Genomic DNA, 144,179 nt, shown 5'->3' on the forward strand with positions numbered 1-144,179 from the left:
TTTAATTTGGAAAGGAGAACTTTATTTCTGACACGGATTGTAACCTGCAGACTGGGAAACAGAGAGCCTCTGGCTGAGACCAAAAGCAAGCACTTCAAAGGAGGAAGAGTGGAACAGGAGTTTTATGCTAAATGGACTGGCTAAATGTTTATATTTAACAGGTTACAGGAAGATGCATATTTAACAGATTACAGGAAGATCTATGACTGTTCATGAAATGGGGCCTCACGCAGGCATAAGCAAACATGCATGTTACATATGTCCCATATCCACTTTGGGGTGGAAACTTAACATTAAAATGTAGTAAAATTAGGTTTTGTATCTCAAAAGGTGAAACTTAGGACACAAAGTGTTTAGTGTGCAGCTTCCATAAACTGAGCAGAACTAATCTGTAGTTGGTGGTCATTTATCAGGAAGGGATGCTTTGTGAAACCTGTCAGCTGCTATATAAAGACTGCAAAAATGAAGGGGAGGCTGGCTCTGGCCTCAGGTGGTTTGTTGAAGTCAGCTGAGGACTGAGTTCCATTCTTTGTTTTCCAGGGCTGGTTTCTGTTTAACTCTCAGGAAAAAAAAAAAAAAAAAAAAAAAAAAAAAAACATTCTGGCAATGGTTAGTGAGGAAGGGAATTACTGAGGTGTGACCAACTCCCATCCTGTTATCGCCTAGACATGTACTTTTTAAACGTTTTCTGAAGTCTCCTTGGCCAAGAGGAGTTCATTCAGCCAGTGGGGGTGGGAGCAGTTAGGATTTTGTTTTTATTTCACATGCCTATGCTGAGGAACCCTGCCTCAGGCAATGGAGAGTCATTGGAGGATTTTAAATAGTGAAATGGTATTCACTCTCTTAAATAGCTATCTAGTGTTTTCTTTAAAATTTTTTTATTTTTCTAGATTTAGATTTTCAAGTGCAGATTTCTTACATGCATGTATTGCATTCCTGTGAAGTCCGGGCTTTTAGAGAACCCATCACCCAAATAGAGAACATTGTACCCAATAGGTGATTTTTTCATCCCAAACCCTCCTCCAGCCCTCCTACTTTGTACAATCTCCAATGTCTATTATTCCACTTTGTGTGTTGATGTATACTCATGGTTTAGCTTCCACTTATAAGTGAGAACATGTGGTATAGAACATTTTGTTTCTGAGTTATTTCAGTTAGGATAATGGCCTCTAGTTTTGCATCCATATTCCTGCAAAAGACATGATTTTATTCTTTTTTATGGCCAAGTATTATTCCATGGTATATATACACCATATTTTCTTTATCCAGTCATCTATTAATGGATACTTAGGTTAATTCTCTATCTCTGCTATTGTGAATAATTCTGTAATAAATATGTGAGTGTAGGTATCTTTTTGGTATAATGATTTCTTTCCCTTTGGGTATATACCCAGTATTGAGATTGCTGGATTGAATGGTAGTTCTGTATTTTGTTCTTTGAGAAATCTTCATACTATTTTCCACTAAGGTTGTACTACTTGACCTTCCCACCAACAGTGTATAAGTGTTCCTTTTTCTCTGCATCCTCTCCAACATCTGTTGATTGTTGACTTTTTAATAGTTGCCATTCTGACTGGTGTAAAATGGTATCTCACTGAGGGTTGATGTGCATTTCTCCGATGATTAGTACTGCTGAGCTTTTTAAAATTGTTGGTTGACTCCTTGTATGTCTTCTTTTGAGAAACTTTTGTTTATTTGCCCACTTTTTAATGTGGTTATTGGTTTTTTCTTGTTGAGATGTTTGAGTTCTTTTTAGACTCTAGGTATTAGCTCTTCATTGGAGGCATAGTTTACACATATGTTTTTCCTCATTGTATAGGTTGTTTCCTCTGTTGTTGTTCCTCTGCAGTGCAGAAGCTTTTTAGTTTAATTAAGTCCTATTTGTCTATTTTTGGTTTTGTTTTGTTTGCTTTTGAGGACTTGGTTATAAATTCATTGCCTAGGCGTCCAGAAGAGATTTTACTAGGTTTTCTTCTAGGATTTTTATAATTTCAGGTCTTACATTTAGGTCTTTAATCCACCTTGAGCTAATTATTGTACATGGTGAGAGGTATGGGTTCTGTTTCATTCTTCTGCATATAATGATCCAATTTTCCTAGCACCCTTAATTGAATAGGATGTCCTTTCACCAGTGTATATTTTTGTCAGCTTTGGGGAAGATCGGTTTGTTGTAGTTATGTGGCTTTGTTTCTGGATTCTATATTCTGTTCCATTGATTTCTGTGTCTATTTTTATACCAGTGTCATGCTGTTTTGGTTACTATAGGCTTATAATAGAATTTGAAGTCAGGTAGTGTGATGCCTCCAGCTTTGTTGTTTTTGCTTAAAATTGCTTTTGCTATTTGGGCTCTTTTTTGGTTTCATATGAATTTAGGATTGCTTTTTCTAAATCTCTTAAAAATGACATTGGTAATTTGGTAGGTATTGCATTGAATCCATAGATCATTTTAGGCAGTATGGTTATTTTAATGATATAGATTCCTCCAATTCATGAGCATTGGATATTTTTCCATTTGTTTATCTCAAGAGATGCCATTATTATTTTCGCCTTATTAGTACAAATGCAGTGTCTTTTGTCGAATTCACCAATGCCCCTCTCCTGCTCCTGGAATAGTGCCTATAACATAGGGGTGTTACCTGACCAATCAGATAGTAAAAAGAGCTCACTAAAATGCTAATTAGGCAAAAACAGGAGGTAAAGAAATAGCCAATCATCTGTTGCCTGAGAGCACAGCGGAAGGGACAATGATCGGGATATAAACCCAGGCATTCACGCCAGCAATGGCTACCCTCTTTGGGTCCCCTCTCTTTGTATGGGAGCTCCGTTTTCACTCTATTTCACTGTATTAAATCTTGCAACTGCAAAAAAAACCACAAAAATATAGGGTGTTAAATAAATATTTGTTGAATAATTTGTAAAACCAATAATGATGTAGGAAAAGTTGAACTAAGTTTTCTCCCCACTTCTTGTGATGATAAAATACCTTGTTGTAGACATGTTTTAACTGAGAACAACTAATTGGATGAAATATTGAAAAAATAATCGTTGGAAGTTAAAAAAAAACAGATAAAGACCAAGTCAGTTCTCTCTAAGTGAAGTCATAAAGAGAGAAAATTCTGAATTAAAGAGAAGGATGGGGACAGGAGCTCAAGATAGATGTCTTCTTTCCCCCTTAACACAGACACCTTTCAAAGCAGTAGCAGAGAGCCTGGGAAGCTAGGAACAGCTTTCAGAGATTGTATAGGGCTGAAGCACAAATATGGGAGCTCACTGCTCACCAAGATGAAGAGGTCCTGCAAACATGTTGCGGATATTGAGGTTCTGCAGACCAAAGTCAAATTCCCATTCCACTACTTTCTAGCTGGGCATGTTAGTCCATATTCATTTTGGTTGCTAACAAACATTAATATGAATATAATATTGTTATTTTATTATATTATTGCTAATAATGTTAATAAAATAATAATGTTAATGAAATGTTATATTGTATTATATATTGAAATAAATATTTGTTATTAATATTTATAATTATGTGTATTTGTTAACATTAACAATTAATATATAATTAATGCTACCATTAATATTAATTGTATAATAACTAATATTAATTAATATTAATAATATAATAACTAATATTAATTAATTTTAATATAATAACTAATATTAATTAATATTAATATTTGTTAACCAAAATAACACAATATTAGTATTAAGAAATATTATTTGGTTATTAACAATAAACTTACATTGAAGCATCATCAGCATACATTTTGAATTAACACAAAGTGATTACACATATGTATCCACCACCAAGATCAAGAAACAAAATTCCAGAAACCTTTTCACGCCCACTTTTCCCAAAGTAATCATTATTCTGACTTCTTATGTTATAAACACATTTGTTTGCTTTTTAGCTTTATATAAACATCTGGCCTTTTAAATCTATTTCATATCTGAGAGATTCACCTAAATTGTGATATGTGGCCATATTTTGTTCATTTTCTGTTGCTGTTTATAATACTACTTTATGGCCCAACATAAGGGTAAGTCTGGTAAATTTTTCACATGCACTTGAAAAGAGTGGATATCCTGCAAGTGTTGGGTGCAGAATTCTATGTATGTCAGTTAGATACAGTTTGTTGATCCTGTTGCTCATCGCCTCTCTTATCTTTCTAATTTTGTGGTATTTTTCTGTCATTACTGATAATTGTATGCTAAAATCTCCCATTATGAGTTGGAAGGAAACTTAGAAACCATGTAGTTTACTTTTTAAATTTTACAGATTATAAACTGAGAAGAAAGCAGATGGACTGAATGTTGATTAAATAAATAGCATGTGTCAGGCAATGACTGAGGTTCTTTACACACATTGTATAATTAAATCCTCACAAGGATGCTGTGAGGTAGGTAAATTTCTCAAAATTTTACAGGTGAGAAAACTGAGACACAATGAAGTTAAGTGACTTGCTCAGATCTCTCTGGATGCTAAGCTGTACCATGTTATATACCCTAGGGTTCGCTACCTTGCCTATGTGTTGGATTCATTGGTAGTCATTCACAGGCATTTATTCAGGGTCCTTTTGTGCTGTGCAATGTGTCAGGAGCTAGGGCATGAATACAGAAAAGCCATGGCAAACTCACAGGTAAATCAACGTGAATGAACAGTTACAAGTTAAACCCAAGGGAAAGTTTCTCATGTTCTACCCATGAGTTTGTATTTTACCTGGAAGGCATTGGGGCAACCTTAAATCATTTTTACCAAGGGACAGAGACTGAGCATTAATTCCAGCAAAAGCTGCTGGCAGCACGAACTGTGGTCATGGCAGTAAGAATTGAGATCAGGGTATAGACTCAAGAGGAATGTAGAAAGCAGACCTGGGAGTGGATAGAACAGTGCTTTTTTTCACTTGTACAGCCCACAGTCACCAGTGTTGACATGCCCTCTAGAAGAGCATTTCTTAGCACTGGAAAATCAGTTCAGAGAGTAAAGCAACTTCTAGTGGAACATTTGTAGAATTTCATTATTTCGAATTTCTTAGGGCCATTCTTGTCCGAGGTGAGAAGAAGCGCTTTTCTGAGGTTGAACAGAGACTCAAGAAACCTAGCAAGTGTATCTGAGAGTAAATTTGGACACAAATAATGATGTTGTGAGGGTGGACACTTCTCATCCCTGATTACACCCTTTTCCACCAAAATTCCAAATAGTTTGAGAAGCCTGCTTGATGCTCCAAATGTAGCTGCTGATTCCTGTCTAGTAAGTGCATGACCACCCATGGTTTTTTTTCCCTCTTCTTGATCAGCATGTGGTCAAATCAAGGGTAGAGAGATATGCAGATGTTCCTGTGTTATTAGGAACAGAGCATTTCTCAATAGAGCTCATAGATCAGAAAGTTGCCTGTGAGTTCCCCTTTATCTTACCTGCAATAGGACTGGGCTTCAAACCTCTCCTGGCTTCAGTGATAATTTCCTTTGGGAATCTCCTTTGTCTACCTAGCAACCTGCACACATTCAGCTCATACCCGGCAATACTTACCTGGTCTGATTCTGTAATCTGGTTTTCCAGTTGGTCTTTAAGGGCCTTTTCTTGTTTTAAATTTTATTTTCTTTTAACTCCTCCAAATAGGGATCTTTCTAAAATATTTTATGATAGATAGATAGATAGATAGATAGATAGATAGATAGATAGATATAGATGGGTAGCTCTGTTTCCTGGCTTTGCAGTTATGTCTTGAGAATGACAGTGAATCTCTAACTTCTGGACTGATGCCCTGTTGAATCCTAACAGGGCCATTCTTAATATCCCATTCTGAATAGTGCCTGGGTTTTTTATAGCTGTGGCCATATCCGTTTTCTAGATAATTGTTCTTACTGAAACACTGAAACCTATCTTAGTAAATTTGAGGGTCAGTGGTAGCAAAGAGTAGCAGGTCACCTTTTAGAAGAAAGGATACATTTCTGGAGGCATTACTTGCCTAGATTTGCAGTAAATTATATCTCCTTGTTTAATAATCCTGCTATAATTTCTCTTTCATATTTTCAGAATTGTCTCTAATTTCTGCTTCAATTTTGGAATATTTGGTATTCAGAGTCCCAAAATTGCAAGTCTCTCAGTAAGATGTGTATCAAGAACTTTAAAAATCCATAAGCAAACTTTACTTGCCCTCCTTACTCTATCTAACCCCCAAATGTAGTAAAAGAAGTAATCTACTTTCAATGACTGAAAGAATTGTTCCCTCAGTGAGGAGATATTTTACCTTTAAAAGTCTGATTTAGCTAATCCAAAAAATCCACTGCAAGTGGATTAACTTCTTCCTCTGTCTAGTCCTGCTTCCTTCCTTTCCCTTCCACAGATGGTGATCCCCAAAGCATTCCATAATTAACATCCTGCATGCCAATCTTTGTTTTAGAGGTTATTTTCCAAAGAACCCAACCAGATGCAATCACCTAGAATCCCCTTTTGTATTTGCAGATTGTTTTTATGAGCAGTCTAGGGTGAGATATAAGGATGGGCCAGGCCAGTTTAAAGCTTAAATAACAAAGGAAAACCTTAAGGTATAGAGGTCTTTCATGTCTTCATATGACCTACAGTGCTGAACATGTACAAAAGGATTGTCTACACAGGCAAACTCGAGTATGAGAAGCCCTAGGGACATGGAAACCAAGGTCCTAACCTTTCCTAGATTAGAACACAAGTAACTCACAATAAATAAGAACTGAATCTCAGAGAGATAGCCAGCTGGTTCTTCATGCTAAGGTGATGAATAGAAATTGGTCCAGAGAGTGAACTGAGGTCTATACTGAGGAATCCATTAGAAGAAGGGAAGCACAAATGAACAAATCAGTGGTATAGGGGCTACTTCTGAATGCTGGAGTCTACTGGGGCAAGAACTGATATTTAAATGAGTCAAAACAGGAGACATTCCACGTGTTCCTTGAAACCTGGGGATGGGTGATAGATAGTGACAAAAAAGAATGAGTTCATTAGCACCTTGGATTTCTATAGGCTGAAGAATTTTTTCTGAAGCTTGCTGCTGAAGATCAGACAGATACAGCTGACATCCTGACATCCCTAGGAAGATCACTGTCTGGCTAAAACAGAGGCAGTATGATCATTGCCTCTTCTTTTCTTGCCTACAATGCATGACTCTCTAAACTTAAAGACATATAGGTGGAACCTACCATGTTATTTTGACCCATAACTCTCTATAGTATTTATAACAGTGTTTTATGAAATGGAGTTTCCTGGGATGAACATGGTATATATATACATATATATTTTTTTCAGAGCTGAATAAAGAGCCCTGGACATTGAACTTGGTGCATTAGACTTGCAAATCACCATTGGGAATTATGTGTTCAGGTCCTGCTCTTGTGTCCATAACACCTTTTCCCCCTTTAAATTTAGCTTGTTTATTTCCATAGATATGTACAAACGTATTCATAATTAATTTAGAATAGACCAAATGTCTAAAAGCGATAACATTGGGGACTAGGATAATAATTTGAAACAGTGGTACTCAACCTCTTCAGTGCATAACAGATATCAAATATTAGGATGTTTTGCTTTGTTCAAATTCAAAATGACACTAGCTGAAACAGATATGATTGTAACACAATCACATCTACAACAGCACAACAATGTCTTGCAGCATCTATAAAAACATTCACACTTCATTTTGTCCTCCTTCAGCGTCAGGCTGTTGTTAAATAGTATTACTTGCTGCCCTGATGTTAGACTTTTCTAATATACTTAAAACACAATGTCCTCATGTTCCGGGAGACTCACAGTCTTTCCGTTTGGTAGTCTCCATGCCTCTGCCCCTTGCCTCAACATTATAGCAATCATGCGTATGCCCAGAAAAAATAAAAATAAGATTTCACTTGTTGATCAAAACAGCGCTGGTGAAATGTGCTAGTGAAAAACTCTTACTGAAGTATTATATGCAGCATTCTCATTGACTCTATTTAATTCTGTGGGGGAAAACTACAATTGACTATAAATTCTTATTCTGAACTGCTTATCATACATTCTCCCGTTGTCCTAATTAATATTATCTTGTTCATTTTCGCAGATGGAAGAAAGGGAATGAAAAAAGAAAATGAGTTCCTGAGCTATTTTTTAAAAACATATATCATTTTGCATTTTATAGGTTATAACCTATGTATAATGCTAGCATATCATTTAATGCTAACATATCATTTAAAAACCCCACACACAAGGCAGTATACACATGACCAGCTATTTGTTTTTTGTTTTGTTTTGTTTTCAAATAAATATTATATCCTGTTATGAGGTCCATTTTAATCATGCAGCACTACCTTATTTTCTTAAAATAAAACAACCACATACTATTGCTTTCTAGTGAAGTATTGCGATTTATTTAATCAGACCCCAAATGGTAAAAGCCTGGTTGTTTCTACATTCTTGCCACTGCAAACAACACTGCAAAGAATGTTTGCATATTAATTTGCTGACTACATGCTACCTATAAATGTAATAAGTGATTTTCTTTAAACCCTGTAAAATTATCCTGGCTCTTTAACACAACATCATAGTAAGTGAGGAGAAACTGGAATGGTCAGTGTATTAGTCTGTTTTCATGCTGCTGATAAAGACATACCCAAGACTGGGCAATTTACAAAAGGAAGAGATTTAATTGGACTTGGAGTTCCATGTGGCTGGGGAAGCCTCACAATCATGGTGGAAGGCAAGGAGGAGCAGGTCACATCTTACGTGGATGGTGCCAGCCAAAGAGAGAGTGAGAGCCAAGCAAAAGGGGTTTCTCCCCATAAAACTATCAGACCTTGTGAGACCCATTCACTACCACAAGAACAGTATGGGGGAAACCACCTCCTTGATTCAACTATCTCCCACCAGGTCCCTCCCACAACAATGGGAATTGTGGGAGATACAACTCAAGATGAGATCTGGGTGGGGACATAGCCAAACCATATCAGTAAGCATTAACCCCTCATTCCCATCCGTATTGTTGTAACCTGTACCTCTCATATTTATTTTCCATCTATACCTCACTACTTGCAATTTTCCTTAACATGCCATGCTGTTTCACAGCTCCCTGTTTGCTTCCAGGAGTGCTTTTCTGCATTGAAAACCTAACAAATTTCTACTCATCTTTTAAAATCTATTCACACATTGTTACTCCTGCAGAAACGTATTCCCTCCACTACCAGAGTTAATTATCCCCTTTCTTGCAGTGCCCTCTACCTTGTACACACTCCCTCACTGCCCAAATAGCCCTTGATTATAATTATGTATATACATGTTTGCCTTTCTTATTGGACTCTGAGATCCTGACAGATTGGGACTATAACTTACTTGTCTTTTTATCTTTAATGCTAAGTAGACTCATTCTTTTTAGTTATTATCTATCTCTGTTCTTGACACAGTAGATCTTTGTCTAATGTTTGTTAAATGACAAGTGAAAACATTCTAAGTGAACTTGGCTGAATTTAAAGAAGAAAAGCATTTGGGGCCTGTAGTCAATTGTTAGTCATAGATTTGAGGAGATGATGGGGAGTTCTTGTGTTAGAAAGGTCCCTTGGCATGGTGATGGTCTCAGCCTTTTTTCCTGCTTACTCTCTGTGAGTTTTTGGCATTTTCTTTTCTCTGATATTCTTTAGCTTGTTGGCATTGTGACTTTGAATGTTTTGTTAGGCAATTTCCAAATTTACAAGTTTCAAGGAAGCATAATAAAGTTGATAGAAGGGACAGCACTGACACCAAAGTAAAAAATCTTGGGTAAGAAAGAATGAGTGACCAAAAAACGCTTAATAGACCTAAAATATTTATTGGTAATGATGTTTCAAAAGGAATATATGTCTATGTGAGCATATTCAAGGGAATTCCTTATTCTAAGTATGTTGCATTGCCATTAACTCTATTCCAGCCAGGATAAATGATTCCTGCACTTAAAGTGTACATCAAAGACTCATTTTAGCTTTTAGTATAATTACCCTCTATACTTTCAGTATTCTCAAACAATATTCTGAATGACTAATTTTTTAAAACTATAGATTACAGGAAAATAAACCCTCAATTTTTTTAAAAAAAGTATCTACTTTAAAATGTTTTGCTTGATTTTTTAATAGTTTCTACTATGCAAAGAATCAACTTCAAGTTAAATGGCTTGTCTGGTAATTAAATGGAAATTTCTCTCAATATAAATACTCTAAAACCAAACTTGTAGTTATTGCTGTAGTGAGAAGCAAGAGCTTTTAAACCCATATATTAGATAAAATATATTAGTGTCTCAATATCTTAGATTAAAACTGAAACTCTCTACTCATTAAACAATAAATCTCCCTTTTACCTTCCCCCAACCTCTGGTAACCATTATTCTACTAACATCAGCTCTGTGATTTTGATTACTCTAAATATCTTGTAAGTGGAATAATACAGTGTTTGTCTTTTTGTGACTGGCTTATTTCACTTAATATAATGTTCTCAAGGTTCACCTGTGGTATAAATGTATGTGAGAATTTCTTTCTTAAGGCTGAATGATATTCAATTGTATGTATATACCACATTTCACTTATCCCTTCATCTGTTGATGGGCACTTGCATTGCTTCCACATTTTAGCTATTGTGGATAATGCTGATATGAACATTGGGGTAAAAATATCTCTTGGAGGTTTGTTTTCAATTCTTTTGGGTATATACCCAGAAGTGACATTGCTGGATCATATGGTAGTTTTTTGAAAAACAGTCATATTCTTTTCCACAGCTGCTATACCATTTGACATTTCCACCAACATTGCTGCAATTAGTTCACATCCTCACTAACACTTGTTATTTTGTTTTTTTAAATTGTAGCCATCCTAATGGGTGTGAGGTGGTATCTCCTTGTAGTTTTCATTTGCATTTCCCTAGTGATTAGTGAAGCTGAACATCTTTTCATGTGATTTATAACCATTTGTGTGTGTTCTTTGGAGAAATGTCTATTCAAGTCCTTTACCATTTTTAAATTGGGTTATCTGTTTTTGTGTTGTTAAATGTTAGGAATTCTCTATATATTCTAGATATTAATCATTTGCCAGATATATAATTTGCAAATATTGCCTCCATTTTTGTGGGTTTCCTTTTTCTTTCTGTTGATTTTGTCTTTTGATGCACAAAAGTTCTAATTTTATGAAATTCAATTTGTCTATTTTTCCTTGTGTTACCTGTGCCTTTGTTGTTATATCCAAGAAATCACTGACAAATGTAATGATATGAAGCTTTTGCTGTATGTTTTCTTCTAAGACTTTTATAGTTTTAGGTCTTTGACCAAATCTGAGTTAATTTTGGTATATGATGTTAGGCAATAAGATGTTATTCTTCTGCATGTGGATATCCAATTTCTCAGCACCATTTGTTGTAAAGGCTGTCCTTTCTCCATTGAATGGTCTTGGCAATCTTGACAAAAATCATTAGAGACTTTTTAACAAGATGGCCAACTAGATGCAACTGGGAAGTGCTGACTCCACTGAAAGAGACGAATATTTTGACTAAACCAACATAATTTGAACAGATTTTTGGAGAGAAAATACTGAGACTGGATGCAGAAGTGACATAGAAGCTGAGACTGAAGAGAGAGAAAGCTGGGAACCCTGGGCATGGTGCTCGAATGCTAGAGTTGGTTCCCACCTCCAAATGGCTCTTGGGGAAGGGGTGAGTGAAGGGACTGTGGGACCGCCCACTGTTGCTGTGTACCTCTAGGGATCCTAGCTGCAGGGGACCCCACATCACACATGGACAGTTGAGTTGGCAGGGGGATCTTCCCAGATAGTAGATGGAAGTGGGCCTTAAGCCAGTAGGGAGCCAGGGGCCTCCGTACACAGGACAGCTCTGTCGGCCATATCCCAGGGCTCCCCATCTTCCTCCAAGAGACTCTGGCCCCGTTTAACTGTGGCCAGGAGGAAGTGGAGCTGACTTCCCTGTAGGTCTGCCTGCCTGCCAGTCCTTCCCAGGCCCCCTGCCTGGCCACCAACCAGGAGACTATACATAATACAGCCTCGATGACCAACCTGGGTACTTTGCTCCATCTGAGTGCATTCCCAGCAGCCTGGGAGCACTTCAAATCCCCCAGCACACCTGGAACCCAACCCAGAGGGTGGGGATGATGGAGCCACAGGCCAGTCCTGGCAGCCCAGGGCTGCCATGCACCACTTGGGATTGCTAAGCCTGGGGTCCACTCGAGTTGGGGAGGAGCTTACCCTCTCAGAGCACTGAGAGGGAAGAGACGTAGGTTTGTGGGATAGTGTGGGACCAGGGTGTTTCTCCCTCCACAGGGCCAGTTTGGAAAGGATGTGATCTATCTCCCTGCTGTGGCTTCTGCCTGAAGGACTCCAGCAGCCTGGAACACCTAACAAAAGAAACACGGGCACAGTGCAGTGATCAGAGAGGGAGGCTCTCCCAAGGCCCAGGAATGGACCTGGTAAGGGAGAAACCTTCCTCTCCAACCCTCTACCCAGCACCTCTCCCCACCCCCCAATTGCAGAGCACAGCTGCAAACTTGAGGAAATGCAAAGGAGCTGCGTGGCTCAAAGCTTATCTACTGCTCTTTACTCTTAAGCACCATCTACTGGGTCACAGCCCAAACTACAACACAAGAGATATTTTGCTAATATACCCCCCTGTGAAACCAAGGGCAAGAATTTGGCCACAAAGACCCTGTACAGAGCTTTTGACCTCTGAAAACATACAGAAATGAAGCCAACAACTTACATCACAATTAAAGGAACAACAGCCCTCCAAGATGAGAAAGAATCAGTGCAAGAACTCTGGAAATTCAAAAAGCCAGTCCCCTTATCACTAAACAAGTCCATTAGCTCCATAGCAATTGTTCTTAACCAGTCTGAAATGACTGAAATGACAGATATGGAATTGAGAACCTGGATGGCAAGGAAGCTCACTGAGGTTCAGGAGAGATTTGAAACCCAATCCAAGGAATCCAAAGAATCCAGTAAAACAACCTAAGAGCTGAAAGACAAAATAACCATTTTAAGCAATAACGAAACTGAAATTCTAGAGCTGAAAACTAGAAAAATAATTGCATAGAAACAAGAATTCCATAATATAATCGAAGTATTAATAGCAGAGTAGATCAAGCTGAAGAAAGAATCTCAGGGCTCAAAGACCAGTTCCTCAACTCAGTCAGACAAAAAATGAAGAAGAAGAAGAAAAAGAACATATAATTAAGAATAAACAACACCTCTGAGAAATAAGAGATTATATAAAGAGATCAAATTTTCAAAGAGAGAAGGAGAAAGAATAAGCAACTTGGAAAATATATTTGAAGATATAGTCCGCAAAAATTTCCCTAATCTCACTAGAGAGGTTGATATGCGATATGGTTGGGGTCTGTGTCCCTGCTCAAATCTCATGTCAAATTATAATCCCCAGTGTTGGAGGTGGGGCCTGGTGAATGGATCATGAGGGCAGATTTCCCCTTTGATGCTGTTCTCGTGATAGTGAGTGAGTTATCATGAGATCTGGTTGTTTAAAGTGTGTAGCACCTCTCCTCTCTCTCTTCCTCCTGCTCCAGCCATGTAAGACAAGCCTGCTTCCTGTTCACCTTCTGCCATGACTGTGAATTTCCTGAGGACTCCCCAGCCATGCTTCCTGTACAGCCTGCAGAACTGTGAGTCAATTAACCTCATCTCTTTATAAATTACCCAGTCTCAGGTATTTCTTTATAGTAGTATGAGAATGGACTAATACAACATGTGTATTCAAGAAACATAGAGAACCCTGGCCAGATACTATACAAGATGATCATCTCAAGGCATATAGTCATCAGCTTCACCAAGTTCAATGCAAAGGAAACAATCTTAAAGGCAGCTAGAGATAAGGGTCAGGTCACATACAGAGGTAACCCCATCAAGTTAGTAGTGGACTTCTCAGCAGAAACCTGAAGAGATTGGGGACCTATTGTCAGCATCCTGAAAGAAAATAAATGCCAACCAAAAGTTTATTTTTATTTTTAAAATAATTTATTTATTTATGAGATAGGGTCTCACTCTCTTACCCAGGCTGGAGTGAAGTGGCATGAGCTCAGCTCACTGCAGCCTCAATATCCCAGGCTCAGGTAGTCCTCCCACCTCAGCCTCCCGAGAAGCTGGGAGCATAAGTGTGTGCCACCACACCCAGCTAATTTCGTATTTATTTATTTATTTTTGTAGAGATGCGGTTTTGCCATGTTGCTTAGGCTGGCCTCAAACTCCGGGGCTCAAGCAATCCATCCACCTCTGCCTCCCAAAGTGCTGTGGTTATAGGTATGAGCCACTGCATCTGGCCCAACCAAGAATTTCATACTCCACCAAACTAAACTTTGTAAGTGAAGAAGAAATAAAATCCTTGCAGACAAGCAAATGATGAGGAAATTCATTTCAACTAAGCCAGCCTTATAAGAGGTCCTCAAGGGTGTGCTAAACCTCAAATCTAAAGGAAAACACCTGCTACCACAAATACACACTTAAGCACATAGCCCACAGACACTATCAGGCAACTGCACAATCAAGTCTACGTAACAACTAGCTAACAACACAATGACAGGATCAAAATCTCACATATCAATACTAACCCTGAATATAAATGGGCTAGATGCCCTACTTAAAATACATAGAATGGCAATCTAGATAAAAAAACATGACCTATCTGTCTGCTGTCTTCAGGGATCCATCTCACCTGTAATGACACCCACAGGCTCAAAGTAGAGGGATGGAGAAAGATCTACCATGCAAATAAAAACAACAAATAAAAGACAAAACAGTGTTTAAACCACTAACAAGAAGGACAAGAAGGGGTATTATGTAATGAAAAAGGGTTGGATCCAAGAAGAAGACTGAAGTATCCTAAATATATAACCAACATTAGAGCACCCAGATTCATAAAACAAGTTATTCTTCACCTAAAAAAAATAATTACCTAGCCACACAATTATATAGGGAGATTTCAGTAGCCCCACTGACAGCATTAGACAGATCACTGAAGCAGAAATCTAACAAAGAAAGACTGGAATTAAACACAACCCTTGACCAATTGGACCTAATAGAAATCTACAGAATACTCCACCCAACAACCAAAGAATATACATTCTTGTCATCTGCATGTGGAACATATTCTAAGATCAACCACATACTCAGTAATAAAACAAGTCTCAATAAATTCAAAAACATCTAAATTATCCTAAATACAGTCTTGGACCACACTGCAATAAAAATAGAAATTAATATCAAGAATATATCTCAAAACTACATAAATACATGGAAATTAAATAACTTGTTCCTGAATATCTCTTGGGCGAACACCAAAATTAAGGCAGAAATTTAAAAAATTCCTTGAAATTAATAAAAATAGGAGCACAACTTACCAAAATATCTGGGATGCAGCTAATGTAGTGTTAAGAGTAAAGTTTATAGCACTAAACATCTTCATCAAGAAGTTAGAAAGCTCTTAAATTAACAGTCTAGCTTTGCACCTAAAGGAACTAGAAAAAAAAAAAAAAAACAACCGCAAAGCTAGCGGAAGAAAGAAATAACTAAAATTAGAGAAGAGCTTAACCAAATTACAATGCAAAATTTCATACAAAAGATCAATGAAACTAACAGTTTGTTTTTTGAAAGAATAAGCAAAATTGATAGAGTGCTAGCCAAACAAATAAAAAAGAGACATTCAAATAAGCACAATAAAAAATGACAAAGGTGACATTATAGCTCATTCCACAGAAATAAAAAAGGTCCTCAGAGACTACTATGCACACACATTAGAAAATGTACAGGAAATAGATAAATTCCTGGAAATACACAATCTTCCAAGATTGAATCAGGACGAGATTGAAACCCTGAATAGACAAATATCAAATTCTGAAATGGAATCAGTAGTAAAAAACCTACCAACCAAAAAAATTCTGGACCAGATGGATTCACAATCAAATTCCATCAGATGTACAAGAAAGAATTGTACCAGTTCCACTGAAACTGTTCCAAAAATTGAGGAGGAGGGGCTCCTCCCTATCTCATTCTATAGAGCCAACATCAGCTTGATACCAAAATCTGGCAGTGACAGGAGGAGAAAAGAAAACTTCAGGCCAATATCCTTGATGAACATAGATGCAAAAATCTTCAACAAAATACTAGCAAACCAAATCCAGCAGCACATCAAAAAGTAAATACACCACAATCATGGAGGCTTTATTTCTGGGATGCAAGATTGGTTCAACATATGCAAGTCAGTAAATGTGATTCATCACATAAACTGAATTAAAAACAAAACCACACGATCATCTCAATAAACACATTTTGATAAAGTCCAGCAATCCCTCATGATAGAAGTCCTCAACAGACTAGGCATTGAAGGAACATATCTCAAACTAATAAGAGCCATCTATAAAAAACCCACAGCCAGCATCATACTGAATGGACAAAAGCAGGAAGCACTCCCCTCGAGAACTGGAACAAGACAAAAATGTCCACTCCCACCACTCCTATTCAAAATAGTACTGGAAGTGTTAGCCAGAGCAATCAAGCAAGGGAAAGAAATAAAAGGCATCCAAATGGGAAAAGAAGAAGTCAAGCTATCTCTCTTTGTTGATGATATAATACTATACCTAGAAAACTGTAGAGTCTGCCAAAAGGCTTTTAGAACTGATAAATGACTTTAGTAAAGTTTCCGAATACAAAATCAATGTACAGAAATCACTAGCATTTCTGTACACCAATAAAGTCCAGCCTGAGAGTCAAATAAAGAATGCAATTCTATATATAGTAGTCACAAATAAAATAAAATACCTAGAAATACAGCTAACCAAGGAGGCGAAAGATCTCTATAAGGAGAGCTACAAAACAGTGCAGAAATAAATCAGAGATGACACAAATAAATGGTAAAACTTTCCATGCTTATGGGTTGGAAGAATTAAAATGTCCATATTTCCTAAAGCAATCTGCAGATTCAATGCTATTCCTATCAAACTACCAATGCTATTTTTCACAGAAGTAGAAAAAATATTTTAAAATTCTCATGGAATGAAAAAGAGCTGGAGTACCCAAAGCAATTCTAAGCAAAGAGGACAAAGCTGAAGGGTATCACACTACCAGGCTTCAAAGTATAATATAAAGCTAGAGTAGCCAAACCAGCGTGGTACTGGCACAAAAACAGACACATAAACCAGTGGTGCATAATAGAAAACTCGGAAAGAAACCATCTGATTGTCAGCAATGCCAACAACAACAAACAATGAGGAAAGGACTCCCTATTTAATAAATGGTGCTGGGATAACTGGCTAGTCACATGCAGAAGACTGTAACTGGACCCCTTGCATTCACCTTATACAAAAATTAAGTCCAAGTTGATCAAAGATTTAAGTTTAAGACCTCAAAATATAAAAGTCCTAGAAGACAAGCTAGGAAATTCCCCTCTCGACATTGACATTGGCAAAAACAAAAAATTTGGTCAAGTTTCCAAAAATAATTGTAAGAAAAACAAAAATTGACAAGATTGACCTAAAATGGACAAAAAAATGACCTAAAATTGACCCAATTAAACTAAAGAGCTTCTGCACTGCACAGTAAAAGAAACAGAGTAAACAGACGACCTACAGAATGGGAAAAAACATTGGCAAACTATGTATCCAACAAAGGCCCAATATCCAGAATCTATTAAGAACTTAACAAGCAAAATCCAAAACACCCCATTAAAAATGGGCAAATGACATGAACAGACATTTCTCAAAAAAAGACATATAAGTGGCCAAAAAAAAATGAAAAATGCCCAGCAGCACTCATCAGAGAAAATGGAAATCAAAACCACAGTGAAAAACCATCTCACACTAGTTAGAATGGCTATTAGTAAAATGTCAAAAATCAACAAAAGTAGTCGAGGGTGCAGAGAAAAGGGAATGCTTATACACTGTTGATGGGAATGTAAATTAGTACAACCTCAATGGAAAACCGTATGAAGATTTCTGAAAGAACTGAAAATAGAACTATCATTCAATTCAGCAATCCCAATCTTGAATATGTACCCAAAAAGAAAGAAATCATTATATGAAAAAGATACCTGCATTCATATGTTTATTGCAGCACTATACACAATAGCAAAGATATAGAATTAATGTAAGAGTCTATAAATAGAGAATTGGATAAAGAAAATGTGGTAAATATACACTATGAAATACTACTTGGCCATAAATAATAATGAAATCATGTATTTTGGAGCAACGTGGATGCAATTGAGGCTGTGATCCTAAGCAAATTGTGCAGGTACAGAAAACCAAATACTGCATGTGTCACTTATAAGTGGGAGCTACACATTGAGCACATATGGACATAAACGTGGGAACAAAAGGCACTGTGGACTACTAGAAGGGGGAGGGTGGGAGGTGGACATGGCTTGAAAAACTACCTACTGTGTACTATCTGGGTGATGGGATCATTCATACCCCAAACCTCAGCATCACGCAGTATACCCATGTAACAAACCTGCACATGTATGCTTATATCTAAATAAAAGTTGGGAAAAAAATCTTTTGACCACCTATGAGAAGGGTTTATTTCTGTGCTGCTTTATTCCATTGAACTGTATGTCTGTCTTCATGCCAGTACCAAATTGTTATGATTACTTTAGTTTTGTAATAGATTTTTTTTTATTATACTTTAAGTTCTAGGGTACATGTGCACAGTGTGCAGGTTTGATACATAGGTATACATGTGCCATGTTGGTTTGCTGCACCCATCAACTTGTCATTTACAATAGGTATTTCTCCTAATGCTATTCCTCCCTCAGACCCCTACCCCTTGACAGGCTCCAGTGTGTGATGTTCCCTGCCCTGTGTCCAAGTGTTCTCATTGTTCAGTTCCCACCTATGAGTGAGAACATGTGGTGTTTGGTTTTCTGTCCTTGTGATAGTTTGCTGAGAATGATGGTTTCCAGCTTCATCTATGTCCCTGCAAAGGACATGAATTCATCTTTTTAAGGGCTGCATTGTAATCCATGGTGTATATGTGCCACATTTGCTTAATCCAGTCTATTATTGATGGACATTTGGGTTGGTTCCAAGTCTTTGCTATTGTGAATAGTGCCGCAATAAACATACGTGTGCATGTGTCTTTATAGTAGCATGACTTATAATCCTTTGGGTATGTACCCAGTAATGGGATTGCTGGGTTAAATGGTATTTCTAGTTCTAGATCCTTGAGGAATTGCCACACTGTCTTCTACAATGGTTGAACTAATTTACACTCCCATGAACAGTGTAAAAGTGTTCCAATTTCACCACATCCTCTCCAGCATCTGTTGTTTCCTGACTTTTTAATGATCTCCATTCTAACTGGCATGAGATGGCATCTCATTGTGGTTTTGATTTACGTTTCTCTGATGACCAGTGATGATGAGTATCTCTTTCGTGTGTATGTAGGCTGCATAAATGTCTTCTTTTGAGATGTGTCTGTTCATATCCTTTGCCCACTTTGTGATGGGGTTGTTTCATTTTTTCTTGTAAATTTCAGTTCTTTGTAGATTCTGGATTATTAGCCCTTTGTCAGATGAGTAGATTGCAAAAATTTTCTCTCATTCTGTAGGTTGCCTGTTCACTCTGATGGTAGTTTCTTTTGCTGTGCAGAAGCTCTTTAGTTTAATTAGATCCCATTTGTCAAGTTTGGCTTTTGTTGCCATTGCTTTTGGTGTTTTAGACATGAAGTCCTCGCCCATGCCTATGTCCTGAATGGTATTGCCTAAGTTTTCTTCTAGGGTTTTTATGGTTTTAGGTCTAACCTTTAAGTCTTTAATCCATCTTGAATTAATTTTTGTATAAGGTGTAAGGAAGGGATCCAGTTTTAGCTTTCTACATATGGCTAGCCAGTTTTCTCAGCACCATTTATTAAATAGGGAATCCTTTCCCCATTTCTTGTTTTTGTCAGGTTTGTCGAAGATCAGATGGTTGTAGATGTGTGATATTATTTCTGAGGGCTCTGTTCTGTTGCATTGGTCTATATCTCTGTTTTGGTACCAGTACCATGCTGTTTTGGTTACTATAGACTTGTTGTATAGTTTGAAGTCAGGTAGCGTGATGCCTCCAGCTTTGTTCTTTTGGCTTAGGATTGTCTTGGCAATGTGGGCCCTTTTTTGGTTCCATATGAACTTGAAAGTAGTTTTTTCCAATTGTGTGAAGAAAGTCATTGGTAGCTTGATGGGGATGGCATTGAATCTCTAAATTACCTTGGGCAGTATGGCCATTTTCACAATATTGATTCTTCGTATCCATGAGCATGGAATGTTCTTCCATTTCTTTGTGTCCTCTTTTATTTCGTTGAGCAGTGGTTTGTAGTTCTCCTTGAAGAGGTCCTTCACATCCCTTGTAAGTCGGATTCCTAGGTATTTTATTCTCTTTGCAGCAGTCATGCATGGGAGTTCACTCATGATTTGGCTCTCTGTCTATTATTGGTGTATAGGAATGCTTGTGATTTTTGCACATTGATTTTGTATACTGAGATCTTGCTGAATTTGCTTATCAGCTTAAGGGGATTTTGGGCTGAGATGATGGGGTTTTTAAAATATACAATCATGTCATCTGCAAACAGGGACAATTTGATTTCCTCTTTTTCTAATTGAATACCCTTTATTTCTTTCTCCTGCCTGATTGCCGTGGCCAGAACTTCCAACACTATGTTGAATAGGAGTGGTGAGAGAGGGCATCCCTGTCTTGTGCCAGTTTTCAAAGGGAATGCTTCCAGTTTTTGCCCATTTAGTATGATATTGGCTGTGGGTTTGTCATAAATAGCTCTTATTATTTTGAGATACGTCCCATCAATACCTAGTTTATTGAGAGTTTTTAGCATGAAGGGCTGTTGAATTTTGTCAAAGGTCTTTTCTGCATCTATTGAGATAATTATGTGATTTTTGTCTTTGGTTCTGTTTATGTGATGGATTACGTTTATTGATTTGCGTATGTTGAACCAGCCTTGCATCCCAGGGATGAAGCCCACTTGATCATGGTGGATAAGCTTTTTGATGAGCTGCTGGATTCGGTTTGCCAGTATTTTATCGAGGATTTTTGGATCAATGTTCATCAAGGATGTTGGTCGAAAATTCTCTTTTTCTGTTGTGTCTCTGTCAGGCTTTGATATCAGGATCATGCTGGCTTCATAAAATGAGTTAGGGAGGATTCCCTCTTTTTCTATTGATTGGAATAGTGTCAGAAGGAATGGTACCAGCTCCTCCTTGTACCTCTGGTAGAATTTGGCTGTGAATCCGTCTGGTCCTGGTTGGTAGGTTATTAATGATTGCCTCAATTTCAGAGCCTGTTATTGGTCTATTCAGGGATTCAGCTTCTTCCTGGCTTAGTCTTCAGAGGGTGTATGTGTCCAGGAATTTATCCATTTCTAATAGTTTTTCTGGTTTATTTGCGTAGAGGTGTTTCTAGTATTCTCTGATGGTAGTTTGTATTTCTGTGGGATCAGTGGTAATATCCCCTTTATCATTTTTTATTGTGTCTATTTGGTTCTTCTCACTTTTCTTCTTTATTAGTCTTGCTAGCGGTCTATCAATTTTGTTGATCCTTTCAAAAACCAGCTCCTGGATTCATTGATTTTTTGAAGGGTTTTTGTGTTTCTGTCTCCTTCAGTTCTGCTCTGGTATTAGTTATTTCTTGCCTTCTGCTAGCTTTTGAATGTGTTTGCTCTTGCTTCTCTAGTTCTTTTAATTGTGATGTTAGGGTGTCAATTTTAGCTTATTCCTGCTTTCTCTTGTGGGCATTTAGTGCTATAAATTTCCCTCTACACCCTGCTTTAAATGTGTCCCAGTGGGCATTTAGTGCTATAAATTTCCCTCTACACCCTGCTTTAAATGTGTCCCAGAGATTCTGGTATGTTGTGTCTTTGTTCTGATTAGTTTCAAAGCACATCTTTATTTCTGCCTTTATTTCGTTATTTACCCAGTAGTCATTCAGGAGCAGGTTGCTCAGTTTCCATGTAGTTGAGCAGTTTTGGGTGAGTTTCTTAATCCTGAGTTCTAGTTTGATTGCACTGTGGTATGAGAACCAGTTTGTTGTGATTTCTTTTACATTTGCTGAGGAGGGCTTTACTTCCAATTACATAGTCAATTTTAGAATAAGTGCGATGTGGTGCTGAGAAGAATGTACATTCTGTTGATTTAGGGTGGAGAGTTCTGTAGATGTCTATTAGGTTTGCTTGGTGCAGAGCTGAGTTCAAGTCCTGGATATCCTTGTTAACCTTCTGTCTCATTGATCTGTCTAATATCAACAGTGGGGTGTTACCACCTCCCATTCTTATTGTGTGGGAGTGTAAGTCTCTTTGTAGGTCTCTAAGGACTTGCTTTATGAATCTGGGTGCTCCTGTAATGGGTGCATATATATTTAGGATCGTTAGCTCTTCTTGTTGAGTTGATCCCTTTACCATTATGTAATGGCCTTCTTTGTCTCTTTTGATCTTTGTTGGTTTTATCAGAGACTAGGATTGCAAACCCTGCTTTTTTTTGCTTTCCATTAGCTTGGTAGATCTTCCTCCATCCTTTTATTTTGAGTGTGTGTGTGTCTCTGCATGTGAGATGGGTCTCCTGAATACAGCACACTGATAGGTCTTGACTCTTCATGCAATTTTCAGTCTGTGTCTTTTAATTGGGGCATTTAGCCCATTTAAATTTAAGGTTATTATTTTTATGTGTGTATTTGATACTGTCATTATGATGTTAGCTGGTTATTTTGCCTGTTAATTGATGCAGTTTCTTCCTAGCATCAATAGTCTTTACAATTTGGTATGTTTTTTCAGTGGCTGGTACTGGTTGTTTCTTTCCATATTTAGTGCTTCCTTCAGGAACTCTTGTAAGGCAGGCCTGGTGATGAAAAAAATCTCTCAGCATTTGCTTGTCTGTAAAGGATTTTATTTCTCCTTCACTTATGAAGCTTAGTTTGGCTGGATTTGAAATTCTGGGTTGAAAATTCTTTTCTTTAAGTATGTTGAATATTGGCCCCCACTCTCTTCTGGCTTGTAGGGTTTCTGCTGAGAGATCCACTTTTAGTCTGATGGGCTTCCCTTTGTGGGTAACCCGACCTTTCTCTCTGGCTGCCCTTAACATTTTTTCCTTCATTTCAACCTTGGTGAATCTGACAATTATGTGTGCTGGGGTTTCTCTTCTCGAGGAGTATCTTTATGGTGTTCTCTGTATTTCCTGAATTTGAATGTTGGCCTGCCTTGCTCGTTGGGGAAGTTCTCCTGGATAATATCCTGAAGAGTGTTTTCCAACTTAGTTTCATTTTCTCCATCACTTTCAGGTACACCAATCAAGTGTAGATTTGGTCTTTTCACATAGTCCCATATTTCTTGGAGGCTTTGTTTGTTTCTTTTTACTCTTCTTTTCTCTAACCTAGTGTTCTCGCTTAATTTCATTCATGTGATCTTCAATCACTGATACCCTTTCTTCCACTTGATCGAATCAGCTATTGAAGTTTGTGCATGCACCACAAAGTTCTCATGTCATGGTTTTCAGCTCCATCAGGTCATTTAAGGTCTTCTCTACACTATTTATTCTAGTTAGCCATTCGTCTAACCTTTTTTCAAGGCTTTTAGCTTCCTTGTGATGGGTTTGAACACGCTCCTTTAGCTTGGAGCAGTTTGTTATTACTGACATTCTGAAGCCTACTTCTGTCAACTCGTCAAAGTCATTCTCCGTCCAGCTTTGTTCTGTTGCTCGTGAGGAGTTGCAGTCCTTTGGAGGAGAAGAGGTGCTCTGGTTTTTAGAATTTTCAGCTTTTCTGCTCTGGTTTCTCCCCGTCTTTGTGGTTTTATCTACCTTTGGTCTTTGATGTTGGTGACCTACAGATGGAGCTTTGGTATAGATATCCTTTTTGTTGATGTTGATGCTATTCCTTTCTGTTTGATAGTTTTCCTTCTAACAGTCAGGTCCCTCAGCTGCAGTTCTGTTGGGTTTTGCTGGAGGTCCACTCCAGACCCGGTTTGCCTGGGTATCACCAGTGGAGGCTGCAGAACAGCAAATATTGCTGCCTGAACCTTCCTCTGGAAACTTCATCCCAGAGGGGCACCTGCCTATGTGAGGTGTCTGTCAGCCCCTACTGGGAGGTGTCTGCCAGTTAGGCTACACGGGGGTCAGGAAGCCACTTGGAGAGGCAGTCTGTCCATTCCCCGAGCTCAGACACTGTGGTGGGAGAACCAGTGCTCTCTTCAGAGCTGTCAGACAGGGACATTTAGGTGTGCAGAAGTTGTCTACTGCCTTTTGTTTAGCTATGCCCTGCTCACAGAAGTGGAGTCTATAGAGGCAGTAGGCCTCGCTGAGCTGTGGTGGGTTCTGCCCAGTTCGAGCTTCCCGGCTGCTTTGTTTACTGACTCAAGCCTCAGCAATGGCAGACGCCCTCCCCTAGCCAGGCTGCTGCCTCACAGTTCGATCTCAGACTGCTGCGCTAGCAGTGAGCAAGGCTCCCTGGGCATGGGACCCACTGAGCCAGGCACAGGAGAGAATCTTCTTGTCTGCCGGTTGCTAAGACCTTGGGAACAGCTCAGTATTTGGGCGACAGTGTCCCATTTTTCCAGGTACAGTCTGTCATGGTTTCCCTTGGCTAGGAAAGGCACTTCCTGGGTGAGGTGACACCCCGCTCTGCTTCGTCTCACCCTCTATGGGCTGCACCCACTGTCCAACCAGTCCCAATGAGATGAACTAGGTTCCTCAGTTGGAAATGCAGAAATCACCCATCTTCTGCATCAGTCACGCTGGGAGCTGCAAACTGGAGCTATTCCTATTTGGATATCTTGGAATGGACCTTACTTTGTAATAGATTTATAGTAAATTCTGAAATCAAGAAATGTGAGTACTTCAGCATAGTAGTTTGTTATTTTTTAAAATTAACTTTACTTTTTAGATCAGTTTTAGTTACACAACAAAATTGAGGGGAAGATACAAGACATTTCCCATGTACCCCTTGCCCCACACATGTGTAGTCTCCCTCATTATTAACATCCCTCTTCTTTTACAAGATCATTTTTGATATTTGGGGTTGCTTGAGATGCCATGTGAATTTTAGGATGAGTTTTTCTATCTTTGCAAAAATGTCACTGGGATTTTGATAGCCATTGCATTGATTCTGTAGATCACTTTGGTTATTATGACATTTTAACAATGTTAATTCTTCCAATTCATGAACATGATATGTATTTCCATTCATCTATGTCTTTTAAAATTTCTTTCAGCAATGTTTTGTTGTTTTCATTGTACAAGTCTTTTACCTTCTTTGTATCGTAGTTTTTATTCCTTAGTATTTTTTGATGCTATTGTAAATAAAAATTTTTGTAATTTTTTTCTGATTGTTTATTGTTAAGAGTACAGAAATGCAACTGATTTTATTTGTATTGGCTTTATATCCTGCTACTTTACGGAAGTCATTTATTAGTTCTAACAGGTTGTGTGTATGCAGGTAATATTTAGGGTTTTCTATGTGTAAGATCATATCCTCTGCAAATAGAGACAGTTTTGGAGCTGTATATTTTTACATCTGCATCAGATTTCATTCATTGGTTATATCATAATCTATCTTAGTCTTTTATTGATGAACTTTTAGATTGTTTGCAATATTTTGCTTATAGCAAAAATGATTTAAATTTATCACTTAGTGTCAGTGGGAGTAGGAAAGTAATTACCGAATCAAGAAACATGCAATCTTAATTTTCAATAGATAAAGCAAAACTGCTTCTCATTGAGAAAATGCCAACATATATTCCTCCCAGACATTAATAAGGATGCCCATATTATTATCAATTAGGTGTGTTACAAACTTTTTAATCTTAGCAAACCTGAGTTGTAAAAACTGTATCTCATTATACTTTTAATTTGAATTTCTATTTTTATTAGATATCAAGCATTTTCATCCAAACAGAGCCATTCGTATTTTCCTTTCATATAATTATTAACCGTTAAAAAATCCCAGCTTTACTGGGGTATAATTTAGATACCATAAAATTCACCCATTATAAGTATACAATTCAGTGATTTTTTTAAAGTAAAATTTACATTTGTGCAGCAATCACCACAATCTAGTTTTAGAACATTTACAGAACGCCAAAATGTTATCTCCTTCCCATTTGAAGATAATCCCCTATCTCACACCCAGCTCTAGGAAACCACTGGCCTGCTTTCTCTGTATATAAATTTACTGTTTCTGGATATTTTGTATATGTAGAATCATACAATATGTAGTGTTTTGAATAAGGTCTCTTTTAATTAGTATGACACTTTTAAGGTTGAAAATGCCATAGTATGTATCAAGACTTCATTTCTTTTTTTTGTTCGATAGTGCTCCATTGTATGCATATATCACATTTTGTTCATTTATTTGCCATTTAATGCAGATTTGGATGCTTTGCAATTTTGGGCTATCATGGATGATACTGCTATAAACATTCACTTACAAATCTTTGTGTGGACATGTATTTTTGTTTCTTTTGGGTGGATTCCAAGAAATAAAATTGCTGGGCCAAATGTTAAGTGTATATTTAATTTCATGAGAAACTATATTTTGCAAAATGGCTGTATTATTTACCTTCCCACCAGCAGTAAATGAAGACCCTGGGTCCTTCACATCTTTTCCTACACTTTGAAACACCTTTCTTTTTGATTATAGTCATTCTAGTGAGTACATAATGGTATCTTATCGTAGTTTTAATTTGTGTTTTCCTAATGGCTAATGATGCTAAACATGTTTTTATATGCATAGTGATCGTTTGTGTGTGTGTGTGTGTGTGTGTGTGTGTGTGTGTGTGAGGTCTATTCAAATCTTGTTTCTAGAAATTGTCCATTTCATCTCATTTGTCTTATTTTTTGGCATAGTTGTTTATAAATTCCCTTATAATGTTTTCATTTCTGTAGCATTGGTTGTAATATTTCCACTTTCATTCCTGAATTTGATAAATTATGTTTTCATGTTTTCCTTTGGTTAGTTCAGTTAAATATTTGCCAATTTTGTTGATATTTTGAAAGAAACAACTTTTAGTTTTATTGCCTTATTTTCCTTTTGTTTTTGTTTTGTAGTTCATTGATTTGTGCTCTAACCTTTATTTCTATCCTCTGTTTGCTTTGGGGTTAGTTTGCTCTTCTTTTACTATGCTCTTAAGGTAGAAGCATAGGTTATTGATTTGAGACCTTTCTTCTTTTCCAATATATGCCTTTAAAGCTGTAAATGTCTTTCTAAACACTGCTTAGCTGTACATCATAAATTTTGATATATTGTGGGGTTTTTCTGTTTGTTTTCATTCATGCAAAGCCTTTCCTAATTTACCCTGTGGTTTCTTCTGTGACTTGAATTTGGCAACTTGTGCCTCCTTTGTCTTTGTCTGTCTCACTCTCTTTTTATTGGTTAGTCTGGTTAAAGATTTGCCAATTTTGTTGATCTTTTCAAAAACTTTTAGTTTCATTTTTAGAATTTAGAAGTGTATTGTTTAATTTCCAAGTACTTAAGGATTTCCCATATTCCTTTTAGTTGTTTATTTCTAAATTCCATTTTGGTTGAAAATACACTGTATGAATTCAATATTTTTAAGTGTGTTGAGATTTGTTTTATGGCTTACCATATGATCTCATCCTGAAAAATATTCCACGTGCACTTAAAAAGAGCATGCATTCTGCATTCAATGAGTGGACCATTCTACCTAAATTAGTTTGAGTTGGTTGATAGTATTGTTCAAGTCTTGTATATCTTTACTGATTTTTTTTAATATAGTGGTTCTATCAATTATTGAATCTTTGGTATTGAGTCCTCCAACTTTCACTGTTGAATTTTCTATTTGTTTATTTCTCTATTCCTTTATTGCTTCTTTTCTGTTAAGACAATACTTTTAGTATGCTACTTTAATTGCTCTTTTGATTTTTAAAACTAGTTTTTGAGTTATTCTCTCAATGGTCAATCTAGGAAATTATAAAATGCATTTTAATTGATGACAATTTCCTCTAGAATAATACTAGCTTAATATTTGTAAAATACAGAAATTTTGCTTCAATATAGCTCTATTCTCTCCCACTCCTTTGTGCTATTATTGTTACATATTTTTATATATGTTATCAACTTAATAATAGATTGTATAATTATTGCTTTATACAGTCTTATGTCTTTTAAATAAATTAAGGGAAGAAATGTAAAAAAATGCTTTTAGAGTTTTATATTAACCTGCATAATTGCCATTTCAGTGTTCTTTATTTTTTCTTATGGATTTGAGTTACCTTCTTGTGGTATTACCTTTCAGGCTGAAGGTCTTCCTTATTCTTTTTCCTCTCTTCCCAAGAACTCTAAGCAGATGGGTTTAGAGTTCAAGAACCTCTCACCAAAGAGAAAAAGACTTGGCCAAGAAGAAAGGCTGGCTCTTAGCCTGGGAATCAAGATCTATCTCTGTGTTTAGGGAGAGCTTGATTATGATCAGGTGGGAGAAAGTTGAATTTAAGTGCAAAGTAGGAAGCTGACCAACAGTCTATATCCTAGGTTTAGGAATGCTGAGTTCAGTGTGAATCTTGTCACATGCAAAACAGGAATATTCTTGCTTGCATAACTTGTTTCAAGAAAATGAAGAATTCTTTGTGATTGATGATGATTCTGCTTCCTTAGGTGAATACAAACCAGTAGCCAATGGTTTACTGGCCTGATTTGTACTGTAGGTCAGCATCTCAAACCAAAGACTAAATTTCCCAAGGATGTTGCCAAAGTATTCAATTCAGACAAAGAGAGAACCAAAACTGTGTATTTGAAAAAGCATACATCCCTACAAATTAAGTTTGTGTGAAGATTTGAACTAAATTATGTATTAGCCAGGAGAAGACAACAAATTCAACAACAAAAAAATGAAAACAACATTTACTAGTGTGCTGCTTCATTTTGGCATTGTTTACAATAAATAAAGCTAAGAATAAAAAGAGGAGAGGACAATTGTCTTGATGAGACATGAAATTGATATTCCTATAGAACTTTACTCTTAAAAAGAAACATTCTATCCCAGATTAAGTTGTGCCTCCATTAATACGTGACATTACCCCTGAATGCTTTGTTTGGTACTCACATTATTTGAGTACTGGCTCTATAATTAGTCATTTTTGAATATCATCATTACTGTTACCAAGGCATACAAAAGATTTGTTTTTAAGTTTCAGGAGTTCTATTTTAAATCTTTTGCTCTACATTTTTCTTGGCAACACTCTTTTATTTCTTTTAAATTTATGTTCTATTTTATTTTCTGAGAAATGTCATGAAGTATTTTATTTTTTCCTAACTTTTCCTTGATGTTGGAAAGCTGTGAAGATTTGTGAAGCTGAAACAAATTCCTTCTTAATCATTTTAGACATTTCTGTAATAACACATGTACATGGTTTCTCAGCTCTTTTGATTCATTGTACATTAGAAACATTCCTTTAAGGTTAGTAGCTATAATTTCATTTTGTGGTAGAAGAAAAGAACTGCAGAGGAGTTTGACAGCTATTTTAAGACAATGGGAAAAAGTTTGTATGTGTTTTTGGATGATATGAGCTTAATGAAAGCTTTTTATGCTTCCTGCTCTTGCATGAGGAGGCAGGTCTACCAAAAATGGTAGATCACAGATTGACAACTTTTACTACTTGTCAAAGAGACTTCAGGAGCCACAGGGTTGGATGGATAGTTGCTGAGGGCAGACTGTCTTCTGGAGATTCTCTGTTAAATTTTGCACTAAGAGTTCCTCGGAGTCAAAATAGTATTCAGAGTATCAGTGAGTATGTAAACTGATTCTTTTCTTCCCATTTCAACTTCATATTCTGCTTTATTGTAGACATCATTACAGAAGTTAATGGCCTGCAGAATAGCTAATTATATTAGTACACCACTTGAAATAGGATGCATAGAATTCTGACCCCATGGTCCCCCTCCCAAATTTACATCATTACACAAAAGATAAACTTATCAGGGGAGTGAAAGCAGTAAGCATATGATAAATTACTTCATAGACTTAATAAATATCAATTTGTAGCCTGTTCCTTTTTTTTTTTTTTTTTTTTTTTTGCTAAGGCTAATATATCTAGCATAGTGTTGATCAGCTCCCAATCTGGGAAAATGCCAGACTGTCGATCACTTTTATAGAAAATGAAGCCATATATTTATTCAACAAGTATTTATTGATCTTCTGTTATGTGTATCAAGCACCATGTTAGATGCTGGGTCTACAATAATAAGATAAACAGACGAGACTCATTTTCCCATAGAACTGTCAGAGTTATGAGAAAGATAGACAATAAAATAACTATACAAATAGATATTTATACTATGTAGACATATAAAGTTATGTAAGGGCATAAAGCCAGAGCTAATGTTTTGCAGGATAGGGGAAGGATTTGTGGCGGAAGCAAGTGCTTCAGGTAGAGGGAGGAGTGTGTGCACAATCTTCACAATGGAAGGGAACAATTACTTGTCTGAGGAACCTAAAATGGCAATGCAGGAAACACAAGGAGAAGAAATGAAAGATACAAGACTAAAAAGATAGGCAGGATCAAGGTCATAAAGGGTACCAAAGGTTATAAAGAAGATTGATTTTTAGGACTTCTTACCTTAACCTGTGGGAAAATAGTTTCAGTTTAAAATTATCAGTTAGGTAGGCAAATTCTTAGCTTAAAGGTTTTTTTAATAATTGAGACACTCTCTCTTGAAGGAATAATAAAATTAATGATATGCGTGTTGTTGCATGTGACTAAAGAAATACCGCTAATATCCACAGAAGAATATTTTCCTTTTAATGTAGTGCTATATTACCCATTTCTGGATGTAAAGCTAATTATTTGTCAAATTAAAGTCTATTATTATCAGCAATATTATTATCTCTTGGAAATAATTGATAGCCTTGGTTTGCAAGCTCTGGTGTAACACAGGAGAATACAGTTTATCAGATTCAAAAAAGCCTGTAATAAAGGTAATTTGGTGGATTTAAACATTAGCGTGAGAAATATAAATGGAAACAGAGCAAAAAAAAGAACTTGTCTTTTGTTGTTTCCTGCTGTGTCATTAGCTAGTCTTCATATTAAAAACATTCTGTCCTAATAGGAGTGGCTTGATAATGTATTGGTCTCCATTAAAGAACAAAAATTATATAAATGAATCATTTCTTTGTAGATGAGGCAAAAGGTATAGCAACTTCTACTGAAGTCCTTGTGTCTATCAATTGCTTAGACAAGGTAGTTAAGTTAAGGAATATGTGTGTGTGTGTATGTATATATATATATAAATAAATAAAATGATTCAGTTGAAATAGCAAAGAAACTTAAATATGACTCATAATATTGGATTGCTACATAACAATTTACCCTTATAGTCTTTAATGTTTATTTTGTCTTTAATGTTAATGCAAAATTTATCTCTCTTCTCTTTCATTAGGAAAGTTTAGAATAAATCCCCTTCCACCCCTGCCCCTGGTGCCAAACTTGGAAGAATGACTTCATGGATGGAAGTAAGTAAAATGTGGAATCTTGCACTCTTTTAAGGAAGCTGTTACTGGTTGCAAGACTCCTTGATTAATCTGGAAAGGAGAATGAACTGAGTGTTACAGACTTCCCTTGTGGTGGACTGCATTCCACTGAATTTGTTTCTAGCACTGTAAAGACATTTGTGCGTTTTTGGAGTGGTGTTTCCATGTTTCTATTTTGTGGGTAACATATACCCCTCAAGGAACACTTGGGGTACTTGTTGATGATGATGGGTGACAATAAGCCCATACTGCATCTGGCTGAGCTAACTTGAGGTCAGGTTTCACTCTTGCATTCACCCTCTTCCCCACCTTGCCCTTCTAATCCTAACACAATTTTCTTAGTATTTAGTAATGGAGAAAACTCAATTTCTGTTTTCAAATTCTCTGTTCTATGCTCATGTGTTTAAGGCACCTCACAAAATACACAGAACACCCACTTCATAATTTAAAAACAATTATTGAGCACTGATATGGTTTGGCTCTGTATCTCAACCAAAATCTCATTTCGAATTGTAATCCCCACATATTGAGGGAGGTACCTGGTAGGAGGTGATTGGATCATAGGGGCAGTTTCTCCCATGCTGTTCTCATGGTAGTGAGGGAGTTCCTTCGAGAGCTGAGGGTTTTAACAGTATTTGGCAGCTCCTCCTTTGTTTGCTGTCTCTGGTCTGCCGTCATGTAAGACATGCCTTTGCTTCTCCTTCACCTTCTGCCATAATTGTCAGTTCCCCGAGGCCTCCCCAGCCATTTGGAACTGTGAGTCAATTAAACCTCTTTTCTTTATAAATTATCCAGTCTTGGGTATTTTTTTTATAGCAGTATCAAAATGGACTAATACAAGCACGTGTTATGTGCCATCCATTATGATAAGATTTTACAAGCATTTTCTTTTTTTTCTTCTCTTTCTCTTTTTTTTTTTTTTTTTTTGAAACAGAGTCTCACTCTGTCACCCAGGCTGGAGTGCAGTGGTGCAATCTTGGCTCACTTCAACCTCTGCCTCGTGGATTCAAGTGATTCTCCTGCCTCAGGCTCCCGAGCAGCTGGAACTATAGGCACGCACCACCACGCCCAGCTAATTTTTGTATTTTTAGTAGAGATGCGGTTTCACTATATTGGCCAGGCTGGTCTTGAACTCCTAACCTCATGATCCACCTGCCTCAGCCTCCCAAAGTGCTGGGATTACAGGCATGAGCCACCATGCCTGGCCTATAAGCATTTTCATTCGATGCTCTCAATGAGCCCAAAAGACAATAATGTGATCCCTATTTTACAGATAAAAATACGAAGGCAAGAAGGATGAAATAATCTTTCACTGCTAAGAAGTAAGATAATACAGATTTGAACCCATGGAGGCCAAGTGCAGAGCCAAGCTCCTAGCCATTTGACAATACTGCTATATTGAGCAATTTCTCTTCACTATATCAAAAATTAATATTTGCTGAGAATTTTAGCCTCTACTTGTGAAAAAAAAGTCATAGTGCATAAAATCTCAAGATATCATATCCAGACCTCTTCTAGTATAACAAGGGAAAAGGAAAGGCTGATATGATAAAGGCAAGCTCCAGTTTCATAACTCATAGAAAAGAGTAGGAAAAGAGGTTCATTTTACCCATGTCACTCCATCCTCCAGGCTGGCAGAGCTAAGCACCGAGAAAAATCCCCTTGGCTTTGAGTTCCCGTTGTGGGGGAAAAGGCGAGCAGGAGGAATCCCAGTAGCCTTTGCCGTTAATAATCCTGGCAGTCCTTGCTGCTGGCTGTGGACCCATGGCCTTAACCATCCAGGACCCCTGCAGTCTTTGCTGATTAGATCCCAGCTGTTGAAGCCACCTAAACTCCATCTTGCTGCACCTTCCTGGAGCTGGAGCTTTCCCAGTCCAAGGAGATTTAACAGAGTCAAATGTTAATCTCCTTTGGCAACATCCTCACAGACACACCCAGGAACAATACTTCACATCTTTCAATCCAATCAAGTTGACATGCGATATTAACCATCACTTTACCCAAAGTGATCTACAGATTCAGTGTAATCCCTATTAAAATCACAGTGGCTTTCTTTTCAGAAATGGAAAAATAATTCTACAATTTGCATGACACTACAAAAGACCCCAAATAGCCAAAGCAGTTTTGAGCAAGAAGAATGATGGTGGAGGCATATATTTCCTGATTTTGAAATATATTACAAAGCTACAGTAATCAAAACAGTACGGTAGTGGCAAAAACAAACCAAAAACAGATGTATAGACTAATGAAATAGAACATGGTATATATACATACACACACACACACACGTATACATACAATGGAAGATTATTCAGCCTTAAAAATAAGGAAATCTTGCAACTTTTGACAAAATGGATGAATCTGGAGGACAATATACTAAGTAAAATAAGCCAAACACAGAAAGACAAATATTGCATGATCTTACATATATTCAGAATAGGAAATAGTCAAACTCATAGAAGCAGAGGGTAGAGTGGTAGTTATTAAGGCCTGGAAGGAAGGGAAAATGAGATGATGTTGGTCAAAGGGTATGAAGTTCCAGTTTCACAAGGTGAACAGTTTGACACTTGAAATTTGCAAAGAAGGTAGATATTAAGTGTTTTACACACACACACAGACACACACACAGAAAATGTTAATTTTGTGAGATATTGGATATGTTAATTAGCTTGGATGTAGTAATCATTTCACAATATATACATATATCAAAGCATCAAGTTGTACACTTAAATATATGCAATTTTTATTTGTCAAATGTACCTTAATAAAGATGTTAAAAAAGAAAACAACATCAATCATTTTGGAAGAAATTTGGGCACTGATACGGTTTGGCTGTGTCCCCATCCAAATCTCATCTTGAATTCCTGCATGTTGTGGGAGGGACCCAGTGGGAGGTAACTGAATCATGGGGGCAAGTCTTTCTTGTGCTATTCTCATGATAGTGAATAAATCTCACCAGATGTGATGGTTTTATAAAGAGGAGTTCTCCTACACAAGTTCTCTCTCTTTGTCTGCTACCATCCATGTAAGATGTGACTGCTCCTCCTTGCCTTCCACCCTGATTGTGAGGCCTCCCCACCCATGTGGAACTGTAAGTCCATTAAACCTCTTTCTTTTGTAAATTGCCCAGGCTTGGGTATGTCTTTATCAGTGGTGTGAAAACGGACTAATACAGGCACAGAAACTTTTCCTGATAGGATGAGGCTATGGTCTGAATTTTTATTCCCCACCCCCTACATTCATATGTTGGACTTCTAATGCCCAAGATAATGGCATTGGGAGGTGTGGCATTTGGGAGATGATTAGGTCATGATGGCAGAGCACTCATGAGCAGGATTAGGGCCCTTATAAAAGAGGCCTGAGAGAGACTCCTTGCTTCTCCTGCCATGTGAAGTTAGAGTGAGAAGAGGAGCCCTCACCAGACACCAAATCTATTAGTCCCTTAATCTTGGACTTTCCAGCCTCTGGAATTGTAAGAAATAAATTTCTATTGTTTATTAACCACCAAATCTACCAAAATACCCATCTACAGTATTTTCTTAGAGCAGCTTGAATGGACTAAGACAAGTGAGTTACTGGGGGCTAACTGCACTCGTGAGGGAAAAAGAATGATGGTCACTGTGGATGTGCCTACTTGCCTGCTCTGAATATTTCCCCTGTTATTTCCCTAAAGCACTCATCTGTGATTTCAAATATCATTAAGATTTCCATGGTAAATTAGCTTCCAATTCTTGGTCTGTCTGAGGCCACAGCATGTCTGTTCAAACAGGACTACCAGCACCCTTTGATGGGAAGAGATACAAACAACCCATTGAAGGGAGTCGGGTAATCTTTGTCTTAGGAAAAAAAACCACAAAGATGGGAGAGATGGTATATGTTTACATGACACATGCCCCAGAAGATCCTGCTATGTGATGTTCTTGATTCTATTGATTATTTCTGTGCTGGAAACCCCTGGTGGTGAAGTCATATTTTGATCTGATTGCTGTTTAGACCCCACACTGTTTTGTAAACAAAGGCTATAAGATGTCTAAGGCCACTGTCCTTGTCAGTTTTCTCTGGTTTCTTCAAAGTAACCGAGTGCAGCTTCATGCCTCCAGCAAAAATAATTATCATTGGATTTAAGCTGGTTTCATGGGTAACAGCAAGAAAGCATCACAACATTCTCCTAAGACAGCTATATTGATCTGCATCATTTCACTCAGGTTTCCCACTATGTTGCAATACATTTAGAGAGCCAAGCTGCAGGAAACCTACTTCCACCACTGTGCCTTGTTTCATCTATTGAAATAAAAGAAAAACCAGTCTAGAGTCACTCCATGTTGAGCTGGCCTGGATTTTGTATTTCATCACAATTGTATGTGTTCCAGAGAATGAATGAATATAAATACATCACTGGCAATAGGGCACATTGTTACAAGCAAGAAAAGTGAAGGAGAGAAGGAAGAAAGGGAAGCAGGAAGAAAAGAAGCACTATGCCAGTATACAACGTAAATACATGAGCATGATGCTATCCTTATAAAAGATTGATAAATCTACCCTAACAATTTTACATAGGCCAATGCGTTTTAAGCGCTAGATTTCAAATTTTCCTCAAAAATCTATACTATAATTTGGTAATTGCATTCAGTATTGAAAGTGAATTTTTTAACCACATTCTGGAAAACAAACATTATGTATACTTTTGTATACACCTACAGATTTAGAATTTGTGAATTAAACAGAGGTTGGTCTGAAGTTGTGCTCTCTGTTATGGGAAAAACATTATTTCTCATTCTGTACATATGCTCTTAAATGTTGCTTTCCCCATGATTACTGACAGTTTTCTGAGGAAATGGCTGTGTCTGTGGGGGCTGATCTATAGTGAATAAGCTATCTGTAAGTATTCTCAGTGATGGGGTACTGAAAAAGATGTGGGAAAAACAAGGTGGAATCAAAAAATTGATGGGAAGAGTTATGAACCAGCTACTAGGAGGCAGTGGACGTAGAAAGCAATGGAGACTGTCTATAGGACCCTCGTTTGCAGTATTACTGGTTCTAGAGAGGAGAGAACTACTTACACGTGTTGATCATTTACCAGAGTTAGACTGCTTTATGTAAGTCTTCTCATTTAATGTTATCATCTGATCATGAGAGGTAGCAATTTTTAAATTTTATTTCATAGGACAGGCAATAAATCCTGTGAGATTATGTAATGTTCCAAGAGTTGCACAATTAGAAAGGAAAAGAGGATTTGAACTCTAGTCTGTTCAACTTCAACTTTACTCTTGTGGCAGAAAGTATTTTCTAAAGATGAATCCAACATTATCTACCATTCCTCAAGCTCTTCTCCAGAGTGATTTTGCCAGTCCCAATCAGAGATGGTGTCTAAATTCCCTTCCCCTCACCCCTGTTAAAATGGCTTATATCCAAAAGACAGGCAATAACAAATGCTGGCGAGGATGTGGAGGAAAGGGAACCCTTGTGCACTGTTGACAGGGATGTAAGTTAGTACAGCCACTATGGAGAACAGTTTGGAGGTACCTTAGAAAACCACAAATTGAGCTACCTTATGATCCAGCACTCCCACTGCTGGATATATACCCAAAAGAAAGGAAATCAGTATATCAAAGAGATATCCACACTGTTATGTTTGTTGCAGCACTGTTTACAATAGCTAAGATTTGGAAGCAAGTTAAGTGTCCATCAACAGATGAATGGATAAAGAAAATATGGCACATATACACAATAGAGTACTATTCAGCCCTAAACGGAGTGAGATCCAGTTGTTTGCAACAAAGTGGATGGAAGGAGATCATCATGTTGAGTGAAATAAGCCAGGCACAGAAGGACAAATGTCACATGTTCTAACTTATTACTGGGATCTAAAAATCAAATCACTTGAACTCATGGACACACAGAGTAGAAGGATGGTGACCAGAGGCTGGGAAGGGTAGTGGGGTGTTGGAGGGGAGGTGGGGATAATTAATGGGTACAAAAAAAATAGAAAAAATGAATAAGACCAAGTATTTCATAGCCACAACACAGGGTGACTATAGTCAATAATAACTTGACTGTATGTTTTAAAATAAAGAGTGTAATTGGATTGTTTGTAACTCAAAGTTCAAAGGATAAATGCTTAAGGGGATGGATACACCATTCTCCATGATGTGCTTATTTCACATTGCATGCCTGTATCAAAACATCTCATATACCCATAAATATAGACACCTACTATATACCCACAAATTTAACAATATATATGTATATTTGAGACAGAGTCTCACTGTGTTTCCCAGGTTGGAGTGCAATGGTACGATCTCAGCTCGCTGCAAACTCCACCTCCCGGGTTCAAGCGATTCTCCTGCCTCAGCCTCCCAAGTAGCTGGGATTACAGGTATGTGCCACCATGCCTGGCTAATTAAAAAAATATTTAAAAAAATACATTATCTCCCCTTGAATCTAGGCTGGTCTATAACTCAACTTGTAACCAACAGAATATAGTTACACTCTGTGACACTAACATCTACATCAGAAAAGGTCCAATGTCCAAAGAAGCTTCTACTCAGTTCTCTTGGGACACTTGCTCTGGGGAAAGCAATTGCCATGGTAGAAGTCTGACTACACTGAGGCTCTCATGTTGGAAAGGCAATATTAGTGACTCCTGTGAATAGTTCTAGCTGAGCCCAGCCTTCCAGCCACCCCTGCCAATGTACCAGATGTAAGTGTAAAGCCACCTTGGATTTTCCAGGCCAGCATATCTGCCTCCTGGGTACCACCAAGTACCCCAGTCAATACTACACGAAGCAGAATAGTTTAACCAAGATCTGCTCACATTCTTGACTCATAGTCATGAGGTTCAACAAATTTGGAGTAGTTTGTTATGTAGAAGTAGTAACTGGAATAGCTTATAACCATATGGTTGGGCTGGGAGCAGTGGCTCACACCTATAATCCCAGCAGTTTGGGAGTCCAACATGAAAGGATTTCTTGAGGCCAGGAGTTCCAGACAAGCCTGGGCAACATAGACTCCAACTCTACAAAAAATAAAAAAATTAACTGGGTGTGGTGGCATGTACCTATAGTTCTAGCTACTCAGGAGGCTGAAGTGGGAGGACTGCTTGAGCCCAGGAGTTGAAGGTTACAGTGGGCTATGATTGTGCCACTGCACTTCAGCCTGGGTGACAGAGTGAGGCCCTGTGTCTAAAACCAACCAACCAAACAACAAAAGATATGTTGCTCTTTTTCCCAAAGCCAGGCAAAAGTAGAAACAGAAAAAGACCTGCATCTTAGTAGCTGGGAGAACTTTGACAGCCTCATCTGAGACTAGCTAGAAACAAGTTGAAACTGAGAAAAAGTTTTCACAAGAATAGGTAAAGAAGGACTGGGCTGAGGACAGGGTAATTGGAAAATCTAGAGTAAAAAGTAAACGTAAGTGTTACATCCTTGAAATAGCTCCCAATCTTGTCTGCGTTTCCTTCTTCCTTTCAATAAGGCTTTTCAGTTCTAAACTTATACTATTATCTAAAATCAGCTTAGTTATCTTACCCTTTACCTTAAAATACTCTGCTCTACTCACTGATGTCTACAAAATAGAGTCCAAATTTAACTTGTTTAGTCCAGTATAAAGGCAAAGAAGGGTGAGAGGTCCAGAGTCAGAAGACGTGAAGGTTAAATTTCTAAGCAGAAAACCTTGTTCTCTGTCATTGTTCTTGTGTCCTATTTCTGGATATGCAGCATCTAATATGAACAAAATAATGTAAAGAATATTTTCTGGGTTAACATACTTTTTCTATGAGATGCATCCTTACAGACCGATAACTCAAGCTGATGCTTTATAAATTTTTTGGAAATTCTCAGTAAGTTTTACTATGGTCGCCCTTTCCACATAAAATTTAAGGCCTAAGATCCCAGTTATTTATGGCATTTGCTCCATTAAAAAAGACAGGAGGGAGGTGTCTGTACATTAAAATTGCTAGGCTAGCAAGTGGCCTAGATGGTTCAAGGTTATATTTCCCTTCTAGGTTTATGGAGAAGTAAATTATCCAAAGCACATGGAAGAATCCTCAAGCCTGCAAATACTATGACATAAGTGTAAGTGTAAGAAATGTTCCCAAGAAAATTATTCTTATGGATTATGATTAATAGAGATCTGTAAGGCAGTTGTGAGATTTGTCAGGGGACTCCTCATTTTTCACCGCAACAGAAAACTCTGTTTGTGCCTCATGGTATTTAATATTTGAAGACACTGTTGTGGGAAAGGTGGTGGCTACCTCAGTGCTGTTCATTACTTGGTGACTAAGCTTAGTGGCAATACAGTGAGGTGAAGCATCATCAGTGGTAACGAAGTTGTGAGTGTAGCAGATGCTGGGGTGGGGGTGCTCAGTGGGAAAGAAGTTGTTGGTGTAGCAGAAGCTGGGGTAGGAGTGCTCAGTCTTGGAGATGGTTTGAAATGGATGCTCAGGGTTAATGCTGCAGATCTTCTCAAGAAACTCTGTCAGAAAATGTTACCCATGAAAATGTGTCTTGACCTTTGGCCTGCTATTCACCTCCCTCCCCAGCTTCTGTCGTCTACAATTTGGAATTAGCTTTTAGTCTCTGATTTATTATTCTCAACCATACTTGTACTTGGCATCTTCTTTTAATTAACTTATAGGTGACTTTAGCCCACGTTCTGCTTTTTCTCTCACCATATGCCAGGTTCTGAGAAGCCAGCATATCACAGCCTTTGAGAGCTTTGTCATTGAATTAGCCCCTACTTGGGTTTGACTGACCTCAGCCTTGGCTTTTGTTAATTTTATTATCTTGGGAAAACTATTTATCCTCTCTCAGCATCTTTTCGTATTACTTGAAAAGTGGTTTTAATAAATGTGCTTGCTCAAAGGGTTGTTATGGAAGTTAAAAAAAAGTGCTAAAAACAGCCTTTACTTTTGCTGTTGTTAATTCTCTTATGTATATAATATTGGCCCATTTCCTGTTTTTAATTTTGCTCTTCTAACCCTGCCTTATCAACTTGAAGGACTCATAGCCTGTTTTCCTGCTATTTGCTCAAGATGGAACAGGTGTAATAACAATGCACGAGTGCAGAGATACTATTCAATATTTGCTAGACTCTTGTAAGGATCTATAGAACAACACTTTTGTAGAAGAAAGGGATGATAGAAATGAAAACCTCTGGGAGAACTCAAGTATTTAAAAAAATATTTGAAGTAGTCTCATCATACACAGAAGATGGATGGTGTGAACTGCTCTTCTACGTACTTTGGGATGGCAAAGATCCTATTTGTCATGCTAATTTTAGTATCTTCAGAACTTCATGCCCTTTGCATAGAATATGCTCAATAAATATTTGCTGAATGAAAGAACAGGTTGTACATATGCTGGAAGCATTGTCCCAATATCAGCAGTGTTTTCTGAGAAAATGGCTCTGCAGGCTCCAATTTATTTGTCCTTTTTTTCCTTCTGATATGGTTTGGCTGTGTCCCCACCCAAAAATCTCATCTTGAATTGTAATCCCCATAATCCTCATAATCCCCATGTGTCAAGGGAGAGACCAGGTGGGGGTAATTGAATCATGGGGGTGGTTTCCTCCATGCTGTTCTCATGATAGTGAGTTCTCAGGAGATCTGATGGTCTTATGTGTTCGGTAGTTCCTCCTGCATTCATTCTCCTTCCTGCTGCCATGTGAAAAAGGTGCCTTGCTTCCCCTTTGCCTTCCACCATGATTGTAAGTTTCCTGAGGCCTTTCCAGCCATGCAGAACGGTGAGTCAATTAAACCTCTTTTCTTTATAAATTACCCAGTCCCAGCAGTTCTTTATAGCAGTGTAAGAATGGATGGATACTCCTTCCTTCCTTCCTTCCTTCTTCCCTTCCTTCCTTCCTCCCTTCCTCCTTCTCTCCCTCCCTCCCTTCCTTCCTCCTTTTCGCTCCTATTTAGTCTCATATTTTCTTCTTTCTGAAACAGCTTAATATAGTGTGAGATGTTTGAATTCTTAAGTACTCTGTTGTTCTCACAGAGATTTCATCAAACATAGCATCCCAGTTTTCACATTAGTGCAGAAAATTACAACAAATTTTGATATATTTTTATATATTTGTTGCTGCTATTATCATTATCATCATCATTGTGACTATACCAGTGTTAAAACCAGGGACTTGAGATTAAGTTCTACCTCTTTTGTTACTTATGTTTGGTCCATCAATCAGCAGCATCACCTGGGACCTTATTAGAAATGCAGAATCTCAGAACTTACTCAAGACTTCATAATTTAACAAGGCCCTCCAAGTGATTTACATGCTCACTAAAGTGTGAAAAGCCCTGGTCTAGATCAAGCAACAGGTAGAAGGGAAGGTAATCAATGCAGGGTGGAGGTTAAATAGTTTTAGTCTGTGTGCTGATGCCACAAGGCCGAAAGAGTTTTCCTAGACAAGGCTTTATTGGAGTTTATGTCCCAGCATAAGGGAGGCAGAATGAGAGAGAGAGAGAGAGAAAGAGAGAAATTCTCTGGTGACCCCTCAGAGGGAATTGAAAAGGAAGTTTTAAAGGGTTATGGCAGAAAGGAAGTAATGTTTAGGTAGGTAGAGGTGGGGAAATAGTGGCACCTGTGCGCTTTAATAATATGCTTCTTCATGCATCACATGTTCCATTAGCACATTAAATTTACACCCCTCGATCATCATGGTGGACAGGAGGCAGAACTAGATTGTAGCTCCAACTCAGACAGAGCAGCGTGTAAAGGCTTGGATCATGAATTTTAGCTCCAGGATGACTGCAAGAGCAAACCAGGAATCCCGAGAGGACCCACAGACTCTGTGAAGGAAGCAGACTGCTCCTGCAGGACCCAAGAGACATCCCAGACTCTGCTCCCAAACACACAGCCCCACTGGAGAAACTGAAAGTCTAGTTTGCTGGAGGAATTTCTGACCTTACCTGGATCTGAGTTGATTTAGAGAGCCGAGCAAAATATAGGGGTAGAGGAAGCAGTGGGAAAGGTCCTGGAAGCTTGCTGGGTCCCCAAGCACGTGTTCTTGCCTGGCATCACAGGGATCTGGGTGGGGCAGCCAGTGGTGTGAGGAAAATGCCACAGGGAGAAGGAAGTCTCCAGCTGAATTTAGTAACAATTTGAACCAGGTGAGAAGCCTCCTGGCAAGAACTCCAGGGAGGGTGTGAATCTGGTGTGCAGACTCCACAGGCGGGGGGAAAAAACCAAAGCCCCTTTCTTTTGCAGTTGGGAGGGGGTAGCCTGGGGCAAGTTCTCAAGTCCTGCTTGCCCACTGCCTGGAAACAGACTCAGTGCTTTTAGGGGAGACATGGTGGGAGGGAGACTGGCCCTTTGGATTGCATGGGAGCTGGGTGAGGCCTGTGACTGCTGGTTTTTCCCCACTTCCTTGACAACCTGCATGACTCAGTAGAGGCAGCCATTATCCTTCTAGGTACACAAATTCATTGTCCTGGGAACCTCATCCCCATCCCCCACAGCAGCCATGGCAAGATCCACCCAAGGAGAGTCTGAGCTCAGACACACCTAGCCCTGCCCCCGCCTGATAGGCCTTCCCTACCCACCAACATAGCTGAAGACAAAAGGCATATACTTTTGGGAGTTCTAGGGCCCTGCCCACCACCAGTTTATCTCCATACTACCACAACTGATTATTTCCATAAAGCACCACCTCTTGGCAGGAGGCCAGGCAGCACAAAAATAGAACATTAAACGACCAAAGCTAAGAACCCTCAGAGAGTCCATTTCCACCTGCCTGCCACCTCCACTTAAAGTAAAGGGGTGGAAAAAGGCATTTCATGCAAATGAACACCAAAAGCGAGCAGGAGTAACAATTCTTATATTAGAAAAAACAAACTTTAAACCAACAGCAGCAGTTGAAAGCGACAAAGAAGGACATTATATAATGGTAAAAGGCCTTGGTCCAACAGAAAAATATCACAATACTAAACATATATGCACCTATTACTGGAACTCCCAAATTTATAAAACAGTTACTAATAGACCTAAGAAATGAGATAGACAGCAACACAATAATGGGGGGCACTTCAATACTCCACTGACTGAACTACGCAGGTCATCAAGACAGAAAGTCAACAAAGAAAAAATGGATTTTAGCTATACCTTGGAACAAATGGACTTAACAGATATATAAAGAACATTTCATACAACAATCAAAGAATGCACATTCTTTTCAACAGTGCATGGAACTTTCTCAAAGATAGAGCATGTAATAGGCCACAAAATGAACCTCACAAAATTTGAGAAAATTGAAATTATATCGAACACTCTCTCAGACCACAGTGGAATAAAATTGGAAATCAACTCCAAAAGGAACCTTCAAAACCATGCAAATACATGGAAATTAAATAACCTGCTCCTGAATGATCACTGGGTCAAAAACGAAATCAAGATGGAAATTAAAAAATTCTTTGAACTGAATGACAATAATGATACAACCTATCAAAGCCTCTGGGATACAGCAAAGGCAGTGCTGAGAGGAAAGTTCATAGTTGTAAACACCTACATCAAAAAGACTGAAAGAGCACAAGATTACATTCTAAGGTTAACACCTCAAGGAGCTAGAGAAAAAAGAACAAACCAAATCCAAACCCAGCAGAAGAACGGAAATAGCATGATCAAAGCAGAACTAAAGGAAATTGAAACAAAATACAATACAAAAGATAAATGAAACAAAAGGCTACATAAAAGATACATAAAATTGATAGATCATTAGCAAGATTAACCAAGAAAAGAGGGAAAATTCAAACAACCTCATTAAGAAATGAAACAGGAGATATTACAACTGACATCAAAGAAATACAAAAGATCATTCAAAGCTACTATGAACCACTTTACCTGCATAAACTAGAAAACCTAGAAGAGGTTGATAAATTCCTGGAAATACACAACCCTCCTAGCTTAAGCAGGAATAATTAGATATCCTGAACAGACCAATAACAAGAAGTGAGATTAAAATGGTAATTAAAAAATTACCAACCAAAACAAAAAAATCCAGGACCAAATGGATTCACAGCAGAATTATACCAAAAATTCAAAGACGAACTGGTGCCAATCTTATTGACACTATTCCGCAAGATGGAGAAAGAGGGAACCCTTCTAAATCATTCTATGAAGCCAGTATGATCCTAATAACAAAATCAGAAAAGGACATAACAAAAAAAGAAATCTACAGACCAATATCCCTGATGAACATAGCTGCTAAAATCCTTAACAAAATACTAGCTAACCAAATCCAACAGCATATCAAAAAGATAATTCATGATTATCAAGTGGGTTTCATTCCATGGATGCAAGGATAGTTTTATAATAAATGTGATACACCACATAAACAGAATTAAAAACAAAAATCACATGATCATCTCAATAGATGCAGAAAAAGCATTCAACAAAATCCAGCATCCTTCTATGATTAAAACTCTCAGCAGAATCGGCATACAAGGGACATACCTCAATGTAATAAAAGCCATGTATGCCAAACCCACAGCTAACATGATACTGAATGGGGAAAAGTTGAAAGCATTCACTGTGAGAACTGGAATAAGACAAGGATGCCCACTCACACCGCTTCTCTTCAACACAGTACTGGAAGTCCTAGCCAGATCAATCAGATGATAGAAGGAAATAAAGGGGATCCAAATCAGTAAAGAGGAAGTCAAACTGTCACTGTTTCCTGATGATATTATAATTTACTTAAAAAATCGTAAAGACTCCAGACAGCTTCTAGAACTGATAAAAGAATTCAGCAAAGTTTCCAGTTACAGGATTAATATATACAAATAAGTAGCTCTTCTATGCATCAATAGGGACCAAGGGGGAAAATCAAATCAAGAACTCAACCCCTTTTACAATAGCTGCAAAAAAATAATAAAATACTTAGGAATTAACTACCCAAGGAGGCAAAAGACATCTACAAGAAAAACTAGAAAACACTGCTGAAAGAAATCGTAGATGACACAAACAGATGGAAACACATCCCATGCTCATGGATGGGTAGAATCAATGTTGTAAAAATGACCATACTACCAAAAGTAATCTACAAATTCAATGCAATTCCCATAAAAATACCACCATCATTCTTTACAGAATTAGATAAAAACATTTCTAAATTTCATATGGAACCAAAAAAGAGCCTGCATAGCCAAAGTAAGACTAAGCAAAAAGAACACATCTGGAGGCATCACACTACCTGATTTCAAACTATACTGTAAGGCCGTAGTCACCAAAACAGCATGGTACTGGTATCAAAGTAGGCACATAGACCCATGGAACAGAATAGAGAACCCAGAAATAAACCCAAATACAGCTAACTGATCTTCGACAAAGCAATCAAAAACATAAAGTGGGGAAAGAACACCCTTTTCAACAAATGGTACCGGAATAATTGGCTAGCCACATGTAGGAGAATGAAACTGGATCCTCATCTCTCAATTTATACAAAAATAAACTCAAGATGAATTAAACCTAAGACCTGAAACTTTGGAATTTCTGGAACATAACATTGGAAAAACCCTTCTAGACATTGGCTTAGGCAAGGATTTCATGACCAAGAACCCCAAAGCAAATGCAAAAAAAAACCAATTATAAATAGCTGGGACTTAATAAACTAAAAAGCTTTTGCATGGCAAAAGGAACAGTCTACAGATTAAACAGACAACCCACAGAGTGGGAGAAAATCTTCACAATCTATACATCTGACAAAGGACTAATATCCAGAATCTACAACAAACTCAAGCAAATCAGTAAGAAAAATCAGTGCCATCAAAAAGTGTGCTAAGGACATGAATAGACAATTCTCAAAAGAAGATATGTGAAAGGCCAACAAACAAATGAAAAAATGCTCAACATCCCTAATGATCAGGGAAATAAAAATCAAAACCACAATGTGATACCACCTGCATTCTTACTCCTGCAAGAATGGCCATCCATAATCAAAAAATAAAACAGTAGATGTTGGCATGATGTGGTGATCGGGGAATTCCTTCTACACTGCTGGTGGGAATGTATACTAGTATAGCCACTATGGGAAACAGTGTGGAGATTCGGTAAAGAACTAAAAGTAGATCTACCACTTGATCCAGCAATCCCACTATTAGGTATCTACCCAGAGGAAAAGAAATCATTATACGAAAAAGATACTTGCACAAGCATGTTTATAGCAGCACAATTCACAATTGCAAAATTGTGGAACCAACCCAAATGCCCATAAATCGAGTGGATAAACTGTGATTGATACATATATATATAGATATATATATATATATAGATATATATATACACACACCATGAAATACTACTCAGCCATAACAAGAAATGATTTAATGGCATTTGCAGCCACCTCGATGAGATTGGAGACTGTTATTCTAAGCAAAGTAACTCAGGAATGAAAAACTAAACATCGTATGTTCTCATTGATATGTTGGAGCTAAGCTATGAGGACGCAAAGGCATAAGAATGATACAATGGACTTTGGGAACGTGGGCGGAAGCGTGGGAGGGGACAAGGGATAAAAGACTACAACCAGGGTGCAGTGTATACTGCTTGTGTGATGGGTGGACCAAAATCTCACAAATCACCACTAAAGAACTTACTGATGTAACCAAACACCACCTGTATCCCAATAAACTATGGAGAAAAATTCCAAAAAATAAATACGTAAATTTCCACCCCTGGGTGTGACTTTTAATATTACAATGAAGCTAGGGTTTAGGATCAGTTACTCTCGTGGTCTTGTGCACATGCAGGAGATAGGGTAACTCCTTTGAGTAAGATTTATGGTGGGAGCTGCTTATTTTAGCTTCCTCAAGGTCCTGCAACCAGTGGGTATGGTGCTTTGAGCAAGAGGGTACATGGTCTGGAGGGATTGGTTGGGGTCCCTGCCGGCCACACCCAAAGCCCAGCTTGCAGTAGAAGTCCTTGGTGGGACATGGGAGGTGGGGGTGTGGAGACTGGGTCCCATCCCTAATCTGTCTCACTGGCATTGATTCATTTTCAAGGGCTGGCAGGAGCTGGCTAAAGGGATAGTTTGCCTTGGTTTTCCTGCAGGGAGAGGAATACCACAGATAATGTCAGATCTTAGAATAATTATTTAGCTGTCTGTTCAAATCTCTTGCTTATGCTTGCTTAAGAAGAAAATAAAAGGTTCTCATAATTGGAATCCTAGAGAAGGGGCCAGACATCATACTCTGTAGTACTCCCACTATCACCAGTTTTAAGACATGATTTGATCTCTTGCCAAAATGAAGGTCATAGACTATTGATTACCAACCATTCTTGAGAATAAATTTACTTTGTTAATTCTCTCCACCTTTTTTATTCTGAACTTTGCTAGGGAATTCATCACTGAAAAAGATGTCACTACTGTAGCAAGATCATCTTTACCACTGCAAAACATATTCCTGCCAGAAACAAAAAATGCAGCACTTAATTAAAGAATAAAGAAAGTCACCAAAATATTAGCATTGAACTGTAGCCTCTCACTGTCCTTTTTATATAAGGATCGCACCAGAGGAAAATTAACAACAAGAGACAATCTGAATCTTTCTTTTTCCCTTGTCCTCTGATTGAGGAATGACATTGTTCAGCAAATTAAACAGGTAAACAAGATTTTAAGGAGAATGTTTAAATTCCTTAATAGAACAAATTGTTTTTTAACACCCTTAAGCAGCTGTTAGAATCATCAATTTACATACAAGTAATGAATATGCTAATTGCAAATCTTTCTTCTCTAGTCATTAAAATAAGTCTCTTTTGGGACTTCTAAAAGCTTGTTGTTTTTCTGGTTGTAGTTACAATATATACCTGAATGCATTCATTTAAAAATCCTTACAACGTATATATTTTTGCTAATTGAAGTAGGTCTTCCCTCGCCATGTAGTTGAGTTTGTGAGATTCTACTACATGTAAACGTGTACAAACTTGCAAATAAATTTTAAACTTTATTATTCTGCAAATAATTTAACCAGTCTATGAATTTCTCACTAATCTTTCCACCTTTATCTGGTTTAACCTAGTTACGATGTATTCTGTGGAAGTGAATATTAGGAGCCCAGAGAATTATGATATTATTGCTTTGGGTCATAATTTCAATTGTTGCTGATATTCCTATACTTTCAGGGTATAACTTATTTTAAGTGTAACCAATTGCTTTTGGATCCTGAGCTTGTGGGACTTATTAATCTGCATGAATAATTTGCATTAATGTGAATGGGAATATAATTATTCCTGAATTGTTCATTACTTATAGATGTTATTCTGAGTACAATTGCTTCCTTGAAAATATCAAACATAGTATTTATTTTATTTTGTACATGTGACAGTTTGTATACTTAAGTATAACAATTAACATTAACCCAGGAAAACTTGAGGGAGCAATGGCATAGATGTTAACAGGTACCTGTGGTAAGATGGTTATCTCAATTAGGTACTGAGTTTGACTGGTAAACTCAAAGTGGTTAAAGAAATAATAAGAAGTCATCTTGTATTACAGGATCCTATTATTGCCCATTTTCAATCCCTGGTTTAGAACTTCGAGTAGTTTATATTTTAAGAAACTTAACCTGGATTGACTATTAAAATTCAACTAAGAATACTGCCAGGTAAGCACAGTGACAAGACTCAGCTGTGACTGAAACATGGATATTGAATAATTTGGAAGAAACTGATTTTTGGAAAGAACTCAAAGCAATAATAAGATGTTACCCATTTATGTGTAAAATCTAATCATGTATTTATAATTCCAAAATGAATTTTTATATGATTAATAAATAATAGACTGATTTTAAAAGATGTAAGAATACAAAACAGAAGAAATCCTAAAATTATTTTTTGCTTTATATATATTAAAATTTTTCTCCAAAATGGACTCAAAATTTACTCAAGCACCTTGCAATTCTGTTAATGAGCTCTCCTGCCACTTTTGTGGTCAGGATTAGAGAAGTTTCTACTGAGTTTCAATTTTCCCCTAACCAGTTAAGTATCTTTTATAGAGAGTGGGCTAACCATAACTTTCTTTGACTCCTCATCAACTTGTAATCTGGAGATTGATATTTTTTAACTAACATTCTTTGCCATTTTCTTTACAGCTCTAAGTTCCCATTTCTCTAGGATTTTCTACCATCCCTCTTTATTTAGAAAATAAACTGGCTTTCAGAGTTGTCTTAAGTATCAAGCAACTAGAGCTATTTTAGTAACAAGTCATACTCTCTTAATTCATCCTTAAAAGCCCCTTCCCTCCTCGCTTCCCTTACTTTCCTTTGTAAACCTTTACATATGTAGTTCACAATTACATACATGTTTATTGAATTGAAAATGAGAAAGTAACATTTTATAACCTGGAAACGTGTTGCATAATATTCATCTGTAAATAAACCTTGAAATTAAGCTTAAAGATGGATTTATCCTCTAGATACCAATAGAAAGTATGTTGAGTAAAATACTGGGTAATATCTTCATTTACAAATGTGTGAAAGATGCTCAAATGTTGCTCAAACAACTGAATGTTCTAGTGACCTTATAAGAACATAGATAATAGCATTAAATGTCACCCCAGTAAAAATGTTTTAGGTGCTGTTGATGTTCTAATTTAACATAAGAATGAGACTTTAAAAATCTACAGCAACCCAGAAGAATAAAGTACATGTCTTAAACAAGCATTTAGCAGGTTGTATTTAGATAATAATTTTTCTAATAACTCTCTATAGAGCCAAAATCAGAGTATTTAATAAATTTTTGAACTTCTTCCAAATTATTAACAGAGAAGAATGATGTTGCTAATAACATAGAATCAGAATATACCTATATGCATGGATACATATATATGCAATGTGGATATAAATATACATAAACCCTGATATGGTATTTAAATGTGTACTCTTATCAGAATTAATATCTCCTTATCAGAATTAATGTGATAGACAGTGTACTTTCTTGCAACTAAAAATGAGGGGAAAATAAGGAGAGGAAATATTAAATTCTCCTGGCAAGCTGAGATTAATAATGGGGCCTTAAGAAGAACAGAAAGATATGTTCAAGAAAGCAGCATGAAATCTAACTAACCTAGAATTTGATTGCTGATGGCATATCTTTTGTAATTTTATGTCCCCCATCTCCACCTTCAAAATAGACCCCTACAACTATTTTAGTCTCAGTGTTGTTCAAGTCAGCCAGAACACTCTATGATGCCTTTTGACATGACAGATATTTTTCCTATTCCTTCTCTTCGGGTGTCATAAATACGGCAAGCTATTATGAATCTTAAGGTGAAAACAGAATATCCATACAAAGTGAGCATTTTTTACCCCAGGGGATTATTGATTTGTGCAGTGACTTTTGTCCTTGGCAAATTTCAATTTTCAATGGTGTGCAGTTTTGTAGGTATAAGCCAAACCCCTAGGCCTTTGTTTAATTAATACATACTTTATTGGGAAGCTTGTCTTTCTCCATATAACTTTGCTGTAAACAAAATGAGATTTTGAAAAAAAGAATATACAAAAATGATGGGCTAATGTCAAGGTCAAACTACCTTTTGGTTAGCCTTACAGATTAGTTTTTATTAAAGTTGGAAACCAAATTTTTTTTATGCATGGTCACACAACATTCTAAAGCAAGATTTCTCAATCTTGTTACTGCAGATGGTCCCCGACTTACAATGGTACAGCTGTTTTTTTTCTTTTTTTTTTTTGAGAAGGGGTAGGGCTCACTGCAACCTCCGCCTCCTGGGTCCAAGTGATTCTCTTGCCTCAGCCTCTCGAGTAGTTGGTATTACAGGCACGTGCCACCACGTCTGGCTAATTTTTGTATTTTTAGTAGAGACGGGGTTTCTCCATGTTGGCTAGGCTGGTCTCAAACTCCTGGCCTCAAGTGATCTGCCCACCTCGGTCTCCCACGCCTACCACACCGGGCCACTACGGTACATCTTACCATGATATTTTGACTTTACAATGGCACTGGAAACTGTATTTGAGTACCCACAGAGCCATTCTTTTTTACACTTTCAGTGCAATAGTCAATAAATTACATGAGTTATTCAACACTTTATTATAAGATAGTCTTTTTGTTATGTGATTTTTCCCAACTGTAGGGTAATGTGTTTTGAGCATGTTTATGGGAGGCTAGGATAAGCTACAATGTTCTCTAGGTTAGATGTATTAAATGCATTTTCAACTTACAATATTTTAAATTTATGATGGTGTTATCAGGATGTAACCCCATTGTAAATCGAGGAGCATCAGTATTGACATTTTGGGTTGATTTTTTTTTTTTTAAACTGTGGGGAACTGTCTATGCATCATAGGGTATTTATTTATTTATTTATTTATTTATTTATTTATTTATTTTTGAGCAATAAAGCTTTTTGATCACCTGGGTGCAGGTGGGCTGAGTCCGAAAAGAGAGTCAGCTAAGGGGAGATAGGGGTGGGGCCGTTTTATAAGATTTGGGTAAGTAAAGGAAAATTACAGTCAAAGGGGGGTTGTTCTCTGGCGGGCAGGAGTGGGGGGTCACAAGGTGCTCAGTGGGGGAGCTTTTTGAGCCAGGATGTGCCAGGAGAAGGAATTTCACAAGGTAATGTCATCAGTTAAGGCAAGGACCAGCCATTTTCACTTCTTTTGTAGTGGAATGTCATCAGTTAAAGCAGGAACAGGCCATTTTCACTTCTTTTGTGATTCTTCAGTTACTTCAGGCCATCTGGGTGTATACGTGCAGGTCACAGGGGATACGATGGGTTAGCTTGGGCTCAGAGGCCTGACATTCTTGCCTTCTTATATTAATAAGAAAAATAACATAAAATAGTATTGAAGTGTTGGGACAGTGAAAAAAATATTTTTTTGGGGGGGCGGTGGCATGGAGAGTTAATGGGTGATGTTTCTCAGGGCTGCTTCGAGCAGGATTAGGGGCGGCATGGGAACCTAGAGTGAGAGAGGTCAAGTTGAAGGAGGATTTTGTGGTAAGGGGTGATATCGTGGGGTTGTTATAAGGAGCATTTGTCGTATAGAATGATTGGTGATGGTCTGGATACAGTTTTGGATGAATTGAGAAACTAAATGGAAGATACAAGGTCTGAATAAAAGAAGGAAAAAAATAGGTATTAAAGGACTAAGAATTGGGAGGACCCAGGACATGGAATTAGAGAGTGCCCAAGGGGGTTCAGCATAATTACTTGCTTGGTTGGCAAGTTTTTGGGCTCTATCCTTGAGTTTTTTTATGTTGTCATACACCAGGCCAGATTGATTTAGGTAAAAACAACACTCTTCATTTAAAAATATACAGAGTCCTCCCTTCTCAGCAGTGAGTAAATGAAGGCCTCGGCGGTTTTGGAGGACAACTGCAGCTAGAGTCAACTTGGGCCTGGAGGACTGATAAAGTTTGTGATATGTATGTGATGCTAGCAGAGAAGTCATTAGAGAGGCTACGGAAAGTCGTGACAGAGGTTGCCTGCTATTCCAGTAGGGAGACCAATAGTGGAGGCAGAAAGTCCTAAACCGACAAGCAAGGGAATTAGTGGAATAACTCTTTTTTGTCGTGTCGGTGTCATGAGGGGAACAGGGAGCTCTTCGGTCTCATTTGCAAATTGAATTTAGGTGGTAAGGAAAACTAGTGTGCATGTGCCTGTCCAATTAGCAGGTAGACACATGTAGGTAGAGGATCCACAGAGGAAGAAGAGACCCTGTGCGAGGCAAAACTGGAGATGCAAAGTAAAAAGATGAGAAGGAGTACCGAAAGGAGTGTCTTGTACTGAGACTCCTAGGGATCCAGCTAGGGTGGCAGCTGTCAGAGGTTGTAATGGGGACTGATGAGGTAACTGCATAGAAGGGGAGGTTTGATTTTCATGGTGTATGAGAAAACGTTGAGTATCTACGAGCAACCTTTCACTGTTATTTTCGGGGCTGGGTATAAGTAAACAAGAGGGCCTGGGAGGAGAGTTTGACGAGCAAGGGGAAGGTAGCCAAGGATGGAGTGAAATACAGGGTAAATGTCTTCCTAAGCAATAATTACTGCTATTATTTTTAAGTTTGTCAGTATTGATAGAGGGCTTATCTGTAATATGGAGCTGGAATGCTCCAGTTGTTTCAGTGATGTGTGTAGTTGGTCTTTGGAGATGAAGAGTAAAGGAACATCAAGAAGGTGAAAGGTTACCCAGGGGAATTCCAGTGGGTCTTTGCTGAGAGATACATAAAGGAGTGGCCACAGGAATAGTAGTTTGTGTTGTGAGAGGTCCAAATATGGGGGGAGTAGAGTTGATATAAGGAGAAAGGTTTTTTATGTAAGTGTGGAGGAGGGCGGCAGCTTGCTGGTGTGAAATGTCTGGGGACGTTTTGCTGGACCTGTCTAGAAAGTAAATGAGTTCTTCAGGAGGGTAAAGGTGAGGGCTGTTAAAGGAAGTTTGGAGGTGTAGGGAGACAGGAGATGTTGCCCAGTCTGTCTGTAAGGCGGGGACAGCTGTGTAGGAAGAAGGACAGCTGGAAGAAAGGGAAATGCAAAGCCAGCAGTTGTTCGCTAAGGAGGGATTAGAAGCGGCTAGGAGAGAATGGGTAAGGTTGATAGTGTGGTGGAGATAGCTGGGGAGAGGTAGAGGGTGGCACAAGAATGGGAATGAGAATAAGAGTGAATATAAAAGTAAAGAATATAACTTCATCAGGGTGACAGTATTGGAGGGTCCCCTGCCAGCAAAGATCATCTATCCACTCTAAGAGGGAGTCAAGAGTGGCGGTTTGGGGATAGCACCAAGAGATATCAGCTATGTTGGCTTGGAGAAACAGTGTAAACCAGCAGTGTAAATAAGAGTAGGGCATTTATAAGTAGTTGCGAACGAAGAATAGGAGTATGACTAGACAGAAGATAGGGATGACTAGTTTTGGGGGCTCAGTCCAAGTAGTGGGGGTGACTTTGTAAAGACCTGTTGCAAAAAGTAGGGTAAAGATGAACAGACCTAATAGAATGAAGGGATGTATTAGGCTCATAAGGGTTATTGCTGTTCTTCAGAAATACGAGTGAGTTTAAGGGAAGTAGGGGAGAGTACTTGCGACTTCCAGGAGAAAGAGGAGGGATTAGGCTGGCTGTCCAACCGACACAGCTTTATTCTGAAGCGGTGAACCCAATGGGGAGGGTCCTGCAGGCAGACAGCAGTTGGAGTACTATAGATGACTAAGTAGGGTCTGGTCCATCAAGGTTGTAGAGTTTGAGGGGTCAGATTCTTAACAAGAACTGATCGTCCAGCTAGGATGTCTTCATATGGCTGAGAATCTGGAGTAGGCAAGAGAAGATTAGCAAGAGAAGATTAGACTAGATAGGAATGGCGAATTTCCTGTCTAGTCTGCTGGAGGACTGGAATATATTCACCTAGGGGGCTGGTGTCTGGGACGAGGTTGGGGCTGAGTAAGAAAGCGCATCCGTATACAAGTTCAAATGGACTGTACCCTGTAGCATCTCGAGGACAGGCTCTTAATTCTGAGAAGGGCAAGAGGTAAAAGTACTGTCCAGTCCTTTTTAAGTTGGAGGCTGAGCTTGGTGAGGTGTGTCTTTCAAAGACCACGAGTCCGTTCTGCCTTTCCTGAAGATTGAAGACGATAAGGGATATGAAGTTTCCACTGAATACCAAGAGCCTGAGAAGCTGCTTGGGTGATTTGACTAGTAAAGGCCGGTCTGTTATCAGACTGTATAGAGGTGGGAAGGCCAAACTAAGAAATTGTATCTGACAGAAGGGAAGAAATGACTGTGGTGGACTTCTCAGACCCTGCGGGAAAGGCCTCTACCCATCCAGTGAAAGTGTCTACCCAGACCAAGAGTTATTTTAGTTTCCTGATCTGGGGCATGTGAATAAAGTCAATTTGCCAGTCCTGGGCAGGGACAAATACCCGAGCTTGATGTGTAGGAAAGGGAGGGGGGCCCTGAACAATCCCTGAGGGGTAGTAGAATAGCAGATGGAACACTGAGAAGTGGTTTCCCTGAGGATAGATTTCCACGATGGAAAGGAGATGAGAGGTTCTAAGAGATGAGATAGCAGCTTGTAACCTACATGGAAGAGGTTATGAAATCATGACAGAATAGAATGGGCCTGTGAGGCTGGAAGGAGATATTTTCCTTGGTCTAAGAACCATTTGCCTTGTGTGGGAAGAGATTGATAGGTGGAAGTTTCAGCAGGGGAATAGGTGGGAGTGACCCATGTGAAGGAGAAAGAAGTTGGAATGCTAGCTGCTTGTCTAGCCACCTTATCAGCATAAGCGTTGCCTAGAGCAATGGGATCTGACACCTTTTGATGGCCTTTGCAGTGAATGACTCAAGTTTCCTTTGGAAGTAAAGCGGCCTTGAGCAGAGTTTTTATTAAAGAGGCATTAATGCTGGAGGACCCTTGCGTAGTGAGGAAACCTCTTTCAGCCCATATAACAGCATGGTGGTGCAGAATATGGAAGGCATATTTAGAGTCAGTATAAGTATTGACATGTTGTCCTTTTGCAAGAGTGAGGGCCTGAGTTGAGGCAACTAATTTGGCTTGCTGAGAGGTAGTGGAGGCGGGCAGAGCAGTAGCCTCAATGATAGGTGTGGAAGATACTATAGCATAGCCTGCCTTTGCTGGTGAGTGGTGATTAGCCTGGTGGAGCTGCCATCAATAAACCAAGTGTGTTCAGGGTGAGGAACATGAAAGAATATGGGGAAATGGAGTGAATGTCAGGTGGATCAGAGACATACAGTCATGGGGGTCAGGTGTGGTATCAGGAATAATGTGGGAAGCCGGATTGGAGTCCGGGTGAGGAACAATGGTAACTGTGGGAAACTTAGCAAAGAGTGAGTACAGCTGAAGGAGCCAGGGAGCAGAAAGTATATGTGTCAGGTGTGAGGAAGAAAATAGATTTTGGAAGTTATGAGAACTGTAGAGAGTGAGTTGAGCATAGTTTGTGATTTTGAGGGCCTCTAAAAGTATTAGGGTGGTGGCAGCCACCGCACGCAGACATCAGGGCTAGGCTAAAACAGTAAGGTCAAGTTGTTTGGATAAAAAGGCTACAGGGCACAGTCCCGGTTCTTGTGTAAGAATTCCGACTGCATAGCCCTGCAGTTCGGCTGTGTGTAATGAAAAGGGTTGGGATGAGTCAGGGAGAGCTAGTGTGGGGGCAGTCTCTAAAGCTGTCTTCAAGGAATGGAAAGAGGAGTGGGGAAAGGATTTAGGATCTATGGGATCAGCTAGGTTTCCTTTTGTGAGTTTATCTAATGGTTTTCTTAGGATGGCAAAACCAGGTACCTAAAGTCAAAAGTATCCAACCATGCCTAGGAAGGAAAAAGAGTTGTTTTGTAGAAGGTGTTGGGGTTTGAGAGATCAGTTGGACATGATTAGCAGGGAGAGCATTTGTGTTTTTATGAGAGTTATGCCGAGATAGGTAACAGATGAGGAAGAAATTGGGCTTTACTGACAGTGGGGGCTGTCTGTGAAGGCTTGCGGCAGTACGGCCCAGGTAATTTGCTGAGCCTGATGGGTGTCAGGGTCAGTCCAAGTGAAAGCGAAGAGAGGCTGGGATAAAGGGTACAAAGGAATAGTAAAGAAAGCATGTTTGAGATCCAGAACAGAAAAATGGGTTGTGGAGGGAGGTATTGAGGATAGGAGAGTATATGGGTTTGGCACCACGGGGTGGATAGGCAAAACAATTTGGTTGATAAGGGGCAGATTCTGAACTAACCTGTAAGCCTTGTCTGGTTTTTGAACAGGTAAAATGGGGGAATTGTAAGGGGAGTTTATAGGCCTTAAAAGGCCGTGCTGTAGCAGGCGAGTGATAACAGGCTTTAATCTTTTTAAAGCATGCCGTGGGATGGGATATTGGCATTGAGTGGGGTAAGGGTGATTAGGTTTTAATGGGATGGTAAGGTGCATGATGGGTCACTAAGGAGGGAGTAGAGGTGTCCTATACTTGTGGTTTAAGGTGGGGAGATACAAGGGGAGGATGTGAAGGAGGGTTTGAATTGGAGAAAAGGGTGGCAATGAGGTGTGGCTGTAGCCTAGGAATAGTCAGGGAAGCAGATAATTTAATTAAAATGTTTCTGCCTAATAAGGGAACTGGGCAGGTGGGGATAACTAAAAAGGAGTGCTTAGAAGAGTATTGTCTAAGTTGGCACCAGAGTTGGGGAGTTTTAAGAGGTTTAGTAGCCTGGCCGTCAGTACCCACAACAGTTATGGAGGCAAGGGAAACAGGCCCCTGAAAAGAAGGTAATGTGGAGTGGGTAGCCTCTGTATTGATTAAGAAGGGGACGGACTTATCTTCCATTGTGAGAGTTACCCAGAGTGTCTCTGATGGTCCTGTAGGCTTCCGAGGTGACTGGGCAGTGTCAGTCTTCAGCTGCTAAACCAAGAAGATCTGGGAAGGACTCAGTCAGAGAGCCTTGGGCCAGAGTTCCATGGGCTCTGGAAGTGGCTGCCAGGTGAGTAGAACAGTCCAATTTTCAGTGGGGTCCCGTACAGATGGGACATGGCTTAGGAGGAATCCTGGGCTACGGGCATTCCTTGGCCCAGTGGCCAGATTTCTGGCACTTGTAGCAAGCTCCTGGGGGAGGAGGTTCTGGAGGAACCCCTGGCAGCTGCGGTTCAGGTGTTTGGAGTTCTTGTGTGCTGGAGATGTGGCTGGGGTTTGTCTCACAGTGGAGGCAAGGAATTGCAACTCAGAAATACATTGCTACTTGGGTGCCTCTACTTTATTATTGTACACCTTGAAGGCGAGGTTAATTAAGTCATGTTGTAGGGTTTGAGGGCCAGAATTTAATTTTTGGAGTTTTATTTAATGTCGGGAGTGGATTGGGTAATAAAATGTATATTGAGAATAAGATGGCCTTTTGACATTTTAGGGTCTAGGGCTGTAAAGCGTCTCTGGGTTGCTGCCAAATGAGCCATGAACTGGGCTGGGTTTTTATATTTGAAGAAAAAGAGCCTAAACGCCATCTGATTTGGGATAAAGAAAAAGGAGCATTAACCTTGACTATGCCTTTAGTTCCAGCCACCTTTTTAAGAGGAAATTGCTGGGCAGGTGGGGGAGGGCTAGTTGCGGAACTAAACTGTAAGCCGGACTGGGTGTGAGGAGGAGAGGTGATAAAAGGATTACAGGGTTTGGGAGCAGAGGCTGAGGAAGAATTGGGACCTAGCTAGGCCTGTTGAGGGGCAGCCTGGGGAGGAGGGGAGAAGTCAGATGGGTCTGTAGGAAAGGAAGATTAGAAAGACTCAGTGATGCTTGGGGTTGGGACTGAGAGGACAGGCAGGAGGGAAAGAAGGAGGATTTGGGATGAGTCGCATTGGGAACAGAGACTAGGGAGGGAGCAATGTATAAAAGAATGCCTGGACGTCAGGCGTCTCAGACCATTTGCCCATTTTACGACAAGAATTATCTAGATCTTGTAGGATGGAAAAATCGAAAGTGCCATTTTCTGGCTATTTGGAACCACTGTCGAGTTTGTATTGGGGTCAAGTGGCATTGTAGAAGAAAATAAGGCATTTAGGTTTTAGGTCAGGTGTGAGTTGAAGAGGTTTTAAGTTCTTGAGAACACAGGCTAAGGGAGAAGAGGGAGGAATGGAGGGTGGAAGGTTGCCCATAGTGAAGGAGGCAAGCCCAGAGAAAAGAGAGAGTAGAGACACAGAGAGAAGGGGTGGGGGATGCTTGCCCCCCAGGAAAGTGGAGAAGGGGTAGAGACATGGAGAGAAGGGGTTGGGGGGGTTCTTGCCCCCCAAAAAGCGGTACTTGCTGCTAAGGGTGAAGGACCAAGGCAGGCATCCTCGCGTGGTCAGACACCTCTGAAACACGGGTGAATAATCAGGCAGGTGTCCCGTGCGATTAAACACCAAGGGAAGACTGTCTTCCCGAGTCCGTGACCTGCGCCAGAGTTTTGGGTTCACGGATAAAATGCGTCTCCTTTGTCTACCAGAAAAGGAAAGGAACTGAAATTGAGAGAAGGGAGAGATTGAAGTGTGGCACCAAGATTGAAAGGAGAAGGAGGTTGAGGGATAGTGAGAGAGGTTGGAGAAGAGAGTAAAGAGAGGCCGCTTACACAATTTAAAATTGGTGAGATGTTCCTTGGGTTGGTTGGTCTGAGGACCTGAGGTCGTAGGTGGATCTTTCTCACGGAGCAAAGAGCAGGAGGACAGGGGATTGATTTCCCAAGGGAGGTCCTCCGATCCGAGTCATGGCATCAATTTCACTCGTGTCCATGTGAAGAGAACACCAAACAGGCTTTGTGTGAGCAATAAAGCTTTTTAATCACCTGGGTGCAGGTGGGCTCAGTCTGAAAAGAGAGTCAGACGCATCATAGGGTATTTAGCAGCATTTATGATCTTTACTTACTAGATGCCAGTAGCACCCTGGCTCCCAGCTATGACACCCAAAAATATTTCTAGAGATTGCCAAATATCCCCTGAGGGGAAAACTCACCCCCAAAGTTGAGAACCACAGTTATAAAATATTCTGTGACTGCTTACAAGTTACAAAGAAAATTTTGAATTCTTACAGCTAGAAGTCTTATTATCTGAACTAGGATACTTCCCTGGGCAAGATTTTAAAAACTGAATTTCAGTTTCCTAACTGTAAACAACCAAGTAATCTTTAGTTGTTCTGACTCAATACCCTGCCCTCATCTTTTCTGATGCTAAAGAGCAGTTGGGTAACATAACAGTTCTTTCAGGCAACTGTCATGTGTCTCTCACCAGCAAGGCCACACATTTTTTCCAGTCATCATTACCTCCTGCCATCCCTCTATCTCCAGAAGCTCAAATCTGGCTCTCTCTCTTTTTACTTCTATTTGTAAATATGCTGTTTCTTGCAGTCAGAGATCATGGATCAGCAATAGCTCAAAATATTGGTCAAGATGCTGCTGCTTCATAAAACCCTAAATCTTAGTGGCTTATTATTTAATACAAGTTTTTCACATATATCATAGTCTATCACATGTATATTTATGGTTGAGCACTTCATGTGATCCATGGGACCCAGGTTCCTTCCATTCTGTGATTCTACTCATCTCTAGGTCCTTGGAGTGCTGACTTAACAAAATATTGAATGGGCAGAGACCATGAGGAAGATTCACTCACATCTTAAACATCTCAGCCCCGAAATAGCATATAAAACCCATTCTCATTTCATTTTCCAGAACTCAGTCATTAACCACATCTAACTGCAAGTCAGGTTGGAAAATGGAGTCAAGTGGTGTAGTCATCTGAAAAAAGGAATTAGTTTTGCTAACAATCTTGGCCACACTCAACTTCTTCCAATTCATCTAGTCACATAGCTTTCTTCTGGCTCTACTTAGCTCTTGGCTATTCCTGGAAACCAAAGTGGGCTCCATCAAAGGTTTTTTCCTTAATAACCTGGGTTTCTTTGCTCCAAGGAGTATCTTCTGTACTTGCTCATCAATTTTTGCTGGTTTAAGCCTGAGTCATCTTCAGGGTCTCCTTTATCTTCACTGTTCCAAGCTTCAGTATAACGTAATGGCTGATGAAAGTGGTGACTCTCAATTCATTTCATGCTCCCCAATGGTAGCTTGGCTCCTATGCTTCCTAATAGTGTATCCATTTTGGTTTGTCGTTGGGAATCCTTTTAATTCTCTGGCATTATTTTTATAATGTTTGTTTCCATTGTTTTTTCATATTCCTTAAGCCAGAATCCTCTTTCCCTTATGACTCTTGACAGATGACTTCTTATGCTACTTTACTTTTAAAATGAAGATTATTAAAAGGAAAATTTTTATCCACTCCTTTCTTTACTTCAGTGTTGAGCTGTAATTTTTTTCATCTTTTCTTCATTCTTTTCCTAGCCAGATGAGAGGTACTGCTCTTCTATGAAATCACACCTTATAAAACTGACCCTATCACTGGATACTTGCTGGGACAGCTTCCCTCAGTTGTCCCCAGCCTCTCAGTGCTTCCGATAGTTCTTTAATTTATGTTTGTGGATTAGATACATGGATGTGTAAGTGGCAAGTTGCTAGAGTAAAATATCTACTCTGCTTCTTTTTTTTAAAATACTACTGACATTTGCTGAAATTTCTGAAATTGTGGACCTCTTCTTCCAGCTTCGTAAAAATTACACTCTTTAAGACTTCTGGACCTCATGGAAGACTGCTGACTTTTCAAACTTTGTGACTTTTCCTTAGTTCAAATACACTCCCTAGAACATTGGCTCTGTTATCTACCTCTTGTTTCTTGAAATTCTTATATATCTTAGCAACTTTCCCATCATCCTATCCTCATCTTCATCTCCTCTTTATGGCCACTTATCTCTTTGTAAGATTATGATTATGGAGACGCCACTATTTGCTGGATATTCTGGAAGGTTCTGAGGATCAAAGATAAAGATGCTTTTCCTCATGCATTCAGCGTCTTTCTCTTCTTTTCTCTAAATATTTAGTCTTTGGTTCTCTCTCTCTTTCTCTGTCTCTTTCTGCTTTACAAACCTCTCCCTTGAAGAAGAGTAATTTTTATAATATTGTCTCTTAGATCTATGCAAATGTCTCTCATATTTGGAATTGAGCTTCTACGAAGGCCAGTGCCATTTTTCTCCTGCTGTTTACTGCCCATCTCCATGGAAAACAAGTGAGTCTATAGTAAATTATGGCACCTGCCTTTTTTTCTAACTTCTACCCATCTTATTCTCCAACGTTAGACCTGTATGCCTCAATTATTATTTTATAAAAACACTTTAATTACAACTTTTCATGTAGAAATATCAGAAAATATTAGAAAAAAGTAATATTCACTTCTAACTGCATCAGCTAGATAGAGCTAATGTTAATGATTTGTTGTGCAGAGTGTACATTATATATGTTCATTTAGGGATCATCTTCTGTGTAGTCTTTGTAAACCTTTTTCACTTCATATGTCGCGAGCATTTTTCCTTCTCTATAGGTACATTTACATCATTTTTAATGGCTGCATAATTTTCCATAATTTGATTAACATTGTCTAAAGAATGCTGCAATTTGCAGACTGGTAGGCAATTCCTTCCTCACATCTTTATTTTTCCATAGGACACATTCCCAGAAGTGAAAGTGCAGATTCAAAGAACCTGTAAGTATTTAATGAGTCTGGTCAATCAGCGTTGCTCAGGGGGACTCTTTGCCTTCACGCATCAATTGAGTAAATATCCAAAGGGTTCTTGTTATGTTCCATGCCCTATACTCCTGTTTTTCCAACTTCTCTTCTCTCCAATTTATTTTTCATTTTACCAGGTTAATCTTGCTTAAACCTTGTCTGCATCTGTCATTTCCCTTCATGGAAACCTCCTCAGTACAATCATACCTAATGACTAAAGCCTGACTTTCTGGCCTGCCAGTCAAGCCCTACTCCCTTTTACACAAGTGCACACACACACACACACGTGCACACAAGTCTCAGCCTTCCTTTCCAATTAGGGATTCTGCTACCTTCCCATATGAACCTTCCACATCTCTGCAGGCTGATGTCCTGTCCTTCTGGTACTCCTTATTCATCCCTGATTCACCCACCACTCTTTCAAAGAACCAGAAAGGTGGCCGGGCGTGGTGTAATCCCAGCACTTTGGGAGGCTGAGGTGGGCAGATCACAAGGTCAGGAGATCAAGACCATCCTGGCTAACACGGTGAAACCCCGTCTCTACTAAAAATACAAAAAATTAGTCGGGCGTGGTGGCAGACGCCTGTAGTCCCAGCTACTCAGTAGGCTGAGGCAGGAGAATGGCATGAACCTGGGAGGCGGAGCTTGCAGTGAGCTGAGATCGCGCCACTGCACTCCAGCCTGGGCGACAGAGCGAGACTCTGTCTCAAAAAAAAAAAAAAAAAAAAAAAAAGAAGAACCAGAAAGGCATTCCAAGGGTCCTCCTCCTCTAGAAGTGCACTCTGTTCAGTGGTGGTATTTCTTCTCAAGCCCTGATTTGTCATGCGTTAGTGTTATCCTGAAAGGTGCAAGTATACTAAGCTCCTTCTGGGTACAACTGAAATTATATTTATTTCTCACTCCCCTGAACAGAATACTATGTACTTACTCTATTTTTATAGCTCATAAATGTATTTAACATTTATTGAGCATCTACTATGTGCTGGTTACTATACTTAGTTCTGTGGATACAATAATAACTAAGTTAGCTGAGGTCTTCATCCATATCACATAGGAATCTAAGAGTTTGCAAAGTTTTTACTTTCCAGACCTACCCATTTGAACATACATACCCTAAATACCCATATATTCCCCATAGGCTTAATTATGGGTTGCTGTCCTTCTACTCCTTTCTCAAGACTACTTCCTGATAAACTTCTTTTACAAACAAGTAAAAACCTAGAAGTCCAATGAAGTCCATTATTTATAAAATTCTATTCTGCATTATCTGGCCTATCCAGTGTAATAAATGAAAGTATTCAAATAATTTCAGGGATAATGGAGCCCAGATTCAAAGACAACTTCTCAAAGACAATTCTGTGGCTGTCCATGGTATGACTTTTCGCATTTTGAAGAAAAATACACACAATATACTTTTACATTGGAATTTTCTAGTGTTAAGTATTGTTAAATGAAAGTAGGCCAGGCATGGTGGCTCACGCCTGTAATCCCAGCACTTTGGGAGGCTGAGTCGGGCAGATCACCTGAGGTCGGGAGGCTGAGGCAGGACAATCACTTGAACCTGGTAGGCGGAGGTTGCTGTGAGCCAAGATTGCGCCGTCGCATACCAGCCTGGGGAACAAGAGCAAAACTCGGGCTCAAAAGAAAAAAAAAAAAAAAGTAAACACAGATCATGCAAAAACACATAAAAATAAAAGTAAATGGAACTAGATCACCACTATGAAGGATTATACACTGAACAATAAAGCAATGCAAATGTGATTGTCTTTATTTCTAATCCCCCAAATATTGAAATGAATTCAGTTTGGATGGATGTCTCAGCTCTGAAAAATCCTTTAATTGAGAAAACAGGAAATCCCCAGGTTGTGATGGGTTCTATTAGATTCTCTTTTGCACTGTGAAATATACAATTTTGTGATTACCTTAAATTTAGACTTTAAGGAAATACCTTACAGAAGGTGTATATATTAAGTTCTCTCAGGATCAGCATTTTCCATAGGGATCATGAGAACCTGAGCAGGAAATGTTGGGTGATTAGGGAAATTTTATACTTTCATTTGTAACAAATAATTTACAGGGAAAGAAAGGTAGAATCTTACAAGTAAAGGGATTAGGCAAAAGTCCAACTAGGGATTTAAGTGATCAATATGTTTCCTTTGGCTAATCTAATAGTAAACTTAGGTCCAAGAAATTAGGAAAAAAGTCAACAGAACTATGCTGTTAATAAAAGATGAAAGAAAAGAAGCAATAATGATGATTTATTCACAAGTTTTCAGAGACTTACTGAAAAATTTTCGTAGGCATAATGTAATGATTCTTCATTCTGTTTATTCAACCTTTCTACTCAAGATAATCTAAAGAAAAGTATGAGAATCAAAATGATTAATGAATGTATTTCAGTTTCAATACACCTGAAATTTTGAATGATAATTTAAACTGGAAAAGACATTTTTAATGGTAGAATTGTTACTTCTTTTGGATTTAATTCACTGGGAAGTTAGTGGGAAGTTAGAAAATTTGGTGTTTTAGAGACTATTTCTGAAAGCACAGAGGCTACATTTAGTAATAGATATAATAAAGAATATAAATATCTTCATACATATATATATATATATATATATATAGTTACAAAAAATAGATGTGTCTAGATTAGCTAGACATAAGGAAAACTTTTGGCTGATATACTGTGCTGTGTCTCCATGTCTATTCTTTTTTTACATCACAAAGTCTAAAAGCCTGAAATTTTATTTTATTGTTTTTACACCCCTTAAGCATAAATTTCACTATCTTAACAGTTCACTTGTTTCCAAGACAGATAACCTAGTGTCCCTGATATAGCCCATATGTGTCTTGGTAGTGAATGGCTGTTCATAAACTGTGAGTGCAAAGATGGCTTAGTGCATATGTTTTTGTAGTCAATTTCTTTTTTAAGCTGAGGCACACCATTTTTCTAAGAACTCTCTTGTTACTGTGCTCATTAATCAGTTTTTGTTTGCAATAACAGTGTTCACATGATAACAAGGCTTGTAGAAATATTATTTCAGGACTCAAAATCCTTACCAATGTACAGATTGCAAGGGACTAGAAGAGGGAAGAACATCCTATTGATGAAATTTCTGGGTCACAACCCTGGCCCTTGTGGATTACTGCAGTTGAAGGTGTTCAAGAAGAGGGTGCGTCACCACCTGGAAACTAGAATATGTTTAAAGGATGTTTTAGATTGTGAATGCTGGAACTACATTAGCAGTTTATTTTATCCTGATTTTTTTCTTTGAGTCCCAAATTCAGAGAATAAACTCCTTAAGTCATAGCATATGGTTGTCACTATTATCCATTCAAGAGCCTTCTTTTTTCTAATTTTTATTCATTTGGCCTTCCCTTTCTTTCCCAATCCTCACTTCTATTTTATTTCCTCAAATAGAAATGAACTCAACATATTTATGTCCTTAAATGTGCATGTATTCCTATAAAATGTGTAGACTTTATGAGTATATGTGTTTTAAATGTTCGTAAGTGGTATTATTTCTCAATCTCTTTTTTTCCTTCTCTTAGCTTTTTATTTTGAAATACTTTTAAATTCATGGAAAAGGGGCAAGAATACTAAAAAGAATTCCAGGATACCCTTCACTCAGATTCATTCATTAATATCATTTGACCACATTTGCTCTATCATTATTTCTCTATAAATACACATTTGTATTTTTTTCTGAACCATTTGAGAGTAAGTTGCTGACATGGTTTGGCTGTGTCCTCACCCAATTCTCTTGAAGTGTAACTCCCACAATTCCCACCCATCATGGGAGGAACCCAGTGGGAGATGGTTGAATTATGGGGGCGGGTCTTTACCATGCTGTTCTTGTGATAGTGAATGAGTCTCATGAGATCTGATGGCTTTAAAAACAAGAGTTTGCCTGCACAAGCTCTCTCTTTGCCTGCTGCCATCCATGTAAAACATGACTTGCTCCTCCTTGCCTTCTGCTGTGATTGTAGGGCTTCCCCAGTCACGTGAAACTATAAGTCCAATTAAACCTCTTTCTTTTGTAAATTTCTCAGTCTTGGGTATGTCTGTATAAGCAGCATGAAAATGGACTAATATGGTTGCATACAGGATACCCCTTTACCCTAAATGCATCAGTGTGAATTTTCTAAGAACAAAAACATTCTTTAACATAATATAGTACAATTATTCAAATCAGGAAATTTATACTGATATAATACTATGATCTAATCTACAGTCCATATTCAGGTTCTGCCGCTTGCCCCATAATGTCCTTCATGACAATTTTTTTCCTTGGTCCAGGCTCTAATCTAGGATCCTACCTTGCATTTAGTTGTCAAATCTTTTTAGTTTCCTTTAATATGAGTACAGTTCCTTAAACGTATTTTGCCTTTCATTATATTGACATTTTTAAGCATGCAGGTCAGTTGTTTTGTAGACTGTTCCTAAATTTGGGTATGTCTGGTGTTCATGCATTTTTGGGCAGGAATGCCACAGAAGTGATGTTGTGTTCTTAGTGCATCAAATCAGGAAGCCCATGAGCTAGCATCATTCATAATGGTTGCCCAGTATTCTACTAGTTCATTCAAACCAATTTCCTATTATATCATGTTTAGGTGGTTCTCAATTTTGCTTTTTGTTTTTTGTAGAGATAGGGTCTTGCTCTGTCACTCAGCCTGGAGTGCAGTGGCACATGCATAGCTCAATATAACCTCAAACTCCTGGGCTCAAGCCATCCTCCTACCTTGGACTCCCAAAGCACTGGGATTACAGGTGTGTGCCACCACACCTGGCCTTCAATTTTTAAACATAATGATAAACTATGATGAGGTAAATATTCTTGAACTTACATGTTTGCATGGCTGTCTAATTATTTCCTTAGGCTAAATTCTAGATGTAAAACCACTGAGTGAAAGGGTGAAAACATAGACTTGTTTTAAAGCTCTTGGTCCCTAGTGTTGCCAAGCCATTCTCCAGAAAGCAGTGCAGGTCTTTCTACTCCAGTTAGTAGCATCTGCCTATGTCTTGCTCTTTCCAACCCTCCCTATCAGAATCCTTGCCACTTTGATAAATGAAATGGTATTGCATTATTGTTTTATTGCTTTATTTATTTGTTTATTATTTCCATAGGTTATTGGGGAACAGGTGGTGTTTGGTTACATGAGTAAGTTCTTCAGTGTAATTTGTGAGATTTTGGTGCACCCATCACTCAAGCAGTATACAGTGAGCCCTGTTTGTAGTCCTTTATCCCTCACCCTCTTCTGATCCTTTCACCCTGAGTCCCCAAAGTCCATTTTGTCATTCTTATGCCTTTGCATCCTCATAGCTTAGCTCCACTTATGAATGAGAACATATGATGTTTGGTTTTCCATTCCTAAGTCACTTCACTTAGAATAATAGTCTCCAATCTCATCCAGATTGCTGTAAATGCCATTAATTCATTCCTTTTTAGGACTGAGTAGTATTTCATTGAATATATATATACCACAGTTTCTTTATCCACTTGTTGGTTGATGGGCATTTGGATTGGTTCCACATTTTTGCAATTATGAATTGTGCTGCTATAAACATGCATGTGCAGGTATCTTTTTCCTATAATGACTTCTTTTCCTCCGGGTAAATACCCAGTAGTGGGATTGCTGGATCAAATGGTAGTTCTACTTTTAGTTCTTTAAGGAACCTCCACACTGTTTTCCACAGTTGCTGTACTAGTTTACATTCCCACCAGCAAAGTAGAAGTGTTCCTGGTTCACCACATACATGCAAACATCTACTATTTTTTGATTTTTTGATTACGGCCATTTTTGTAGGAGTATGGTGGTATTGCATTGTGGTTTTGATTTGCATTTCCCTGATAATTAGTGATGTTGAGCATTTTTTCATATGTTGGTTGTCCATTTATATATCTTCTTTTGAGAATTGTCTATTCATGTCCTTAGCCCACTTTCTGATGGGATTGTTTTTTGCTTGGTGATTTGTTTGAGTTTGTTGTAATTCTGGATATTAGTGCTTTGTCAGATATATAGATTGTGAAGATTTCCTCCCACTCTGTGGCTTGTGTGTTTTCTCTACTGACTCCTCCTTTTGTTGTGCAAAAGCTCTTTAGTTTAATGAATTTCCAGCTACTTATGTTTGTTTTTATTGCATTTGTTTTTGGGTTCTTGGTCATGAAATCCTTGCCTAAGCCAATGTCTAGAAGGGTTTTTCCAATGTTATCTTCTGAATTTTTACAGTTTTAGATCTTAGATTTAAATCCTTAATCCATCTTGAGTTGATTTTTGTATAAGGTGAGAGATGAGAATCCAGTTTTATTCTCCTACATGTGGCTAGCCAATTATCCTAGCACCATTTGTTGAAAAGGGTATCCTTTCCCCACTTTATGTTTTTGATTGCTTTGTCAAAGATCAGTTAGCTGTAAGTACTGGGGTTTATTTCTGGGTTCTCTATTCTGTTCCATGGGTCTATGTGCCTATTTTGATACTAGTACCATGCTGTTTTGGTGACTATGGCCTTACAGTATAGTTTGAAATCAGGTAATATGATGCCCCCAGATGTGTTCTTTTTGCTTAGTCTTGCTTTGACTATGTGGAATCTTTTTTGGTTACATATGAATTTTAGAATTTTTTTTTAATTCTGTGAAGAATGATGGTGATATTTTTATGGAAATTGCATTCAATTTGTAGACAGCTTTTGGCAGTATGGTAATTTTTACAATGTTGATCCCACCCATCCATGAGCATGGGATGTGTTTTTATTTGTTTCTGTCATCTATGATTTCTTTCAGCAGTGTTTTGTAGTTTTCCTTGTAGAGGACTTTCACTTCCTTGGTTAGGTATATTCCTAAGTATTTTATTTTATTTTTTTGCAGCTATTGTAAAAGGGGTTGAGTTCTTGACTCAGCTTTGTTGCTGTTCATGTATAGAAAAGGTACTTATTTGTATACGTTAATTTTGTATCCAGAAACTTTGCTGAATTTTTTTTTTTATCAGTCCTAGGAACTTTCTGAAGAAGTCTTTAGAGTATTCTAGGTAAACAGTTATATCATCATCAGTGACAGTTTGACTTCCTCTTTACTGATTTGGATGCCCTTTATTTCTTTCACTTGTTTGATTGCTCTGGCTAAGACTTCCAGTACTGTTGAAGAGGAGTGGTGTGAGTGGGCATCCTTGTCTTGTTCCAGTTCTCATAGGGAATGCTTTCAACTTTTCCCCATTCAGTATTATGTTAGCTGTGGGTTTGTCATAGATGTCTTTTATTATATCTATGTATGTAATATAGGGTATGTCCTTGTATGCCGATTTTGCTGAGAGTTTTAATCATAAAGGATGCTAGATTTTGTTGAATGCATTTTCTGCATCTATTGAGATAATCATGTGAGTTTTGTTTTTATTCTGTTTTATGTGGTTTATCACATGTGTTGATGGGCATATGTTAAACCATCCCTGCATCCCTGGATGAAACCCACCTGATCATCACGAATTATCTTTTTGGTATGTTGTTGGACTTGGTTAGCTAGTATTTTATTAAGGATTTTAGCATCTGTGTTCATCAGGGATATTGGTCTATAGTTTTCTTTTTTGGTTATGTCCTTTTCTGGTTTTGGTATTAGGATGATACTGGCTTCACAGAATGATTAAGAAAGGGTTCCCTGTTTCCCTATCTTATGGAATAGTGTCAATAGGATTGATACCAATTCTTGTTTGAATGTCTGGTAGAATTCTGCTGTGAATCTTTCTGGTCCTGGACTTTTTTGTCGGTAATTTAAAAAATTACCATTTCAATCTCACTGCTTGTTTTTGGCCTGTTCAAGGTATCTAAATCTTCATGATTTAAGCTAGGAGGGTTGTGTATTTCCAGGAATTTATCCATCTCTTCTGGGTTTTCTAGTTTATATGCATAAAGGTGTTGATAGTAGGCTTGAATGATCTTTTGTATTTCTGGGACGTCAGTTGTAATATCTCCTATTTTGTTTCTTATTAAGCTTATTTGTATTTTCTCCCTTCTTTTCTTGGTTAATCTTGCTAATGGTCTATCAATTTTATTTATCTTTCCAAAAAGCCAGCTTTTTGTTTCATTTATCTTTTGTATTTTTGTTTGTTTTAATTTCCTTTAGTTCTTCTCTGATCTTGGTTATTTCCTTTCTTCTGCTGGGTTTGGGTTTGGTTTGTTCTTGTTTTTCTAGTTCCTTGAGGTATGATCTTAGAATGGAAGCTTGTGCTCTTTCAGACTTTTTGATGTGGGTGTTTAGAACTATGAACTTTCCCCTTAGCACCACCTTTGCTGTATCCCAGAGGTTTCCATAGGTTGTGTCACAATTGTCATTCAGTTCGAAGAATTTTTTAATTTCCATCTTGATTTTGTTTTTGACCCAATAATCATTCAGGAGCAGGTTATTTAATTTCCGTGTATTTGTATGGTTTTAAAGGTTCCTTTTGGAGTTGATTTCCAGTTTTTTTCCACTGTGTTCTAAGAGAGTGCTTGATATAGTTTTAATTTTTTTTTAAATTTATTGAGGCTCGTTTTGTGGCCTATCATATGGTCTATCTTTGAGAAAGTTCCATGCACTGTTGAACAGAATGTATATTCTGTAATTGTTGGGTGGAATGTTCTGTATATACCTGTTAAGTCCACTTGTTCCAAGGTATAGTTAAAATCCATCGTTTCTTTGTTGACTTTCTGTCTGGATGATTCTTCTAGTGCTGTGAGTGGAGTATTGAAGTCTCCCACTATTATTGTGTTGCTGTCTATCTCATTTCTTAGGTCTATTAGTAACTTTTTTATAAATTTGGGAGCCCCAGTGTTAGCTGCATATATATTTAGAATTGTGATATTTTCCTGGTGGACAAGGCCATTTATCATTATATAATGTCCTTTGTCTCTTTTAATTGCTGTTACTCTAAAGTTTGTTTTGTCTGGTATAAGAATAGGTATTTCTGCTCACTTTTGGTGTCAATTTGCATTAAATGCCTTTTTCCATTCCTTTACCTTAAGTTTATGTGAGTTTTTATGTGTTAGGTGAGTCTCTTGAAGGCCACAGATAGTTGGTTGGTGAATTCTTATGCATTCTGCTATTCTGTATCTTTTAAGTGGAGCATTTAGGCCATTTAATTTAATGTCAGTATTGAGATGTAAGGTATCATGCTATTTGTTGCCTGTATACCTTGGTTTTTTGTTGTTTTTGTTTTTTAAATTGTATTTTTGCTTTATAGGTCCTGTGAGATGTATGCTTTTTTTGATGTTTTTCCAGGATTTGTTTCAAGACTTAGAGCTCCTTTTAGCAATTCTTGTAGTAGTGTGTTGGTAGTAGTGAATTCTCTCAGCATTTGTTTGTCTGAAAAAAACCGTATCTTTCCTTCCTGTATGAATCTTAGTTTCTCTGGATACACAATTCTTGACTGATAATTGTTTTCTTTATAAGGCTAAAGATAGGGCCTCAATCCCTTCTAGCTTACAGGGTCTCTGCTGAGAAATCTGCTGTTAATCTGATAGGTTTTCCTTTATGGGTTACCCGGTGCTTCTGTCTCACAGGTCTTAAGATTCTTTCCTTTATCTTAACTTTAGATAACCTGATGACTATGTGCCTAGGCAATGATCTTTTTGTGAAGCATTTCCCAGCTGTTCTTTGTGCTTCTTGTGTTTGGATGTCTAGGTCTTTAGCAAGACGAGGGTAGTTTTCCTAATTTTTTCCCCCAAATATGGTTTCCAAACTTTTAGATTTCTCTTTTTCCTCCAGAATGTCTATTATTCTTAAGTTTGTTCATTTAACATAATCCAAGAGGCTTTGTTCATATTTTCTTCTTATTTTTTCTTTGTCTTTGTTGGACTGGGTTAATTCAAAGACCTTGTCTTTGAGCTCTGAATTTCTTTCGTCTACTTGTTTGATTCTATTGTTGAAACTTTCTAGAGCATTTTGCATTTCTGTGTGTCCAGTGTTTCCAAGTTTTGATTGTTTTCTATTTATGCTATCTATTTTATTGAATATTTCTCCCTACACTACTTATATCATTTTTTGGATTTCCTTGCATTGCACTTCGCCCTTCTCTGGTGCCTCCCTGATTAGCTTAATAACTTACCTCCTGAATTCTTTTTCAGGTAAATCAGGGATTCTTCCTGTTTTGGATCCATTGCTGGAGATCTAGTGTGATTTTTTTTTTTTGAGTGTTAAAGAACCCTGTTTTGTCACACTACCAGAGTTGGTTTTCTAGTTCCTTCTCATTTGGGTAGGCTCTGTCAGAGGGAGGGTCTAGGGCTGATGGCTGTTGTTCGGATTCTTTTGTCCCACGGGGTGTTCCCTTAATGTAGTACTCTCCCCCTTTTCCTATGGATGTGGCTTCCTGAGAGCTGAGCTGCAGTGATTGTTATCTCTCTTCTGGATCTAGCCAACCAGCAAGTCTATCAGGCTCTGGGCTGGTCCTGGGGGTTGTCTGCACAGAGTCCTGTGATGTGAATCTTCTGGGGGTCTCTTAACTATGGATACCAGCACAGTATTTGAGGTGTCTCCCTTTTCTGCAGGAACAATTCACTTTCTTCAGAGGGTCTGCGGGTCCTCTCGGGTCTCCCGATTTATTCCTGCAATCTTTCTGGAGCAAAAATTCATGATGCGAGCCTCTACACACTACTCTGTCCACCCAAGTCAGAGCTGCAATCTAGTCCTGCCTCTTATCTGCCATGATCCACCTTACTCCCTCAATCTCATTTAGCTTTCTGTTTTACACATTTGAAATTATTTATTTATGACTAAGCACATTATATCTAGCTTATAATTAGTGATTTTAAAACTTCCATTTTTTGGCTATAGAATGTTTCATAAAATAAAATTTTATAGACTATCAGACATGACAGACAGATGAAAGCAGGGCTGCTTTGGCGCAAGTGTGTTTGTATGGGTCTGGAGTTGCCCTCAATCTGCTTGGTCTTCCTCTTCTTCCCTAAAATGGTCCCTGAAGCACTTCTTCTGAATCGAGGGCTACCTGGAACACAATATAAAAATCTCTTAGACTAGGTGCTTTCTAAATCCACTCCCTTTCTCCCAACTGCTTTTCCAATATCTATCTTTCTGTAAGACGTAATAGGAACTTTAGTTTATTCGAGCTTTCTGTCTTGCCAATTAACCTTTGCGATCAACGTCTTGTTTTGGTGTCTTCGAGGGATTCACTCAGCCTTCCATACACATTTTAAGGGTGTGAGTGGGCAAGGCTCTCCAAAGGGAGACACTGTAGTATGTAGAGAAACATTTTACACAACAAGCTAATAGAATGCTTTGGAGAGGAGACGATAACCTAGAGGTAACTGGGTTGCCTCTATTTACATATGTGAAAAGCTCCTTCCTTCCTTCTCTGAATAAATCTGGATATGGAAAGTTAGTACCTTGTGAGATAACACATGGAGTGGAGCCTTAATACATTTTCTTTTCTTTTTTTTTTTTGAGACGGAGTCTTGCTCTGTCGCCCAGGCTGGAGTGCGGTGGCACGATATTGGCTCACTGCAAGCTAAGCCTCCCGGGCTCACGCCATTCTCCTGCCTCAGCCTCCAGAGTAGCTGGGACTACAGGCGCTGGCCACCACGCCCGGCTAATTTTTTTGGTATTTTTAATAGAGATGGGGTTTCTCCATGTTGGTCAGGCTGGTCTCCATCTCCTGACTTCTTGATCCACCCGCCTCGGCCTCCCAAAGTGCTGGGATTACAGACATGAGCCGCCGCACCCGGCCTACATTTTTCTTAAAACTTAAGCAGCAAACATGGGGGCGCGCGCACACACACACACAAACACACACACACACACACACACACACACACACACACACACACACACTCTCTCTCTCTCTCTCTCTCTGTCTCTGTTTCTCCCTCTACCTCTGTTTAATATTTAAGTGAAAGTCTGTGTAAAATGTATTCCACATTTTTCTGCTTTCTTACACACAGTATGCTGAAGAGAGTATGAACAAACTTTTCTCCATGCTTTGAGATCTCTGGAACTGTTTGCTTCATCTCTAAATTGCCCCAAGCTGTTAGGAATTAGTATGTCTTCCTTCACGTATTCTTTGTTTCTTATATTTCTTGTTAATGTCAATTTGTCTATCAATATTGGCCAGTCTTTTTTACTTTCCCTAGGTGGCCATTTCTAATCCTTTATGAATTAAGAAACCAGATAAGCAAGCTTTTAAAGATCGGATCCAAACTGCACAGTTCTGCCTGAAGACCTCAGTGACCCCCTGAATAAACTGCCCAATATTTGATGTTCTGATTTTGTGGCAGGCCTTTTGGATGCTCAGAGTTTTTTTATTTCCTTACTGTTAGTCTCTCTTTTCGGCAGTTGCAATTGCCATGTGAGTGCCCATAGGATTGAGTCAGCTTTTCCTACGTTTGATCTTGAAGGAAATAAACAGGGACATTGCAACTTTTATCCTTTTATTTCCTTTGATTGGTATTAATTTGACTTGAAAAAACAGGTTTTTTTTTGTTAGTGTCACTAAATTATTTTTGGTTTACTGAAACAGTCAAGCTGATTCCTGGATAGGTCCTAAATTCACTAATGAGAAACTTCTTAGCTAATCAATGGTTATGAAGTATTATTTCTCTCATGATACCTAAATAATATCAACAATAAAAAAATCTGTCTCTACTCATTGGCCCAAAGACCCTCAGGTCAAAGCTGGGTATATTTTGTTGCTTCACTATTCAAAACAGTCTTTATTTGTTTCATTATTAATAACAAAATAAATATTTTTAGAGGGTAAATAAAGTCTTTTGTGATGACTTTGTAATGCTGACAGTGACTAACTATTATTAATATCTTTAAAATGATGATGTTAGTGAAACCCAACAGTTGGTTATCTTACTGGAAGGTCTTGTAATAGCAAGAATTTTCCTATATTCAGTTCCATTTTGGAGAACACAATGCAATGCGCAGTATGTCTCAGTGCAAGAGAACATATAATAATTCCTGTGCTTTAATGGGATTGCACCATATTCTTTTAAATAATAACACTGCCTTTTCTTAAAGAAAAGATGCTAGTATTAGTGTTCTTAAGCCCCAGCTAAAACATGTTGATGCTAACATGAAAAATGTCGGCACAGACCGTGTCATTCATTCTTTTTACTTTCTAACCTGAGTCAATGACCATAGGATCCACATGGAATCCCCACGCCTTCATGAATTTCTCTGTTTTGCCATTCTTTTTTTTTTCTCTCTGTTTTTCCCAATTTCTAAACTGCTTGTTGCTCTAGTCTTCTTTGAAGCACTTACAGATCACACTCTGGGGTGAACAATTGGAATGAAAAGGTGAGAGACCATTTTTCTCCAGTAATTTTCCATAATTCCCATTAGAAATAATGGGGCAGTGAAGCCCTATGCAGTTGTTAGGGAAGAACAAATGAGACAAACACTTGTACCTGTGACAGGAGTCTACAATATATGGGTAAGTGAAAAATAATGGTTGCAAAACATTATTATTATCTCATGCTTGTGCAACACCAACACATAGAAATAGCAATGCATAGGAATGCATTAGATCCTTTCATCCAACAACACATAGAAATAATAATGCAAAAAGGCATAGGAATATGTCTAGAAGGAAAATCACCCTAGTTATCAAAAGAGCTATTACTGAGAAAGGGGAGACTAAGAGGGAAGGATTTGAAAAATACATTGCATGATTATTATATAGAAATATCTGCATTATATGTATACATAATATATAGAAAAATTTACATTGCATGATTATATTAAACAACCACACATGACATTTATCATAAAATAATGCCATTTTGGGGGGTTATTTTATAGAAAAACAAACTAGAGAAGCAGGGTGATGTATTTCTCTGGGGACATAAAGGTGTCACAGAAAGGAGAGATTTTCCTGGCCAGGATCACTGGTAGATATACACTCTGTCCATGCTGGCAACACGATATTCTATGGCCTTAGCACCAAGACTGAATAGCTACAAGCAGTTAAGTGAGAGCATTGAAGGATAGCCTTTCTGTCACCCTCCAAATCACTGAAAATAATTGGACTGACCCTGTGATTAGCCCAGAAGAAAATCTCATGGAGGTGCATTGACCCAATTCTTTGTAGTCATTTTCTGACAGTGGTTGGGCTTGCTTGCATTTAATTGGATTGTAGAGATGAAAAGAGTGGAGTTATGTATTTAGAACCATTATCATCTTGAGATGAGCTTTCTTGCAGCATGTGTGGAGCTGGGGTCAGCCTCAGACTGACCACTGGAAAGTGATCCAGAGTCATTTTTCAAGCATTGCTTTTGAACAACATGGCTTGCAAATTTGGAATTCCAGATAACCAGACATTACAATTTCCATGAGCCATTTTCACGGTTTTGAGGATAAACAAGAAGCTCTCTAACTCACTGATTTGACGGACAAAACTGTCTTTCCCTGTCTGTGTGTTGGGCACAAGAGAAACAGCAAAAGCTCCTAATTGCAAATAGAAATTACAAAAGTTTTTTTGGCTTTGGCACCAAAGTAAAAAGTTCAGCTAGAAAAATGGTTCATAATCTTTCTCAGTGTAAAAAGATGGGTTGTAGGAACATAGGAATCTTTATGTACTAATGGTAGAAAAGTAAAAGATACAGCCACCTTGGAGGACAATTGGGAAGCATTTATTAAATATAAAAATTAGTATACCCTATTGTTTCAGTTATCTACTGCTACATAAAAAATTCTCAAACTTTAGTGCTTAAAAGAATTTGCTAGTGTCTCTTGTAGTTCTGTGGCTTGACTGAGCTCAGCTGAGTGGTTCCCATTGGGTCTTTCATGTGGCAACCAGACAGTACCTAGGGCTGGAGTTATAAAAACACTTGACCTGGAAAGTAAACATTCTAAGATGACTTTTTCGCTCATAACATGTCTGAGCTTCAGTTAGGATAGCTGAAATGAATGGGGACTGACTGGCTTTTCTCCCAACTCCCATCATCTTTTACATGGCTAGCTTGGGCTTTCTAGAAGGACAGGAATCTCAGCATAGTCATACTTCTTACATAGTGATTGGCTTTCTAGAACAAGTATTTCAAAGGCTCAGGTGGAAACCGTAAAGCTTCTTATAACCTGGCCTCAGAAGTTCAAGAAAATCATTTCTATCACATTCTATTGGTCATGTAAGTCACTAAGGCCAGGCTCATTTTCAGGCAGATGGGAATTAGACCGTGCCTCTTGATGTGAGGAGCAACATGAGTTTATATGGAGATAGGAATTTATTATAATAACAACAACAGAAACACCCCTAGACCATGGGTAGCCATCTTCAGAGACTATTTACAACACTTACGAATTAGCAACTCCATGTCTTTCTAATTGTAACTGTGCTCAAAAAAACATGTAGAAAGTTATTCATTGTAGCATTGTTTATATTCCCCAGATAGAATCGATTTAAATGCCCATCAATAGGTGGATAAGTAAATAATCTGGTACATTTATGCTAATATTAAAAGGAATGTAATAAATGCTGTTTGAATTAATATCACTATATCTGCAATACCTTTTATTGAATGAAAAAAGAAATTGTAGAATTATATGTACAGTACAGCACTGTTTATACAGTACCACATAATTTTCATGAAATATATCTTTCTATATACATATATTCAAAAATCTGGAAAAAAGGTCTGGAAGGAGGTTTGCCACAAACTGGGATGTTTGATGAGAGGAGAAGGACTAGAGTTGTTCATAGTTGGATTTAGCCTTATATATCAGATCTCAATTTTTTTTTTTTTTTTTTGCTTTTTGAGAGAAAGTCTCGCTCTTGTCCCCCAGGCTGGAGTGCAGTGGCGCGATAGTGGCTCACTGCAACCTCCACCTCCAGGGTCCAAGCGATTCTCCTACCTCAGCCTCCCGAGTAGCTGGGATTACAGGTGCCTGCCACCACACCCGGATAATTTTTGTATTTTTAGTAGAGATGGGGTTTCCCCATGTTGGTCAGGGTGGTCTCAAACTCCAGACATCAGGTGATCTACCCGCCTTGGCCTCCCAAAGTGCTGGGATTACAGGCGTGAGTTACTACGCCCGGCCCAGACCTCAAATTTTTGAAGAGAAATTCTATGTTTTTACTTGACTAAGAAAAAAATTTAAAATTGGCAAAACATATTTAAACAGTTTAATTACTTCAGTTACGGCCAAAGGCTGATGCTAGGCAAAACTGAATTACTAAGTTTCTTTGTCTAGATGTTTCTAAATAAATTTAGGTCGATAAATATACTCAGGTAGAAATGGATACTGCCATCTTCACACAGGTAGAACTGGTTTATCTACCAAGTTTTGTGTATTGTTTTGTAAATGGCTGGATCAGTATCCAACTAAGAATAGGTTAAATTAGAGTGTTTTAAATTTTTTTCTATAGCTTAGAGTTAGAAGCACAGTTTTCAACTAGTCCAGTAAAAAAACGTACTGCAACTCCTGACAGCCACAGAGAAAGAGAAATTGACGTCTCATTTCCATTTTCCTGCACCTTCTCTACCTCCAGTTGTGCCCTTCCCGTAGCTCTCACTCAAATCTAAATTTCTGTTAGCATTCTAGAGCCCTAATAATTGGCCTGAAATAGGGAGAGACCTGATATTCAAGCAAATGTAGGTAAGGATAAAAGGTTTTTGATTCTGCTTTCTCTTTTTTTCTCTCTCCCCGTTACACCTTGCCAGTACAATAGAATATACTCTTCAGAAAGTTAACCATCTCTGACACAATACCTCTCTTCTCACAATAAACCCATTTTGCGCATTGGGTGTGCCTCTCCAGATCTATTATCTACTTCATACCACCTCTTCTCTGTCTCACAGGCTGATCTATATGGACTTCATCAATAGGGCTCCCCTGTCCTCTGGTTACTGACCAATGAGTAGGCCCAGTCCAAGGTCAGAAACAAGGAAAATAGTAAGACCAAGTTTTTAAATCCTTTCATGAAAACTGCCCTTAGGCTGGCTGTGTTCCTTAACTGGAGGTCACTCCAAGGGCAGATTTCTTTATAGTGCTTGACTCTTCCCCATTTCCTTCTTCCTTCTGCCCTGAGGGTGGCAATCGCTTAGCTGCTACTGTTCCCAGTTACTATATTGTCCGTTGGCGTTACCCTACCCTTATACGGTTGTCATAGCATCTTATAAACCCTACACAAATGACCCCATTTTATGTTGTTGAGTATGCTGGGATCTGAGTGATCCATGGGATATGTATGTGGCAGGGAATACCATTCCCGTTTGATTCAGAAGCTTTCAGAAGGAGAATATCTATCCCATCCAATCTTTTATTTTTTGTTACGCATTATAATAAAGATGTTCAACATGTACAACAATAACATAGATATTTTATCCACATTGGAGGTCTTTGATGTACCATGGTGGATGTTGTAGGGAAGATGAGCAAGCCTAGTATAACATAATATGTGCTTAAAAGCCTGGGAGTGCTTGGAGAAGTCTGAAGCCTTCAACAATCTATTTGCAGTGTTATAGAACAAGAGATGTGAGTAAATCTGAAAAAACAAATGAAAATTTGAAGACATTTCTTCAGAGGGCAGCCCTCAACCTATCCCAGCTAGGTAGATAGAGGGAGAAAAGCTCAATTGAGAAGAGCTTGAAGAAGATTTTGTTGACTGAGTTTACTTTGATTCAACTTCTTTGAGAGATGCTTGCCACAGGGCACCTGTTTCAGGTTTTTAGCAGGTCAAAAAGATCAACGAAATATTGAAAAATTTTATAAGCTAAATTTATCTTCATTTGTACTACGTTACCCTGGTCTTACTACTAAGGAATGGGTAGGGACTGTGGATACCTGATACCTTCCTTTTAGATTTTCTAAATAGGCAAGGGAGTCTTGTCTTGCTGAATTCCTATTTTGTAAATAACACCAAGGAAGGTATGGGATAATTTTAGGGAAGCCTACTTCCTGTGGTAGTAAAGATTGGTCAGAGAGCATTAGTACTGGCTAAAACCATTAATAATAATAATAAATAGCTGGAATTTATTGAACATTTTATTATTTAGGATTTTTTTCCTTTCAAGTAACAGAAGAACATTCAATTTTCTCACATACTATAATATCTACAGGGAGGAAGTTTCAGAGTTGATTAATACAGCACCTCATAGACATCAGGTCCCTTGAGTTGGCTTCTCCGTAACTCTCTTGGCTTTCCTTTCATGGTAGCAAGATGGAGTCCACAGCTTATAAAACAACATCATGGAAGCCAGAATGGGGTCAATCTTTTTCCTCCTGAGTCTCTCTTTTATCAAAGAAGTTGATCCAAGAAACCATCAGCAGAATTCCCTTGTTTCATTAACTGAGATCAAGTCTTATGTTCACTTCTTAATCAGTAATTATGAGTTCCCCGTCTGGGAGTGGAGGGTGGGTTGGCCTTTTCTGAACACATTGCTGCCCATACCACCTAGCACTTATTAGCAAGAGAAATGGTCTGTGGTTAGGTAATCAGCATTGTCTGCCACAAGCTCCTTCTATGGGCCAGGCATGCTGATGAGCATTTTTTGTAGTCTCTTTTTATTTGCTCCTTCTCACAACACAATAAGGTTTATATTATTAAACACATATAAAGAAACTGAGGTATAGGGAGACTATATAACACTTCCAGGATCATATAATTAGTAATAATGGAGAGGAGAACCATTAATTCATCAGATATCTGCTTAGTACTTGCTAGGTGCAATGAGAATATGACTGCAGATAAGGGACAATCCCTGTCCTCAAGGTGCTCATAGTATATTGGAGCAGTTTTGATGAACAAATAAATAATGGTGCCATAGGTGGTAAGGGCAGCTCATGTAAGCATGTACCAAGTTTATCAATGGTACAAAAGAGAGGGTAATTAACTGCATGAGTGTGTCTGGAGGGGTTTCCTTGTAAATGTTTCCCAAGAAGCTTAACCCTAACAGGGTAGATCAACTAAAGTCCACAGAGAAGATTGGACAAAGGAACAGCACTGGAAAAGTATTGCTCACTGTGAGAAAGAACATTTCTTTTCTATATGCCAAGCTTTCCACTGTTAATTGGAAATTGTGTCTCTCAGGGGATTAGAGCAGATATAAGATGCAATGATCCTAAACCAATTTAGGAATGTGCTTTTGCACCTTTGATCAAATGACGGCTTTCCAATTGCATTAAAAGTAACTTTTCTCATGTTCACATCTAACAAGAAATTCAAAGAAAGGGAAAATAGTTTTCCTAGATAGACTCTTTATTCAATTCCAATTTGTTTTCTGAAAATGAAATAATTAGTTTTAAATGTAAAATGGTGCAAAATTTTATCATTTCTCCTATGGCGTAGATTTCCTTGAAGAGGAATTTTCTGACATTTTTCCCAGTTGATTCTACAGGGATTTGGTAGAAGTATGGTTAGGGAGTAGGAGGAAAGGTAAGGAAGAAATGAGAATTAATTAAGGAAAAGCCAGGAAGATATTTAAACTAAGATAATTTCAAGAGCATTAAATAAACCTTCAGCATGACTTAAAAGACCATTATATTTCTTGCATGTGAAGTAATACCTCTCAGTGATGAAAATCGTTTAGTAAAATACCGCAAATTACTACAAGGAACAATAGCATTTCCCGTCTCACCTTTATGGTCTGCAGAATGTTCTGTTTGATAACCTTTGCCTTTTCTATACTTGAGGTAATGACTTCTAAATAACTGCCGTATCACTCTGTCCCCCTTGCCAGCCCTTCCTACCATTTTCTTGTCCCAACCCATCCTGTGGATGGGCCAAAAGCATCAAGTGTATATTGGTTGGCAGCCCGGACTTGGAGAGTTTGCTCTTTAAGCACAAACAGCTTAAATAATCCAAAAAGCATACTTAAGAGAATGGGGCGTGTGGTGGTTGGGTGGAGAGGGGGTCAGGGATTGGAACTCTGGCAAGCATTTCATATTATAATAAAATATAATCCAGTTGTAAATTTATTGAAAATTTAGCTTTTTCTTCATTTGCATGGGTTTAAAATTTTTCTGATATGACATATTTGGAGCTAGCTAATGAGAATGAACCCCACCATTTTTCTTGAACACTGTTTTTATTGAGATGCCCACCAGTGAAGGAGGCCTGAAGCCATCACCAAATGCGTACACAACTGGTTTTCTATATCAGATCATCCCTAACACCGAAATAGATCCAGAAGTTGCCATACCTTAAATCTAACTGGAGATAGTCATGAAGAAGGGCATAGAGATAACAGAAGGAGCAGCGAAGAATGTATGAGCTGTAGTTTCAGTACATGCCAATCTCATCAAGATATAAATCATTTAAGAGAACATTCATAATTCAACAGCAATGTAATTGGGGATTCTAAGAAAATAAAAACAATTTCCTTTATTGGAAATAACAATGACATGTAATTAGTTTTTATCAACGCACCACAAAATCCTCCTTCACTTTTGGAAATACGTTAACCATGTGCTGGTTTATCTTGTCTATTATGCAGTTTGAAAAAATGTGACAGATCCTACTGCAAAAAATGAAGTCAATAAACATGACTTTCAAGGATGAGTATTATAATATTTCCTTAATAAACGTGGGAATTCGCATGAGTGATAATTTTAGAGTGAATGTTTCCGTGTCAGAGGAGCTCTGGCACAATTGGCCTGGGCCAGATATATTTTTCTAAATAGGAGTGGAAATGGTTGCAGCACCCTGTCACATACACCTGAAGAGTTTAATCCACCTTACATTAACTACAGTTTGGAGTTAATGGTGTGATAATGATTGATATTCACTGGAAATTTTGTTCTGCAATCTGTGTCCTAATTCATTCTGCCTATGTCCACTATAATCCATTAGCGAGCAGGCAGTTTTTGAGACATAATAGCATTCTCACCTACATTTAGGCACCACAGGAGACCAGATATTTAAAAATGTATTCACTATCCTCATAGAGCTCTGATCCTATTGTGCAAAAAATACCTGAAGTAGGAAACATTTAGGGATCACAATAGTAGATAAAAAAGTACTGAATGCAGGCTGCATAGAACTTTTAAAATTCAGAGAAATGAGAAATTCATGTCTGTGGAAGCAGCTAGAGATGGCTACTGGAAGAAGGCAGTATTGAATTACACTTTTAAAGGTGATGAGAATTTGGAGTAGAGAAAAAGTGGGATTTTGATGAGGGAAAGAGATGGTAAGGATCAGAATTGGGTTATGAAAATACAGGTCTTGCTGGAGACTGAGCTGAGGATCTAAATTTGAGGACCAAAGTCTCTGAGTGTCCACAGATATTCCGGGGTGTTCATGTTTTATGGATTCAATCACCCTAGGCTTCTGCTGGTGTTCCACCTTTTTGGAGTTATGGCCATTAGTGCTATATCTTCTGTGCTCTTTTCTTTTCTTTTTTTCAGAAAACTCTAAACAATAGTTTTATTTATTTTAATAATATTTATTTTTAAATTACACTTTAAGTTCTAGGATACATGTGCAGAACGTGCAGGTTTGTTACATAGGTATACATGTGCCATGGTGGTTTGCTGCACCCATCAACCCGTCATCTACATTAGGTATTCCTCCTAATGCTATCCCTCCCCTTGCCCCCCACCCCCTGAAAGGCACCGGTGTGTGATGTTCCCTTCCCTGTACGCATGTGTTCTCATTGTTCCACTCCTACTTATAAATGAGAACATGTGGTGTTTGGTTTTCTGTTCCTGTGTTAGTTTGCTGAGAACGATGGTTTCCAGCTTCATCCATGTCCTTACAAAGGACATGAACTCATTCTTTTTTATGGCTGCATAGTATACAAAGAGAATAAAATACCTAGGAATACAACTTACAAGGGATGTGAAGGATCTCTTCAAGGAAAACTACAAACCACTGCTGAAGGAAATAAGAAAGGACACAAACAGATGGAAAATCATTCCATGCTCATGGAGAGGAAGAATCAATATTGTGAAAATGGCCGTACTGCCCAAAGTAATTGATAGATTCAATGCTATTTCCGTCAAGCTACCATTGACTTTCTTCACAGAATTAGAAAAAAACTACTTTAATTTTCATATGGAACCAAAAAAGAGCCCGTATAGCCAAGACAATCCTAAGCAAGTAGAACAAAGCTTGGAGGCATCACACTATCTGACCTCAAACTATACTACAAGGCTACAGTAAACAAAACAGCATGGTACTGGTACCAAAACAGATATATAGACCGATGGAACAGAATAGAGGCCTCAGAAATAACACCACACATCTACAATCATCTAATCCTTGACAAACCTGACAAAAACAAGCAATGGGGAAAGGATTCCCTATTTAATAAATGGTGCTGGGGAAACTGGCTACCATATGCAGAAAACAGAAACTGGACCCCTTCCTTACACCTTATACAAAAATGAACTCAAGATGGATTAAAGATTTAAACATAAACCTACAACCATACAAACCCTAGAAGAAAACCTAGGCGATTTCCTGCTGTTTTCAAAAAGCAGTTCCTCCACTGTGATCTAGGTTCCGTTCCTCTCATATTCTGAAGACGTCACTTCCATAGCTATACTCCCCTATCTGTTTTATAACCAGTGTTTCCTGCTGTATTGAATCCCTCCTGTATACATGTAAACATGTTCTTTCATCTCCAAACAATAGCAACAACAAAACCACCTCTACACCATGGGTCCTCTTCTAACCACCACCCCATTTTTGTGCTCACTTTCACCAAAAAGAAGATCGAAGGTGTTAATGTTGCCATTGTTTTTTTTTTCCCTCCTGCCTCCTTAACTGATTTTGATTGACCTTCTTTTTCTACCAGTGCTCTGAAGCTGTTCTTGGGAAGGTCATGGATGACCTCTATATTAACAAATCAATGGTCATTTGCTGTCCTCATCCTTCTCAATCTTTCTGTGAATTTGGACACAGTTTTCTCTGCCTGCCTTCTTGAAACACTTTATTCTCTTGGTTTATGTGATTCCATATAGTAGGTTATTTTTCTACTTCACTGACCTCTCTGTTTCCTTCTTTGTCTCCTCAAACTCTTTTCTTTTGGACTGTCCCACAGCAGTTTTAGTTTTCCTGCTATTTGTCTGTATTCTTCGGTGGCCTCATCTAATCTCATGACTTTAAATTTATACAGACACACACACCACACACATGCACAGAATTATATAGACGTTTTATATTATGCAATCAATATATCTAGCCTAACTTCTCTTTTGAGTTCCAGATTCACACGCCCCTAAAATTTAGCATGACTAAGAACCCTTGACAGAGTTTCTATTCTCTCATCCCTCTGGTCCCCTGTCTTAGTATAGAGTACCACCATCTATCTATGTGCTGAAGTCAAAGGCCTGGGAATCATTCCTTATTACTCACTTTTTCTTACACCCAGCCCAATCCTAAGCAGCTTCTTTTAGCTCTACCTTCAAAGCATATCTGAATTCATTCACTTCTCTTCATTTCCACAGCTACCACAGTAGTACAAGCCACCAGTAACTCTCGCCTCAACCACAGCATTCTCACTGGTTTCCCAAGTACTGTTCTTGTCTCTCCACAGTCAATTCTCTATGCAGAAGTGATTTTTTAAGTGTAAAATCATGTCACTTTCCTGCTTGAAATGCTCCAAATGAGTTGCCAATTGTACTTAGAATAAAGGCTGAGCTCCTGACCATGTCCTGCTGTCCACAGACTGCTTTCCAACTCTCCGGGGCTCTTGCCTTCCTTGACATGTTCCAGACACAGAAATCTTTTTTCTCTACCTCAAACAGTCCAAGCTCCTGGCCTCTGAACTGGCTGCTGAATATTCCAGACACATGGCTGGCTCCCTTTTATGTAGACATCAGCTCATAAGATACCACCTTGCAGAGACCTTCCCAGATGACTGATTTTTAATTAACTCTCTTCTTGTTTCAATTTCTCCGTAAACTAGGTACTGCTTCTCATACAACTTAAACATTTTTTCTTCAGATGATAGGTTAAACAAGTAAAAGGAAGATTGAGAATGGCATGTAGAGAAATGAGAAAATAAATCTACCACTTGCTTTGGTTTAATTAATTTGTATTAGTTTTAAGTAAAAATTAAAAGAAATTTTGAGAGTCACATTGGTGACCTCTCAGCTTGGAAGAAATATTTCAGAAAAAACAAAAAAAGATCGTACCTGGATGTCCCGTTCTTTGATTTTCATCAACAAAAATAGAGACTATGTCCTTAATCTGCTTTACTAGTTAGAAATAAAATGTTCAGGTATCTTAGTGCCTTTTTCAAAGGGTCAGAAAGTGTTTCCACCAATCTACTGCATTCTCCACAATTATGAAGTGAGCCTGTTGTAACATTGTGAATTCCCAAATGCTGCATATTAGGTAAAATGTAAAAAACAAATGGATGCAATATCACAAAATGTTTAACCTCATTTATTTTGATAAGGAGATTGATAGTTCTTATGGTAATATTTCAGGGTCCATTTGGCAAGCCTATAAAGAAGGCTCAACAGCATAATATGTCTGTGGCAAGGTCTGTAGATACATTTTTGCTTGATGGTCGAGTACTCTCATGATTTGTACACTGGGACAAATTCTTTATATGCAGCAAAGTTCAGTTTATGAGTTTCTTGATGTGTATGCTTGTGTATCTGACAGCATTACATGGAGTGTGACCTGGACTGATGCAGCTATTCATACAGAAATTGTAATTTGACAGATGCTGTCTCCCCAGCTTCTGAATCAGCAGGGAGAACTGTTTTTGTTTTTCCACCTGTTGAAGCTTACGGTGGAGGAGAAAAAGCAGAGGAGACATCAAGCAAACAAACTGTTTATGGTACTGAGACCACTTTCTGATATGCTGAAAACACACTAGTCATAGTTGCAAAGCTGCTAAGAAAATTTCTAGCAAATGAGCGAAAGTGAAAATTTAAAGGCCTTAAAACTTGGATACAAACTTTGCTTTTTTTACAGCATGGTTTTGGGTCTTCTTTCTTTTCTTTCTAAAGGAATAAAAACAGAATGGACATTTTTCTTCCATCCAAATTAGCTAGAAACTTGAGAATATAAAGCCAGCCCTCTCAAAACCATCTTCCTCCTTCCCTTTTGGAATATGTTTTCTAATCTCACTTGGATTTTTCAATTTTACTGAATCATGAGAAATTATAGGTGTGTCTTCACAACAAAGCTCAGAAGATTATCTCAATGTCCATCAGTGTGAGTGATCTGAAATTCAAAGTTCTATATAATTCTTTTAGCTGTTTTCTCTTTTGTTCAGCAAATATCCAAATTTAAGTATCAAGGGCAGAGGAAACACATCTCCAAAATGTTATGGAAGAGACTTTACTTAGTTTATCATCTACTTGCCATAATGTAACATGTTTCTTCTACCACATGCACCCCAGGACTCAGCTAATAGTTTTTTGCTGTGGTAGTTTTAAAAAAAAATCAATCATCATGATACCGTTTTGGTTAATTCGTTTTCAATTTGAGATAATAAAAGATAATCTCTGCTATTAAATCAGTTAATGTCAGGAACAATCCTTTAAGACTGATGATTTGGTTATTGCTGGAGCCTAGACCAGGAGCCAGCTGCTGTCTGTCTTTTGAAAACAATAAAAAACAATCCCTGGCCTTAAACGTAATGAACCTAGACAGCCTTAGCAGAGATGAATGCTGCTGCTGCAGCCTTCAGAAGAGAGGAGAGAAAATATATAGGGTAAATAAGCCTTAGTGTAACTATTTTTAGTCTTTAATGAAACCTACTTTTATTTCACCACTTGGGAAAAGATTATGTTAACCATTTTCAGAAACATGTGGCAAAACATGGCTGTATATTAACAAAAGTATGTTCACCCAAATATTATTAGATAATATAGAACATTCCAGTGTACCATCAATTAAATGTTATTCCTTACTCAGGATTAGCTCAAAAGGGTGAAAGATTAGCAACAATGTAAATTTCTACCAATAAACAAATGGTTAAGCAAATTATGGAACATCCGCTCAGCAGGTTTTATAGTCATTACATTCTGTTCACAAGAATATAGATGTAAAGTATTGTCAGTATGGTATGAGCACACCACCTTTGTAACACCTGGAATTAAAATGCCCTCACAAAAAATACAAGAATCATGCATAGAAAAAACAAACTTGGAGAAAACATGTTCATTTATTCAACAAATGCATATGTAGTGCTCATGCATTGGTTTGGGTAGAGTAGGCAGTGGTAAGAACCCTAAAGTGTGTAGTGACTTAAACATCACAGCTCAATGCAGGTGTTTCTCTCTTTCTTAGTTTTTTTTAGAGACAGTGTCTCGCTCTGTCACCCAGGCTGGAGTGTAGCAGCATAATCATACAGTGTCAAACTCTTGGGCTCAAGTGATCTTCCCACTTTAGTCTACCCAGTAGCTGGACCTACAAGTGACCACCATCCGTGTTGATATAGTTGGGATTTATGTCTCTGCTCAAATGTTGTGTTGAAATGTAATTCCCCAATGTTGGAGGTGGGGTCTGAAGGGAGGTGATTGGATCTTGGAGGGAGGGTTTTCATGAATGATTTAGCACCATCCCGTTGGAGCTGTCCTTGCAATAGTGAGTGAGTTCTCATGAGATCCGGTCATGTAAATGTGTGTGGCACCCCACCCCATCTTGTTCCTGCTCTGGCCACGGATGAGCCTGCTCCCTCTTTGCTTCACTGCATGACTGTAAGTTTCCCGAGGCCTCCCCAGAAGCTGAGCAGATGCCAGCCTCATGCTTCCTGTACAGCCTGCAGAACCAGGAACCAATTAAATCTCTCTCACTCTCTCTCTCTCTTTTTTTTTTTTTTTAAATAAATTACAGCAATGCAAGAACAGACTAACATACTCAGCTACCGATGCACTTGTTTCTGGTTGGTGGAAGGCATTGTTCCCATTGTCCCCTGATCCTGAGCAGTCTTTAGTTCCAGTTACAGTGAAAGCCCAGGAGTTCTTCCCAGGGCCCTTCAGTGGGAGAAGGAGGCTGCTGCTCTGCAAGTGGATTCCTCACAGGCTGAGATCCCCAGATCTCATGTCAAGGAATCAGGAGCCACTCTTCAGGAGTGGGAGTCAGTGAGATGATTATTATATCTGAGCTACAAGATAAGGAGTTGTCTAGTCTCATTAGTAGGGCCTTAATCTTTCCTGAGAGACAACATGCAGAATCTCCTTCACTTGGTTAGGCAGACACCAAGAGATTGTTGGATTCTTGACTTCAAAACACAGTGGGGTTTCTCTTTCTTAACCCAATACTTGGATTGAGGCTTTTAGAGTGTTCCTGACTATTTTTTAAATTTGTTTTGTTTTGCTTTGTTTTGCCCAGAGCATCATCCCCCAGGACATTACTATTGAAGTCATGAATTCTCAAAGCAGTCTTATAATTAGGGAAGAGATTATTTTGGCAGCTACCTCCCTTCTCTTTTGGAAATACTGAGGAGGATGTTGATGATGGTGAGGCTGATGACCCACAGCTACTTTGTGGTGGTTTTCTTGCTAAATATTTTTGTATACATTAGTGTACTTGGTCTTTGGAAGAATTCTAGAAACCAGAAGTGTTTTTCATCATCATGATTATTATCATTTTACAGATTTAAAAATCAAAATTTGGAGAGAAAAAATAATTTGTTCAAGGTCGTATACTTAGTGAGTGGTGTCTGTGTAACTTCAAAGCCCATGTGTTATTTTGCTAGATTATTTATAATTTTAATTTACCCAGAATCCATCCCAATTTATCTTAATATTCCAATTCCTTTGGGAGTTTATCTGGCTTACATTATTTTGGAATGAGGCTGCTCATTTCCTAGCATGGAAATAAATGGAACCAGATTTTTCTATTCCTTTCTGCTCTCTGCACACCTCAGTGGTACACATGTGATATAAGCATGGCCAACTGCATATTGAATCTTGAACAAAAGACCCAAGAATGAGGAGGGGGTCATTTAATTGATATTATAAGTAGCAGCACTCTTATGACCCTTTATAATGTCCTAGGTTTCTGGTAGTTTTCAAGCCTGATCTTCAAAACTCCAACCAGTCCTTTAATTCCTCAGATACCTGTCTAATACATTTCCTTTTGGCTAAGTGATCTAGAGTTAGATTCTGTTGCTTATAATTTATAATAGTATATTATGTAGCAGAATGCCATTAGCTATAAGTAACAGACACTCATATTTAAACTGGCTTAGACATAAAGACAACATATTATCTCCCATAAAAGAAAGTAGGGAAAGCTTCAGAAGTTTTTTCAGTCCTGGTAGGATGACCCAATACATTATTAATCAGATACTAATTATAAAATGCTTTTTCTTGGCTTTCTTACTTTCTTATCTTAAAAACTCATGGGAATGGAAAAAATTGTTGGAGTCAATTTGATAATTAAGTCATTTGTAATGTGAAACACATATCATTTCCATAAGAAGTTGACCTACATTGCCTTCTCTAATAATAGTAAGCCCTATAAAACCTGAACACATTTGTACAGTCTTATAAGAGAAAATTACAGTAGGTTTACAGTTGGAGATGTTTAAAGGAAATTTTATATTATTGCTTTTTCTAAAGCATTGAACTATGAATATTCAGGGCAAGAGCATATTCAAAATGTAGAAAAGAAAAATAAGTAGTTTTAAAGATTCAGTAAAATACAGACTCTAACTTTTTAATTAACCAAATATGTCTAAATGTCCCTCATTTCCCAGATTCTCCCAGCAAGGGGTGCAAGATGACTGGTGATCTTTTTCTCCCTTAAGTCACTAAATGTGGCTGATTGCATTCCCTCCTAAAGAGCCATTCAGCAGGGGAGGTGCTTTTTTATTTTCTCTTTTGGATTAAGGGCCTCAGGGAAAGAAATACTTTAAAATTGTGTAAGTGACTGCTTTTTCTTTTCTTTTTTTTTAAAGGAAAAATATAAATCAGTCTTCATTTTCCAAACTAAGAGCCAGAAGTGTAAATACAAAAAGTAAAAAATGCAATGTCCTCATTTAAAAGTTTGATTGGTTACAGAAAGAAGCTATAGAGAGAACACAGAAGGGAAAGTGACACCAAGAGGAAAGGACAGCAGAGAAAGGTACAAGAGGGTACCTTCTTCTGATCTCTTTTTCCCCAAATAAGCATATACTAAGAATGCCAAAGAAGGCGGGCTGAAGAGTAGATGTTTACAAACTAAGAAGCACAACCATGGTGATCCAGGTTCATAGAAAACAGATATTCTTTGGAATAACTATCATCTTGAACATTTTCAGGTTGCTACTGATACTTACTTGAAAAACTGGGTTGTATTTTTGCAACCCTGCATATACATGGGGACACTTATACTGAATTTCATGACATCCTCTGAAGATATTTATGTGATGTCGAGATATTTATGTGATATTCCCAAAATATTACCCTTCTTCATAAGTTACTTCATCAATAAGGAGAAGCAAACAATGCCTACGGTTCATGATTCACAAGTTGACAGGAGTTATTTATAAACATTGGAGGCTAAACTAGGTCCCAAAGTTCTGCCAAACAAATTAAATTTTCCTTTTTGAAGATCAGAATTGCTGATTGAAACAACAAAGGGATCAGTTATAACAATTTAGGACCATGTGGCAGAGAAATAGAATGTAACCTAATATTTGGATTAAATAATCACTTACATTTTATTTGCAAGATAGAGCAATTTTAGCTCCTTCATAAGTAAAATCTGTTAAAGTTGTAACATGGTACCAAAAGATATTCAGTGTCCCAGGAAACTCATGCTGCTTTAAAAAATATTTCTGCCAAAGTAACAAAAGCGAGTAATTTACCCAACAATAATTGAAAATGATAGACTTCTCCCCTGTTGGTCTCTTTCCTTTTTTAAATTTATTAATTATGCTAACAAAGATAAATTTTGGACATGTGGCAGAGGATGAAAGCTTTTTTTTTTTTTTTAAAAGCATAAAGTGCACTGTTTCTCAAGCAACAGAATTCCTATTTTATGCTAAATACACAGCTCTCTTAGCACCAGAAAATGTCCATCTGCTACCACTGGGTTTGCTCTGCACAAAGCAGGCTTTGCACAAAACAGCATTATATTATTAATTTAGACATGTTGTGGGTGTGAGTGCTTGTAAGCAATTCGTCTACTGTAATCCACCGAAAGGAATGACCAGGACACTTTGGGCCGCAACGATCACACGGCAAATTGTAATGAAAGATGTTTTAATGGACACTTTTAGTTGGCACTGACATTTTATCCAAACAACTATCAGCAGTCATTTTCCCCCATATTTAGCTGTGCTTCCACTTTTATTCCACGCTGACCTCTCCCATCTACCTAACTCCAATAAAAATAAGAGAATTTAGAAATCTTAACTTCATGATGACATCCCCCAAATTAACAGAATAATTTTAAGAATTTTACGTTATATTGTTTGAAAGGCACATGTGATTATTATTTATTATCAACTAAATGAATATGATATAAAATGATTTGTGGTGTCACTGTTTCCTCAAATGCATCAGAGTCTTATAAAGAGAGGCTTAAGGAATTAGACTTATTTAGAAAGAAGAGTGCCAAAGAGATGACTCAGTAAGCTCTCACTTACTAGGGGTCATTGGGAGAGTAAGATTAGCCCGGCAATTGAATGCTTATCTACCTGGTGTTATTGCAGAAGAAATTTGAAAATGATAATCCTTCAAATGTCTCCCTATTGACAAGGAATTTCTTCAGCTGTTCATCTTTTTGGATTTTAAAGTTTTTTTTTAATTGTTCAGAAGTTTTGTATCATAGCAGATACTCTATCTGATCATCTTACCACCAAAAATATTTTCCATTTATAAAAGTTAGGTTGCTTCAAAGTACTTTCTGATAATTTATTTTGTTTATACCTCGATTCTGTAATTTGTGGTTATTATTACCATTCTATATTTGAGAAGACTGAGACTCAGAGTGGTTGGGAATTTATTATAGTTCAGAGCTTGATACAGGAACCCAGGTCTTGTGGCTCTTGATCTCAGCATCTTTCTCTACACAATTCCTGGTCAAATCCTCCATGAAGAAAACTTGGGTTAGACACATGCATTAATGAGAGCAAGAAGCAATAAGAAAAGGCAGGGGAACTTAAAGGATAGCAAGAACAGAGGCAGGAAACAGAAAATAAACACTACCACCCATATGACCCTTCAGCTGTCCTTTTGCTAAAACTTGCAGTAGCTATTGTTCATTCAGGAAAAATTTTGATTTTCTTTTGTCTTTAGTTCATAGTTCTCAAAAATTATGAATTGAAATTGCACCTCTTCCATTCCCTAGTATGTGACCTTGTGCAAGTCACATAATCTCTTCAATCCTCAATTTCCTCCACAATAAATAAGGATAATAGTAAAAACCAGGCCATAGAGTCAATTCAGTGAGATAAGGTTCATAAGGAAATCAATAGCAATAGTGCCTGGAACATGGAAACCACTCAACAAATGCTAACTATCATTAATATGTAATAGGTTTATATGTAATATGTAATATAACTGAACATTAACTTGTTCAGTTGCCTCGTATCTGAATTCTTTTCATATATTTGAGAACTCACCAATATGCTGTTTGTTAGTGCTTTCCACCAAATATTTTTTTTTCTCCTAAGCACATCATAGGATTATAGTTCTCTACCCTTCCCCTTCCCCATAAACTTAGATGTGGCCATGTAGCTTGCTTTGACCATTAAGGTATAAGCAGAAAATACATGCATCAGTTCCAGTGAGAAGCTTTAAATGCCAGTACATGTTTCCCCACTGTCTTCCTTTGCCATAATAACCTGTGACATTCCACATAGAGGCTATTCTCTCACTTTATGACCTAGAGTGAGAAGGAGAGAATGACATGAAGCAAATCCCCCAGCTAACCAGCTAACTTGTTACAGATAGGTAGTATGACTGGAAAAACAAAACAAAATAAAAAACAAGCAAAAACATTCTGTGTTAAGCCCTAAATTTGGGGGGCTCTTTATTATTACAGCATAACTTTCCCTATCTTGACTGTTATCCCTACCCTATGTGTCTTGGTGGGAGGCAAATCCTCTTTTATGTCATGGAAATACAAAAGACAAGCTAGTTGCTTTTACAACCTTCCTTGTAGGCACTTGATCTAAAGCTGACCAAGCAGTAGATTCATCTAGGTGGATAAATTGGAAGCCAGAAATGCAAAGAAGTAGGAACAATGAATAACTCATTTCCTTTTATTATGATGGCAACAGCAATGGAGGATATATATATTTCTGGGAAGACGAGGAGCAGGGGTTACAACAGTGACATCTGGGGTCTGGGACTATTATTGAATGCTTTTGCTAACAGTTGGGCCTAATTTTCAGGACATCTACAGAAGAGTCCCTATTGGATAACACTAGCCCTGATCAAGTTGTTGTCTAGTCTCCTTTGTCCTGCCTATTTTTCAACCTTCTGAGCAACTCAACTGTGCAAGCAGCTGATATAATTTCAGTTCATTCATTTTGATTGAATCAGCCAGAATGTGATGCTTGCAAATAAGATTCCTGAATAACAATATATAAGTTAATTTTGAAATTTTCTTTGTTAATGTGCAGAGTTATTTTAGTATATTCCTGGCAGCATGAATTATTTGCTCTAAATGCCACTGCCTATTCATGCCAACAGTACACTTATTCACTTATTTTAGAGATGTCCATACTGTATTTCAGCAGTTTCTTTTCAATGTATTTGTGGTTCTTTAAAAGATCCTTACTGGGTCAAGGTACAAAGCTCTCTTTAGGGTTTAAATTATATTTTAAAAATCAAATAGTTGAAACCATTTGTTTTTATTCTTTCCCTCTAAAAAATGTAAGTGAATTGTTTTCCTGGATTAGTCTATTGAAGTAAGCAGTGCATTACCAAAAGAGACCAACTCTCTGACTGCTTTAATATATCATTTTCTTTATTTTGAACTTGGTTCAACCTAGATATGAAGATGACCTAGAATACTTCTGAAATTTCTTTCTAACTCCATGATTCCTAAGACCATGATTTAGAGTCAACATTTCCACTGAAGTAGATTCATTTAGTTGGGTGGGTAAGGTGATTACTCTTCTGAAGGGTTATTATTCTGGAAATGACTTGATGACTAAATTAGACTGAAACAGGTATAGTGGGAGAATGTAAAGTGGTAGATTCATTACAAATGCCCAGCAGGAATGTAATTTTATGTATTCTGGATTTACTTTTGTAATTTGTTAGGAAAAAATAGGAAGAGGAACTTTACTCCTAGTGGCCACTCCAACACTGTAATTCTCTTGCTGAAGTTCGAACTCAAGAATAACTCTGATTTGCCTCTCTGCCACCCCTACAATCTGCAACTGTAAAAAAGAAATTAAAAGCAATGAAAAAGATTGGAAATGCCAGCAGCCAGAGAGTGCTAGATGATCTGAAGTATAGAGGGAATAAACAATTATTTCCTCTGTTCTGAACTATTTGTTTCTGGAAAGGTGGAGAAGAAAATGGTGGGGGAAAAGGAAGCTTCTTCAGAGACCTTTGGTCCTTTCTATTGAAGGCTTCAGCAAGAAGAAGAAAAAGTTGTAAATTTATAAGACTTGGGGCAAAAATGTAAGATGAGGTTCTATACTGAAGTATGGGATAAGGTGACTGTTGTACCTTAAAACAAGAGGTTTTGATTTTCAGAATAACCAGTCAAATGTGTCTCTTACTATTCTAACTATTGGGCAGTGAAGCAAAAGAAACAAAAGCAAAAACGAAAAAGCTCACTAACAAATATGTGGCACATACATGCAGAAACTTAAGGTAAAGAGGAGCCTTAATTGTAGGAGAACACAAATTTTAGGCAAGAACTGCTAAGACCTGATTACTTATCTGTCTTTACGTGGAGTTTGTTCACAGATCTAAAGGGGCTGGGTTGCAAAACAACAGATTTTCCTAAGATTCAAGTGATGTGATAAAAGTCAGCCTTTTTGTCAGCTGGGGAGAGAATCTTCCCTGAATTCCAGATAGACTAAGGCCTAGAGACGTCAAGTGACTTTTCCAGTGTCATAGCTTGTTCAGAACAGAACCTGGACTGGCAGTCAGGCTCTGATAATGAATACGGAGACACAGGAGGCCCTGGCTTTGTTTCTGCCCGCTTCAGCCCCTACTGGGTACAAGGAATGCTCTTCAAAGGACTGTTGGGATTCAATGTCAAAAGCTACTCCTCTGCTTGAAGGAACAACAGCCTACAAGGGTTGCTTTAACAAATGAGTAAACCCTTTAGAAACTTCCTAAAACTCAGTTTCATTTGAACTAACAATTAAGCACCTGGCTCTGGATTCAGCTACTCCTGGTTTCAGTTTACTTCTGCCACTTATCAGCAGGTCATTTTGGGACTGTTAATTAATGTCCCTAAACCTCAATTTTCTTACTGTAAAATGGAGATCATTGTGATACCTACTTTTTATGGTTCTTGTGAGGATTTATTCATGCAACTGAAAAATAATAAGAAGTATGAGATGAGAGTTTAATAAATAGAGGAGAGCCAGGTATGGAAAAATACAGAGTACAATACATATTAAGATAAATGAGCGAGTTTTTTTTATATTTGTTAAACTCTATTTTGTCTTAATATTTATTACACTCTATTTCTTTTCCTCCCTCCATTACTGAAATGCATTGCTCTCACATATGCTTACCCTGGTTTGCCTGGTTTATAGGCATCAGTTGCATACCCAGTTCAAAGGTAGAGACTTTGAAATATTTTTTAATCCACAAAAGTTTTATCCTGGAAAAGTCGGTAGGAAAAATGTACCCAGAAATTAGCAAGGAGTGATTAAAACCACAGGAGCTCAATACAGCTATGTGGGGAAAGATTCAGGCTGTGGTGAGAGATTTACAAAAAATTTTAGAGCTGGAATTGGCATTGGTGGCCATCTAGTTGACTTGTTTATTTTTTAAAAGGGGAAAGACAAGTCCAGAGAGGTTGCTCATGTACCTGAGGTCTCATGGCACTTCTTCTAGGAGAGCAACACTCTTGATTCTCCACTTTTCTATTTATCTTCTTTACTTAAGTTTTATTTTACCTCCTGTTTAATATTTCCCATGCTTGATTGGTAGGGGCATAATGCTTCTCCATAATTTGGTTCCTACTGTTTGAATCTGGTGTGCTTCATGCAGGACCCTACCAGGGAGATTATAGTGCAGGTGTTCTTGTTGAATGAAGTTCTTGCTGATGGCTCCTGTCTCACTTTTGTCTCTGAAGTTGACAAAGATTCTCCACCAGAGTGGAGTCTGGCCCACACCCACAACTATGTGTCTCCTCCTGTTATTTCCTTCATTACCCTGATTCTGTCTCTTGACAATTTCTGAGAGGTGGGTTAAAAAACAAGAAGCCTCTCTTCCAAAGAGGAAATGTTTTATTCTGGGGAGACTTTTCCAGATAGTGTAACAAAGTGTTTACAGTAGGGGCAAACCCCAGCCAACCACTATACCCCTGAAAGCCAAGACTGAGACCATCATGTCTCTTAGCCATGCAAAAGATAGTGATATGTCAATAGCCAGGGACCTTGACCTTTCTCTTTAAGTCCTTAAAGTCACAGAAATAAAGCCCATGAACCAAGACAAATCAACAAGATCTTCTCAAATCTCAACCATTTATCTCCATTGCTCTTAGTATTTACGGAAAGGTAATAGCTACTCATTTGGTGGCAGTAGTTTCTGTAAGCTTTAAACTTTAGACTAGTGACTCAAACTTGAGGGTTTATCAGAATTCCCAGAGGGTTGCTAAAACACAAATTGCTGGGCCAGTCTCTAAGAGGTCTGGAGTAGGGCCCAAGGATGTGCATTTCTAACAAGCTTCTAAGTGATGCTGATGCTGTTGGACCAGGGACTACATTTAGGATGCACCACTAGAAGAGAAACAGGCCTTTCCTGACTTTCACCCTAATCTTCTGCCTCGCCATACTTCCTTTTTATCTTTAGCTGCTCAGACCCTTTTTTCCAGTGCCAATAGGCTTGCAAATCCTTTTTGCACACTCAAACACTGATGGTCATTACAGCTCAAAGTCACACTTCTCTCCACACATTCATTCTGTAATGGGACATTTTGACTAACCAACCTCAGACATTGCAGGAATAGACTACATCTCCAAGTGATACACTGGTATCACTTTGCACATGCTGATGTGCCTGGGGAGTTTGACTTGTGCAACTGAGAGAGGTGGGTGGAGGTGAAATTTATTGTAGCTAAGCTTCTCAGACGGGAAGGGGTATGGCATGAAGAATGGCATTTTCTCTCTTCATCTTGTTCCTTGGACTGGGTTTGAGCCCCTGTGTTTACATGGATGAGGGAAAAAAAGTTTAAGGAACTGGTTAATAAAACTCTTTGCAGCATTTTGAGCATGAACAGACTTGTTTTGAGGCCAGGCAAAGGAGGTGAGGCCTTCGTAGTCTGATGCCTCTTGGTCACTGGTTAAGGGATCCCAAAGGAGGCATGTGAATTTTCAGGTGGGTCAGGCTCTTTTTCTTTCAGTAGTCTGAGGGCAGTCATATAGAAACACGCTGGCTGTTGGTATCTAACCCACTCCAAAGGGAGGAGGGATCTGCACAAACATAACAAAAAAGATATTCTAGGGGATCAGGGTGGAGCCCTGAAATTACCCAACACAACAGAGAGACCATAAGTATATGAAGCCACTTGGGAAGGGCGGGTGCGTGAGAATCCGTGAAAACATATTTACTGACTCTGATGATGACTTACCCTAATTGTTCTTCGAAACTGTGTTCATGAATCTCTGAGATGTTGGAGGCTCTCCGGTTCAAAACTGTCCTCCGAAGAAGTCTTTTATTGGCTCCTCCGTGGCATGAGATGCCTAGCTTGAGACGTGGTGAGGACAGCCAACACAAGGTTCCTCAGGCTGAGGTTAGCAACTGAGCCTTTAAATCGTCTTTCTATGTTGCCTGATTTCTTTCAGGCAGGGAGCCCAAGACTAGTGTGTTTACTGGGACACTGCCAGTTTCTTTTCATGCTTACTTTCTTTGATTCTGAGTAGCCAGGTGTCCCCTAAAGCAGTTGCCTGGGAATTTAGATGCATCTACAGTAATAAATTTTGCAGCATCATTTGCATGTTTAACCTTCCTCTGCTTCTCTTATTCTCAAAAAGATGCAGGCAAAGCCATTTCTGCAGATACTTCCATGCTGCTGAAGAAGGCTGGGGTTCTGATGAAATAAAAATGAGGACTATTTTGTTAGGACTCTTTGAGTCTTATGTCCCCCAACTCCACATCTCTTTTAAGAAGGGCATATTGAGCGGCTGTGCTATTTCATCAGTGAATATATCCTGGATTTTTATTTCACCCATGACTCAAGGACCATATTATAATTTATCTTCCACATTCACACAGAATTGCTAAAGTTGTGTTTTTCCATTCCATGGAAACAATACTGGTCATGAAATCAGAAGACATGGCCTTCAGTTGTGGCTTCTCACAAACTAGGTGACCTCCCCTGTGACATGGCTAAGATTTGTTTTCCTTACTCAGTATGGCCATTGTGAAGGCCAAAAGTACATAAATCAGTTTATAGGGCTATTAAGAGTAATAAAAAATAAAGAGTTTCTAGAATAGAAAATACCATATAATTACTAACTATACTGCACCATTGTGATCAGTATCAGTACACACATCCAAAGGGGTTGCCCTCCACCTTCTAGTTGGCTTTAAACCTGGGCTGAAATCCAGTCTATTTAATCCTGAGAAAGGAATTGCAGCTCTCTGAATACTACTTTTCCCATATTTGCCTTTTTGCATGTGGTAAGGATTGTAGCTAACACATATAAATGCCTGGAAGAGTTCCTGTCACCCTATCAATGATATTTTATTATCATTTCACTTTTTGACCTTTGGCAATTATAAAGAAACTCTGAGATGTTGTAGAGCAAACTCTTGTGTGGCATTGAGTGTTATTACCAAGACATAAGATTATTATGGAACCTCTGCCTTTGGCTCAAATACTGACTCCATAAGGAGGTGCTAAGTGTCCCTAAGGAAAAAATATCTCAGAGGCAAACTGTCACTGATTCTCAAATGTTGACACCTCTTTCCATTTTTCTGTTCACAGGGACCCAATTTTAGGCTCCATAACTTCTTTTTGTGCCCACCTGTGCTTGCCTGACTTTGAGCCCCCTGCATAACTACCTCCTCTGACCTTAGTTCATTGAATAATGCAACTTTTGCAGCAATGGCTGCAATGGACAGGACACAATGCCATCTCTCCTGTGTAACCTTCTTTGTCAGCCAGTATGCATTGGGCTTTTTCCTCCAAAACTCACTTTGCAACTATTGTCTATTATTCAAGCAATCATTTTCTGTAACTCAAGTAGCACCTTTTACTTCCTTTCTCTAATTATCTAGACCCCAAGGTATAGTACAATAAATACATACCTGCATGCCTTGAGCTAGCTTTCTTTCTTTTGTGTACTGACCTCTTCAGATACATTCTGAGTGTTTTCTGGGTGTGAACTATGCATTTTCTACCACTTAGCACTAATACAGAATTTACAGCCCACTGGGGTTTGGCGTATGGTAAGTTTTGATGTGAACTCACTGTCTGATGGAAAGTCAAAAGTGATTTCTATAGTGAGGATCTGTTTATTTCATGCTATTGGCTGTTGCTATGATTTAGAGGGTTTTCTCAGGATGTATATCAATTGCTTTGCTCTATTGAATACTTTTTAGGGGTTCTTACAAATGTTTGACCAATGCCAGTACCCTGGAAGAGGAAAGGGCGCCAGATGGGTATTCATATATTAAAGTTACTTGTTTCGAAAAATGCCAGACACAAAAGCGTACACACAAAATTATTTACTTGTATAAGGTTCAAAAATAGACAAAACTATGCCCTTACCTCTACCCTAGGGTGTGCAGTAATTGGAAGAATGTAGGAAGAGGTTTCTGGGATAATGCAAATGTACCATTTTGTGTCTTGATATGAAAGGATGGTTAGATAAGTATGTTTAACTTTTCAAAAAGTTTCCCAGCTAAGTACTTACAATTTGTGCAGTTTTGTATCTGTACGCTATTCATTCATAAAAGAAAAAAATCTTGGGTTCTCTTATTAATTTTGTTTAACAAGAGAAAAAGCAACATCAGTTTGGGCTGAGAATAAAAATAATATTATTGTGACTTACCTTAGATGCCTTCTGTCCTGTATATACCTTGGAAATGAGAAAACCTGCTCATGTGGGGTTGTCTCTAGGACTTAGAAACAACGTTTATAGAGAAGTGAAAGTCAACCATCTAGTTGAGGTGGAAAACTTAGAACTTGGCTTGTGTAAACAACACAGAATACCTAATAAGAAGTGGCCGATGACTTGTTTATTGTCTGCTGGGATCAGACAGCTCTCAATTCCTGGTATAAGTCTGAAGAGAATGGCTGTCTTACAAGGCTTGGAGATAGACAGACATTTATGGAGAATGTTATTAAGGTGTTTGCATGTCCTTTTAGGTATTCAAATCTCATGGTTTATTAGGGGATTCAAAATATCTGCCTGTAGGCTTTTTGTGAGAAAAGAAATCTTATGCATAAACTAAGGCTCTCTAGGTCAACAGCATCATATTCTTACTGAGCACAAATTTCCTTGCTACACAAATTATTTTATGTTTCTTTTCTTTTGCAGAAGGATTGACAAACAAGCTCCAGTGACACTGTTTTATATTGCCTATCTACTTAGAAACCATACCTGCCAAAGAACACAACTGCATTCACTGAGTGTCACGAACTTAACTCATATCACAGGAAGAGAGACTAAAGTCTGTCAACACATCTGGACAGGGTTTTCTCACAATTATTTTCTCTGCTGGCCCAATAGACTTTGTACCAGGCTGTTGTGTGTTCTCCAAACCCTTTGAATCCCCCTAAAAATAATTTACTAGCCCTCAAATTGTCACATTTTATGCATCTCTCTTTCCCCAATGAATAATGGTATATAACATCTGTACACCATTTGGTTATTGGGAAATCATTCTCCTCTAATTCCTCGATGCTATGCTAAAATACAATTTCGTATGTCTTTTCTGCCACTAATCTACCTTTCGTCAGTTGATGTTTCAGTAGAGTTTTAGAGGGTAAAAGCTGAGTTTTATCTTCACCCCTTCAGTTTTGGCACGATGAGCAAGGATAACTCAAAACCACTCTGCTCTTCTGGAAGCCACAGTCAAGGGAACCCAGGACCTGACAAGCTGGCAGAAGGACAAGAAATTCTTGCCAGCCAGACTCCTGGTCTATCTCTGTGGAATCCAGTAGAGCTGATGGTAAGAATCACTGTGTCTGTTTTTCCTTTTGCAAATTTAAGATTAATAGGAGAAAAGCATTTATACAGACTAGCCTTAGGTTTAGTGACTCTGATATATTTTTTGTTATGAACATTCATAGAGTCTGATCTTTTCCCTCCCAGAAATAGTATTTTTTTTTTTGGTCTCTATCCTTCTGTGTTGTTTGTCCCTCTTGTTTTGTTGTGTGTCCTTAAGAGCTTGACTTGTGATCAAGTAGGAATACTTCTTAGTCTCCACCATCCTGGGAGTGTGATTTTTTGGGTTGTGTCCAGTGGCCAGTCTGAAAAGATTAGAAACCCCAAGAAACCTAAGATATTAAGCACCATACCTTGTTCCAAATGTGCCAAGCTCTCAAGGAAGTTTGCCTTAATAACAATTCCCATTTATAGGGGCTTTTGTTGTTTTATATTTTTTATTTATTAATTTTTTTCCAACTTTTATTTCAGGTTCAAGGGGTACATGTGCAGGTTTGTTACAGAGGTGAATTGCATGTCATAGGAGGTTTGGTGTACAGATAATTTTGACACCCAGATAATCAGCATAATACTCGATAGGTAGTTTTCCAATCTTCATCCTCCTCACACCCTCCACCCTCAAATAGGCCCCAGTATCTATTCCCTTCTTTGTGTCCATGTGAACTCAATTTATAGCTGTCATTTATAAATGAGAACATGCGGTATTAATTTGCTGAGGATGATGGCCGGAAGCTCTATCCACGTTGCTGCAAAGGCCATGATCTCATTCTTCATATCTGCATAGCATTCTACGGGGTTAAAGTATCACATTTTCTTTATTCAGTTCACTTTGATGGGCATCTAGGTGTATTCTATGTCTGCTATTGTGAAAAGTGCTGTATTGAATATACTCATGTATGTGTCTTTGTGGTAGAAGGATTTATATTCCTTTAGGTATATAATCAGTAATAGGATTGCTGGGTTGAATGGTAGTTGTATTTTAAATTTTTGAGAAATCACCAGACTACTTTTCACAGTGGCTGAAATAATTTACATTCCCAGCCATGTGTGAGTGTTCCCTTTTCTTCACAAGCTTGCCAACATCTATTATTTTTTGACTTTTTAATAATAGCCATTCTGACTGGTGTGAGGTTGTACCTCATTGTGGTCTTGATTTGCATTTCCCTAATGATTAGTGATGTTGAACACTTTTTCATATGCTTCTTGGCCATATGTGTGTCCTCTTTTGAGAAATGTCTGTTCATGTCTTTAAGCCCATTTTTAAATGAGGTGTGTTTTCTGTTGTTGTTTGTTAGTTGATTTGCTTAAGTTCCTCATAGACTCCTGATATTAAGCCTGTGTTGGAGAAAATATTTGCAAATATTTTCTCCCACTGTATAGGTTGTCTGTTTCCTGTGCAGAAGCGCTTTGGTTTAATTAGCTGCCACTAATCAATTTTTTCTTTGTTTCAATTGCTTTTAGAGACTGTTATGAAGTTTTTGCTTGGGCTGATGTCCAGGAGGGTATTTCCTAGGTTTCCTTTCAGGGTTGTTATAGTTTTAGGTTTTATATTTAAGTTTTTAATCCATCTTGAGTTGATTTTTTATATGGTGTAAGGAAGGGGTCCAGTTTCAACCTTCTGCATATGGCTAGCCAGTTATTCCAGCACCATTTGTTGAACAGGGAATCCCATCCCATTGCTTATTATTGTTGGCTTTGTCAAAGATCAGATAGTTGTAGGTGTGTGGCTTTATTTTTGGGTTTTCTAACTGGTTCCATTAGTCTGTGTGTCTGTTTTTGTACCAGTACAATGCTGTTTTGCTTACTGTAGCCTTGTAGTATAGTTTGAAGTTGAGTAATGTGATGCCTCCTGCTTTGTTCTTTTTGCTTACAATTGCTTTGACTCTTTAGGCTCTGTTTCAATTCTACGTGAATTTTAGAATTTTATTTTCTCATTTTGTGAAAATTTTTTTTTGTAGTTTGATAGGAATTGCGTTGAATCTGTAAATTGCTTTGGGCAATATGGCCAGTTTAACAATATTGATTCTTCCTATCCATGATAATGGAATGTTGTTCCATTTGTTTGTGTTATCTCTTATTTATTTCAACAAGGTTTTGTAATTATTATTGTAGAGATTTTTTATCTCCCTGGTTAACTGTATTCTTAGGTATTTTATTCTTTTTGTGGCTATTGTGAATGGGATTTAATTATTGATTTGGCTCTTAGCTTGAATGTTATTAGTATATAGAAATGCTACTGGGTTTTATATATTGACCTTGTATCCTGAAACTTTACTGAAGTTGTTTATCGAACTGGGAGCCTTTAGGCAGCAATTTTAGGTTTTTCTAGGTATAGTGTCATATCATCTGCAAAGAGAGATTGTCTAATTTCTCCCTTTCTAATTTGATGCCTTTTATTTTATTCTCTTGCCTGATTGCTTTGGCTATGACTTCCAACACTATGTTAAATAAGAGTGGTGAGAGTGAGCATCCTTGTCTTGTTCCAGTTCTCAGGGGGAATGCTTCTAGCATTTTCCCATTCAGTATGTTCCCTGTGGGTTTGTTATAGATGGCTCTTACTATTTTAAAGTTGTGAAATAATACCTTAAAATACCTCTGATGCCTAGTTTGTTCAGAGTTTTTAACATGAAGTGAAGTTAAATTTTATCAAAAGCCTTTTCTGCATGTATTGAGATAATTGTGGGGGTTTTTGTTTTTAGTTCTGTTATGTGATGAGTCACATTTATTGATTTGTGTATGTTGAACCAACCTTGCATCGCAGGAATAAGGCCTACTTGATTGTGGTGGATTAACTTTTTGTTATTGATATGGTTTGGCTGTGTCCCCACCCTAATCTAATGTTGCCTTCCCATGTATTGTTGGGGGGACCTGGTGGGAGGTAATCAAATCATGGAGCAAGTCTTTCTCATGCTGTTCTCATAATAGTGAATAAGTCTCATGAGATCTGATAGTTTTAAAAAAAGGCAGTTTCCCTGCACAAGCTCTCTCTCTTTGCCTGCTGCCATCCACGTAAGACGTGACTTGCTCCTCCTTGCCTTCCACCAATGTGGAACTGTAAGTCCATTAAACCTCTTTCTTCTGTAAATTGCCCAGTCTTGGGTATGTCTTCATCAGCAGTGTGGAAATGGACTAATACAGTTGTGCTGCTGGATTTTCTTTGCTAGTATTTTGTTGAAGATTTTTGCATCTGTATTCATCAGGGATATTGGCTGGAAGTTTCCTTTTTTGTGTCTCTGCCATATTTTGCTATCAGAGTAATGCTAACCTCATAGAATGGGTTAGGGAGAAGTCCTGCCTCCTCAATTTTTAGGATACATTTCAGTAGGATTGGTACCAGCTCTTCTTTGTATGTCTGGGAAAATTGGGCTGTGAATCCTTCTGGTCCAAGGCATTTTTCTGACAGTAGGTTTTTACTAATGGTTCAGTTTTGAAACTTGTTATTCATCTATTCAGGATTTCAGTTTCTTCATGGTTTACTCTTTGGAGGTTATATATTTCCAGGAATTTCTTAATTTCTTCTAGGTTTTCTAGTTTGTGTCCACAGAGGTGTTTATAATAGTCTCTATGAGTTTTTTGTATTTTTATGGGGTGGGTGGTAATGTCCTGTTTGTCGTTTCTGATTGTATTTATTTGGATATTCTCCCGTTTTTATTTCTTAGTCTAGCTAGCAGTCGATCAATCTTATTCATTTCTTCAAAACACCAACTTTTGGTTTCATTGATCTTTTGTGTGTTTTTTCATTTCCATTTTGTTTAGTTCAACTCTGACATGGGTTATTTCTTTTATTCTACTAGCTTTGGAGTTGGTTTGCTCTTGTTTTTCAAGTTCCTCTAGGTGTGACGTTTATGACGTTAGGTTGTTATTTTGAGATCCTTCTAACTTTTTGATGTGGGCATTTAGAACTATAAACTTTCCTCTTAACATTGCTTTAGCTTATGTTAGTCCCAGAGATTCTGGTATGTTTTATCTTTGTTTTCATTACTTTCAAATAATTTCTTGATTTCTGCCTTAATTTCAATGTTTACCCAAAAGTCATTCAGGAGCAGACTGTTTAACTTCCATTTAGTTGTATGGTTTTGAGAGATCTTCTTGGTATTGATTTCTATTTTTATTGTGTTGTGGTCTGATAATGTGGTTGGTATGATTTTGTTTCTTTTGGATTTGTTTAGAATTGCTTTATGGCCTAGAGTGTGGTCAATTTTAGAATATGTGCCATGTGCAGATGAAAAGAATGCTTGTTCTATTTTTGTTGGGTGAAGTGTTCCGTAGATATCTGTTAGGTCCATTTGGTCAAGTGTCAAGTTTGGGTCCTGAATATTTTTGTTAGTATTCTGCCTCAGTGATCTGTCCCATATTGTCAGTGGGGTGTTAAATTCTTCCACTGTTGCTGTGTGGTTATCCAATTTGAGTGCTCTAGTATTGGGTGCATATATATTTCAGAAAATTAATTCTTCTTGTTGAATTAAACCCGTTACCATTTTGTAATGCCCTTCTTTGTCCTTTTTGTTTTGGTCATTGCTGGTTTAAAGTTGGTTTTGTTTGAAATAAAAATAGCAACCCCTGATCTTTTCTGTTTTCTGTTTGCTTAATAGATCTTTCTTCATCCCTTTACTTTGAGCCTATGGGTGCCCATACATGTGAGGTGGGTCTCTTGAAAATAGCATGCAGTTGTGTTGCTTCTTTATCCACTTGCCACTCTGTGCCTTTTAAGTGGGGGCATTTAGCCCATTTATGTTCAAGGTTAATACTGATACATGTGGATTAGATCCTGTCATCATGATGTTAGCTAGTTGTTATGTAGACTTGATTGTGTAGTTGCTTTATAGTGTTGATGATCTATGTATTTCAGTATGTTTTTGTGGTGGTTGGTAAGGTTTTTCATTTCCATGTCTAGCATTCCCTTAAGGGCCTCTTGGAAGGCCCGGTGGTAACAAATTACTTAGCATTTGCTTCTCTGGAAAGGATTTTATTTCTCCTTTGCTTATGAAGCTTAGTTTGGCTGGATATGAAATTCTTGGTTGAAATTTCTTTTCTTTCAGGATGTTGAATATAGCCGACCAATCTATTCTGGCTTGTAGGGTTTCTGCTAAAATGTCCATTCTTAGACTGATGGTGTTCCCTTTGTGGGTGACCTGCCCCTTCTCTCTAGCTGCCTTTAGTTTATTTTTTTTTTCTTTCACATTCACCTAAGAGAATTTGATAACTACATGTCTTAGGGATGGTCATTTTATATTGTGTCTCTCAGAGGTTCTCTAAATTTTCTGAATTTGCGTGTCAAGCTATCTATCAATGTTGGGGAAATTTTCATGGATGATATCCTCGAATATGTTGTCCTAGTTGCTTGTGCTCTCTTCTCTTTTAGGGATACCATGAGTAGTAGATTTAATCTCTTTACATAATCCCACATTTCTCTGAGGTTTTATTTATTTTTTAAAATTCTTTTTTATTTACTTTTATCTGACTGAGTTAATTTGAATAACTGGTCTTTGGGCTCTGAGATTCTTTCCTCAGTTTGGTCTATTCTGCTGTTAATACTTCCTCTTGTGTTATTACATTCTTGTAGTGAAGTTTCATCTCCATTAGCTCAGTTTTGTTCTTTCTTAAAATGGTGATTTTGTCTTTCGTCTCTTGAATCATTTTACTGGATGCCTTAGATTCTTTGGAATAGGTTTCAAGTTTCTCTTCAATCTTGATGGCCTTCATTACTATCCAGATTCTGAATTCTGTGTCTGTCATTTCAGCCATTTCCTTCTGGAATCATTGCTCGGGAGCTAGTGTGGTTGTTCAGAGGTAAGGAGGCGCTCTTTCAGAGTTTCCGGTGTTATTGCAATGGTTCTTTCTCATCTGTATGAGCTCATGTTTCTTTAGCTGTGGTATAATTTGGGTATAGTCAGTTTGCTTCATTTCTAGATGTTTTCAGAGGGCTGAGGCTTTGTGCAGGGTCTTTGTTTGTGGCTGAATTCTTCTCCTTGGTTTCATAGCGGGGTATATCAGCAAAATATTTTTGATTTTGCAGTTTGGGTTGCAATCCTATAGATGGTGCTTAAGTGTAATGGCCAGTAGGTAAGCTTTTGCTCAGCAACGTGGCTCCTTTGTATTTCCTGGTGTTTGCAGCTATGCTCCCTCTCAGTGCACTGAGAGTGTGGGTTTCTCTCCCACTTGAGTCCTGGCCTCGGATCTCAGCTTGACACTCCCATGCTCTACACTGCAGCCCTGGGGCAGGCTTAGGCTTTTTGTTTCATCCCCAACTTGGGGGCAACGGGGGTGAGGACCTTGGCAGTGGCCATGGCAGAAGGCCTTTCACTTGTCTCTTGGGGCTCCACCCCAGAGAACAGAGCTGCTGTCAATCAAAATAATCAACACAGGATGGGACAGCTGCATTGCTTACCCAAGAAAGGGGGCCTTGCCTGGTAATGAACAGGGGGAATGGGGCACTTGCAGAGAAGACAGCCTGGCCTCTTCTCCACAGGGCAGCAGCAGCATACGGGAGGTGCAAGTAAAACATTCAGGCTCTATTTCTTCCCCATCCTAGTGGCAGCAAGGGCAGGTATTGCTACAGTGGTAGTGGCAGGGAGACTGACAGTTGCCTCTGGAAATTCCACCCCAGAGAGACACAGAATCACTGTGAATACTGGGAAGGTTCAGCCAGGGATGGAGTGACTGTGCTATGGGCCCAAGCCAGGGCCCCTGCCTAGTGAAGAGCAGGAGATTGGGGGCTCACAGGGAAGATTCCTTGGGGATCCACATGGGCCTGAATGGTATCTCTGCCCAGAATCCAGGCATGTCTCCGTGTCAGTCTAGAGGCCCCAGTGGGAGGGTGTTAGGTGGGTGGGGGAACCTCCTGTGTCTAGGGTTTTGATAATCTGTGGCAGAAGTGGGCCATGAGGGCTCTCACTCACTTGCCATTTCCTATAATAGGGAGCCTCCCTTGGCTCCATACCAGTTCCTGGTGGGTGACTGTCCTGCCTCACTCATCTCTGCGCTCTGTGGGTTCCATTTCTTCCTTGATGAATCCCCTGTTGTTTTAACTCTTGCTGCCTCGTTAGTCCTCAGAAAGTTCAATCCTAGGAGGACCTACCTGGTGGCATGGATAAATGAGTCTGTGACTGGCAGCCCCTCACAAATTTGTGTGATACTGAAGGCGCTGTACACACAAACACCATTCTCACCCATCTGTAACAAATCTTTTGCTACCTTAGTCTGTTTCTGGTAATGAATTTTTTTGGCAATCCTAAGGGTTACACCATCTTTGCCTACTTTAAAAATACCACTTACATTTATGGTATTCTAAACCTGGAAAGTTATCTCTGGGACTATCCATGAAAAAGGCTTATTGGTTTTACTTGCTTATGGAATAAATAAATTAGCTACATTTAATAAAAAACTTTTTAGAGTACTCTCATTTTAAACAGGTATCTTATTGGTACCTATGAAAAGATACAAAGGAAACATAACCTTAGAAACTCCTTCTACGAGATTTTTTTTTAAAAGGCAGAAATCAGATGTAAAATGAAGTCCTTTGTATGCACAAACTGCCTGCTTTGGATCTTCTGTGGGATTTGCAAAAAAGGAGCTCAAGCCTGTAGACTAGTGGCTAGGATTCTATCCTTTCAGTGTCATGGCCAGGTTCAATTCCCAGTCAGGGAGCCAGTCCGTTGGAGGTACTGGATGTAAATCCTTTAAATTCAGGAGGAAAAATAAACATTTATAAAAATTAGGTTGGGGCTCTCACAGAGGCAGCTAGCATGAGGCTGAGGAGCACTGAGCCTCACATGGTGCCCTGCACTGCCAAGACAAGTGAACGATACAGTAAGGATGGCTAAAGGTGACCTCAGAAACCCGAAAGGCAAAATGTCTGCTAATGTCTTCTTTGTGAAGACATGCAGAGAAGAACATAAGAAGTTGAAACCAGATGGCCCTGTCAGTTTTTTAAGAATTTTCAAAAGTTATCTGAGAGGTGAAAGACAGTTTGGAAAAGAGAAGATAAATTTGATAAAATCTCAAAGGTGGGTAAAGGATGCTGACTGGGAAATGAAAGATTATGATCCAGCTAAGGGACACAAGAAGAAAAAGGTCCATAAGGCCTGCTAAAGCCCAGCATCTGAATTCTTCCTGTTCTGTTCAGAATTCTACCCCAAGATCAAATCCCCAAAACCTGGCGTCTCTGTTGCAGATGTGACCAAAAACTGCTGGGTGAGATGTGGGATGTTTAAGTGACAGTGAAAAGCAGTCTTGCATCACTAAGGCGGTGAAGCTGAAGGAGAAGTATGAGAAGGATGTTGCCGACTTTAAGTCTAAAGGAAAGTTTGGTGGCTCAAAAGACCCCACTCACCGTTACCTGGAAAAAGGTAGAAGAAGACAAAGAAGACAAGGAGGAAGAAGAGGAGATGTTGGGGGAGGAAGATGAATAATAACTGTTGATCTGACTCTGTGTGAGTATCTTAGAGTAGGGGAGCACCAAATGGACGTATCTCTTATTTAAGAAATGTCTATTGCCCTCATTGGGTTTAATTACAAAATTTGATCATGATCATATTGTAGTCTCTCAAAGTGCTCTAGAAATTGTCAGTGGTTTACGTGAAGTAGCCATGGGTGCCTGGAACACCCAGAAACAGTATCAAAGTTGTATATATCTCTAAACATTTTTAAAATGAAAAGGCATTCTTGTGTTCTCCTCACTCTTTGTACTGTGCTGTTGGTGTGACAAGGCATTTAAAGATGTTTCTGGAATTTCTTTTTTAATTTGCAAGGTGGTGTTAACTATATGGTTATTGACTAGAAATCCTACTTATTAACTGTATGCATCTACATTTTGTAAAAGGAACAAAACAACTGAGACAAACTCTGGATGACCCTTGCTTGGCGTTGAGGCTGTGGAGCATGATGCCTTTTCAAGGGACCACAGCTCAGGGCATGCATGATGAGGCTGGGCCTGTTTCCACTGCAATGAACATCCATTTAGCTTTAGGTTGTTTTGTTTTTATATATGATGACATCACATTCTGCTGCCATTTTTAGCTGTAGAAAAAGGGAGATCAGCTGGCACGAGAAATCGTTGAATTTTTTTTTTTTTTTACATTAAGTGTGGTAGTTTTAAAACAAACTATAGACTCCTTCATTGTTAGCAAAGCAAACAGCCACTGTATCAGTGAAAGTTTAAGAACTGGCCAGGTGCAGTGGCTTATGCCTATAATTCTAGCACATTGGGAAGCCAAGGCAAGTGGATTACTGGAGCTCAGGAGTTCGAGATCAACCTGTGCAACATGGCAAAACCCCATCTCTACAAAAAAATATGAACAATTAGCCAGGCATGGTGACGTGTGCCTGAAGTCTCAGCTATTGGAAGACTGAGGTGAGAGGATCGCTTAAGTTCTGGAGGTCAAGGCTGCAGTGAGCCGTGATCACATCACTGTACTCCAGCCTGGGCGACAGAACAAGACTCTGCCAAAAAAAAAAAAAAAAAAAGAGTAAAGAAAAGAAAGTTTGAGAACCTTGTATACTTAAACATGTTTTACTTTTTGTATGTTTAGAATACTGAAATGTTTTTGAAGTTAAGTAAACAGTATCATATTTTTAAAAGTTAGCTTGAATTGTCTGTTTTAAATTTATATTTATGTGACTATTACTTTTTTTCGGGTACCCATTTATTGATCTATTTTGCTCCCCTGGATAGCTATTGTTTTTCTGTTGTCTAAGTTGCTTTTTTCTTTAACTTTCTTTGGGAGTTACTCTGGATCTTGTGAGGACTGCTTCTTGACATTTCTTTGGACACCCTTCGTACATCCTTGGTTAAGTCATAAAGATACTGGTTTTGTTTCTGAGTCACTAGGTAACTTTGGATGAAGAGAAAGGTGAAAAAAAAGTTCAAAGGCCATAAATATTGGCTGTTTGTCCTGGCTAAAGTTGGATAATGAGAGATTTAAAAGATTTAAAGGAAAACCCTCTGTGGTCAATAGTCAGCTTAATTAAAAGCTGATATTCAGGCCATATTTTTTTTAAAGTTTCTCTGTTCTCTTTTGGATTCTATTTCTCTCTTGGGATTTTTTTCTTCAGTTGACTGAAACCTCATTTTAATTACAAGTTTGGTCCTTCTTTTCTTGTTGGCATGTTTTTTTTTCTGAGAAAAATGTAACATTTCATTGGCCTTTTTTAGAAGCTTAAAATCTCCACAAATTGGCTGCTCAAAGACTTGTTCTTTCCTTTGCTTTTATTTCTCCTTCCTTCTGCCATCTTTGATGCCACATGAAGGGGTCTAGAGGGGACCTCTAATGACTCTGAGACCCCCTTGAGAAACACACACACACACACACACGCGCGCGCGCGCGCGCGCGAAGTCACCACCTACCCCCTTACTTTGGAGTGCTCTGTATTTTTGTGAACCCCAAGAATCACGGGCAGGTGGGCAGTTTCCTTTTAGGTCTCAAGCTCTGATCTCTTACATTGAGCTCCCTAATCTCTTTGGCTTTTGTATACATACATATATGCATGTGTGTGTTGAATGTTGTGTCTATATATATGAATATGTCTAAACAGGCTTTTTTATATTGTCTACATGGTACCAAATTGACTTATAATAAGTACTCATAAATTCAATAAATAACCCTAAATTATTTTTTAAGTTCACGTGACTCTAGTAATCTTTGGTAAATAAAAATAATGTTTGTTTTAATGTATGTACTTAAAATTACCAGAAATATGGAAAACAATTTTGTGTGCAGTGTGTACAAGAAAAACAAGATGTATTTTTGGTGAGAAAAGTTATAAAAAGCCATGAAGACCTGTGGTTTTGTGGAGAAAAAAGGTGGCTTTGTGGAGAAAAATGTTAACTTTGTCTAGTTTAAAGGATATGTAAAGATTGTTTCAACATGAAGGGATAAAGTAAGAATGATGTAGATAAAACCAATTGGATATAGAAAGTTGGAGGAAGAAAGATAATAAAAAGATGGAAAGAGGATATAAAAGGTTTGTGGAAATCTTACCTTATGTGATCAAAGCTGAGTGATATTGGATGGATTTATTTATCAAGTTTTATTAAAATTGGCTTTAATATTAAAAGGATACTAATAAAATACTAAAATCTGGTTTTCTCTTTTAAATGAGATTTTCTGGTAGAATAAATAAAAGATAGTAAAACATTGTTGTTCCTCTTCTGAGTAAATTGCAGAGAGAGAGGGGAAGAGAAAAGAAAGAGAGACATAGATTCTGTGTGTCCCATGTTATTAATCATATAATCAAAAGAGCTTTAATAGGCCTTTTGATTATTTGAAAAGCTGTCTCATTGTCAAAGAGTAAAAGATTTTGCTTTTAATTTTTTTTTAATTATCATTTTGGCTAAACAAATGACTATTACCCTACAGTGACCTGTGATTCTATTTTTGAAGTGTTTTAAAACTTGGACTTATTTAACAGTTTCCCAAAATGAAATTTCAAATTCTAAATTAAGTATTTTTTATTATACTTTAAGTTCTGGGATACATGTGCAGAATGTGCAGGTTTGCTGCACCCATCAACCTGTCATCTAAGTTTTAAGCCCTGCATGCATTAGGTATTTGTTGTAATGCCATCCCTCCGCTTGTCCCCCACCCTTTGACAGGCCCCAGTGTGTGATGTTCCCCTTCCTGTGTCCATGTGTTTTCATTGTTCAACTCACACTTATGAGTGAGAACATGCGGTGTTTGGTTTTCTGTTCCTGTGATAGTTTACTAAAAATGATGATTTCCAGCTTCATCTATGTCCCTGCAAAGGACATGAACTCATTCTTTTTTATAGCTGCAGAGTATTTCATGGTATATATATGTATATATATATATATATGCGGCACATTTTCTTTATCCAGTCTGTCATTGATGGGCATTTGGGTTGGTTCCAAGTCTTTGCTATTGTAAGTAGTGCTGCAGTAAACATGTGTGTGCATGTGTCTTTATAGCAGAATGATTTATAATCCTTTGGGTATATACCCAGTAATGGGATTGCTGGGTCAAATGGTATTTCTGGTTCTAGATCCTTGAGGAATCACCACACTGTCTTCTACAATGGTTGAACTAATTTACACTCCCACCAACAGTGTAGAAGTGTTCCCATTTCTCCACATCCTCTCCAGCATCTGTTGTTTCCTGACTTTTTAATGATCATCATTTTAACTGGAGTGAGATGGTATCTCATTGTGGTTTTTGATTTGCATTTGTCTAATGACCAGTGATGATGAGCTTTCTTTTAATGTTTGTTGGCTGCATAAATGTCTTCTTTTGAGAAGTGTCTGTTCATAACCTTTGCCCACTTGTGGATTGGGTTGTTTGATTTTTCTTGTAAATTTGTTGAAGTTCCTTGTAGAGTCTGGATATTAGCCCTTTGTTAGATGGATAGATTGTGAAAATTTTCTCCCATCCTGTAGGTTGCCTGTTCACTCTGATGATAGTTCATTTTGCTGTGCAGAAGCTCTTTAGTTTAATTAGATCCCATTTGTCAATTTTGGCTTTTGTTGCCATTGCTTTTAGTGTTTTAGTCATGAAGTCTTTGCCCATGCCTATGTCCTGCATGGTATTGCCTAGGTTTTCTTCTAGGGTTTTTGTAGTTTTAGATCTTACATTTAAGTCTTTAATCCATCTTGAATTAATTTTTGTATAAGGTGTAAGGAAGGGGTCCACTTTCTGTTTTCTGCATGTAGCTAGCCAGTTTTCCCAGCACCATTTATTAAATAGGGAATCATTTCCCCATTTCTTGTTTTTGTCAGGTTTGTCAAAGATCAAATGGTTGTAGATGTGTGGTGTTATTTCTGAGGCTTCTGTTCTGTTTCATTGGTCTACATATCTGTTTTGGTACCAGTACTATGCTGTTTTGGTTACTATAGCCTTATAGTATAGTTTGAAGTCAGGTAGTGTGATGCCTCCAGCTTTGTTCTTCTTGCTTAGGATTGTCTTGGCTATACGGGCTCTTTTTTGGTTTCATATGAAATTTAAAGTAGTTTTTTTTTTTTTAATTCTGTGAAGAAACTCAGTGGTAGCTTGATGGGAATAGCATTGAATCTATAAATTACTTTGGGCAGTATGGCCATTTTCATGATATTGATTCTTCCTATCCATGAGCATGGAATGTTTTTCCATTTATTTGTGTCCTCTCTTATTTCCTTGAGCAGTAGTTTGTAGTCTTCCTTGAAGAGGTTCTTCATGTCCCTTGTAAGTTGGATTCCTAGGTATTTTATTATCTTCTTAGCAATTGTGAATGGAAGTTCACTCATGATTTGGTTCTCTGTTTGTCTGTTATTGGTGTATAGGAATGCTTGTGATATTTGCACATTGAATTTGTATCCTGAGACTGCTGAAGTTGCTTATCAGCTTAAGGAGTTTTGGGGCTGAGATGATGGGGTTTTCTAAATATACAATCATGTCATCTGCAAACAGAGACAATTTGACTTCCTCTCTTCCTATTTGAATACGCTTTTTTTTCTTTCTCTTGCCTGATTGCCCTCCCCAGAACTTCCAATACTTTGTTGAATAGGAGTGGTGAGAGAGGGTATTGTTGGTTTGGGCCGGTTTTCAAAGGGAATGCATCCAGCTTTTGCCCATTCAGTATGATATTGGCTGTGGGTTTGTCATAAATAGCTCTTATTATTTTGAGATGTGTTCCATCAATACCTAGTTTATTGAGAGTTTTTAGCGTGAAGGGCTGTTGAATGTTATCGAAGGCCTTTTCTGCACCTATTGAGACAATCATGGTTTCTGTCATTGGTTCTGTTTATGTGATGGATTACGTTTGACCTCAAACTAATTTGGGGATGCTCCAAAGGTACCTTGAAGCATCTGAAAGTGAGATAACTAACATATTTATTTTATATGTTAAATTATATGGGAAGGATCCCCTAATAAAAAATTATGTTCAACCTTTTTAAGTTATTAATATGTGTTCCAAAATTACATGTGATTCCCAAAAATCTGATATGTCTTGGTATATGCTATCAGTCATTATTATGATTATTATGTTGAATTGTTATGGTTCACAAAAAATGAATGACCAAATTTTCATGTCAGTTCTGTCTTTAACCATTGCCATTTTAAGTCTGGTTGTCCACAGTTATTTGCCTTCTTCTGATGCTTTTTTTTTTCCCCTGAAAACAGTTTGCAAATCCTAAAGTATGTCTTCAAAGAGGTTCATAAAAATGGTGAGAAAAAGCTTTGACAAATACACATTCTGGCAATTTTGTGATTGTATCATTGGACTGGGTAAAAATTTCCAGAACTCTAATGAAAAAAAAAACTGGACTCATAAAATTGTAATCCAACATCAAGCAGAACAAAAATTAATTAGAATTAATTACGTTGAGTTGAAATGATTTTTATGACTTTTTTGCTTAAAAATTTGTTGCTTCTTTTTATGTTTTGTCTTCCAAAGTTATGGAAATTTCTTTTTCTATGAAGCTTTACAGCTATTTGGTAAAGTGTTCTTCTGTGAGAAAAATTAAAACATTTCTTTTTCTCTCTACCTGATCTCTCCAAAATTTGGAAACTGTTCATAGATATTTTTATTTTATGGCAATATAGTTGTCAGCATACTGTCAGCATACATTCAATAAGAATTCTTTTTAAGTAACAAGACACTATTGGAAATATTGTTATATTACCAAGGCTTTTACTGGGATGTCCTTTCTTCAGTATCATCAGACAACTTTAAGGAACTGGGATTTCAGATTGACTTTACAGAGCCAGAACCCACTCTACCTTGGAAAGACTGGCCTGGTATCTTGTTAACACAGCTCCCTTACAGGGTTCTAGCCTTGTGGTAAGTAAAAAATATCAGTTTCTGGTGGGCCTAGGAACCTCAAGATATTTTTAAGACCTCAAGAAAAGAGGAATTCACTTGGGCACAGTCTGATGATGAATCCTTGGCTTGGCCCCAAAGCTTTGAGAGGCTTTTCAGAAAAGTCTAATCTGAGGTTCCTTATGAAAAAGTTTTAGCGAAGCCAACTTAAAAAGAGCCTATGTGGTCAATTGTCATTCTTACCAAATTTATGTAATCATTAGGTCAAAGACTAAACTTATTTTACAAGCTAGTCTTACTATGATTTATCTTTTGTAGAAAGGTGGGACTGGAGGGAGAAAAATTATATTTAAGAAAAAAGAAACTATAGTGTACTTGTTATTAGATTACAGCCCTGTCCATTTTTTAGTTTTTTTAAAATTCTGGACTGAATTTTAAAGTTGTAGTTCCCTCCAATATCTGGCTGCAACTGTCTTGACTAATGTTTTAAATTTTTCTCCCACCTTTTTGACTTGAAATTACTAAAATTAAAACTGCCTTTTTCCTAAAGCCCTGAAAGATGAAGCTAGTCAACTTGCCTTTAAAGAAAAATTACTGCAATAGTTTATATTTGGACAAACTTTACACATATACTACAACCCAGGAAAATCTATCAGATTGCCACTGGTCTTCTCAGATGACTGCCCTCTGCTCTAGATGAACCTACTTTATAGACTGCTCCAGACATTAATGTGTTTTTTTTTCCGATTTCATAAACATGTCTCTTATTAAAGATCTGTTTGCCTGAATATAGAGGCCTAACTTTAAGATCCCATTTGCAACTCGGTTTTCTAAAATGAGACACAACTGTGTAATTGGACTGGCCTATTCCCAGAATGAGATTACTTTAATAGGATCCTTTGTCAATTAGCTACTAACTCAGTTTTTCTTTTCACATCCACCAACTCAGTTTTCAGTAGGCAAAATTTCTAGGGAAGTTTCAGGTGGGAATTTTGGGGCTCAGAAACCAATATGCCCTTTGACGTGCTGAACTAAAGAAGTGGCCTCAAGGTCACTCTGAGCTTCCTCCCCTGACCTTCAGATATGGGAATGTTGTGACTCAGAAACCAATAACTCCCAGTACACACTTTGACATACTGGACTAAAGGAGCAGCATCAAAGTCATTCTGACCTTCCTACCCCTACCCAACACCTGTCTCTCAAGGGTCTCTCTCTCCCAAAGCACAGGCTGAAGGTTTTTTCTTTTTCCTTTTTTTTTTTTCTGAAGTTCCTATATCTGCCTAGAAACTGGACCTGACAAAGGACACAATTGCATTATCTGGGTTTTCATTAACTTAACTCAAATTGCAGAAAGAGAGACAAAAATCTGTCAACATATCTAGACAGACTTTTGTCACAAACAATTGTTTGCTTTGTAGACCCAATAGACTTAGTAACAGGCTGTTGTGTGTTGTCTAAGCCCATTGAATCCCCCTAAAAATCATTTACTATCCCTCAAATTGCTACATTTTCCTCATCTCCCTTGCCCTAATGAAGAAGATTATATAAATATCTGTATCCAATTGGGTTATCGAATAATTATTCTCCTACAATTTCCCATACTATGCACGTTAAAATAAATTTTGATATGTCTTTTCGCTTGGTAATCTGCCTTTTATCAGTATATTTTTCAGTGAACTTTCAGAGAGTGAAGGATAAGTTTTCCCTTTGCCCCTGCACTGTTCTTGGAGACAGAAATACTGAATTCCATGATAAAATAGATTTTGTGGCCATGTGACCAGGCCCCAGTATCAAGGTTTTCTCAGTTTCCCCCTGGGACACCTGGGATTGTGTTTCTCAACCATACATCAGAATCACCTGTGTTGATTATTAAAATGTGAATTCCTAGGCCCCAGCTCACACATCGTAAAGTCCTGGAGAGCAGGTCCCAGAATGCTGCATTTTAAATAAGCTTTCATGGTGATTCTCATGCACACTATAGCTTGAAAATTGTTGGCCCTGTGGCTACTGGCAAGTATAAAACATACTTTGTGGGTGACCCAGGAAACTTCCTGAGAACACCTGGGGAAGAATTTGTGTTGAATACTTTTAGGAAGTTGGGTTCACAGTGCCATAAAGAGGAAGGCAGATCCTCTGAACTTAGGTGGGAAAGATGTGCAAACATTACGGAGCTTATCTTCTACACAGCTAGACTAGCATTCTGTGTGTAGACAGAGAGCCTGCTGACCTTACATGTCTAGTGTTTACGCTTCTAGGACCTTGTGCTCTTCTATCCTTCTGTGTTGGCAGGAATTCTGACTTTTGCATTACCTTTGAATTACAAAATTGTCCTTTTCTGCGTGTTCCTTTTTGCCACTGCAGGCAATTTCTAGAAGAACATTCTTGCCTTTCTTTTTGTGGATGGGTTTCTTTCTCCCCAAAAGACATTTGAAAGAATACTCCCTTCTATGTATTGCTCAGTAGACTTTATTACAAGGACACACCACTAAAAAGTACATCTAGCAGTGTGCTAGTCAAAGGAGGGCAGGCAGTGGGGACCGGGAAAAAAACTTTGTTAGAAAAGTAGCTAGAAATAACCCATGAGAGAAAAAAAAAATAATACCTCTGATGTAAATCAGTATTTCTTGGGAAATGCTTGCAAGGAGCAGCCCAAGGCACACTGGTTGGTTTCTTCCATTCCAATGTGGGTATTGGAATTAGAAGCATTGAGAATGTCTAAGTATTGTCTCAGGATTTCACTATTTTTATCTTAATCTCACAGTCTGCGAAGGTCTGGGATTGTGTTCAAGTTTTTCTTTGATGGATTAAAAATGGCAGATTTGCAAATGAAATCAGGAACATGTCAGATTCAAGAGACCATATCTTAGAATTATAGATGTGAGAGTCCGGATCCCCCAGAGGAAGTTGTGATGTATGACCCAACTACATGGAGATACTAATAACAAAGTTAAGTATGAACCAGCTACAGGATACCAAGGGGCACATGGCAAGGAAGATTGCATTTTAATCCAAAAATTTTGACACATGATTATGAAAATTTCCAAAAACTTGGATGTCAATTAGTGACAATGTCAGAAGACATTTTCAGTTGAATATGTGCTACTGGTATCCAGTAGGCAGAGGCCAGGGATGTGGCTAAACAGCCTACATGTTCAGGGTAGTTCCTTAACCCCCAAAAAAGAATTATTCAACCTCACATGTCAAATGATCAAAGTTAAATTTGAAAGCAGGGCACAGTATTGTCAAGATTAGAGAAATTATCAGAATTATGGTGAAACTGAAAACTGTTTCAGCTATTTTTGGAACAATGGGTACCAAAGGCACACTGGAGGAAGTATCAAGCTTGTATCCTGAAGACAATATTTGGATGTTAACATGATGAAAAGAAAGGAGAATGCACAATTCCTATTTTTGTTTCCATTGTCTATAAAGTGAAAGCATTTTCCAATGGAAAAGAAGAAACTAAAAACAAAATAAGGTGATGTTGTGGCCCATGAAGAGTCAGTAAAAGAAAATCCAGTAGATTTAAAATAATTTAAGTACATGGGAATAAAAGTAATCATGGCTAACAGAAATTAGATGCATGATTTTTGAGACTTAGTCATTGTCATTAATCTCCAAGGACTTATAAAAGAGTTGTAAAAAATGGTAACAATCAAATGATTTTCTAATTCTCACAAAGCTAGCTTCTGATTGATATTAATTGATAAGCTTGACACAATCTTACAAAATTTTGAAAAAGATTATTAAATTGTTTATATACTCTTAAAAAAGTGAGGATTCATTGCCACTTGTTTGTATTCATTTAGAAGAAGACATCTGAAGTCAACTTTAGTATCTTTATAGGTACCTTGATGAGGTTGGTGGATCTAATTAGAGTTAGATCGAATAAAGAATTCTTGTTGGAGTTCACCAGTTAGAATTCTTCTCAAGGTCCGCAAAGCATTCCATAGTTTTAGATTCACAGCTGATTGTATGGATCTATGTCCACGTGGGTAGAGGTCTCTGGTGGTGTTCCACAGGCCTCAACTTTTGGTCTTAGAACTCTTGGTCTTTTTTAAGCCAATGGCTGAATAAAATGACTGAAGCAAGGAAGAATAATGAATATGTTAATTACAATAAAATTTCTATATATCCTCTCCACAGATTAAAATGATAGATCAAGATCTTCCAAAGGAAATTTAAGAGTGGGAAAAATATGATGCTAAATTTTTCTCAAAAGGTTAAACATGGGACTAAAAATAAGGAAGACAGTTTTGCAGCAGCTTCTGAAGAATGTCCGGGATTTTGATGGACCACAGCCTGAACAATATTAGATAGTTGTCAAAAGAGATAAACTAAGTAATAAAACATTAGATTGCTCAGGAGAAGATTATAAAATGATTTTTTATGCTGACTAGGCCACACAGAAAATTCTGTTGTCTTCTGGCATGATCTTTTAAGGAAGAATACTATAATTGAACATTTATTAAGGTGAAGATGATGATGAGTTGGTTTAGAGACCATGTCCTGGGAAAAATATTTGAAGGAGCTTAAGAAAGAAAGAAAAAAGATGTAAAGCAGACCCAATGATTAGCCTCCTCCACATTTTAGAAAAGTTATTACATAAGATGGATTGTTCCATACTAAGAACTAATATGGGGGTGTAGAAATTTTAAGATTTTTGCACTTCGTAGAAAATCACTAACAACTGAAATGACATGACAGATGATCCTGGCTGCTTGAGAGTGTTGAAGTACCCCAAAGAGGTTGAAGCAAGGAAATTGAAGAAAGAATTCCTTTATTTGAGGGAAGGTGGATTAAATCAGAAGGTCCTACACTTGGTTGCTTACTTGAATCACTAGGGAGTTATTTTTTAAAAATACTAATGTCAGAAATCCAACCCAGAGATTCTAATTCAGTAGATGTGAAGCAAGGCCCAAAAGTCTAGATTTTAAAACAGAAAGTTCCTCAGATGACTCAGATGTGCAGTCCAATTTAAGAACCACCAAGGCCTTAAAGCTCTCTCCAGCATTCAACTTCAAGCTGCTGGGGGACAACAAAGAGCCATGGAGGATCTTCTTGACAGCACCCTGAGCTGGCTCTGTGGTTCTCCATGCACCACGGAGTTCTCCATGCACTACGAACTTGCACTTATTCTTTATCTCATTACATTTTGCACAGTGCCTGTCAAAGTCAGGAGCCTCTGTGAGTTGTTTACATGGATTATTTAAAGTAATCGTCATAACAAACAAGCCTTGCTTGTATAATCATTTTGTGTTTGTGGAAACTGAGGTTCAGAGATATTAGAAAATGACTTAGTAGTAGAATTGGGATTCAGGTCCAGATTGTCTGATGGCAAAGTTGGTTCTCTCCATTGATGAGTTCTCCTTCCTTCCACTATGCTATTCTGAAAACGAAAATGTGTTAATGCTTCAGAAACATAAAGGAACATACCCTGGAAAAGGTAGGAAAATGACAAATGTGACAGATACTTCTTGCTTTTCCCTCCTTACCACCTCCTTCCTCAGACTCTTCAGTTCTACGGGTCCTTCATTCTCCCTTCTTCCGACACATTAGTGAAGCATATGTTACTTTTACTCTTAAAATAGAATGCCTTTATTTCTTAAGCTGCCAAAACATTTCTGGATCTTTGATTTTTTTTTTCCCAAATGAACACTAACAATATTTTTATGGTCTACTGAGGATTTTATTTATACAGAATATATCTGAATGGGTTGGAAAGAAAGAAGCTGTTTCAAGAAAAAGCTCAGTAGGAGTGACCACCATGGCTTTGTCCTCACAAGCATCCTGTCTCAGGCACAATCCATAGACTGGCTGTGACAAGAATGCAGGTAGGAATACATAGAAAAAACCCCCAGCCAACTACCACCATAATGTGAATATTATTTCTAAAACTTACCCTATAAATTAAGCACAGTGTGCTTGGCTACAAATCCTATCTCTGAGCTTTAGACTATACATGATCTTCATCATCAAGCATTTGCTCAGAGAATCATGTGTGTTTTTTTTTGCAATAATAACACCGTATGTATGTATATGTGTATGTATGTATCCCTCTCTCTCTCTCTCTGAACTTGACTTGTCTCATTAAACATGCGAGTTGGGATTCTAATTTTCCCAAGCACAACTGCTAGAGAAGTAAATAGTTTAAAAGTATTTATAATCAACATGCTTTTAAATAAGTTTTATAAACACGGAGGGAAAACAGCTCAATATTTTTCAGCTCTCAGCCATTCCATTACAGTCTCCACAGAACAGGTTTCATACAGCTGATGACCTTTAAACACAAATCACACAAGTTCAAATAGCTCTTTTATTACTAGCACAAATTTAATGTATTTTTTAAAAGGACCTCTTTTAAAAAATAGTAAATTTAAATATAATGTGCAGGCAGGCTGCTCAGTTGTGTCTGGCCTTTTTTGTAAATATGATGTATGGAGTTCCAATGTAAACACTGTGCCCCAGGTGAAAAGTTCTGCCTTGTGGAATGGCAGGTCTTCAGACAGAGGTAGATAGATGGGTTTTACTGAGCTGTTTGAAAAGAAAGATGAAAGGTGAGGGCCAACTGTCAAGCTGGTGCAGCCTTGCCAGAGCTTTTTAATAAGACATTATTAGGCTGTAGGAGTCTTTTCAGGCTTTCAATCCTGTTCACACTTAACTGATTGCACTCCTTCTTCACAGCTGCTTCTCACATAACATCTTCAAGCACTTACTGCAGCCAGAGTGAGGTTTGAATTTCAGCCAAGCATTGGATTTCCATTAAATTAAACAAGGAGAAAAAGTTAGAAGAGGAGAGGTATATGTGATGGCGATTGGGCATACTGTCTGGTTTTCATGTTCTTTGAGAAATCGTGTTTCACTTAACAAACATCTGTGGAGCTCTGAGTTGGGGAGGAGCATGGTGCATCCAGAGGCTTGGGAGACCCATCTTAGGGCTGCTGCAAAACAGGGGGCAGGCAGGACTCATTCCTTCTCTGGGCATAGGTTTCTTTATCTGGATATTCAGGTGCTGAATAGATAAGTTTTCTGACTGCTTTGGGCTCCATGATTCCAGAGCAGGAATTAGTAGATTTTCTCTTTAAAAGGCAAGCTGGTAAATATTTTAGGCTTTGTGGGCCAAGAGGCAAAATCAAAGATCTTGTACAGGTATTTATATAACAAGAGAGGAAAGAAATATCCATAAATTTTTTTGAAATAATTCAGTATATTAATAATAATTGAGTCCATTGTTTTTTGTAATGCAGATATTCTATCAAGGAGAAGGACTTTATGTTATTGCTGTTGTTGGGAGGTAGATAACATCTTGCTTAACTGGAACTCAAAGATAGTGTTTCCCATCATCAGATTGATTGCAAATGTTTATCTGTACAAACTATTTTTAGCTGTCAGGCTATTAAAACACCAGGGGTGAGACCAATGTGGCCCATGGGATGTAGTATGCCAACCACTGCCTAATGGTGCAGGCTCTTTAAGAGGGTAACACAAGAACTGAGTTAGAAGTAGAGAGCTAAAAAAGGAAAGGTGTCTCAGACAGACGGGAAAGCATGAACAAAAGCATGAAAACAGTTCATGATAAATAGCAAAGTTATAGGGCAGTGGAAACTCAGAAGAAGGTGAGGGGATTGGTTCTAGGTGAACAATTCTTCAGGCAAATGTCACACAAGCAGAATGCATTCTTAATTCATAGGTGACCAATTAAAAATTATTTTTACCTAATCTGACTCAAATTTTCCACCTTTGTCACATTCTCTCTATGATCATTTCTATGATTATTTTATTGTCAGTCATTATTCATGACAATTCAATTTTTTAGTTGATTTCTGTAGCTTATAAAATTCTACATAACCTGCTATCAAAATTTAGTCATGAGTTGTAATAGATGATATAAGCAAGCAACTTTGGGGGCTCAAGGCATTGCTGAGTTCTGATTGGATGAAGTAACTGGTCTTATGATTTGTTTAAATGTCAGTCAGTCAGCCAAGGATGTACATTTGGAAGATTTGGATATTGCCTCTGCAGTACAGTCATGTTATATGCTTTATAGATTTTACATAGTATACAATAGTTTTACATTTTTGTAAGTAAATATGTACGATGTCATGAATTATGTTGTTGATACAAAAATTAAATCTTCTTTCCAAAATACCCAGAAAATGAATACCCATTTTGTTGTATAATTTATGCAAACTTTGCCTGTGGGACCGAAGCCAGAATGTTCCATGTTCCTTTTTTGGCTAAGCAAATGTTGGGTGGTCCAGAGAGGCATCTATCCCATAGCTCTTTGTAATGTCTATCATAGCCTGGGTTCTTGGAAAGTAGAGTCTGAGGAAAGGGTGAAAAGCTGAGGCTTTATATGGGAGATGTAGTCTAGAGCAGGAGAGTGAGGAAAAGAGAAAAGAAAGATGTGAAGTGACATGAAATGCTGCATTGCTGTGCTCACCATTGCTTTATAATCAACATCGGGAGACATTCTGGTTTGCTTGGCTAATGTATTTACTGAATCTAAAGGATGTCTCCAGCCTGGTTGGAGAAACTCCAGCTCAGAGAAGTCCATGAGAGCAATAAAGGAGGTGAAATTTATTTGCCCAGCCCTCTCCCCAGCTTCATTTTCTCATTGGTCCAAATACATCTCATGGAACATAACTCTCCCCCACTTTCTGCTTTACATCATGTGGCCTTTTTAGTGGCAACCTGGGATGCCACACCTTCTTACTTGCAGCGTGGTATTTCATACAACTCCAGAAGAGGTGAGAGAATGAGAAACTCCAGGCATATGGCTGCTTGAGCCAGAGGCATGGCAATAGCCCAGGGTGAAGCTTAACATTCCCAGAGCAACAGGACAGCCAATGGAGTGTATGGCTTCTACAAGATCTTTTAGTCAGATGTCAGGTTAGCCTTAGAGGACCACTGCTTCTAGGGAGAGGTCAATAAGCTCAAGGTGGGATTCAACTGAACCTAAAATGTTAGGTGAAATTCAGATTTCTAGAGAAGTAGAGTGTGCCCTTCCTTATGAAGCAGTTAATAATAACTAGATACAGAGATAAAAACCTGAGGACAAATGCTGGGGACTATGAGTAAGCTGTTCTTGCTGTAGTGATCTTAGACTTGTTTCTTTGTGTTGTCTGTTGGTTGCCTACCCACCTTTCCTCCCACCCTCATCTTCCTCTAATGAAACAACTACAGTTTCACACAATGTCTTGCCTTTTCCATGTGCACACATGCTTCAGGGAAAGCTATCCTCACCTCAGACTTGGAGATTGAATCTTGATTACTCAAAACCAATCTAGAAGATCCCATGTCATTTGCTGTGACTGGCTGAGAGATGGGCATGTGACTCAATTATGTTCAATGAACATAAATCTGCTAAAGGGTTCTGGGTGAGTTCCCTTGATCATTAGAAAGAGATTTGGATATATATGTTGTCAAGTCTGGATATGGTATCTAGATTAGCTATAGCCATCCTAAGGCACTGAGGGAAGCCAGAGTTGGGGGAAAAGTAAGGCAGCAGAGATGATAACAGAGAGTGAAGTGAAGAACTTTCATCTTCAATCAGATTTTGTCCATTATGTTAACGAATATCTCCTTTTCCCTATACAATGCTTGTTGACATTCCTCGGATCAATGAAAAGTCCTTTATACTACCATGACAGGAGTTTTGACTTTTTCTGACCATACGTGAGTATATTGTAGACAAGATGTTAACTTTTTCTGGTTTTGACTACACTCAATAACCAGTAAATAACTATCCCATCATGACATTCTATGTTTCTGTGGGGTTTTAATTGAACTGTAATAAAGGCACGTGTTCAACTTCCCATATTTATGTATCAGAAATTTTGCCATAGATGAAGATTAATAGTCAATGTATGGATAGTACCTCTTGGAGTATTTCTGCTCATATGATCAGCCTCATTTTTAAAAGCAGAGAGCTTTTTTGAGTGCTAATATCCTAGAGTTAGCAATTAGTTATCTTCTCCCATCCAAATTTAATTTTAAGACTTGTACCAGGATATGTTTACATGGCCTGAATAATTTACATGCAACACACTCAGCTAGTGTTAGATTGAGCAGTATCAATGTTTGAGATGCCCATGAATTTATCAGCCTTGCTGGAATTACTCCATCCATATTGGATGTGACTTCATGGTAAAACTCCATAAACTGATTCCTCAGCCTGAACTTTGTCTAGCTCATCTTTTTTAAGATAGCCTCTGAGAATACTCTATAATCATTCTCTCTTACAGTCTCTACTCCAGTGGAAGAACCCTAATTGGCTAGCTTACCCACTCATCTCACCACGTGGACTAGTTTACATAGGCCAGAATGGTGTGGCTAGTCACATGGAGAGCATGGTATATGTCAGAAAATGTTTGTTGTGAATGATAATAAGCCGCCCAGCAACATACATTTAAACAACACCTCTGTGTCTTCTCCTACTTCTTCTTCTTTAACTTTGTCTTCCTCTTCTTTGTCGTTGTTGTCATCATCGTTGTTGTCATCTTCCTCTTCTTCTTTTTTTTTTTTTTTTTGACAAGATCTCACTCTGTCACTGAGGCTGGAGTGCTGTGACATGATCTCAGCTCACTGAAGCCTTGACCTTCTGGGCTCAAGTGATCCTCCTACCTCAGCCTCCCCAGTAGCTGGGACATGCATGCCACCATGACTGGCTAATTTTTGTATTTTTTATAGAGACAAAATTTTGCCATGTTGCTCAAGCTGGTCTTGAACTCCTGAGCTCAAGCAATCCACCTGCCTCAGCCTCCCAAGTGCTGGGATTACAGGCATGAACCACCATGCCTGGCTTATTTTCTTCTTATTACAAAAAAGTAGGACATTGTCATTGCAGGTCTTTTAGGCAAACAAAATCTAACCATTTTAAATATTTGGTTATATAACTGTTAAACTTTTTCTTTTTTCTTTCCTTGTTTCCTTCTTTCCTTCCTTCCTTCCTTCCTTCCTTCCTTCCTTCCTTCCTTCCTTCCTTCCTTCCTTTCTTTCTTTCTTTTTCTTTCTTTGCATATACACAACATACACATAAAGAGTCTTATGTAAGAATGAGGAAATTGGGTTAAAATACTTATGCTATCTGGTATCCTTTTATTTTTTCTTTTCACATGTGGATTTCTTTCCACATATGTTTGCTTTCAAAGGTTGCTTGGTGCTTTATCATCTGTAAGCATCATAATTTATTTAATCTATTTCTTATTTTCCTGTTGATGGAGATTAATATTATTTTCTACTTTTCTGTACAGCAAACAATATTGAAATGAAAATACTGATACACATATTTCACATTGTCCCATGACCATCTGCCTGGCAACTCTAAGAGAATCAATTTAAAAACTGTTAGAAAAAATAAAAATGCTAAGCAAGGTGGTCAGTTACAAAATGAGTATATCAAAATCAATAGCTTTCCTAATATACCAATAGGAGTTGGTTAGAAATTTTAATGAAAAAGGAGATCTCATTCACAATAGTAACAAAAGAACAAAATACCTAGGAATAATTAATAAAAAGTGTCTAAGACCTATGTGAGTAGAATTATAACATTTTATAAGGAAAATACATGGGGAAATAGAAATAATTGTTCATGTATTGGAAGAATCGGTAAGAATGCAAATGCTTCTTAAATTAATCTATTCTATCAACCCAGTCCCCATGGAAGTTTCAATTGGATATTTATGAAAAAGAGAGCAAGAGGGGACTGAAAAAACATACCTGCCTCTATTCCCACTTCAAATTCCTAGAAATAATACAAGCATAGATTTTAAAACTAAAATCTGTAACAATGCTGAAAAACCAGAACAGATCCTGTAGATGGATGGATGTATGTTATAAGAAATCCCTGAAGTAATTAGTTCAGATTGGATTGGAATAGCAAACCGACTGTCTAAAACATGAACAGCGTAGTTTTTCTACACAAAATAGGAGCAGTGTCAGGGAGGTTCAAAATCAGGAGTTGCCAACAGAGGAGAAAGAGGCTCTGGAACAATTCTCAGAATGACTGTGTGAGGTTCTACAGAAGGAGAAGCTGTGAGAACCAGCAATATTTGCTCCTCTCAATTGTGCCAAGCGACAGACAGCAGAAATGTTTCCCCCTGCAGAGACAATGAATGAGACTCGGGCCTCAGAGAAAGGACAGTGCCCCAGGTTGTTGATATCATATGCCAGGGAGGGTCCTAATACTAATAAGATAGGCCTGTCTTACGAAGCAGCATGTTCTCTCCCTATAATGAATAGTGACAAATACAGTTGTCCCTTACTATCCACTGGGGGATTGGTTCTAGGATTCCTATGGATACCAAAATCCATATATGTTCAACTCTCTTATGTAAAATAGCATATTTGCATATAACCTACATATATCCTCCAGTACAAGTTGAATAGTTTCTAGATTACTTACAAATAATAAAATGTAAATGCTATGTAAATAGTTATTATACTGTATTATTTTTTATTTGTATTATTTATCTAGAATATTTTCCATCTGTAATGGTTCAGTCTACAGATGTGGAACCCATAGATATGAAGGGTCAACTGTATAGTATTCTCAGATAGGCTAATAGAGAATCTCAAAATAAAAGATACACACTACCAAGAGTCATTAAGTTGTTGGAAAAACTAACATTATGAAAAAAGCCATCAGAATCAACAAATAGAAAAATGACCAGCAAAGGTCAGAATTAATAAAGCAAACAGAAAAGGAATGCAAATATGTTTTAGAATCTTCTCATAAGACTCAATTTAACTGCACCTTATTCATTTTAGTATGTGCATAGTGTTCTAGGATGTGTCATATAGTGTTTAACCCTTACCTTGTTGAAGGACATTTAAGCACTTTCCAATTTTGCCTTATTATATGCAATGTGCAAAGATGACCCATGTACAAGCCTCTTTGAACATGTATGTGAATATAACTGATATCTTCAGAGGAATGTGATAAGATACTGCAACCATTAAAAAAGTAAACTAGCCGAATATATTTCTTAAAGAGAAGGTATATCAACTATTCTATGATAAAATATATTTTGGATGGCATTCTTTAAACTTTGATGATTTATTACATACTAATCCCACCAAACAGTGGCCTAATCAAGTAACTTTAGGAGATATTTGCAAATATATTTTTTTCTTGGAGGAATAAACATTATTCAAAGTTAGATATTCTTTGTTAAAATCTTATTTTGATAAAGGCAAGTGTCTTATTACACATGCCTCAAAAATGTTAAAGCTATGAGTATTACAGCTATATTCCATGAAGTATTCAACGTGGAACAGAATTTGGGGTCTCATTCACCGAGCCACCCAGGACATAGAATTTATTCAAAACCATTTTCTGAGGAAAAGCTTGACTGGATCTGCCTATGGGTTAATGGGAAAAGGAAATCCTGTAAGTTACACAATTCTCCCTGAGCAGTTGAATTGCTTCCTTTCTTCCGAACATTGTGAATTGTGTAGCTGACCTGGTTTTCTTTTTCCCATTGGCTACCTGCCACATTTTGGGTCATAAGTTCACACTATGATGTGCATTGTAAACTTCATTCCTGTTCTCTATTTATGTCCTTAATGTGATTTTCTTTTTAGTACTTCTTTTGCTTCACTTTTAATTTTTGCTATTTCTTGTATTTTAATGTCTCCTTATAAACTGTTTTAAATTATTTCTGAAATAAAGTGTTATAAAGATATATAGATGAGTGGTGGCTAAATAAAAAATAATATACATACAACATGCAGGCCAGAAGTTATACTTCCTAATGAGTATAACACCTTAAAAATATTTTATCTTAAGAGACCATAAACATATTGTAATTGATGTTGTCACTAACAAAAACATCTTTGAAACTTCTTTTTTAGGTTTTCCTCCTCAGCTTTTGGCACAGTGTGTAAATGTCTGTAAGATTTATGGGTCATGATTATAAGACTTTGTGGGTCACTGTGGTTTCTAGAAAAAAATCCCCAAGTGTTTCATGGTAAAGCCTGCTAACCTAAATGGCTCAGTGAGCTGGGTAATCAATCAAGTTGACTTTTCTTCTCCAAATATACAGTATACGTACATAAAGTGATATGACATTTTTAAAAATGTTCTTAAAAAACTGGCATTGAAAGTGTTTCCCAAGGTACAGCTCAGAGGAGTTTGCATGCCTGTTGGCATTGTTAGGCGAAGGGCGTGCCCTTTGAGGAAGTCCATTAATTTGGATGTATTTGTTCTGATGTGTTTTTTTCAAAAGCATCTCACCACCCCCACCCTACCCCCACAACCAAGAGAAAAAGAGAAGGTTTGGTGAAGTATTAGTCATGGTAATTAACACATCACAAGAAAAGTACATACGGACTCCCACTCATTTTTAGGAAATAGAGAAAATTGCTTGGGATCCTAGGCACTTCCCATCATTCTATAATTCACCTACAATAGAGCACAGATGTGCTTTTTGTATATTCTGAGAGTATAGGGCTTCGTACCTATATTTTTATAGGTATGAAGTGGTATACCACTGTTTTATAATAGTGGTATTATGCAGTTATTTCTGGTTGGAAAACCTGAAACCATTTTGCCCCGGTGAATGACGATTTTTGAAAATCTGCTCATGATCTAGTCTTTTAACTGCAGCCCAGCATGTCTCTTTCACTGAATGTTTTATGTTTAATACAACTGCTACAGCACCATGACATCATAGAATGTTATTACTTGAAAAGGCCTTAGAGGTTATCCAGGCTGTTGGACTACAGGTAGGTATAGAACTATGTGGCACAAGGGTTCAATGCTTTGAATTGAATTCATATGCCAGTGTTGAAGTTGCTTTAACAACTACAAAACAAGCTAAAAATAATTAATACTGAGAAAGATTACTTAAGACAAGAGGATTCCAACTTTATCATAGGCAAGTTTAGGGGGCCAGTGGAAGAAGAGATACAGATTGCCAGGACCCAAGACAATGGCAAAAGTAACAAGATAATCTGTGCAATGTGGCTTGTGTCCCCACCCAAATCTCATCTCGAATTGTAATCCCCATATATCCAGGGAGGAACTTGGTGAGAGGTGATTGACTCATGGGGGCGGTCTCCCCCATGTTGTTCTCATAATAGTGAGTGAGTTCTCATGAGTTCTGATGGTTTAAAAGTGTTTGGCAGTTCACCACCTGAATGTCTCTCTCTCTCCTGTCACCATGTAAGTTGTGACTTGCTTCCCCTTTGCCTTCCATCATGATTGTAAGTTTCTGGAGGCCTCCTCAGTCATGTGGAACTGTGAGTCAATTAAACCTGTTTTGTTTATATGTTACCCAGTTTTAGTAAGTGCTTTATAGCAGCATGAAAACAGACTAATATGTGGCCCAAGATGATTTCTATGTCTAGGTTGAAGGATAAGAAGATAGATAATTAAACAGTGAAATTCAGATATGATCATGCAGCAGTTCTTGTGAAGAATATGGTCAAACATTAAAGCAGGGAATAATGATTCTTTTCTATGCAGATAGATTGCTGAGTTGCATGTAGAGTTTCTCCTGACCAGGTTGATTTGGAGTTGCCAAAAGAAGTGCTCAGCACTTATTTAAATTAGATTAAGTAGGATTAAGAGTTGTCCTGTGGCACCAACCAACATCACAGCCTCTTGACACTGGACTGTAGGATATATCAGAAAGAAAGAAGTGGTCTAGTTGGCAGGATCATCTAACTCACTAATTTTACAGTTGAGAAAACCAAGAATAAAGAGATGACTAATAAAAATGAATCAAATTGTTGGGGCAAAGCTAAAACCATTAGCTGGGTCTTCTTCTACTCCTATTTCTTCTTCTTTTTTTTTAAATTTTTTTTTCTTAAATTTTATTTTATTATTATTATACTTTAAGTTCTAGGGTACATGTGCACAATGTGCAGGTTAGTTACGTATGTATACATGTGCCATGCTGCTGTGCTGCACCCATTAACTCGTCATTTAGCATTAAGTATATCTCCTAAAGCTATCCCTTCCCCCTCCCCCAACCCCACAACAGTCCCCTGAGTGTGATGTTCCCCTTCCTGTATCCATGTGTTCTCATTGTTCAATTCCCACCTATGAGTGAGAACATGCGGTGTTTGGTTTTTTGTCCTTGCGATAGTTTACTGAGAATGATGATTTCCAATTTCACCCATGTCCCTACAAAGGACATGAACTCATCATTTTTTATGGCTGCATAGTATTCCATGGTGTATATGTGCCCCATTTTCTTAATCCAGTCTATCATTGTTGGACATTTGGGTTGGTTCCAAGTCTTTGCTATTGTGAATAGTGCCACAATAAACATATGTGTGCATGTGTCTTTATAGCAGCATGATTTATAGTCCTTTGGGTATATACCCAGTAATGGGATGGCTGGGTCAAATCGTATTTCTAGTTCTAGGCCCCTGAGGAATCGCCACACTGACTTCCACAACGGTTGAACTAGTTTACAGTCCCACCAACAGTGTAAAAGTGTTCCTATTACTCCACATCCTCTCCAGCACCTGTTGTTTCCTGACTTTTTAATGATTGCCATTCTAACTGGTGTGAGATGGTATCTCATTGTGGTTTTGATTTGCATTTCTCTGATGGCCAGTGATGGTGAGCATTTTTTCATGTGTTTTTTGGCTGCATAAATGTCTTCTTTTGAGAAGTGTCTGTTCATGTCCTTCACCCACTTTTTGATGGGGTTGTTTGCTTTTTTCTTGTAAATTTGTTTGAGTTCATTGTAGATTCTGGATATTAGCCCTTTGTTAGATGGGCAGGTTGTGAAAATTTTCTCCCATGTTGTAGGTTGCCTGTTCACTCTGATGGTAGTTTCTTTTGCTGTGCAGAAGCTCTTTAGTTTATTTAGATCCCATTTGTCAATTTTGGCTTTTGTTGCCATAGCTTTTGGTGTTTTAGACATGAAGTCCTTGCCCATGCCTATGTCCTGAATGGTAATGCCTAGGTTTTTTCTAGGGCTTTTATGGTTTGGGGTCTAACGTTTAAGTCTTTAATCCATCTTGAATTAATTTTTGTATAAGATGTAAGGAAGGGATCCAGTTTCAGCTTTCTACATATGGCTAGCCAGTTTTCCCAGCACCATTTATTAAATAGGGAATCCTTTCCCCATTTCTTGTTTTTGTCAGGTTTGTCAAAGATCAGATAGTTGTAGATATGTGGCGTTATTTCTGAGGGCTCTGTTCTGTTCCGGTGCCAGTACCATGCTGTTTTGGTTACTGTAGCCTTGTAGTATAGTTTGAAGTCAGGTAGCGTGATGCCTCCAGCTTTGTTCTTTTGGCTTAGGATTGACTTGGTGATGCGGGCTCTTTTTTGGTTCCATATGAACTTTAAAGTAGTTTTTTCCAATTGTGTGAAGAAAGTCATTGGTAGCTTGATGGGGATGGCATGGAATCTGTAAATTACCTTGGGCAGTATGGCCATTTTCACAATATTGATTCTTCCTACCCATGAGCATGGAATGTTCTTCCATTTGTTTGTATCTTCTTTTATTTCACTGAGCAGTGGTTCATAGTTCTCCTTGAAGAGGTCCTTCACATCCCTTGTAAGTTGGATTCCTAGGTATTTTATTCTCTTTGAAGCAATTGTGAATGGGAGTTCACTCATGATTTGGCTCTCTGTTTGTCTGTTATTGGTGTATAAGAATGCTTGTGATTTTTGTACATTGATTTTGTATCCTGAGACTTTGCTGAAGTTGCTTATCAGCTTAAGGAGATTTTGGGCTGAGATGATGGGGTTTTCTAGATATACAATCATGTCGTCTGCAAACAGAGACAATTTGACTTCCTCTTTTCCTAATTGAATACCCTTTATTTCCTTCTCCTGCCTAATTGCCCTGGCCAGAACTTCCAACACTATGTTGAATAGGAGTGGTGAGAGAGGGCATCCCTGTCTTGTGCCAGTTTTCAAAGGGAATGCTTCCAGTTTTTGCCCATTCAGTATGATATTGGCTGTGGGTTTGTCATAGATAGCTCTTATTATTTCGAGATACGTCTCATCAATAACTAATTTATTGAGAGTTTTTAGCATGAAGGTTTGTTGAATTTTGTCAAAGGCCTTTTCTGCATCTACTGAGATAATCATGTGGTTTTTATCTTTGGTTCTGTTTATATGCTGGATTACATTTATTGATTTGCATATATTGAACCAGCCTTGCATCCCAGGAATGAAGCCCACTTGATCATGGTGGATAAGCTTTGCAATGTGCTGCTGGATTCGGTTTGCCAGTATTTTATTGAGGACTTTTGCATCAATGTTCATCAAGGATATTGGTCTAAAATTCTCTTTTTTGGTTGTGTCTCTGTGTGGCTTTGGTTATCAGGATGATGCTGGCCCCATAAAATGAGTTAGGGAGGATTCCCTCTTTTTCTATTGATTGGAGTAGTTTCAGAAGGAATGGTACCAGTTCCTCCTTGTACCTCTGGTAGAATTCGGCTGTGAATCCATCTGGTCCTGGACTCTTTTTGGTTGGTAAGCTATTGATTATTGCCACAATTTCAGATCCTGTTATTGGTCTATTCAGAGATTCAACTTCTTCCTGGATTAGTCTTGGGAGGGCGTATGTGTCGAGGAATTTATCCATTTCTTCTAGATTTTCTAGTTTATTTGCATAGAGGTGTTTGTAGTATTCTCTGATGGTAGTTTGTATTTCTGTGAGATCGGTGGTGATATCCCCTTTATCATTTTTTATTGTGTCTATTTGATTCTTCTCTCTTTTCTTCTTTATTAGTCTTGCTAGCAGTCTATCAATTTTGTTGATCCTTTCAAAAAACCAGCTCCTGGATTCATTAATTTTTTGAAGGGTTTTTTGTGTCTCTATTTCCTTCAGTTCTGCTCTGATTTTAGTTATTTCTTGCCTTCTGCTAGCTTTTGAATGTGTTTGCTCTTGTTTTTCTAGTTCTTTTAATTGTGATATCAGGGTGTCAATTTTGGATCTTTCCTGCTTTCTCTTGTGGACATTTAGTGCTGTAAATTTCCCTCTACACACTGCTTAGAATGTGTCTCAGAGATTCTGGTATGTTGTATCTTTGTTCTCGTTGGTTTCAAAGAACATCTTTATTTCTGCCCTCATTTTGTTATGTACCCAGTAGTCATTCAGGAGCAAGTTGTTCAGTTTCCATGTAGTTGAGTGGTTTTGAGTGAGTTTCTGAATCCTGAGTTCTAGTTTGATTGCACTGTGGTCTGAGAGACAGTTTGTTATAATGTCTGATCTTTTACATTTGCTGAGGAGAGCTTTACTTCCAAGTATGTGGTCAATTTTGGAATAGGTGTGGTGTGGTGCTGAAAAAAATGTATATTCTGTTGATTTGGGGTGGAGAGTTCTGTAGATGTCCATTAGGTCTGCTTGGTGCAGAGCTGAGTTCAATTCTTGGGTATCCTTGTTAACTATCTGTTTCGTTGATCTGTCTAATGTTGACAGTGGGGTGTTAAAGTCTACCATTATTATTGTGTGGGAGTATAAGTCTCTTTGTAGGTCACTTAGGACTTGCTTTATGAATCTGGGTGCTCCTGTATTGGGTTCATATGTATTTAGGATAGTTAGCTCTTCTTGTTGAATTGATCCCTTTACCATTATGTAATGGCCTTCTTTGTCTCTTTTGATCTTTGTTGGTTTAAAGTCTGTTTTATCAGAGACTAGGATTGCAACCCCTGCCTTTTTTTGTTTTCCATTTGCTTGGTAGATCTTCCTCCATCCTTTTATTTTGAGCCTATGTGTGTCTCTGTACGTGAGGTGGGTTTCCTGAATACAGCACACTGATGGGTCTTGACTCTTTATCCAATTTGTCAGTCTGTGTCTTTTAATTGGGGCATTTAGTCCACTTACATTTAAAGTTAATATTGTTATGTGTGAATTTGATCCTGTCATTATGATGTTAGCTGGTTATTTTGCTCGTTAGTTGATGCAGTTTCTTCCTAGCCTCAATGGTCTTTACAATTTGGCATGATTTTGCAGTGGCTGGTACCAGTTGTTCCTTTCCATGTTTAGTGCTTCCTTCAGGAGGTCTTTTAGGGCAGGCCTCGTGGTGACAAAATCTCTCAGCATTTGCTTGTCTGTAAAGTATTTTATTTCTCCTTCACTTATGAAGCTTAGTTTGGCTGGATATGAAATTCTGGGTTGAAAATTCTTTCCTTTAAGAATGTTGAATATTGGCCCCCACTCTCTTCTGGCTTGTAGAGTTTCTGCTGAGAGATCCACTGTTAGTCTGATGGGCTTCCCTTTGTGGGTAACCCAACTTTTCTCTCTGTCTGCCCTTAACATTTTTTCCTTCATTTCAACTTTGGTGAATCTGACAATTATGTGTCTTGGAGTTGCTCTTCTGGAGGAGTATCTTTGTGGTGTTCTCTGTATTTCCTGAATCTGAATGTTGGCCTGCCCTGCTAGATTGGGGAAGTTCTCCTGGATAATATCCTGCAGAGTGTTTTCCAACTTGGTTCCATTCTCCCCATCACTTTCAGGTACACCAATCAGACGTAGATTTGGTCTTTTCACATAGTCCCATATTTCTTGGAGGCTTTGTTCGTTTCTTTTTATTCTTGTTTCTCTAAACTTCCCTTCTCGCTTCATTTCATTCATTTCATCTTCCATCGCTGATACCCTTTCTTCCAGTTGATCGCACCGGCTCCTGAGGCTTCTACGTTCTTCACATAGTTCTCGAGCCTTGGCTTTCAGCTCCATCAGCTCCTTTAAGCACTTCTCTGTATTTGTTATTCTAGTTATACATTCCTCTAAATTGTTTTCAAAGTTTTCAACTTCTTTGACTTTGGTTTGAATTTCCTCCTGTAGCTCGGAGTAGTTTGATTGTCTGAAGCCTTCTTCTGTCAACTCATCAAAATCATTCTCCATCCAGCTTTGTTCCATTGCTGGTGAGGAGCTTCATTCCTTTGGAGGAGGAGAGGCGCTCTGCTTTTTAGAGTTTCCAGTTTTTCTGCTCTGTTTTTTCCCCATCTTTGTGGTTTTATCTACTTTTGGTCTTTGATGATGGTGATGTACAGATGGGTTTTTGGTGTGGATGTCCTTTCTGTTTGTTAGTTTTCCTTCTGACAGGCAGGACCCTCAGCTACAGGTCTGTTGGAGTTTGCTAGAGATCCACTCCAGACCCTGTTTGCCTGGGTATCAGCAGCGGAGGTTGCAGAACAGCGATTTTTGTGAACCGCGAGTACTGCTGTCTGATTGTTCTGTTTTGTCTCAGAGGAGTACCTGGCTGTATGAGGTGTCAGTCTGCCCCTACTGGGGGATGCCTCCCAGTTAGGCTGTTCGGGGGTCAAGGGGTCAGGGACCCACTTGAGGAGGCAGTCTGCCTGTTCTCAGATCTCCAGCTGCATGCTGGGAAAACCACTGCTCTCTTCAAAGTTGTCAGACAGGGACATTTAAGTCTGCAGAGGTTACTGCTGTCTTTTTGTTTGTCTGTGCCCTGCCCCCAGAGGTGGAGCCTACAGAGGCAGGCAGGCCTCCTTGAGCTGTGGTGGGCTCCACCCAGTTTGAGCTTCCCAGCTACTTTGTTTACCTAAGTGAGCCTGGGCAATGGCGGGCGCCCCTCCCCCAGCCTCGCTGCAGCCTTGCAGTTTGATCTCAGACTGCTGTGCTAGCAATCTTCGAGACTCCGTGGGCGTAGGACCCTCCGAGCCATGTGCGGGTTATAATCTCCTGCTGCGCCATTTTTTAAGCCCGTCGGAAAAGCGCAGTATTAGGGTGGGAGTGACCCGATTTTCCAGGTGCCGTCTGTCACCCCTTTCTTTGACTAGGAAAGGGAACTCCCTGACCCCTTGTGCTTCCCGAGTGAGGCAATGCCTCACCCTGCTTCGGCTCTCGCACGGTGCGCTGCACCCACTGTCCTGCACCCACTGTCTGGCACTCCCTAGTGAGATGAACCCGGTACCTCAGGTGGAAATGCAGAAATCACCCGTCTTCTGCGTCACTCATGCTGGGAGCTGTAGACCGGAGCTGTTCCTATTTGGCCATCTTGGCTCCACCCCTATGTAATCCTCCTATTTCTTCTTAAGGATTTCTATTCAGAGCAAGAAAATCCTCTTTGGTAACTATCCTGAGGTTCAGAACTTCCTGGACTTATTAATGTTGTTGAGTTCTCCTAGACTCTACTTTTTGTGATTTCTTTATAACTCTCTGCAACATTTAAGATCTGCAACTACTTTTGCTAATTCTCTGGAAAGGAATTTTGCTTGCTGTGATGCTGCTCCCCTGAGGGGTATATTTCTCAGCAATTATCCTGCCTATCCTTTGCCCTCCTGCTTCATAAATGTCAGTTAAAATGGGCCATAATTTAATAGAAATGAAAGCTGATTAACCCTTACCTATCCTTTTCAGTGTTTGGTTTTTGAGTTGTCTCTACTTATTAGTAATTTACTTTAAAAAATGTCTCAGTGATGTTTTCTTTATTCCTAGAAAGACATGTGTGTGTAAGGGTGAGGAGTGGCATATAGGTGGGAGGAGATAACTGGAGAAAACGGAAAAGAAGAACCATATTGACTTCTTTTGTCCCTTTCCTGGCTCTTCAGTTTTGGGTCCCAAAAAGCTATGGATAGCATTTATTTTTATATAAGAGCATTTATTTTAATATTAAACAGACATGATTTGAAATCCCAGCTAGATGACCATGGGTAAGTCACTTAACCTCTGTAAGATATTTTTCTTCTTTTATAAGATAGAGGTAACAATAGTGCGTATTTGATAGGACCATTGTGGGTATTGAATAAGATAAATGAAAAATGCATAAATTAGTGCCTGGCACTTAATAGGTACTCAATAAGTGTTAGCTATTATTATAATCTTCTACCTTGAACAAGTAAACTTGCTGCATGTTTAAAAAATGTGCTTGGAATATTGAGCTTGGTGAAAAAATAATGTATTATATCTTCCACTGGAGCAATTTGAATATAGAATATCATAGTGAATGCAATAGACGATATGGGCATTTGGCCGTGAATGATTCATAAGACTTCATTTGGGTCAGGTGAAGATGCTCATTTGATTTGCTTTCCTGCTATAATCTGCATGGAATTGACACAAATTGGAGTACAGCCCAGTCTCAGTGACTTTCTTAGGGACCACGTCAATGCTGTACTTTTCTCCTCTTAATGAATTTTGTTTCCGCTTCCCACAACCCCATTCTAGCATGTGGCCTGAACTGGAGTTGCCATCTTTTTAAATGACTCCATTTTCTGGGCATGAGAATTGTTTAAGAGTGGGTACTTACACTGAACCAGACTAGTCATAGTTCTCTCTAAAGCAGTGATTCTCAGTACAAGAATATTTTGCTACCCCACAGTGAAAGACATTTGGCATTATAAACAATTTGTAATTGTTATGATGGGGATGATTGGGGGGGCTATTAGCAACTACTAGGTAAGGGTAAACAATGCTACTAAACATATACAATGTCTAGGACAGACCTCACAACAAAGAATTATCCAGTCTGAAATGTCAATAATGGTGCTGCTGAGAGACTTTGCCCTAAATATTTTTTCATTAGCAGCTGGTAGATGGGGGTTTTATATCCCAAGACTGTAATATTAGAGAGTGATGTTTCTGGGACCATGTCCTTTACCATGTCCAGAAATCAATGTAGAGAGAAGAAAGAGAGAGGCTTAACTTTGTTTAAGTCCATGATTCTAGTCATTCTTAAAGCCAGTTCCAATTTCTTCTTTGTTTAAGGAGGTTAATAAAATGCCTTATTTTGTTTAAACTAGTTTAAGTTGAGTGTTTGTTACTTGGAACCTAATAGCTCTAATGCACTGGATATGTGTACTGAGTGCAACTCTGCATCTAATTTAATTAAGTGAGGATAATGTAGTAAAATTTGAGCTGCTTCTTCTGTAGGGGTTGTTTCAGCATTGCCATCTATTAGCTCTCACCCTTGGGCCATTCAGTCTCTCAAGCTTTAATTTCCTCATTGAAAATGAGTATATTAATACCATGTGTACAGATATCAAGATATTTTATCTAAAGTGCTGAGCACGATGTATGGAATATGGTAGGTATCTATCAAATGTAAACTCTCTTCCTTCGCATTGTTTAAATATTTAAAGAACAATTTGTTTTAAGAGAAATACTTTGGAGGCTTCCTTGGTTGCTTGTTTTTGGATCTATTGGAATTTGGGATTTTTGATACAAATCTTGAGATTTATGGGGAAGACCGACTTGAATTATTGGCAACTGATCTAAAAGGGATTAAAAATGTTGAAAATGTAAAACATTTAAAATTATAAAAATATAAAAATCTACAAAGCTCGTATCCAGTTGCGGCCAAATGAATATGCATCTTTTCCTCTGAAGATTATAGTAAGAGAGAATTGACCAACTACCCAGGACAGTGCCTCCTAACGTTGAATATGTTGATAGTAATTTCCACTTTGCATGTCATTCATAGTTTTTCAAACTATGAATTTTCGAACTATGAAGTATTTCAAAAGAAACTTGATTTCTTTTCTGTTTGTTTGTTTTTGAATGTGTTTAGCTAACAGAATTCCTATGCAGTTCATATTTAACTAAATTACTACATCTTTCTTTTTAATGGCACAGCATCTCTGCCCTAGTGCTTTGTGGTCAGTTAGGAGTAGTCCCCTGAGAAAGCAAGATCAGATAAGGCCAAATGGCTTCATAGAAGCGACTTTTGAAGCTTTGCAGCTAGAAAGATAAAAGCCTGGCAAGAGAGTAAGCAGGAGTAATATGCTTTGGTGTGGATCTAATGACCTAACTGAGTTTCCTGGAATATCTGAGGTCATAAATATGTGGAATTCCCGTAATTATTCTTTTATGATAAATTTAAATGTTTGATACAACCGGGTTAGCTGAGTATGTTTATCTTAAGCCATGAAGCAATATGCTTCAAAGTTTGGTGTTTCCAGTGGGAAAAAAATTTTTTATTCATTTGGAATGTGAAGTTAAATTCTTTCCAAACAGCTCCTGTTTTGTAGGTATTTTTTTTCCTGAAAATCTGTTCCCTTTGAAAATTTAAAAATTATAGCTCAGGGGCCTAAAATGTAAATTTGTAACAAGAAGTAGCTTGATATAGCACAGTAATTTTAGGATTTTTTTCTTTTTAATGTCACCAAGGACTTGTGTTTTGAAATTTTTTTCTAAACTGCATGCATTAAACAATAAATAATTAGTTCCATCTGAGTTATTACTGGCTTTCCATTTAAGCATGAATTCAAATTTAAATGAATGATCCAAGTTTACCATCGTATTATGATTATGCATAAATCATTACTTCAGTTATGATGCTACTACATAGTGAAGTTAGATAAGTATACAGGCAATAAGCACCATTCATTCCTATGGGCAACGTTAGTTTAGCTGTCTCTGCATTTTGGTCTAAGTGAGCAGATTCTACTTAGAAAGGGGGGTGTCTTCTTTACATAATGACTCTTGTGTCAGAGTCAGATCCACCAATCATATTCCAGAAAATTCTACCCTGAGGTTGCTTGAATCTTTTTCAGAAACTTTGTGGAGCTTCTGGGCAGCATGAGAGCATTAGTGTGACCATACTGAATTTACATAACTCCAGGTAAAATGAAAGAAAATTGATTTTTAAATTTGTCTTCCATACCTGTGTTATTAGATTTCCCTTTAGATCTCTAGAATTACTGAAAATGACTTGTAAGCTCATACTTTTCCTCATTCACTAACCTGGGACTCTGGGCTGAATATCACTGGTTTATCAGAAAGAACAAAAAAGAAACCTTTGAAGACTGTCCTTCTCATGCCAGCCCAGATATTAACAAGCTGGATGGTCTATGAAACCATTTCCTACCTGTGAGCAACTTTAGTGTCACCAGATGTAAACATAAGGACTTTGAACTGGATAACACCACCGGGTCACACCCAGTACTAAAAAAGTTTGTTTTCCCATGAGGTTGCTTTCTAGGGCTAGAAATCCATCCTGAAAGCTTTTATGTGTTATCATATTCTAAGAAGAACTTTTTTGTAGGTATTTTGCTAGCTCCAGATATCCTCATTTATTTCATTACATCGTGGAACATCACACAGAAAAATGACAAGTCCCAAATTCTTAAGAATTGAGTGTAGGAGGAGAAATTTCCTCTCTTACAAATAGTATATCCTGAGCTAATCCACTTTCATTTATAATGCTGTTCTTAATCTCTTTGGAAATGGCAATCCATGTAGCCTGGTGAGGATCTGTTGAAGTATTTCTAAACATTCTTCTGCTTTTTATATGTAGGAGACCACGGTTTATGCTATTTTTATTTTTTCTCAAAATATAGACCATCTGCCTCAGAATAAATCAGAGAAGTTAAAAAATGCAGATTCCTCATAGTGTGACTGAATCAGATGTTTGGGAATCTTTATTTTTAATGACTTATACTAAGACACACCAAATAAAGTGTGCAATAATCTTTGTTTGTTGAAACTGTTTTTGGTACATTCTAATAAAACCATAATTTTCCATTCAAATGGATGATACATATTGGTGAAGCTCATTGGAAAACCATGAAAAATGAGAGAGTAAAGGTAAATTACCAATTTTCCAACAAACATCTATCTTCCCCTAATGTTGTTAAAAAAATCAACTTACAATAAAATAGGTTGAAAAATGACTTTAGCTACTATTTATGCACCTTTGCCACTTGCTAAGCATCATGCTAGTTATTTGACATATGTTATCTCCATTTAGTTTTCTCCACAACACAGAGACAGGGATTATTAATTTCTTCATTTTGCAGGTGAGGGAGTCTAAGGCTCATGTAGCTTAATCAAAGTGATTTGCAAAAATTGTCACAGCTAGTGAAGTAGTG

General features: G+C 38.1%; 1 long non-coding RNA gene and 1 pseudogene across 2 annotated transcripts, besides 5 other annotated features; both read left to right on the forward strand.

The window, feature by feature from the left end:
- Positions 12,009-12,508: an enhancer, noted in NCBI's record as "H3K4me1 hESC enhancer chr3:26159333-26159832 (GRCh37/hg19 assembly coordinates)". NCBI's record gives its function as "activates a minimal SCP1, AML or CMV promoter by ChIP-STARR-seq in naive H9 embryonic stem cells {active_cell/tissue: H9 hESC(naive)}" and the evidence as "EXISTENCE:reporter gene assay evidence [ECO:0000049][PMID:30033119]".
- LOC105377002 (uncharacterized) lies at positions 37,817-102,642 on the forward strand. Of its 2 annotated transcripts, XR_001740551.1 has the most exons (4): positions 37,817-37,858; positions 39,485-39,554; positions 61,933-62,028; positions 62,463-62,543. It is a non-coding gene; the product is annotated as an uncharacterized LOC105377002 (long non-coding RNA). The 2 variants fall into 2 exon arrangements; XR_940663.2 differs by lacking the exons at positions 61,933-62,028; positions 62,463-62,543 and adding an exon at positions 102,044-102,642.
- Positions 51,831-52,345: an enhancer, noted in NCBI's record as "NANOG hESC enhancer chr3:26199155-26199669 (GRCh37/hg19 assembly coordinates)". NCBI's record gives its function as "activates a minimal SCP1, AML or CMV promoter by ChIP-STARR-seq in naive H9 embryonic stem cells {active_cell/tissue: H9 hESC(naive)}" and the evidence as "EXISTENCE:reporter gene assay evidence [ECO:0000049][PMID:30033119]".
- Positions 55,479-56,000: an enhancer, noted in NCBI's record as "NANOG hESC enhancer chr3:26202803-26203324 (GRCh37/hg19 assembly coordinates)". NCBI's record gives its function as "activates a minimal SCP1, AML or CMV promoter by ChIP-STARR-seq in primed H9 embryonic stem cells {active_cell/tissue: H9 hESC(primed)}" and the evidence as "EXISTENCE:reporter gene assay evidence [ECO:0000049][PMID:30033119]".
- On the forward strand, positions 110,449-111,338 carry HMGB3P12 (high mobility group box 3 pseudogene 12; annotated as a pseudogene).
- Positions 138,518-139,018: an enhancer, noted in NCBI's record as "H3K4me1 hESC enhancer chr3:26285842-26286342 (GRCh37/hg19 assembly coordinates)". NCBI's record gives its function as "activates a minimal SCP1, AML or CMV promoter by ChIP-STARR-seq in primed H9 embryonic stem cells {active_cell/tissue: H9 hESC(primed)}" and the evidence as "EXISTENCE:reporter gene assay evidence [ECO:0000049][PMID:30033119]".
- Positions 139,019-139,519: an enhancer, noted in NCBI's record as "H3K4me1 hESC enhancer chr3:26286343-26286843 (GRCh37/hg19 assembly coordinates)". NCBI's record gives its function as "activates a minimal SCP1, AML or CMV promoter by ChIP-STARR-seq in primed H9 embryonic stem cells {active_cell/tissue: H9 hESC(primed)}" and the evidence as "EXISTENCE:reporter gene assay evidence [ECO:0000049][PMID:30033119]".

Source organism: Homo sapiens, chromosome 3 (genome assembly GCF_000001405.40).
Source record: "Homo sapiens chromosome 3, GRCh38.p14 Primary Assembly".
Lineage (NCBI taxonomy): Eukaryota > Metazoa > Chordata > Mammalia > Primates > Hominidae > Homo > Homo sapiens.